The 144,179-nt window shown below is 32.9% G+C and overlaps 4 protein-coding genes across 8 annotated transcripts in view; all 4 read left to right on the top strand.

Moving 5' to 3' along the window:
- The window catches only part of LOC143254366 (UPAR/Ly6 domain-containing protein crok-like), a 9,669-nt gene extending 8,577 nt beyond the window's left edge, over positions 1-1,092 (top strand). The window contains exon 3 of the mRNA XM_076509435.1: positions 664-1,092. Within this exon, the coding sequence (XP_076365550.1) occupies positions 664-878 (215 nt within the window). The 3' untranslated portion in view covers positions 879-1,092. The remainder of the gene's footprint in view (positions 1-663) is intronic.
- Positions 1,093-4,083: 2,991 nt separating this feature from the next.
- Positions 4,084-53,489, top strand: LOC143254354 (clotting factor C-like). 2 transcript variants are annotated; one of them, XM_076509408.1, is made up of 18 exons: positions 4,084-4,795; positions 17,128-17,290; positions 19,623-19,792; positions 21,344-21,439; positions 26,804-26,968; positions 28,357-28,533; positions 29,023-29,229; positions 32,891-32,960; positions 35,257-35,454; positions 36,000-36,067; positions 36,431-36,598; positions 38,986-39,234; positions 41,481-41,669; positions 42,311-42,389; positions 47,086-47,324; positions 48,133-48,422; positions 50,403-50,570; positions 51,117-53,489. In XM_076509408.1, the coding sequence occupies exons 1-18, from the start codon at positions 4,771-4,773 to the stop codon at positions 51,465-51,467; spliced, it is 3,072 nt and encodes a 1,023-aa protein (XP_076365523.1). In that variant the 5' UTR covers positions 4,084-4,770; the 3' UTR covers positions 51,468-53,489. The 2 variants fall into 2 exon arrangements, with proteins under 2 accessions (XP_076365523.1, XP_076365522.1); XM_076509407.1 differs by lacking the exon at positions 4,084-4,795 and adding an exon at positions 7,080-7,235.
- Positions 53,490-58,417: 4,928 nt separating this feature from the next.
- Positions 58,418-76,087, top strand: LOC143254365 (TELO2-interacting protein 1 homolog). 3 transcript variants are annotated; one of them, XR_013030157.1, is made up of 6 exons: positions 58,418-58,754; positions 62,055-62,194; positions 71,193-71,314; positions 72,517-72,674; positions 72,975-73,072; positions 75,238-75,287. XR_013030157.1 is itself a non-coding variant. In XM_076509433.1 (6 exons), the coding sequence occupies exons 1-6, from the start codon at positions 58,570-58,572 to the stop codon at positions 75,268-75,270; spliced, it is 690 nt and encodes a 229-aa protein (XP_076365548.1). In that variant the 5' UTR covers positions 58,419-58,569; the 3' UTR covers positions 75,271-76,087. The 3 variants fall into 3 exon arrangements, 2 of the variants coding, with proteins under 2 accessions (XP_076365549.1, XP_076365548.1); XM_076509433.1 differs by having other exon boundaries at positions 58,419-58,754; positions 71,239-71,314; positions 75,238-76,087; XM_076509434.1 differs by lacking the exon at positions 75,238-75,287 and having other exon boundaries at positions 72,975-73,090.
- Positions 76,088-77,212: 1,125 nt separating this feature from the next.
- Positions 77,213-118,479, top strand: LOC143254355 (TELO2-interacting protein 1 homolog). 2 transcript variants are annotated; one of them, XM_076509409.1, is made up of 18 exons: positions 77,232-78,056; positions 78,468-78,639; positions 81,561-81,769; positions 85,737-85,793; positions 88,074-88,199; positions 93,953-94,069; positions 98,590-98,776; positions 98,975-99,158; positions 101,968-102,104; positions 102,820-102,985; positions 103,376-103,483; positions 104,466-104,681; positions 104,875-104,980; positions 105,100-105,179; positions 109,239-109,354; positions 112,613-112,703; positions 113,832-113,918; positions 118,088-118,479. In XM_076509409.1, exons 1-18 carry the CDS (start codon positions 78,002-78,004, stop codon positions 118,280-118,282), a joined length of 2,409 nt encoding a protein of 802 aa, XP_076365524.1. In that variant the 5' UTR covers positions 77,232-78,001; the 3' UTR covers positions 118,283-118,479. The 2 variants fall into 2 exon arrangements, 1 of the variants encoding a protein (XP_076365524.1); XR_013030155.1 differs by lacking the exon at positions 109,239-109,354 and having other exon boundaries at positions 77,213-78,056.
- The last annotated feature ends 25,700 nt before the right edge of the window (positions 118,480-144,179 follow it).

The following is a 144,179-nucleotide window of genomic DNA, read 5'->3' as shown; positions in this document are numbered from 1 at the left end:
AATTCAGTTGCCTCAACAATACTGACGTTCACTTGTACTTACATACACACGTAGTACATCGTTGATTCTTACACTCGAAAATATTTTACGACTTTAGTGAATAGCCGGGAATTTCGCAATATGAATTTTAACAATACAAGTAAGTACATTATAGTAAATCCATTACAGTCTTCAAGTTTTTATTAGTGCCTACTTTGTTGATGGGCTTTTAATATTTTGGATTTAAAAATTTCAAATACATAACCATTTCAAAAGACATAATATTAATAGACACATAGCCTGATAAATGCGTGATGGTAGACGCAACTTCAGGTCTTTGAAATTCGTAAATTTATATTAAAAAGCACAACACTGAAACAGCTTTGTTTCTATGTATTCATTATCCGAATATCGTACAGTACTTTTAGTGATTTAGTATTTATTTTTTAATAATCCATTATACAGTGTTTAGTTTTGATATTTAAAAATACGCAATTATACATACGGAAAATATATGTATAACAAAACGTGTACTGAATTCTGCCTACTTAAAACATGAAACTTAATTTATAGTAATTTAAAGTATTATAAAATAGTTTTAATAATACAAAAATATATCTTGTCACACACACACATACCAACTTATTTCTTTCTGGTGTTTTATTATTTACGTTTTTTTACTAGTGAACAATGAGTATCGATACATACGTAGTTGTGGATGGCTGACAGACGAAAAACGTGAATCAGAATGTATGAAACGAGCAGGAACGTACCACGTGCTCATCCAATACTGCAACTGTAAAGCAGATGGCTGCAATGATGCTCCTCCCATCCAGTTCAGCTTTCCTACACAGGGTGTCGTTGTCGTCGCTTCCATACTTTCTTATAGAATGTTTTAATTGTTTTTTCCAGTTTTCGAACAATAACCATGAGTTCTATCGCTTCAAGAAAAACATGAGAGATCAAAAGATCGGACGAAGCATGTTCGTAAACTGTGAACTGTTAATATATTATATGTTTTAATTATGTGTATTTTCTTGTGCGAATCATATTGTAATAAATTTTGAAAAGTTTACCTTACTCTAATAAAAAGGGCAGCTTGACTAAACATCATTCCATTTTGTCTTCCATACATTCTTATGACCTTGTTTAAATCTTTCTCACCAAATATCATTTTTTTTACATTGTAATTTTTATTATATATTAAACATAAAACATCTAGTTCTGTGGTTGATAATAAGATTAGTAAACTATTTACGACTGAAAGTATAGTTTCGTAAAAGATAGAAGTATCATTAGTAACTTCTGGTGAAGAGTAAGCTATCTGTACAGATAAAACCTTAAAAATAATTAAAAATTAATGAAGTAAATTCGACACAACAAATTAACGACAATCATGTGATGTTATCAATTAGTACGAAAAACAAATCATAGTAATTACAGTTCAATAACTAAACTCTACACACCAATCTAGCAACGACACTTTCAATCATTATAACATATTACAGCATTTCGATCAGCTTGTTAAATCTTGGTCAGTTTCCAAAGCTGTATACTAATCAAATCGCCCTCCGCTCATACAGCGGTATGTCTCCGGATTTACAACGCTAAAATCAGGGGTTTGATTCCCCTCGATGGGCTCAGCAGATAGCCTGCTTGGGTTTTTTCTCAGAAAACACACACTAATCAAATAATGTGAAATTGTTCACATAAATGTAAAAACAACACATTAGTAACTTTAAATAAATAATATTCAATTAATAAATAAACTGTTCTAAGTATTATAATAAATAACAGAAAGTGAAATCAACTTTAAACTTATTTTTTAGCCGTAACATGGCAGCTTGTAGAATGGCTCTGAGGTTTATGTTTGTTTATTTATTGTCGTGTTACAAGTACAAATAGTACTGTCAAATCTTTACCGATTTGAAATCTAATTGCAATTTTTGGACTTAGAAAGTCAAACCCTTTCGAATGATTTATTTAACCATGCCCAAAGTCTCACAGATGAATTCACTCTAATCTAAAAGAAGTTCAATTTGAGGGTAGGCTAGTAAAAATCATGATGAGTAATCAAAAGAAATCGTGTGTACGAGTGCCACCGTTTTAACTACTGGAGCGCAAAACATAGCCAATAAAAAGACAGAAAATATATCACAGGTTAACTAACTTTAATCCTGCCTAAATGGACTTCAGGTGTCGCGGTTATTAAGGATTCCCCCTTTTTGTTTTCTTTAATGGAGCAACAACGATTAAAATGTATTGGAGGTAATTAACTATGAATAGTATCACGTTTGTTTGTGAATTTCGCGCAAAGCTACACGAGGGCTATCTGCGCTAGCCGTCAATAATTTAGGAGTGTACGATTAGAGTGAGGACAGTTAGCCATCACCAAACACCACCGACTCATCGACTAAAAAAGAGTAGTGGGATTGACCGTAAATTTATAACGTCCACACAGCTGAAAAGCGAGCATGTTTGGTGTCACGGGAATTCGAAGCTGTGACTCTCAACCACCTGGCCATGCCGGGGAAACAAGTAATCTAAATATCCAAGGTGATCGAACCTCGTTAGATTAACCCGGGTTCAAATACCTGTCAAACCAAACATGCTTACTCTTTCAGTCTTGGTGGCGTTATAATGTGATGGTCAATCCCACTATTCGTTGGTAAAAGAGTAGCCCAAGAGTTGGCAGTGGGTGGTGATGACTAGCTGCCTTCCCTTTACTCTTAAACAGCTAAATTAGGGACGGTTAGTGCAGATAGCCCTTTTAATGAAATTAACATGAATGAATTTAAGCAACAGTTTTTCTGCTTTTACAGTTAAATGTTTTTCTCTCCACAGATACAGCGTTTCGATCGCCATTGCGATAATTCTCAAAAGCATAGGCTTTAAAGGGAAAAAAATATTTTTGAATTTTATTGTTAAAATCTTTATTCTATAAATTTATTGTACTAGTAATCAAAACGTCTAATTTCTAACTGCACATAACTAAGACATTTGTAATCGAGTTTTAGAACTTAACTTGATCTACAATATAATTTGTAAAGATTTCGTAACAAATATTTACTTGTATTACAGAGTCTAATACTATAATTTATATTACGTTATATTTCTGTTTCGGTTTTTCATTTTTGTAATTATTTTCTGTGAGAAGCGCTTCTTTATTAGTTCATTTGTTCATGTTCCAATGTCCCGACATTTGTCATTTTCCTTTTCCTCAAGGAATTAAATTGCACAGGAAGTTGCCTGTTAGTTTTTAGTTCTTTGTTCAGTGAAAAACAGGAAATGAAAAAAAAAATATCCGGAAGAATCTCCATTGTTGTTTTGTTTGCTTTTCACAAGGCCCGGCATGGCCTAGCGCGTAAGGCGTGCGACTCGTAATCCGAGGGGCGCGGGTTCGCGCCCACGTCGAGCTAAACATGCTCGCCCTCCCAGCCGTGGGGGTGTATAATGTGACGGTCAATCCCACCATTCGTTGGTAAAAGAGTAGCCCAAGAGTTGGCGGTGGGTGGTGATGACTAGCTGAGCTGCCTTCCTGTCTTACACTGCTAAATTAGGGACGGCTAGCACAGATAGCCCTCGAGTAGCTTTGTGCGAAATTTCCAAACAAACAAACAAAAGCTTTTCACAAAAATGATATTTTGATTTGGATTAAATCACTTTGTCTATGTATTTTTCGGATTCCAACTATAACCGTGGCCAAATTATCAATCTTGAAACCAGTTAATATTAATTAGCTTATTGTGTTTGTTTGACAATGTGTTTGTTTCGAATTAGTGTTTAAGCTGGAAACTAAATAAATAAATCACTAGAATCCAACGTTGGTTTTATTGAAACAAATTGTGGTAACTTTATTCACGAACAAACTGAAAAATGATTCTCATCTCGTTTATACGATATTTAAAATTTAGTTTTCGAAGCGCACATTATAATATTCATATTCAAAATCTATAGAAAGCCCAGCCTTATATTTCTCAACTAGTATGCCGCAGAGTTTCTTTAATGGTACCGCGAAATTTTAACTCAATATTGTTATCTCTCTTATCCCCCCCCTGTGTTTTCTATGGTACTGTTAACTAGGCTACAATTTATGAAATGTTAGGAGCGTCTAGGACTTTACAGGTTATTTTTTGAGTGCCATGTCATTATAACTTAGGTATATACATTTCCAACTGTTCGAATAATTCTTCTGGGCTGTCGAAACTTGACTAAAAGACAATTTAGAAATAAATCCCAATGACTGCAATGAACGTACCAAAAGTAACAAAAATATCTTAAAACCAAGATTCAAAAACTTAATGAGCAAAATTATTACAAAGCAGTCATTTATTAGTTGGATGTCTTGCAGTTGCACTCGAAAATGAAAGGACCAACATTATGGTTATCGCTTGACATCAAATGTCTCTCTTCGTTAACCTGAAGATGACCAAGGAAGGTCGAAACGTTGTTCTCTGCTTATCAGCAAAAGTGTTAATACCCATACTAGCCGTTCTAAGATACATTTCTATTACAAGCCGGTTTCTCTCATCAATAAATGTCTGTACAGTGACACTGGTCATTGTGCAATCTCTTGCAATATAGAAAGCAATGGTTATTACTAGGTCCTTGAAAGCACCTGTTTTTGCTTCTTGCCAATTCATTAGTTTTCTAAGTGAATGCCCGGATGTATGACATCACGGAACTTCTCATTTTCGTGATAACTATTAGGAGTGTGATGAGTATATTTTAAAGGATTTCGTCCTATTTAAACTGTTTACTGCTGTAGAAGAAACAACTATTCGAAAAATCATGTTGTCTTCACATTTCCTACACGGTGAGTTCGCCCATCGTTTTTATTTTATTCACACCTGCAAGAAAATGCGTAGGTTAAATAAATCAGCGATGTTAATATCAGACAGAAAATTATAAACTACACGTATAAGTTAATCTTAAAATAATTTGTACCATTAACTAATAAACAGAATTAAAGTCAAGATTTTAAAATATTAGGTTTTGTTGTTAGTATTGTTTTTAATATCGTTTCAGTGATACTTTCTGTATACTTGTTTCATAATAATTAAATAAATTTATAATTTTGTTTTATGTTTACCACAGTAACACATTAGCCTAATTTTTTTTCACTGTAAATAATGTTTTTTTGCCAGCATGATTGCCCCTTTATGTTACTTTCATTTTGAGTGTATTTTTGTGTTAATAAGTCACACGATACTGCACAATGACACACTGTTTATGTTTGATAATGAATACTTAGCAACATTTCATAATATTTTTGTTATGTAACAATGTACTTTGTTATCGTGTTCACGTTTAGTGTATCTTTTACGCGCATTCAAAACAACCTTTATTATATCACAAGTCTTACATTTTTATGTCTCATGATGTTGTAATACTCTCACTGCAAGTTAAACTTTGACGTGTATCTCGTAGTTTCAGTTTATTATAAGCCTTCGACAATTTTACTGGATACTTTTATTGGGACAATATGGTAACTGTGTTCCCCAACAAATTAATTCGGTTATTATCACAAATGAATTACGTGAGTATTTGGATCAGACTTCGAAAACAAAAAAGGAATACGTGTTCCTGTCTGGAAAAAAACGTCCAAAACCTGGAATATGAATAATAATTTCCCGAGGTTGCCGTGACATCAATGTAACGCGATTTTCTGCCTGGTAACGCGATCACTACTTTACCATATGGGTAAACAATATCAGAGTGAGTACAGTAGTAACCCTAGTGCTTCGAACAAAGCAAGAAATTTTCATGTGACAAATTGCATATCTAATATCACTTACGGGCCTGGCATGGCCTAGCGCGTAAGGCGTTCGACTCGTAATCCGAGGGTCGCGGGTTCGCGCCCGCGTCGCGCTAAACATGCTCGCCCTCCCAGCCGTGGGGGTGTATAATGTGACAGTCAATCCCACTATTCGTTGGTAAAAGAGTAGCCCAAGAGTTGGCGGTGGGTGGTGATGACTAGCTGCCTTCCCTTTAGTCTTACACTGCTAAATTAGGGACGGCTAGCACAGATAGCCCTCGAGTAGCTTTGTGCGAAATTTCCAAACAAACAAAAGCTTTTCACAAAAATGATATCTTGATTTGGATTAAATCACTTTGTCTATGTATTTTTCGGATTCCAACTATAACCGTGGCCAAATTATCAATCTTGAAACCAGTTAATATTAATTAGCTTATTGTGTTTGTTTGACAATGTATTTGTTTCGAATTAGTGTTTAAGCTGGAAACTAAATAAATAAATCACTAGAATCCAACGTTGGTTTTATTGAAACAAATTGTGGTAACTTTATTCACGAACAAACTGAAAAATGATTCTCATCTCGTTTATACGATATTTAAAATTTAGTTTTCGAAGCGCACATTATAATATTCATATTCAAAATCTATAGAAAGCCCAGCCTTATATTTCTCAACTAGTATGCCGCAGACTTTCTTTAATGGTACCGCGAAATTTTAACTCAATATTGTTATCTCTCTTATCCCCCCCCCCTGTGTTTTCTATGGTACTGTTAACTAGGCTACAATTTATGAAACGTTAGGAGCGTCTAGGACTTTACAGGTTATTTTTTGAGTGCCATGTCATTATAACTTAGGTATATACACTTCCAACTGTTCGAATAATTCTTCTGGGCTGTCGAAACTTGACTAAAAGACAATTTAGAAATAAATCCCAATGACTGCAATGAACGTACCAAAAGTAACAAAAATATCTTAAAACCAAGATTCAAAAACTTAATGAGCAAAATTATTACAAAGCAGTCATTTATTAGTTGGATGTCTTGAGTTGCACTCGAAAATAAAAGGACCAACATTATGGTTATCGCTTGACATCAAATGTCTCTCTTCGTTAACCTGAAGATGACCAAGGAAGGTCGAAACGTTGTTCTCTGCTTATCAGCAAAAGTGTTAATACCCATACTAGCCATTCTAAGATACATTTCTATTACAAGCCGGTTTCTCTCATCAATAAAAGTCTGTACAGTGACACTGGTCATTGCGCAATCTCTTGCAATATAGAAAGCAATGGTTATTACTAGGTCCTTGAAAGCACCTGTTTTTGCTTCTTGCCAATTCATTAGTTTTCTAAGTGAATGCCCGGATGTATGAGGAGTGTGATGAGTATATTTTAAAGGATTTCGTCCTATTTATTCTCCATTATTACTGGAGAAGTAAACTGTTCACTGCTGTAGAAGAAACAACTATTCGAAAAATCATGTTGTCTTCACATTTCCTACACGGTGAGTTCGTCCATCGTTTTTATTTTATTCACACCTGCAAGAAAATGCGTAGGTTAAATAAATCAGCGATATTAATATCAGACAGAAAATTATAAACTACACGTATAAGTTAATCTTAAAATAATTTGTACCATTAACTAATAAACAGAATTAAAGTCAAGATTTTAAAATATTAGGTTTTGTTGTTAGCATTGTTTTTAATATCGTTCCAGTGATACTTTCTGTATACTTGTTTCATAATAATTAAATACATTTATAATTTTGTTTTATGTTTACCACAGTAACACATTAGCCTATTTTTTTTCACTGTAAATAATGTTTTTTTGCCAGCATGATTGCCCCTTTATGTTACTTTCATTTTGAGTGTATTTTTATGTTAATAAGTCACACGATACTGCACAATGACACACTGTTTATGTTTAATAATAAATACTTAGCAATATTTCATACTATTTTTGTTATGTAACAATGTACTTTGTTATCGTGTTCACGTTTAGTGTATCTTTTACGTGCATTCAAAACAACCTTTATTATATCACAAGTCTTACATTTTTATGTCTCATGCTGTTGTAATACTCTCACTGAAAGTTAAACTTTGACGTGTATCTCGTAGTTTTAGTTTATTATAAGCCTTCGACAATTTTACTGGAGACTTTTATTGGGACAATATGGTAACTGTGTTCCCCAACAAATTAATTCGGTTATTATCACTAATGGATTACGTGAGTATTTGGATCAGACTTCGAAAACAAAAAAGGAATACGTGTTCCTGTCTGGAAACAAAACGTCCAAAACCTGGAATATGAATAATAATTTCCCGAGGTTGCCGTGACATCAATGTAACGCGATTTTCTGCCTGGTAACGCGATCACTACTTTACCATATGGGTAAACAATATCAGAGTGAGTACAGTAGTAACCCTAGTGCTTCGAACAAAGCAAGAAATTTTCATGTGACAAATTGCATATCTAATATCACTTATGGGCCTGGCATGGCCTAGCGCGTTAAGGCGTGCGCTTCGTAATCTGAGTGTCGTGGGTTCGCGCCCGAGTCGCGCCAAACATGCTCACCCTCCCAGCCGTGGGGGCGTTATAATGTGACGGTCATTCCCACTTTTCGTTGGTAAAAGAGTAGCCCAAGAGTTGGCGGTGGGTGGTGATGACTAGCTGCCTTCCCTCTAGTCTTACACTGCTAAATTAGGGACGGCTAGCACAGATAGCCCTCGAGTTGCTTTGTGCGAAATTCCAAATCAAACAAACAAACAAATATCACTTACATCCACGAAAACGGAGGATGCAGCCGCGACATTCCACTAACACATAATGGATACGTTTATAATATAAACTGTCAAACTTTCATTTTCCTAAAAGCAACATTTTCATGGTTTTAATATGATAACCCTCAATGGGAATAATACATTTATTTCTGTTTGAAATCTGGCACATAGCATCCGTGTGCTATTTCGCACATTATAAACTGGAGAAGTTCAAATATTCCGCGTTTTAATGAAAATTATTAATTGTCACGTAATTGTCAGTTACGTAGTTAGGCAAATGTGTCTTGAAATAAAACGGTTATAACCACATTGATTGTTTGTTTGTTTTTTCAATTTCGCGCAAAGCTACACGAGAGCCATCTGTGTTAGCCGTCCGTAATTTTGCAGTGTAAGACTAGAGGGGAGGCAACCAGTGATCACCACCTACCGCCAACTCTTGGGCTACTCTTTTACCAACGAATAGTGAGACTGACCGTCACATTATAACGCCCCCACGGCTGAAAGGGCGAACATGTTTGGTATGACGGGAAATCGAACCCGCGACTCTCGGATTACGAGTCGAGTGCCTTATCCACCTAGCCATGTCTGGCCTCATCATACTGATAGTTATAATTTAGAAGTCATCCATAAGCTATCCTACAAATTCGAACAATGGATTAAGAAGTTATAATGAGAGAATATTTATATAGATAACTATAAGGTCGTCAGTATAAGTTCCTTCAATTCGATTAACTTAAATCCAGACATGGAGCTAATATTCATACATATACATGTATATTGCCAGAATGATATGAACTTAATTTTTAAATAAGCTTGGTAAACTCTAAGTTTACTAATGTGAAAAGCTATATAAATATTCAAATTATGAAATTAATATCCTTCTCTGTTTCTGTTTCCACTTGATGATGTGTACAGTTTATGTTTTGTCCAAAAGATTGCATAAATGAATAGAAATACAGTAAAACCTGTCTATGGTGGAATCGCACAGGACAGGGTAAAATTTCTGGCTTAAACAGGTTTTCCGGCTTAGACATAGTGAATATGTATTTCCTTAATTATACATAATTTTTTAGCGGAACGTTATACTTGCTTGGCTGAAAGGAAGTAAGACGTTTGTGAATAAATATATACTGTTTGTGCTATATTTATTGGAATAATAACAATAATAGACATTCAAAATATTCATAAGTACACAAAATCTTAATTAAATGTATTTGAAGAAAGTGTCCAATTTCAACTGTTTCATTTTTTTAATGGGCTTTCTCGTGTGGTTAAAAGAGAACACCAAATCTATGGTCTTTTCATGAAGTTCATTTTTCCCCTTCATTTTTTGCAAACAGTTTGATAGCGTTAATATAACTTAACACTTGCGATGAAGTAGGAATTTCTGTTTCCTCACTATCTTTTCCATTTTGTTCATCTTCTGAATCTCTCACGCTGTTACCATCTTGTGATTTTATTACAGATTTTAAATCAATTTAATCAGTTTCTGTTAAAATATTCTTGTCAACGTTCACAAAACTTTCCATGTTCACAGAATCATCTGCATCAATCTTCTAAATCAGTTTGGTTTTCACTAGAATCGTCATAACAAAACTTCTCCGCAGTCTCTGCCATTATTAAGAATAAATCCACCTTTTCGAAAGCACTTTATTACGCATTTGGCTGAATGACTTAAAAATGCAGTTTTATCTAACGCGTCAGTTTTCATGGTCATTTCAGATGCTCTCTTACAGTCGTCCAATGTTTGCAACAATATGCTGAAGCATCAATTTTCTGTATTTCAATTGTATACACTGTATAATTCCATTATCTAGTGGCTGCAGAACTGATGTTGTACATGGAGGTAGAAAGACTAAACGAACTTTTGAAAGTTGAACTTTTGGGTGACAAGTTGTATTATGTAGGAAAAGTAGAATATTCCTGTTTTCTTGTTCCATTCTTTTGTTTAATTTAACTGCAAAAATAATGACGGCAAAAAAAAGAACAGAATAAATTTAACCAATACTTACTCTAACAAAATATCCGATAATTTATTAATATTTAAACAAATTATTAATTAAACAATAATTTATTAATTAAATAAATTAATATTTAATCAAATACATTTTTCCGCCTTACTCGAGTTCTAATCCTTCATACTTGTTGATAGATGAGGTAAGTGGCAAAGTTTTTCCGTCCGCGTTACACAGATTCTGCCGTATAAAAGGCCTTTCATGAGAAGTCTTAGATAATGCAACAAAATTTATATATTTCCGGCTTGGGTTTTACCGTATATATAAAAGCTATAGAACAAAGTTGAGCCAGAGAATAGATATGTATGAAGAGGAGTTTAGAGAAAGAATGAATCCGGATAACAAGACAAAATAAAATTATTTTCTTCTATTTATTGATAAAGCAGTGCTAAGACAAGTATGGAAAACGTTAAAAATGATAACATGTTCCAACTCCAGAAGTTCCAAATTATCATAGTGTAATCACTTGATTAAAGAGATTAGACTGATAACCGTGTACTAAACGCATGTCTACAGCAATAATAAACAAATCCACAGTGTCTTACTATGTAGCTTAGTAACTAAAAGGAAAAATGATTTTGAAAAAAACAAAAAAAAAACAGGAAAGATTTATTGGTATTGTTTTAACCGCAGTTGAAACATTAAGCCTATATCTGACTGAAGAATCGTACAAACAAGCACAGACATCACTCGTTATATACGATGCAAGGCTTAGTTAAGATTGCAGCACTGTCTGTAACACGATTATACAGGGTGGCCCGTTAGTCCGTACCCATCCATATATCTTATGTGTCTGTGTGCTGTCCCTCCTTCTCGCTGCATAATATTATGCACAATACGCTCTTCAAGTGCAAATGGGCTTACATCGGCCATATTTCTCTGAAGAAAAAGAAACAAATTTATAATACATGCGTAATTGAATATAACATAACATATGGATGGGTAGGGACTTACGGGTCATCCTGTATCTTTTTTCTCTCTCTCTGTTTTTCTCACCTTTGTTTCACGCTCTGAATGGATAGAGGACTTGTTAGGATTCACAACTCTTCATCATATTTGAAGGTTTGGATCAACAGAATGCCGTTACAAACTCAAATGGCTGTTATGAATACAAGCGTACGGTTTGTTTGTTTGGAAATTTCGCACAAAGCTACTCAAGCGTACGGAAGCGGTCCTGGATTACTCTTCCGTTGCGCTATTGCATTGCCCCTTTGCCTTGGTTGCCATGGATATTAAAAACGAAATCGTGAATTAAATATGTATCTATACACTAAATAACCAACAACAACAATCCTACTTATATTCTTCTGGATGGGCAGAAATCTTAGATAACCTAATTGATGCAAAAGTTTGTTTGGGAATTTCGCACAAAGCTACTCGAGGGCTATCTGTGCTAGCCGTCCCTAATTTAGCAGTGTAAGACTAGAGGGAAGGCAGCTAGTCATCACCACCCACCGCCAACTCTTGGGCTACTCTTTTACCAACGAATAGTGGGATTGACCGTAACATTATACACCCCCACGGCTGGGAGGGCGAGCATGTTTAGCGCGACGCGGGCGCGAACCCGCGACCCTCGGATTACGAGTCGCACGCCTTACGCGCTAGGCCATGCCGGGCCTTGATGCAAAAGCTAAATTCATTCTGTCACAGAATAGTCGTTATCCATATAAAAGAAAAACTTTGTTTTCTAACCTATAGGTTCATAGAACTACTGATATATATTAAATAAATTACTTGCACAAAACACATCTTTTACCTTGTATAGCAGTATGAAAAATGCTGTCATTAGTATATAAGACAGATCAAAAGGCCTGGCATGGCCAGGTAGTTAAGGCACTCACTTGTAATCCGAGGGTCGCGGGTTCGAAACCCCATCACACCAAACATGCTTGCCCTTTAAGTTGTGGGGGAATTATAATGTGACAGTGAATCCCACTATTCATTGGTAAAAGAGTAGCCCTAAAGTTGGCAGTGGATGGTGATGACAAGCTGCCTTCCCTCTAGTCTTTAACAGCTAAATTAGGAATGGCTAGCGCAGATAGCCTTAATGTAGCTTTGTGCAAAATTCACAACAAAACAAACAGATCAAAATGAAATGTGAAGAGTGTTTCGGTAACCATAAATATTCTACTTAGCACTAAAAAACTCTCCCTGTTGCCCAACCTTTCAACGAATCTGTGATGACAAGATCAGACTTGAGAGTGTTTTTTACCACGAAAGGTTGGATGCTGTGGTAAGAATCGAAGTTTTGAACATACAGGAAAAAAGGCAGCAAGTGGTGGAACTAAAAAGAAGGTTCATGAGGCAAAACTCTCGACTGAAGAAGTGCAGGAAACCCCCATGCAGAGCTGAAGCCCTAGATGATGAACAAGATCCAATATCTTCAAGGCCGAGGTCCTAACAGTACCTTTGACCAGAGACCCATAATCTAGTTTAGATCCAATGAGGACATTATAGATTTTTAGCATAGAACATTAATTCACTTTCCAAGAAGTGGAAGAGGGGACACATAGGATGTTCATTGCACTTGTACACTTGACACATAGCTGCTTCTTATGTGGAGTGAAGGTTAGGTCATGGTCAAAGATAAGCCCCAAGAATTTAGCCTTGGAGACCTTGGGAGGAATAATATCACATATCACCGAGATGGAGCTTGGGATCATGGTGAATACCCCGTTGGTGGCAATAGTGTATGGAACCAGTTTTAAAGAAAGAAAAGGTAAAACTATTTGTTGTGGCCCACTTTAACAAATGATTGAGGGCAGTCTGAAGCTACCACTCAGTAAACCTTGTGCTTGATGACTGACACAAGATGCAGAAGTCAAAGACATAGATCCAGTTTGCGACAGTTCTTCTGTCTACTGGGCAACCTTTTACTTACATTATGCAAAACAGTATATTTACATTTTGCTTCCATTTCAATGTCTGATACATTGTCGTGAATGATGAATGTATCATTGAAATTTGGCGTTCTAAGGATTGGTGAACTTTCTAACATTTTCTTCAACTGCTATAGTTTTCCCACTTGTTGAGTTGGCTTTTCTTGCTCAGGTCATTCAGTGGTGCAGTGACTTCAGCAAAATTTGGGATGAACTTCCTATAATATTCCATGAGCCATAGGAAGGATTTTATTTTCTGCTTGGTCATTAGAATTAGTGTATTTTGTATGCAGGTTAGTTTATATTCTTTCATGGCTATCTGTTTATCACCAACTCTGTATCCAACAAAGTCCATCATATAACAACCAATGCAACACTTGGGTCGTCTGATTGTCAGATCTGTTGCTCTCACTCACATGAACAGCTCTTTTAGTTTCTTCAGATGTTCTTCCAATCTGGCTATATTTTTCAGGATGTCATCCACATAATGTTGATGTTGATGGTTTTGTGCAACATATTCATCATTATGTGGTTGGATGATACTGCTGAGTTGAATAACCCAACTGATATCTTTTTGAACTGATATTATTTGTCAGTTGTCACAAAACCTGTCTTCTTTAATCAGTGATGTCGAGAAAACCCACTTGTAGAGAAAAATATATGTGTAAAAACGGCTCATTTGGGTTGAGAAAATAAGTTACGTAGAGGAGCGAACAATGTTTCAACCTTTGTGAACTTGATGATGACCGAAGAAGGTTGAAACATTGTTTGCTCCTCTACGTAAATTATTTTCTCAACCCAAACGAGCCATTTTTACATATATATTTTACCTGTCTTTTTTATAGATTCTGTCTCTATCTGGATCTGCCAGTAACCTTTACTGAGGTTGATCTTGGTAAAAGTTTGCTCCATTTAGTCTTGTCATGATGGCCTCTAGGTTGCCCATATGTTTGGAGTTGAACTTTGACACAAGAAACCTATACATAAGTGGTTTGGATCACTCCCTTTTCACAATTACCACAAGTTAACAGTGGGTTAAATTAGAAGGTTCTATTATTCCAGCTTCTAACCTTGCATTGATTTCTTTCTTCATAATGTTTTCCATTGCAAAGAGCATATGATAGGAATTTGCCTTGACTAAATCTTTTGGCGTTCTGACTTGCAAATGTTTTCTCCTCTCTTGTTTAGGCATTGGATTATATCACGTATCTTTGTTTCATAGACTATATGAAGGCATTTGACAAAGTGAGTCATGAAGTCAAAATGAGAATTCTTGAAAACATGAACTTAGATGGTAAAGATGTGAGAATCATCACATATTTGGAATAAACAGTGACTATCAGACTGAGAACAAATTTTATCAATTACAGAAGATAAGTTCATCAAGGATGTATGTTGTTTCCTATTCTCCTTGTATAGTGAAATGATTATGAGAAAGATAGAAGACCTGACATGCATAAGTATTGGAAACATCAATGCAAATAATATTGGATATGCTGATGATACAGTGTTAATAGCAGGAACTGAAGAAAAAGATCTTTAGTCCTTGACACTGTAGATAAAAAAGTGGAAATATGTGACTCAGCCTAAACATCAAGAAAACTGAAACCATGGTTATATCAAAGGAAAACAGTTCAAAATGCAGTTTATCATTAAATGGGACCCTTCTTAATCAAATCTGCAAGTTTAACTACTTCGAACCGTGAATTACTTTGGACAGAATTGGTCAAAATAAGGTCAAGAGCAAAATTGCACAGGCTAAGTCAACATTTATGAAAAAATGTAAAAATTTGACTAAAAAAAGTATATCAATGAAAGTGTACAAAAGAGTTCTTGGCTTCTTCATAAAATCAGTCTTGATGTATGATTGTAAGTCGTGGCCAATAAACGAACAAGTGGAAAATTCACTTAATGTAACCAAAGTATAGTTCCTGTGTATAAACTTCATTCAAAATTTAAAAACAAAGTGAAAGTAATCTGTGATTTGCAAAAGAAAAATCAGATGTGACATTTGCATAAACATGCAAGAGATAGAATAGAGCTCTACTCCAGTAACGTTCCTGAAAATCTGAATAAGATTTGGAAAGTCCTGTCACTGCATATTCAGAAAATAAACAGTGTTATCACTTCAAGAGGGCATGCTTTACTCACACCAGTAGTCCTTCTATGAGCAAAAATGTTGGTTACAAAATTGCTCATATGGTGGAAGAACAACTAAAACTGCATAATTTACTGACTTGTGTTGTTATACGATAACTCTTCCATTGGAAGGAGTTAAGTAACACTAAATCTCAATACCCTATAAAAAGATAAGTAACCAAGGCAACCCATAACTGATAACTGTTGTTAAATCCATAGTTAAGCATAATCATTGACAGTTTTGTTTTCAAGTTTTGTAGGGCAAATTAAAACATATGTATCAAACGAACAAACTAAAAATTATTAGAATTATAAATAAACATCCTAAGTTGCAGCAATTTAAAACTGCAGTGCAACTAGTTTTATTTCATTTCCCTGCACATTATACATCACTGTTGAAATTTGCATGCATTTCTCCTTGCAGACGAAACTTTATGTTTATTTTTCTTCTTCTAAAGTATAGATAATATTGTTTTATTGATATTTAATATCATTAAAGAAAAATATGCTACTTAAGGTTATGTTACTGTTTATATGTAGTCGGAGGTATGTTTTATTTTTGTGCTGGTTTTACACAGTATTGCAGTACATTTATACATGCTCATGTTTTATACAATTTAACTGAAAACTATTATATAACTTAATAATTGCAAATGGCCTTAAACTTAGTTAAAAGATAACTTAAACTTAGAAGTAAAATAAATGTCTTTGTCCAGTTTATGACATTTGCCATCAAGGTTAATATGCAGTTTTCTTTATTAATACAAATATATTTTAATATACAAATAACACAATTTATAATAACAGTTATTACAAATAATGATTTTTGAACAAATGTTTTACAAACGTACAAACAATATTGAGTCCTGTATCTGGTCTGGAACTTTCTTGATACTTTATCGAGGATTTAGGATGAGTGAATTAATTTTGGTTAATGGAGATACAATTCACTCAACTAATAATACACACACTGAAATAATATGGAAAAAAATGTTTGAAATAAGTGAAACACATTTAGAACACCTTGTAATCTGTTTTGAACACATTTTTTAATTATTTTGATACATATTACTAGTATTGTGATCTTTCCTTCTGTGTGTTTTTCAATAATATATACTGTTTCTTGGTGCATCACATTGGTTACATTTATAAACACAAGAATTTATAGAAATTTCAGTCTGCACAACAACATAGATGATACAACATGTTTGAATACACACGCACATTGTCGATTCTTACACTCTAGAATTCACAACAATTTTAGTAGATAGGCAGAAATTTTGCAGTGCATATTTAGCATTATAAGTTATGTACATTTCCAAATATAAATTTATCTTGAACATTGATATTAATGTAGTAAATCCATCACACAACACCCATTTATAAAACATACCTTATATTGTAACATGCTTTTTTCTTCTTATCTGATATTCTTTGTCCATCTTGTCATAACATTTCAACTAAATACATTTATTTGGAATGTTGCCAAAGTATAATCTTGAACACTTTAATTGGATGCTACATTCAATACTATTTATGTTATACCTTGATCTACCTTATAGTATGATATATTTAATTTTCAGGTTTAGTATTAGCATTGCTGGTTGATCAGGCATGCTCAAGAAGAAGTACAAGTGGCATTAGTAAACTTTTAACCAATATGGGAATAGATGAACTTTGTGATGATAAGATATTCATATGTACATGTGGAAAACCGGGATACACATTTCATATTCCTTTCAAACAGTAAGTATGATATTTCATCATTTGCTTTGTTTTGTCATTATACACTGGTAAGGCAATGTAATGACTAAATTGGCTAACCTAAAGAAAACTTCCAAGTGTGTAGGAGTTAATCTTTATTGTAAATTTAGATTGTGCTTTTGTAACAAAAGATGGTTGAGTATTCATCATCTCATGGAGAGACCACAATATCAGTAAGACTGGCACAGAACTCGGAAATCCCATAATCAGCACAAAGGTGGAGTTAGAAATCATAAAGTAAGTTTCCTCCTGGAGATTACTGAAAGCAACATAACTCAAATAGACAGTGCCACTATTATAATACCTTCAAGTAACTCTCCTGGGATAACGTAAGATCTTATTGTGATAAATTATGTTAGATGTGAATTTTTACACGTCCACTCATGACTGCCTCTTGAGTTGCTTTTTAGTCAGTTTCCCATTTTATTGGTACGTAAGGCTGTTGTGGAGTTATAATGTGCCAATTGGAAAGGACAGTGGCTCGATGGTGGAAAACATGATATCTGAATTATAATAATGATGGTACCCCAGTCCATATTTGTGAAGATAAAGACAAAGCATTCATGCTCATATACATTGACCAATGTGGCAATGGTAATGTCCTGGAGAGGCTCAAACTATAGCACCCCATAACTGAGCTACAACTATGTATTATTATGGAAACTATCATTTACTTTGAAATATATGGAGATATGTATACATCTAAATGTCATGTCTCAGCTCTAGATGTTGTAAGAACCTCCATTTTTAAGAATCTTGTAGAAACTGTTGAGTTGAAATATCAACAAAGCTGAGCACAAGTGATATTTCTGAAATATCTACTGATGCCTTTATCAAACCCTTACCAAAACCATTGTAGGATCATGTGCCATTATAACTCTCAAATCATTATCTTGCAAATCATTATTGACAAGATCTCTGAGAATAGTGAAGTTAGAACACGATCTCTGAGAATAGTGAAGTTAGAACACTTGCTTATTAGATTGACCCACTAGTGCCATAAAAATTTGGTGGACATTACAGTGGAAAAGAAACCAGAATTTATGGAATGACACTGTAGGTGATCAGAAGATAATAAAAGTAGCTTTTCGTTAAGCATAGTCCAGCTGCCCATTTTTGTTGACATAATGTTTTAGAATAGGCATCAGTGTAATTGCAAGATGGATTACAACTATACTATAACTGCCAAAATATACTTGCATTACACAGCATAGAGAATGACAATCAGTTTGGATTGCAATCAACATTGGTTTTCTTCAAGATCACCACTCTTTTCAATCCTCAATGTCCCGGCTTGGCCTAGTGTTTAAGACACTTAACTCGTAATCCGAAGGTTGTGGTTTCAAATTCCCGTCACATCAAGCATCCTCACCCTTTCAGCCATGGTTGAATTATAATGTGACGGTCAATCCCACTATCCGTTGGTAAAAGAGTCGAGTTGGCAGTGGGTGATGATGACTAGCTGCCTTCCCTGTAGTCTTACACTGCTAAATTATGGATGGCTAGTGTAGATAGCCCTCATGTAGCTTTGTGTAAAATTCAAAACAAACCAATATTATTCATATATTTTAATACAAGCCCAACTACTCAGAGTTAGTCTTTCTATCCCAGTTATAATGAATAAAATTACTTGAAAATATTGCTGTTAGCTACTTGTGAGATAAAGTAACTAATTACCTCTTTGTTTTATATATTTTTATCAGATATTTTCTTTAATCAATTGGGTGCTATTACCATAAATATTATGTTCATGAAAGTAAGTTGACAGTCTTGACTGATAATGGTAGTGCAATATATATAACACCCTTCTCATCTGGTTACTCCATTAAAAAAAAAATATTTTTTTATTTCATTGTGACATCAAAATTAAATATTAAAAGCTCACTGGATTTCTCCATCAATACTTAGCATAGGAATTAAATCGGAAATAATAGTGACCTGTGAGGATATGTGATTGGTTCAAGAAGAAGATCAGTACACTTAAGATGTGTGCATTATGGAAGTATAAAACAAGTTGTAAATAAATTAGCATTTTTCTTTGTTAACTTAAAAAGGGAAGAAAGTACATGTTTTGTCTAATTACCAAAAAGATGCTACTCAGTGCTTAGTGCAAGGGGTGGGTTACGTGTAATTTGTTTTTATTATTGAAAATTTTCTTGCAGTAGAAATTGGTTTCGACTTTCTGTAAGCCTAAAACAGATAAAATAACTACAGGTATTTGAACCAATGTTTTTTAAATTGATAAAATATTTAAATAATTAGCAAGAAATAAGGTAATTGTAAATTAACCATTATTTCACCATATCGTCAACAGGTGTGTCAGTATTGATAGTTTCAAAATTTGGGAAAGTTCTTGTGAACCATGTAAGGATATAACACCAGAAGATGTATGTCCCAAGTACAAGCAATGTTTAGAGTGTAAGCACGACCTTGAAAAATGTATCAGCTGTCCACCCAATAGATATGGAGACTGGTGTAATGGAGGTAAGACCAATATATAAAGTATGTATGTTTAAGTGAGTTTTAAATTTTGATATTTGTTTAAAATTTATTTAGTTTCTGTGAAATTATATTATGCATGATGTAATAACAAAGAGAAACGAAAAAAAATTAATTATAATTTAAACTTTAACCTTAAATATACAACAAATATATAAAATGAGATTCTTCAACACAGGAAGAAATATTTGATCAACTTTAGTTTATGATGATATAATTCCACATACTTAAAAACCTGACTGTAAACTCTGAAATATCATATATTTGTTTTAATTATGTGATGATAACTATGTTTAGATCATTCATTGCAAAGATTCTATGCCTAGTTGTATAGTTTGTCGTTTTTTTTTAACTTTGTCTGGGTAGTAAGATCAAAATATTTCAATAATAAATGTTTTCTGGTCTCTTAAAATGACTGCAGGCTCTTTAGTCCTAGAATCTGTTTCTAGTTAAATGTTTGATTGTTTAATGCAAATTTTTGAGAAGGAAAACGTTGCTGTTGAGCTATTTTGATTGAATAGTGAGAATTAATTTCCAGTATTTTACTACAAATATTCACATTTGGAATAGGTGTGAACATTTATCATAATAAATAAGCTAAAAGTTAACTTAACAATCCAAGAAAAAGGTTAGTTATCATTAAACTAATCTAACTAGCTAGTTTATTACAACAAAGTGTGTAAGAAATATAAATAAACCACAAAATAAAATAAAGGCACTGAAAGTTATCACCAAGCAACCCCATTGCTCACCAATATGTCTGTGGACTTATAATGCTCGAATTTGGGTTTCAATACTCTTGGTGGGCAGAACACAGGTAGCCCATTTTGGAGCCATCCATAATTTAGTAGTGTAAGACTAGAGGGAAGGCAGCTAGTCATCATCACCACCCACCGCTAACTCTTGGGCTACACTTTTACCAACGAATAGTGGGATTGACCGTCATATTATAATGCCCCCACTGTTGAAATGTCGAGCATGTTTGGTGGGATGAGGATTCGAACCTGCAACCCTCAGATTATGAGTCAAATGCCTTAACCACCTGGCCGTGCTGGGATAGCATATGTAAATGATTTTGTCAGTTTTTAGTGATGAAGATGCAAGTATTTCAAAATGTTATCTTTTACATCTATACTATACTATTTTTGTAGATTAATCTTCCAACACTTTCTCCTTAATTATAATGCTAAACTAGGCATTTACTGCTAATTTCACCTTTGCCTTTTACAAGTATAACTACTAGCTTGGATCAAAGGACTCACTTTGAGAAGTAACTTAGTATTTCAGTTACTTCTAACTTTCAGATAAAAAGTGAGTCTTATCTGAAAACCTTCAAGGTAGCAGTTGAAAACTTACTTTCAAAAATAAACCATTGTTAGTTGCAGTGATAGTATTTGCAAAATGTAAGCCTATTCATCAGATTGAATGGTACATTTTTGTATTTTTTATTTTACAAAATAAGTTTAAAAATAGTAAAACTTGTAACCAATAAAACAGGTACAATAGTTATATAGTCTACTTGTGTTATTGTTTCAGTTTGTGACTGTAAGAATGGTGGAACATGTAACCAGATGACAGGAGAATGTCTTTGTCGTGATAGGTTTGAAGGAAGTCACTGTGAAATAATTAAAGGTAAAAATGTGGAAACTGATTATGGCAATCTTGATGCATACATTAATGGAAGTAATTATTGAAACACATACAGTGAAATTGGAACAAAATGACAAATTTATTTAATGGTGCAAACTGTGATACAAAAGAAAAGCAAATGCCCCCAGTGGCTAAGCAGTAACTGTGAAGGTATACAGTGATTTAAAAACAAAACAGATTTAACTGTCTGCAATAGGTACAGCACATATAGCCCATTGTGTAGCTGTAAATTAATAACAAGTAAACAGAAAAAACTGTTTGTTTGTTTGTTTTTTTCTGCAGTGAACAATGTTGTTTGTTTTTGTGTTCCGCTGCACAGTTTGGCCATCTACAATTTGGAATATTGTTCCATATTTTCTGTATTAATCTCCATTACTCATCTGAGCTCTTTGGTCACTTTTTAGCCTTATAAATTTTTATAGAAATTTGTACAGCCTCAAGTGTATTGTTTTTGGAACTTCATAGTTGTGAGTTTTTTTATTTATCTTTTTTACTAAAAAGATATTATTTTACCACATCTGTCGTATATGCCTGCCTTATTTCTTTTGCTGAAAGAAAAATCTATGCTTGATGAAACATGTTCTTGAGCCAGTAGCATTTTGTCATCAGTTTTGTAAATATCACTGACACAGTTGGCTGAACTGCAGCCTCAAGCTGTAATGGATCTACTATGAATCACTCATGTAGAGGTTCATTAATTATAATATGAATCCTTTCCTGAAATAAAGCAAACTGTCTTTAACTGTTGCTGAACAGTTTGATTCATGTCTAAAGTGCATTCATAATTTTTGTTCATTCTACTGTCTATGTACAATATCCATTTCAAACTTTTAAATTGATCCATGTTAATATGAATGTTATTTTTTTTAGACAATAGTCTTGCCTCATAAAGAAAATACTCTCACATAATTAACATAATTTTTGGAGAGTTTCAATTTTCTACCTCAACTGCTTTCATAATTAACAATGCCAGATTCATTTACAATTCATACAGGAACATTAACTTTTCAAATATATTGCATGACCAGCAAATGAATTTGATTTACATACACAGACACACACCTTGTCATTTAGGATTTGAAACTTGGGAGCAATGAAAGAATTGACACTACAACTAATATGTGTCGTACGACCACTTATATTTTAACATATAGCACTAAAGGGCAGCAAGAAAACTTCTGGTCCACCTATGTTATTCTAGCTGATAAATTAAACTAATCACTAAGTACCATAAAGTTTTGTGAGTCCTTTAAGCATTTATCAACTTCTCTTTATCACTTTCCTTAAATTAACATTTGCATGTACCACAACTTAAGGTGGTCCATTTTAAGGACTAATCACTCTGAGAAATAAGTAGAGCTGTCTTAATTGAAGATGACTTTTATGCAGCCAAAATTTATACTTGTGTCTTCTAGTCTTATCATGTTAACATTATACTTGTGTCTTCTAGTCTTATGATGTTAGCATTAAATATTAACAAAATGATGTATCAACACTAAAGATCCCTTAATTAATAAAGTTACAAAGCTCAAAATAAAACTGTTTCAGAGATCTTAATTAACCTATCCTCATATGACAACCTTTACATCTTTGATATCATCCAAGAAACACTTCTCTGAATCCTTTTCAACAGTTTAACATTCCTTTTAAGGAAGAGAGCCTTAGACTGAATTCAGTACAAATGTGGTATGACCAATGGCCTGTGCAATGAAATTATAACGTCTTTGAAGTTTTATTTATTATTTCTATAGATACAACCTAAACTCCTATTTCTCCTGCCTCTAGCAATGGCACATTGCTTCGATGGCTTAAGAGACTGGTGAATAATGTTACGTATTACAGTTTATCTTGTACAAGTTTTCAATTTATTATGTTGCATAAATTGCATGTTACAATTTCAAATAACCAGAAATTTGAACCTGGAAGCTATGTGAATGCTGATATCAGATTTATAATATTTTCCAACAAGATTGATACACAAAAGTTTCGTTCTTAACACAAATATATTCTAATATACAAACAACATTACAATTTATAATAACTATTATTACAAATAGTTATTAACAATAATGATATATATACAACAGTTTTATAAATCTACAAACAATATTCAATCTTCTGTGTGGTCTGGAACTAAATATTGTATTGATGTTTCAGGACAAGTGAATTAATTTTGAGTTGGTATTGTTACACTTTGGTTAAGCTCACTAGTTGTCTTTTCTTGGGCTGCTTACAAGCTTTTTTTCATAGAAGATATTTAATGTTCTTGTAGAAATACTTACATCCAAAATTAATTCACTGAAGTTAAATGGTTCATAATGTTTGAATGTATAAACTTTCCTGGTCAAATATCAGTAGTTGACCGATTAAAAACATTAATCACAATTATAGCTTTCTAGGCTTATAGTATATTGGCTGTATCTACCAAACAATATTCTATGGTTTTCCTGCATCTTGTTATAGCTATCTTTTATATTCATTAGGTGAGATTCTTGAAACTTTACTTTGCAACAGTATTTGAAGATACATAGTGCCTTTGTAAAACATCTTGTTGATCCTTACGCTTGAGAATCTTCTACCAATTTAGAAAACAGGCGAGTCTTATGCAACACACATTTAACAATATAAGTTGCATGCATTTCTAAAGACATATTAAATTTTAACAAACATATATTAATACAAATGTATAACAGTAAATGGTTAACCTGAATATGACCTAAGAAGGTCAAATGTTGTTCTGTATTTTAATTTAATTAAAGTTTTAATATTCATACCAGCAGTGTTTAAAATACAATATCTGGCACTGTAATATCATCAGCAGATAATATGTTGACCATTACTTCTATGTCATTGATGTAAATAAAAAAGAGCAAAGATCTTAACATTGCGCCTTGAGTTTCCACACTTGTGACATTCATCCAGTTTGAATAAACTCCACTTTTTCTATCTTACCAATTTTCTATACAATGAGACAACTCATTCCCCACACCTATAGAGAGAACTATTTTAATAAGCCTTTTATGTGGCACCTTTTTGAGTGCTTTTTAAAAAAGTTAGATACATCAAATCTGCACTTGTACCCTCAATTACATAACCAGTAACTCCTTAGATAATGTCAAAAGATTAGTAAGGCAATATTCTTCTCTAAATGATAACGTGTTGAATATCCAACAAAAGTTTAGTTTCTTGATTTGGCAAAGCATACGTCATAAGACTTTAATTTTTTTTTTTCTCAGTACTAACTTTTAATCTTCTGGCTTTTACCCTCTATTCAAGGACTTGTGTCCAATCCACCAGAGCTCTATCATTCTTTAAACTTTCCAGTTGTTTAACTTAAGTTCAGAAAATCTTGCAACACATCAATTTTCAAGCTATCAACTGTTCATGATGAGAAATGTTGTTTAAATTTTCGTCATTAAAATCTGAAAAAAATTGTTTGCCAAGATTTCTTGATCTTGAGTCATCCTCCAAATATTTTATCATTATGGTCAGTTTGGCTGTTTATTATGCCTGTATTAAATGTTAATTTTTTCGTGAGCCAGGCTTTTTTCTTTTTTAACTTGTAAGAAAGGTGTATAGTGAATATTTAAGAATTTTTCCACATTTGATCGATATTTTCAACTAATTCATTTGCCCAATTTAGAGAAGATAATTCTTGTCTCATCTTTTCAATTTTTTTTAATGTGGAACTAAAAACTCATTCTTCTTTATGTTCTTATGGAGCAAAATTTCAAATTTGATGGAGCAATTATACTTGCATCCTGATGTTGCACAACCTTTACCTTATCAACTATATTTGTATGGAAGTTAACAGTAAATCCAAAATAACGTTGTTTCTTGTGGATTGTCCCTTCATTTTACACATGAAGCTACTCCTTCCTCTTATTGTTTAGTACTTCTATTTTAATTAAACAACCTATGGCTTTATATTTCTAAGAAATCCCTTTTATCAAAATTATCTACACTTAGCCAAGTTTCAATTACTCTTGCTGTATCATAATCTTCTGTTCCAATCACTCACTGATTTAAGGTCATCCATTTCATTTTATTATAGTATTACAACGATAGCAGTTTAGACTATTATCAAAACTGCCTTCATACCTTGTTTTCACACTATATCACTCTCTACATTTGTTTAATCATTATTATTCTGGTCTTCTACTGTACAATCCTAGTTTAAAGTTGACCTGACAGTTGAATTGCTAGCCCGTGCAAATAAGCCAGCCTCTACAATATTTAACTATAAACCATTAATTCCAAAAATCCCCTTTTTCCACTGAACTGATCCCATAAATCCAATCGTTCAACCTTCTTTTCCTTACACATAAATCTAAGCCTAACATTCAACCATAATGACTACTTAACTTCCACCGACCTACCAGTTATTTCTTGTTAGTATCTCTGACAGAATGTGTTTGAATTACTTTATCAGTGTTTTGTACTTGACAATAAGCTCCATTGACCTTTCCTTTTTCAGTTTATTGTTCCATATATATTCTACAAAAGCTGCATAACTGCTAGCACCCTTTATTGTATCATTTGTTTTATCAGTTTTATCCTCCACCCCTGCCCTATGTTCAACATAATCTAATTACTTTCTCCCTATTTTCTCCACAGACTATTTTACCACTGTGCAATTTTAAGGAATCTCTTATAATTATAACATTTTTTTTAATTCCCATCCATATCTGTCCTTTTTGTTGTCCATCCCTTTACAACCTCAATAACTGCACAATCTGAAGTCTAAAATCTGTTACTTAGTAAAACCTCCTTGTTATTACTAAATCCACTAGTGGCCTTATTAGTACTCTTTGTTTTTATAACTATGTGTTATTAACCACTGTGTCACTTGCATTCCAAAGCAACTTTATTTTCTATTTTAATAGTGTGCTGCTGTCATTTCTTGTAAATTATCCTTCTATTTATCTATGGCCTCTATCCTATTTGGAACAGCCTCCAATTTGTATTCCAACCTATAAACTATACATACAAGTAGTTCACAAACTTTATATTGGAATGGCTCGTTTTGATTATTTCACTCTTCAAATAGTGGATCAATCTGTTAGCTGAGTTGGTAAAACACTTGCTTGGAGAGTGAATTGTTCTGTGTTCAGTTCCTTTTCTGGGAGATGCAAAAAATGAATTGATACAAGGAAGATAATAATACTTGAAACCAGACAATATAGTTCATAAACTGTATACTGAATTAACTGCTCCATTTTTTAAATATTCGTGAATTTATTTCAAGTTTTGTAGATTAATAATAATTGAATTTAGACAAATATATTTAAATACTCAGTGAAATGTTATATTACTATATTTTTATCATTGTTTTTTATTTTGAAGGTTGTCTCTTACCCCAGTCAATACCTGGTGTTATTGAGAATCGGAAACCCACGGTTAATCCACAAACTATCAGTTACAGTTGTTTGCCAGGTTTCAAGCTTCAAGGTCCATCTCGTATTACCTGCCTTCCCAATGGCCAATGGACTAATTCACCACCACGTTGTAGTAAGTATTTTTTCATACACAGTATGTGAGTTAGGGAAAACTTGTTTAATAGATTTATTTGAAAAATTCCTGATACTCTCCCTTTTTTTAAAATCCTCAGAAGAGATTAGAATTACTTACGATATTTGAAATTTGAATTTTCCATTAATGTCTTCAAATTTGCACTGGCTTCTAGGTTATAAAGAGATGAATCCAATCCAAAATTGTACATAAAACATGGTAGCGAGTACACACATACAATAGAAGATCTTGTTCTTCAGCTCTGTAAAGTGATTTTTTTTTCTCTGAGTATCATGAGTTATGCTGATAGAGATAACCAGCAAAAACTTAACGAAGCTTACTTGCTATTGGAAAGTGGTTTAGTGTGATACTCACCTGAATGTGAACATTTCCACTGCTTTGTGTAAGAGGAACACAATCCAGCCAATTTCATGAATTCTACATCTTCATGGCTGAACACTAAGGAGAAGTGAGTTGTTTTGATAGTAAAATATAGTTGTTGATATTAACACCCAATCCTTTCATCAAAGTTTGGGGTTCTAAGTTGAATACTGAAAACTGTGAGATCTGTCTGTAGCCCACCCTGTCCTCCAAATTCAGTGTTATAGACTTGCAGACTGGGTGTTAAAACAAAACAGACGTCTATGAGTTTATAGCACAAGTTTTTAATTTTCTTCCATTTAAAAATTACTATATAGTCTTAGGATAAACAAAAATTATGGTTATTTCTGTGATGAATGCATATATTGAATAACAGTATGTTAGGAAAATAATACACTACATGATAACATGAAAGATGGCATTAGAACTGACAGGTATGGAATATGACTTAAAGAACATGTGATAGATGCTAGGCGTGGTATATGTGATAATACCCTCTTTGTGCAGTAGGCATGCAGTATATAAAATAACTGTATTATATGTGATAATGCCTCATGAAAGTAATGAACCTTGGAAAAGACAGGGGTTTACCTTATAGGTGTTTATTAAATTTTGTAAAATATCAGACACAATAGAAGAACATTGGTAGTAATGTGTAACACAGTAAATGAAATGTGTAATAACATACTGGGCATAATAATAGTTATGCAAACAATGACTTATAATGAAAGGATTTATTTATTGTGGAACATACTACATGTTTTAACAAAACATTGATCTGTCTTCTTCATATCTAAAGACAGATCAATGTTCTGTTAAAACATATAGTATGTTCCACAATAAATAAATCCTTTCATTACGCTTATAAATCACTGTTTGCTTGCTTATTATTATTTTAGCATAATGTACTTCCTTATTCAAGTACCTTATTCCAGGTACATCCATTAATTACACCTTGTATATTTGAAAGAAAAACATTAAATGTCATTATATTTTGTATTTTACAGTACAACAGTGTGCTAGACTTGCAGCCCCAGAACATGGAGAAGTAAATTTTAAAGGCCAAGATTTAATAGAGGGCGCTAGTGCTACATTTTCTTGTGACAGAACTTATTACCTGATTGGCAAAGAAACACTTTCATGCCATCCGGGTGGCCAATGGAATGGAGATGTACCATTATGTAGTAAGTATTGATAATGCTGTTAGTATTTGAACTTAATTTAGAACTTGTTTCTGGTTAAATAAGATAACTAAATTATATTTTTTCTTTCTTGGACCTGTATTTCTAAAAGAAAATTTTCTTTTACGTATTTCATATCATTTCATTGTCCTGTGGACTATTATTTTACAAGCACAATTTCCACAAATTAATTACTTTTTTAAACAGTCCTAATATTTTATATTTTTGAATGGAACTTTCATAATATTATCTATTATTTTCATAAAATAGTAAATATGTTTTTAAAAATATAGTTTTAGCATTTTGTGTTTGTAATTTTAACTAATGTACTCTTAAATGTAGCTTTAGCCCTTCTGTAAAACTTTTCTTTGTTTATAACATTAAGTCATTGTACTATTGGATAAGCAAACCATGATTAATTTGTTTCCATATGAAAAACAACTGATTATACAAATATTTGAGCTTCATAAAGTAATTTTTTTTTTTCAACAGAAAAGCTAATCTTTTGCCCTGACCTTAAAGGTATACTCCATGGTAGCATGAGGGTTGATATATCTTTTGAACAGCAGTATGGTCAGTATCCACAAGGCTCAAATGTGACCTTCAAATGTTCACTGAACCACTATTTGATTGGGGAAAATTCTATAACTTGTAAACGTGATGGATTTTGGTCAGATCATGAACCATCTTGTGTTAAAGGTAAAATATTGTAATTGTTTGTTTTGACATATGTTTTGCTAAAGGCAAAAAAATATAAAGTATATTATTATGTTTAAAAAAACGCAAAATTTCACTGGGATTATCTTGTGATAGAGAGAAATAATTATATTTATATGAAAAAATATTATTGTTTAACAAAACAAACAACATATTGTGTAAAAATTCAAGTCAAAATCTTCAGAGTTCAAATATAGCTGCTTCTATATTTGAACTATTATCTAAAAGGTCGGTATTGAGCTATCAGAACTCACTATTACATAGGCTTTGTCTGATATTTTGAACAAAGTTACAAATCTACTGTCACTTTTGTAACATTACCACTGCTGTTAATGTAGAATATGTTCTGCAGCAACACCGTGTCTAAAACCTTAGACCTCTCCATCTGAAGACCAATATGATACCAAATAGATTAAGTATATGTACATATAATATGTGTAGGTTCTTTTTGCTGAAAATATATCCATTAAAAGTGACTGTGAGCACTTTTTCAAAACTCCTCTCAGTGTTACTGCATTCAAACGTAGTTATGTTATTTTTATATCAGTCCACTTAATGCAATGAAATAAGTGTACTTCCTTCTTTTGAATGTATCAACAAGATTAAACCACTTTTAAGCTGTTATAAGCTGATTAGGCCTAGCGCAATAACTTTGATTTATCACAGCTAATTCATGTTTATCTTAATTAACTCTTTCTTTTTCAACTTACCATTTATAGCTTCATGCTTTATGGGCTAACAAGAACTTAAGGTAACATTAAGTTATAAAAAATACACAACTTTTTCTTTCCAACAATACATTAAAAATATAGCTTAAAACAATAATTAAGAAGTAGTAAAAGGTAAGAAGTAACACCTAGGAGCAAGGGAACAATATCATAGATTTGGAAATTTCCTAATACAGTTTCATTTGGGATGACATATATGGTGTTGAAAAAGATGTCCAGTTTTAATAAAGGTTTTAAAACTTGCTATACACAAACAGTGCCAGTTATAATTTGCTCTCTATCAGTGGTATGTCCAGGAAATTGAAAGAGGAGAAGAAAGTCTTAACATTCATATTCACATATAATTGCTGTTTATTTTTATAACATTTAAACTTTATTTCCTGGTGAAAACTAAAAAATGCAAGCCACCCCCTTCCCCAACTGTGCTAGTGCTCTCTATGTATGTGCATAAGCATGCATAACACCAGTCATAAAGTAAAGCCACAGGCTACAATAATGACAACAATAACTAAAAAAAAAGTATTTTTTTTTCTATATTATTAAAACTTGCAAGCCTGAAAACAACTACTTGGTATTTTATCAATGGCTCTGAAGGCTCTTAACATAAATCTCTAGGTTTCAGTACTCATAATATATGAGTGTATGCTCATGATATATTTCTGAAAAAAAATAGTTTTTCAAACATGCAGTTAAAAAAATAGGGAAGAATATTTACCTAATTATCTAAGGACACCAGAATGGTTCTAGTCCCACTTTTTATAAAAAAACAAAACTATTGATCTGGCCATAGTTACAAAAGATATTGACTTTGGGAAAAAGACTTGCTATCACTTTTACCCTACTCAAGTCTTCTCAAAATAGAATAACTGAAGAAAGGCTATCAGCTTTGACTCTTCAAAATCTGGTTTAGGGTTTTCCCACTGGTTATAATGTTTTTGTCAACTATTTTATTTTGCTGCAAAAGAGGCAAATGTTTGGGACCTATATTTAAAGACTGGCATTACTATGTGTGACTTTAAAAATAAATCACTATACTGGAACTGGTATACAGATCTGAGATGTAGAATTTTTACATTTATGATACATATACTCTTCAAGAAAAGAAACGCAAAAGGCAAAATATGAGACAAATTGTTAACAAGTTTATTCCGGGTAGTCCTGTATGACATGTGTGAAGCTTTGCACATTCACTGCTGAACATCCAAAGTCTGCAAAGGCAAAGTCCACGCTCACTAGTTGAAGTTTAACGTCACTCAACGTCAATTACGAGTATGCCCCCCGTGAGCATCAATAACTGCTTGGCATCTCCTGCCCATGGAAGCGATGAGATGACGAAACACATTTTGTGGAATGGCTGTCCACTCAGCTTGCAAAGCTGCTGCAAGCTGAGGTAGAATCTGCGGTTGAAGTTGTCGCCGTCGCAGACGTCAGTCCAACTCATCCCAAAGATGTTTGATGTCTCAAGAAGACAGTGGTGAGTCGGGCTGTGTGAGGACGGGCTTTGTCATGTTGAAAAACGTCGTTGGCGTTCACCATGATGGGTTGCACATGGGGCCTAAGAATCTCGTCGACGGTTGCGTACAGTCTGATCGGAAATCCTACGCAGCCCTGGTATGGTTGAGGCAGTAGACGTCACAGTGGTGGTCCTATCCCGAAGGTGACGTAACCGGATGTTGCGATCTTGTGTAGGTGTGGTCACACGAGGTCTGCCAGATCGTGGACGGTCACGAATTGATCCATGTTGTTGGTGACGATTCCATAGCCTTGTGATGGTGCTTGGGTGAACATTCACAACTCTGGCAACATCTGATCGAGATTCGCCTGCTTCCAATCGACCAATGGCGTTGTTGCGTTGTGCTTCAGTCAGTCTTGGCGTAACTGTATTGCGTGTCGGTGGCTTAACACTGAGCTATGGAAACCGAGAACCCGTCACTTTTATAGGGATTTTGCACATGTTGCACTTGCAGAACATGCAGATCTCTCAAACAAATTTATTGGACACAACTTTTATTGTCAGTTTGGTCTGACAATCAGTGCCTTAACACGTGTAACATCACATACTCTGAGCTTGTAACGTTATTACATATATTTCTTTTTAAAATAACAAAAATATCCCTTTTGCGTTTCTTGTTTTGAAGAGTATATATTATAATTCACCATTTGTTATTAATACTTGTATATTTTAATTACAAATCATCTATGTATTCTTTATTCATGCTTTAATTGCAAGATAGATCCAAAAAGATATACAACTTATCAACAATATCTTCTTATCCAAAATCCTGGATCTACTGCTTAAGACAAGTTAGCAGTATAAATGTTCTGGAATTGTCAGTCATAAGTTTAAATGTGTGCTTATCCTATCGAATATCTGTGAAATCAGTTTAGAAGCAATGTTACAATAGAAAACCAATCTACAGCATTTTTGAAAAGTTGAATAGGGAAAAAAAAAGTGTATGTATTTGAAGCTGGTTAAAAAAAATAAAATAAATGTTGGTTATTTGATGTATTAAGCTTCATAATATACTTTTTGTGTGAGTTACCCTAAAATTCAGTATAATATGCCAGAACAGCAGTTCTTGTTTTGAAACTTTTTTATGAAAACTTGAATGTTGGATTGAACTCAAATTTTGATTTTATATGCAAGTGAGTGTATACATGATTTAGAGATCTAATTTCATAAAATAGTTACTGACTCCATTTTCTATAAGTTGTACATGTTTTTCATGTAGTTTTTATATCATAATTCAGCCTACAGCCAAAATAAGAATTCTGGTTATTGAGATATTATTAAAGTTCTTCAGATTTACATAAAATTAATTACCATGCTTTATAAATTAAATTTTATCTGATAAATCATATCTTAACATAAGATATATTTAGCATAACCTTTATTTTCCCCTTGTTTATAACAGTGGCCGAAAAAGTTATTAATTGTGACACAAAAGCTATTGAGGTGCTGGGTGACATTGGTGAACCTATCAGGTAAAATTATGTAGATTAATAAGTGATAGAGTTTTAGAATTTATTATTATGTTTTAAAAGTTTATAAAGACATAAAAAAACTCAAAAACTAATTACATAATTATAAAAACAATGCTGATGTGATTTAGATTATAATAAGAGAATTCATGGTGCACACCTACATAAAACTTTTTTTGAAGTGTACTTCTCATTGCTGTATTTGATTTCAAATAAGTCAAAATAAGTCATAATTAACATGCTAAAGCTCAGTGGAGGACAAATTAAGCATTTGCTGCTATATATATGTATAACTTTAATCTTGAAATTTCATTATCAAGAGCTGTTTCACTGATGGTCAGTCCTCACCATACCAAATATTTGTCATGGGTTTGCAAGTAATGCATTATAATGCAGTCTTTTTGTTGTTTTTTCAATGCTACCCAATTTTGTAATAAATTTGTTATTGGTATCCAAAGCTTCTTACATCTTTAAGGACTATTACTTGCTATTACTCTTATTATTGTAATCACTGGTAGCCCTGAGTATAGTATTAAAATTTCCCATCGATTTAATGATCTTAAATGTGGTAAAACATTTATATATTTAATTTTTAGAATTCTGTATTATGTCTTTACTTGCTGTTGTGTAAAACACTCCTCATAATTATATGTAAATCTGGACATTTATTTCTGTGCTTCAACTGTTCAAATATATTTTTATTTATTTATATATAAAAATAAAATAGTCAAATGCCATACTCTGTATATTCTGAACAGTTAATTACAGAAACAAATTGTATATTATAGCAGAAAAATTATTAATTTTTTTTCCCAATTCCTAAAATTGCTAATAGACATTAACATCAATTAATATGTTTTTGTAAGTGCCAAGTGGTCAATCTGAGAAAAAAAATGTATTTGTGTGTATATATATTTGTTGCTATTTGCATTGTGTGTCTGTATATTTGTTTGTTTATTTATTTATTTAATGTTGGTATTAAGTACATGCATCATTTTATTGAACGTGAATATAATGCATTGTTGGCAAAAATCTTTGGTTATTGATGCAATGGGTGCATCCAGCATGTTAAACACTCAGCTTTTCTTAACACAAGAGTCAGCAACATGTAGATCCATAAAGAAAAAAGAGCATAAATTCTCATTTGTCAGAAATTAAAAAAAAAAAAAAATTTGAACATTTACACTTCACATCTGCTTCCATTTTACATTCAAATTTCAAAGCCTTTATTACCAATACAGTACTATTCAACCAAATAAAATATGAATGTGCAAATGTGTTGAGGTCTCATCAGGTGATTAGAAGTGCAACATTATGTTAAATTGGCAGTAGGTTTAGAAAGAAAAGTGTTATACGTTAATGTTTAGTTTATTCATGTTCATGCATGTATTGCAATTCTCAATATTTTCGTCTTGGACAAAAGAAAAATGCTTTTCCTTGTTGAAGGTTTGTTCATCTCTGCCTTAACCTGTTCAGTGCCGTAGACGAGATAACTCGTCCAAGCCGATCGGTAACACAGTGCCACGGACGGTTTAATTCGTTCTCAATAATACCTATGCTGCTAGATGTCAGCACCATACATGCATTTGACCTACTTACAAATTGTTTCACTTTCGATCCAAAATGGCGTCACAAAAAGTTACAAAATGAAGAAGCATTAGAGTTGTATTTTGAACTTGGTTCAGAGTTGCCGTACAAGCTGAAATACTTGGCAATCAATAGGTTAAACCATTCGCTGTGGCTGTTATCAGATACTGATTCCTGCATGAGATGTTGGATTGTACATTTTTGTGGTAATTTTGTCCGTCATACAAGTTTCTTTGACATCTTAAGGAAAATGATGCATAGAAAGCACAAATAATTGACTTGCTGCATTTTAACATATGATAGAATGTTGTTGCACAATGCTATCACCAAAACTTATGACTGAACAATATGCAGGAAATTTTAAAAGTGAGAATCAATATGTGTACCAGCCGTGGTAAACTTGTTAAGAAAAGAAATGCAATACTATTTTCATTGTTAAAATAACACATGAAATGACAAAGACAATCATATTTCACATATGTTCTCATTTAAGAGATTTGTTTGACTGCATATTTTCTATTTATTTATTACTATTTTTAGAAAAATTACTTTTAAATTATTTCATCTGATATCCTCTAGTTGAGCAATAATTTTGTGTAATATTTAATATTTTAATGCTCTTTTCTTTAGAATTTCATATCTATCTATACTTTGAGTCTTTGGCTGTTATCCATTTGATGTTAAAGGCTAATTATGAGTTTTGTTTCTTTAGAATACACTGCCCAGCTGGCTGTTCCTTGACACTTGGATCTGTGTGGGGAACTGTTATTTATCGTGAACTTTCTTCTGTATGTCATGCAGCCATTCACTCTGACATGATTTCAAATTTTGGAGGGTCTGTTCAAATCATAAATAATGGTCCATACTCGCATTTTGTGGCTACTAATGCATATGGTGTAAGTTCAAAAGAGTAAGTTAATACACATATAAAAGTGTAATTAATTTATCTTGTGAAATCTTAATAAAAAAATATTAAATATAAAGTCTGAGGAGTTATCAACATTTTATATGCCTTTGCCCATGTTTTTCTGTTTCTAACTCGTAGGTAATAACAAATACTTCTGTAATATTCATCTTTCGTTCTTCAGTGTGTATACATAAAAATTAATTTTATGACATCTTTCAAAATAATTACAATTTTCAACTTTTAAAAAATTATATCTGTATTTTGATCACAAACCTGATAAATTTTGTGAGATTAACAACAGTGTCCTCCTTAAAATAAAAAAAAACGTAATAGAAATTGTATGTGATCTGAGTATTGAATATGTTATAATGACAGGTATGAAAAAAATGTTATACAATACGATAATATGAATCTCGGTAGAATTATAAGAAGCGTATAAGTTGTATTTATGTATATCATCATACTTGTAAAAACAAAGAAGTATGTTTAGTTATTTTACACAGTCTGGTGAGTTATTTTAAGTAGTGTATAAATTCATTTGTTTTTAGGCTAAGGTCTCAAGCAGTTAGTTTCCGACTTGATTCTGTTGAAACTCAAAACTATGGAGACCAAAAAGGTATTTCAAAAAAAATTGTTATTGGTTTCACTGAAATTCATTACATATTTCATAATCTATTTGTGAAAGCTTCTTTAATTATTTTTGTGCAGTCATTAGTGAGTGTAGCATCTGTATTCATAAGACAGGTGGTATGGAGATTAAAACTTTAATTAAAATGAAGTAGAACAACATTTTTGACCTAAGAATGCCAAAACTTTGTTCTGTATTTTATTTTAAATGAAGTTTTAATATCCATATCGGCCATCTTATAAATACATTTTTACTTCAAGTTGGTTTCTCGTCATCATGAATGTGTTACAATTACTCTTAAGCTTAGCAACAAGACAAACAATTTTTTACTAATCTATAACTTTGTTTTAGAGTGTCCTCCAGGATGGTATCAGATTGAGAACAAGTGCTTTTACATTACTTCTAAGCATAGAAGTTGGAATAGAGCTCAAGGTGTTTGTAGCAACATGGCTTCTAACCTTGCTCTGCTGGACAGTGCTGTAGATCAACAATCATTATCTGATATTCTTAAGGAAAAAGGTATATAAGTATTAAAAACACATGTATTGATATTGTTTTTATGATAACAGGGAAACATTGAATAATTCATCTCTAAATAATTGTCTTTTTTTGTTGTTGAAGTCCACATGAGTGGGTTCAAGTAAATTAGATAAGACACCCTTTAACAAGACAGATTCGTCTTTTTTTTTTTCTGTTGTTACAATACTGCTGTAAAACTCACTTTAGGTATTGCTCATTACAACTAAACTAACAATCACACAGTCTAACTTCACATGGACTAACTTTAACTTCCTGCTCTGCACTTTATATCTGCATGTATTTGTAACATGTAATCTACAAATATCTAGCCCTTTAGTAACAACAATATTAAAAATAACTTGGAAGCTTTGAGTATGATGACATCAACAATATTAGAGTCACATAATGAAACTTGTCATAACTATTGCTTTCAATGTAATTAACATTTAACATTCTTGTTACAAAAAATAAATAATCATTAAATAATAACTCCCTAAGTAAAATAAAAGTCAAGTCTTAAACTGTATATCCACCAGTATTAATGTAAATGTTTTTGTTTAATTTTCATGCTTGTAATCTGCATTTAATTAGCTAATGCCTTCATAAACACGATGTAGAAAGTTTAAACTTTTATAATTCTACTTTTTAAAACTTATCAGTTGTAATTATTGTCCTGTGGTCCTACTTGATAACCATATCTCTCTATTTATGTTATGATTCCTCTGAAGTGTGAGACATTACAGACTTGTACAAGTTAGTATGAGATTGAAGTTTGTCTCAATCTAAAATGTATAGTTAGAAAACACTTATACATTAGTTGTATAGTTGAGTTATGATTGTTGTTTATGTTTTGCTTTAATTCCTGTTGTAATAACTAAGCAGAAATCCAACATTTCCAGTTGAAATTTGTTAATGTGAGTAGAGATTCTTTACTGCCTATGTTTGAAATTCTTATTCACCAAACATTTCTTCTAGAATGTGTTGTTGATATTTATCTAAGACATCGTTCATGATGTTAGAAAAATAATATAGGTTCAGAAAGTCAATTAAGGACAAAACTAGAAACTCTATATCCTCTTTGTGACAAGTAGACCTCTGTTCATCAGAAGTAATTCAGAAGTGGCTATATAAACGAAAAATGTCATATTTGTAGTATTTTCAAATGTAAGGTTTCACTGGGCTTAGATGTAAAAGCTGGCTCACAAGTAGTTTCTCACAGTCTTGATAATTATTGTCATTCATCTTAAAGTAGCGTTTATCATTGAATTTAAAGCTGTTTAGAGATAAGACTGGCAAGGATATTAGTTTTTCAGATTTTGTTAAATTGGAAAGGTTGAGGACAGTTCTCACAGTTTCAACTCCATTGTGTGTAATTTAGTTTTAAGGAGGGGGGGGGGAACATCCATTAAATATGTAAGCCTGTTGTCACTGATTTCCTAGTTATTCTTATAAAGTGGGTCGTTTCTTTTGTGTGTAAAGGTAGAATATGGGGAAGTATCTTACATGATGACCAACAAAAACAGAAAACATTTTAGAGGCTACATTTGTTTTAGTGATAACTGGATAGCCAGAGTTATGTTTATATGTTTTGGGAAAGAGGTAAAATTCATCCACCTGGATGAATCTGCTTTAGTATCACATATTGAATGATTCCTGTCAATTTTCTTGTTTTGGAGAAGGTATTTAAGTTTATCACAGATTTTCCTGCATACGTTTCTTGTTTAAGTTTGTCTTCAATTTGGAAATTAACTTCAGTGACATAATCTTCTTTGTTGGAGCATCATGATGACAAACTATTTTGCATCATATGTCCATAATGTCATTTGACCATTTCTGGAATTCTATTTAAACTAGTCATTCCCAGTCTGCCCTTTAAGGTAGACTTAACTTTTGATATGTTCATATTATCCCTCACTGTTTAGGAACACGTATTAAACATAAAATCTACTTGTAGAAACGTATAAAAATTATTACAAAGCCTTTTCTAGTGTTAGTAGTATAAAGAAAAAAAATATCCTACCTGAGTATATTTAATTATAAGGTAATTTGTTGTTACAGTTCATAATAAAATAATACCTATGGAAAGACGTGGTTATATTTTGAAAAATAACAGTTTAAAATTAAGTATTTGATATGTTAAATGTCAGGGCTCATAATTTACAATTGCTATATTATAGTGAAATATTAGCTGACTATTTTTTACCATGAAGGTTTTTGATGAATTAATTTATTTACAAATTTTGAAATGATATAAACACAGTAAAGTATCATTATTAACTTTCAAACTTGTTTTCAAAAAATTAAAAAAGAAATCAGCATTATATAATTATGGCATGTACTTTTAATCACACCATCAAAGTTTTAATATTAGAATATTTCTTCACTAGGCTTAGTAAAAACTTGGATAGGACTTCAAAGAGAAAAGGAAAATAAATCCTTTGTATGGATGCAGAATGATGGAAATAACATTCCTTTGAACAATAACCTAACATTTTGGGCTACTGAAGAGCCTAATGCAGAGAATGTCTGTGTTTATCTGGATGCGAAAAATCAATTTGAGCCAGTATGGAGGACTTCGACTTGTTCTCAACCAGCTGCTTTCGTTTGTATGATTGACATTTCCAACAGAAATAAAGGTATTACTTTATAATTTTCATTAGAACCTTCTGCATCAATAACAGAAATGAAGTAGAAGAAATATTTAATGTTTGGCAGGTTTTAAGTGGGCAGCTCGGTACTGACCAAATGTTCACATTCTAGGTATAAATTTAATTTGCTTTTAAAAGCAGATTAGTTGTTGAACAAATGATTTTATACACTTATTTAGAAAGATTCTGTAAAAGGACAGCATAGTGAGACATAAAATGTAAACTATACTTTCTCATGCTTAGTAGTCTCATGTATTGCCTTGTGTATATCTAAAAATTAAATATTTTTATAGTGAAATCATGGTGATGAAACAACTTAAAGTGTATATATTGAGTGTAAAAGACTATTTTCATTATTACTAAACATGACGACTACATATATTCTGTTCTAAAAGAAAACTGGTTTCGGTACAAGAAAAACCTACGTAAAAGATGTTTCTCACATTGCACGGATTTGATATGATTTATTTGTTTGATTGTCATATATCCAGTGACCAGAATTTTACAAATAATACAATTGGTTGAACTTCGATTTTATCAGTTACATCATAGTCAATTGTTTTGAAAATAATTTTCAATCTAATTATCTCCATTTTTCCCACCTCTTATGTATCTTTGTACTTTTTTATCCAAAAATATTTGTAAATCTTCTAGGCCTTGTTGAATATCACAACCTTTAGGAACATCTAAATCTTCAGAGTTGTGGAATTTGTATGCTTGAAAATATCTATTAATGTCTGCTTTTAAAAAAATTTATAAGAGCTTTATTGTTAAGAATCTACACATAATAAATGTGTGTTTTACAATTTCGCTGACAGTTAATCAAGTAATTAAGAAATGGGTTTGGTAAAATGATTGCTAGTGGTATAAAATGAAGTGTTTGTGTCTATCCTGTGACAGTTATGATTATTAAGGAACATCTTCAAGTATACGACCTTTGGAAATGTTATTAGTATGTAGCATGTGCCCAAAATGAAAAAGTATAAACAATAACAAATATAATATATTGAACCAAAAATGACCACAGTTGGTTCTCATGAACAACAGTTATAGACATAACTTCACTCTTTCTATACATTGTGAGTTTTGTGATATAAGGTTGAAATCATGTCAAAGGTTATAAAACCTATGTTTGAGATGCAAGGCCAAAATTGTGCTTCAGTAGGGTTGTTGCACTTTTAAAGGGTCCAAAGGGTTAAAACGTATTTAAAACATGTTATTTAAATTATGTTACAGCTGCTACTAAATTATCTAAATAATGGCCCATTCTTCAGTGTTTAAGAACAGCTCAACACTGTTCTGTTCCATGAACAGTGCCACCATAATGCTCAGAAGATAAGAAATGTATGTCAGTGGTGTGTACTTAAAGCATTTCTCAAAACTGAGCAGTACTTTTTATACAGCTGTTGATAGTTTCCATTAGTTATTAAAATGTTTATCTCATCAGCATTTATGTCCATAACTATTGTTGTGGAATAATTTTATTAATTTATAGTTTAAAATATTTCGTTTGTTATTGTCCACACCAATACTGCCAAGATTTTGAATGTACGATGCATATTAATAAAAGGTGACTCAAAATCACGTTGATGATATTATTGGAGGATTGACCCATAATTTATCATTTCATCACTATTAGCAAGTATTTTCATGTACCTATCCATATAAAAAATATTTGCTAGAAATATTTATGAATTACCATGTGTATGGTTGAATATTATCCCAAAATATATAGTACATGCTTGTCTGAAATATTTCTGTGGTCGACTTTATATGTAGTTATACTTAAGCCATGATATCACTCTGTAAGACCTCATAATATTTAAAATGTTTAATTTATAGCTCATACAAATTATTCTTCTGAGTGTTATTAATGAATAGAATCTTCTGGTAACTTGATGTTACCATGTTTTGGTTCTCATATTCCAAAATTTTATTTGTTTGTTTTTATTTGCTATTTCTATTTTATGTGGAATATATTACATATAACACAAAAAAATTTGATCAGTAAAATAAGTTGTTTTCTGTATGATATCCATAAATATAGTTTTATTCTTAATAGTTTTATAAATCAAACATAAAATATGGCAAAAGGCATTTTTTTTTCAAGGTAACTGATTATAAGCTAACAGTCCAGACTGATACAGTATAATTGTTTTTGCTGTGTATGGTTATATAACCATCATATTAGTTGTTATATTTTTATCTTTAGAATAATAACTTAATCTTTCCAGCAAGTTGTGAAGATCCTGGATCTTTAGAAAATGGATATGCTAAGCTTCACAGGCAAAGATCATTTGGATTTCATGCAGGGTCAATACTCAGTTACAGCTGCAAGGAACTACACTATCTTAGTGGATCTTCGGTTCAAACATGCACTGCAAATGGCACATGGAGTACCATAAAACCTCGCTGCATCAAAAGTATGACATCATGTTGAGAGAAAATCCATTATTCACTCATTTACTAATAAAAAAATTCATGGACACTAAAGTTATTAAATGAAATAAATCAAAGTATTTTCTGCAAACAGGTTTACAGTTTGAGAAGTAATAATATTACTTCTTGTGATATTGCAGTTACTAAAATGAAAATGAAGATCAGTTTGGATGAAAGAAAAGGATGTTTTCTCTAATTTCATCCATAAAAATACAGTAACCCATCAGCAGTCATATTCAGTGTATTTGTTATTCAAATTATAAGTTCATTTATATAAATATTAAATAACTAGTCACTTATAACCGAATACCTTATTGTAATACACAATACATAGTGTACTTTTGAAAGGCGTGCAAGTAAAACATTAACTTATTTTTTATAACTGATGTTTAATTATCACTTTTTAATTTTCATATGTATAAGTTTGTATTTGGCATATGTGAAGACTCACCATACAATATCACAATACATTTATTTAAAGGTATTGTATAATAAGCTGCATTCTCTGTACATAGTTAAAACATAAAGGTTCTGTATGTATCTTTACTTCTTATGATATTAATAATTACTGTCAATTGTTAATGTCAAAGTAATTAAAAGATACTTTTTTTTCTTATTTCCTCAGTAACTACCTGCCAAAATCCTCCTGTTCCAGCCTATGGATTAGTGGAAATAAAAGCACCAGAACAAATTAGATCAGACAGGCAAGTTTCTATTTTCTGCAAATTTGTGTAAAATATTGAATCTTGGGAGTTCAAAATAGTAACAATGTTGTATTAAGCACCTTTTACATGTAAAATGTTAGCAGCTTTCATGACTGTCTTCTCTCTATATTGACCATAATTAATTACAAACCCTTGTTGTTTATTTTATGGTATTAATCTATGAGTTGATTCCCTTGTTATCAAGTATGATAAAACCCCATACACACATGCACAATAAAAATAGCCATTGAAACCCTCCAATCACGAAATGCTCATTTTGCCAATATATTTATAAGAAAAACGAATGTCTTTGATGAAACAAAACAAAATTAACAAAAATTTGTGTTTTAACAGAAATAGATATGATCATCTTAGTATAATTAATAATCAATTAGTTGTTTTTTTCACAACTAACCATTTATCACTGGCTTTTTACTTTATTTTACGCTTTTGTTGTTTATCTGCTACTATATTCAGTAAAGTCCTGAGAAAAATTATTTCTGTGTTGGTCATTACCAGGATTCAGTCCTTGTTGTTCTTTAAGGAATTCATAAGACTAGGGTTTCTTTTCTTATTAGTTGATTCAGTTAACTATTTAATTCGTTCAGAGGGGGTATCCTAGATTTTACAGAGTTCTATGAAGAAGACCTAAGATCGAATTAAGGCAATTGCAAACACAGAAATAGTGTGTGTGTATTTCTTATAGCAAAGCCACATCAGGCTATTTGCTGTGTCCACCAAGGGGAATTGAACCCCTGAATTTAACAATGTGAATCTGTAGACTTACTGCTGTCCTAGGAGGGAACACATAGTAACAGTCCTTCTCAGAATTTCCCAAAAGACATTAATAGATAACAGCTGAAATATAGGATGAGTACTAGTCTAATTATTGACATGGATGACATTATAGGCTACTAACCATAACAATCACTGATATCTGATTGCCACAACTGTACAGTTATTACTAAGTAAAATTATTGCTCAGTTTATTTTAACTAAGGTACAGCTGGAGATATCAAATTATAAATAAAAGATGACAATAATATCAAGTACTGCAAAAAAACTTATTGCTTAGTTTATTATAACATTCATTGCACAAACATCAATACCATGTTCTAATCATAACTACTACAAACGTTGCATTGTTAAGCATAAGGTTTTTAACATTATAACAATAAGTAATGCACAGACAAAAATGTGGGATTAGGAATGAAATGGTTGAACTTATAACTGCACTTGAAATATCCAAATCAACAGGAAATACCCAGGCCTCCATCCTCCTGTTTTTGACAATGGTATTTTAAAACTTTTTCTGTTGGAGGAAAAGCTCAACTTTACTTTTTTTAGTACTTTGTGGGGAGGTTACCTCCTCAATTCCTGTCTCTGGAGGGACTGCTGCTAACAACATAGGTGTTGACACTTAAGTGCACATTGTAAGGGTTTCTGTTGCACCTTATGATGCCATACTGATGGTTGCCACTTTGGTGTTTCTCCTGAAGTCATGGAGAAATGAGCTGGATCCATAGACAGATATTTGTGTTTATGGATTGCTCGTGAAATCAAAGTTACAAAATATGTGATGTATGTGTCTTGCCAGAGATGGTATCAGTTCCAAGTCTATTGTTTTTCTCTTCAAAATATCCTTTGGCATGGTAGTTTAACTTTTTTGTTTAGAACTTTATCATTTCAACCTTGGACCTGGATTTATTCTTTGACTTATTTAACTCCTTTATATTGCCTGGCATGGCCAGGTGGTTAAGGCACTCAACTCATAACCTGAGAGTCGTGGGTTCAAATCCTCATTATGCCAAACATGCTCGCCCTTTCAACTGCAGGGACATTATAATACCCAGGTCAATCCCACTATTCATTGGTAAAAGAGTAACCTAGGAGTTGGCAGTAAGTGGTGATGACTAGCTGTCTCCCTGTAGTCTTACACTGCTAAATTAGGAATGGCTAGCACAGATAGCCTTTGAGTAGCTTTGTGCAAAATTGAAGACAAACCAAACAAATCACTCCTTTACTCTCAGGAAGACTAATTCTAGGATGGGCTGAATGTCTGACCCCCTGGACTTGTAGATTCATTTAAACCCATCATCCATGGTTTCTTGGGCTTAACTGTCAGGATTACTAATGGCGAGGTAATGAATGGTGTATTGTTATACTCCAGAGTTTAAAGAGAGAACTTCACTGTTACAACTTCTACAGCCCACATGTCAAGAGCATTATCTAGCAGAGTGTCCTTATCCATAGGTTCTGACATGGAAGTATGGCCAGCTCCAGATGTGGTGGGTACTACCAGAAATGACCCCAGTGGCACAGTGGTGTGTCAGTGCACTCGCACTGCTAGAAACTGGGTTTTAAGACCTGTGGTGCAAAGTGGATGGATAGCCCATTGTGAAGCTTTGTGCTTAATTCCAAACAAACAAAAAAACTACCAGAAACTGTGAAACCTTTGAAAAATCAAATAGAAATAACTCACAATTAACCCCTTTAATTGTATAGCAATGATTTGGAATAGTATTTTGTAACATTGAGAACACTAGTAACTCCAACTGGTGAGTTAAAAAAAAAAGTTAACTAGAAGGGTTGAGACTTTATTTTAAAAAGAAAAATTAGGGTTGAAGTATAATGTGAAAACCTCAAAACTGATCAGAAAAAGATGTAGACTAAAATTGTAACTTTGTAAAATTAAAATTAATTCTTTGTACTGCCATCTGTGAGCAGTGACACTCAATAGAGTGTGAATAGATTTGTTTGTTTGTTTGTTTTGAATTTCAGGCAAAGCTATACGAAGACTATCTGCACTAGTCTTCCCTAATTTAGCAGTGTAAGACTAGAGGGAAGGAAGCTAGTCATCACCACCCCCCTCCAGCTCTTGGGCTACCCTTTTATCAAGGAATAGTAGAATTGTATGTCACATTATAATGCCCCCATGGCTGAAAGGGAGAGCATATTTGATGTGACGGGGATTCAAACCCGTAACACTCATATTACAAGTCGAGTGCCTTAACCACCTGGCCAAGCTGGGTTTATTGAACAGCTTTTAAATTTAATTATTCAAGGGGAATTTAATTGAACTAGAATATTTAACCAAACTTTCTTATGCCAAAATTAACAGTAATTCTATAACTTTCTTATATATGAACATACATTGAAGTCAGCTGTGATAAAATGTAATACTCAACAGTAAATTATGTGTATTCACTGTTCATAACCACCACCAGCTGTACACTTTGTCACCACACACAAGCCAATACATATATTAGTTGGTTTCACAGCAAAGCAAATCTAGACTATTTCAGTGTAACAAGTCCTATCCCACTGAATGTCATCCAACAACTTTCTATGCCTTTGAAGAACACAACTCTTTTGGCATTGCTTGTTCAGGAGACCTGCCACTATTCTTATAACGGAAACCAAAGTTTATTCAAAAAATCACTTTGGTGCTCAGTAGGTAAGTGTCACAACACCCTTTCATTTATACTTTGATCAGCCAAATAACTGCTTTAACTGCTATCTGAGTGGTGATTTTATCATTCTGTTCATACATGGTATCTCACACTGCACGGATGTACTCAAAATAGAAAGATTACTAAACCCTTTCAGTTGTTGGTAGAATGACCATGTGATTGCCCTAGCAAAACGTTTAAGCCATAACAATCAAGAAGTTATTTGAAGCAATACATTTGACTGCTTAATATTTTTCTGCACCTCTTTTGGTATTTCTTCATCTGGAACTGTGAAAAGAACTATACATATATTTTCAGTCATTGAATTCTTACCAGCTGAGCTCAGATTCTCCATACCAATCTTGTCTTCCTTGGACTCATTAGCCTCAAGCTCTGATTCCTGGGTAAGGCAATGTAAAAGAAATTCACCTGTAATGTGTGGTCACAACTTATCTTCATGCTGAACATTATTAAGCCTCCAATAAATTTTGAATATTTTTCTTCACATGTAAAAAGACCAGCTTTTCTAAACACTATGCGTGAATAAGCTCAACTGGAGCTGAGCAGCTTCCACAACCAAAACTCCATGCTGAAAAATTCTTTCATGGACTTTCTTTTTGTACTCCCTCGTTTGTTGTAAGTGGCTGCTTTTCATAATTCAAGATAAGTAAACATGTATGCTTTTAAGACTGCTTTTTCTTAACTAGTCCACTTTGTCTTTGATGTTTTGGTATTATGTAAGTAGAAAGTGGATTACATACATCTGATCTTCAGAGACCATTGTTTATAAACCAAACATGAACATATTAAACAAATAATCAGATGACATCTGTTCTGTTGCACATATGCCATCATGTTGTACAGCAAGTGCTCTCTTCTATAACTGAGGAATAACTGGTTGTTGAAAAACAATGAACTAATAAGAAAATATTTTAAATGAAAACTGAAAAAAACATATCTCTTGTAATGTATTCCCATGATGACAAAAGGATTACTTGAACAGCCATGAGGTATATAAAGAATCTTACTATTTTAAGAAAGAAGCCTAAATTACCATTCTAATTAATAATGTGGTATATTGCACAACTTTCTTCACTACCTTGCTATTAAACAATATTCTCAACATAATTGTTACTTCCTTAATTAGTATTATTATATATATTATTAAATGTAAAAATATTTTGTATAGGAAGAATGCACACTGTATTGAAAGTGTCTAATTTTCATTTTTTGCCATAATTCAGGATATCACGTATTCGAGTTTCATTGGCAGGATTTCTTCGCTCGCCTATTTTAAAACCCAAGTCTTCTTCATTGAACGTGAATCCTGTTGGTAAAATTGTTCTACCCAAAGGTCACTACCATGTAGGAACACAAGCATCTTATACTTGTGAGACACATTACTACAAGTTGCTTGGATCAAAAGGACGAAGGTGCGAGTCAAGCGGAACATGGAGTGGTAGACCAGCAAGCTGTATCCCAGGTAATGGCATTCTATGTTTCTTATCTGTCATTTTGTGACAATAACTTATTTTGGATAAAATTTCTCAATGAAAAATAGTTCATAAGTTAAAATTTTATATCTAACAGACATGACAAAAAAAAAAAAAAAAGCATTGTCATAATCTGTGCTTTGGAAGAAAAGCTGTAGGAAAATTTCTCTTAAAATAATGATCTATTTGAATGTTACCTTCATTTACCATCCACAAGTTTCAATGAAACCTCTAATGGCTTATTTGATACCAAATTATAAATACATAAACTATGTGAATTTTTAAATGATTTTTTAATTAAATAAAACTTGTACTCTTGTATTTTTCCACATTGGACCTTGTGAATTACTTAAATACATCTTAACTGAATCTACTTTAGAGCGTAATAAAATTCAGTTTACAGCTGTAAACATCCATATTGTCTAACTTGTAAATTGTTTTATATGAACTCTTGTAAATTCCATTCCAGAGGTACAAATGTAAATTTGTAACAACAGTCAGTAGTTATTGAGTCCATATAAAATATCTAGTCAATATCCCAAGAAATTGGTTAATTAAAAACAATTATTTTTTCTGAACATATGCTGACATTTCACGTAAATTTCCTTAATTGTATATATGTGATATATATTTTATTTATTCATTTGTTAACATTGTAAAGCTATCCTTCTAGTAAAATGCCTCTATCTTCGTGTTTCCTTCTGTATATTTAACAGTGCATTATTCTGAAAGATCAATTGACTAACCAGTTTATTGTTTTACAACAATACATCTCATTTTATTTTATTGTTTCTGCAGTTTGTGGACGATCAGACTCCCCTCGCTCCCCATTCATTGTAAATGGGGTTGTGACCGACATTGGTCAGTGGCCTTGGCAAGCAGGAATTTCCAGGTGGAATCCAGATGAAGAACGTTGGTTTATCTTATGTGGAGGAAGTTTACTAAATGAAAAGTGGGTCATCACTGCTGCACACTGTGTCACCTATTCATCTTCTGCTTTTTTAATTGAACCAAGCCAGTTTAAAATATACCTTGGCAAACACTATCGAAACGATGATATGGACGATGAATATGTCCAAGTGAAAGAGGTAGAGGAATCTTCAATTGGGCCTAAATTCATTATTTTTAAGTATTTAGTTCTTCATTATTAATCCTTTTAGTATCTTGCATTTATATGTTTGTAATCACCTTGTAAAATATGAAAATGTTAACATGTTTCATGATAAATCATTACAAGAATCAAGATTAAGTGTTGGGTAACACTTGATAGCATATATACAAGAAGATCTTTTACCTTACTAGCTTAAGTACAGTTTACATGACTAATAAAATGTTACCTATGGGATATTAAGAGATGGCATCTGTAACAGAAAAAGAGATGTAATTAAACTGTAATCCTGTACATTTTGTTAAAATATAATAATTTTATTTAAAAATCGAAAATTACTTAGCATGAGTGAGGAAAAGCAATAATTGATCACTTGAATGGTAAGGTAAAAATTAAATCATATTTTGTGAAAGTTCATGTACAATAAAACTATTTTCAAAGTTAATAAATATATCATTGTATTCAAGGATTTTAATATTTACTTAAAACAAGTTTATCAGTTCTAAAAAAATCTATTACTGAAAAGTAAAATACTTTACTTGACAAATTAGTATTATAAAGAAACAATAATAAGGCTAATATACATCCAGTTCGTGGTATAGTGCTTTTAGTGAACATTTGTAGTTTGTCTTTTACAGCAGTATCATTCATAATAGTTAATAGTTGTGATAAGAAGTTGGAAATATTATCCTATACAAATTATTATCAAGTAATTTTGATTAGGAAGGAGATGGTGAGAGGAAGTAGATTGTAGAAACTAGCCACGTGGTTTGATTGATGTATCTGTTTTAAGGCTGATAGATAGTAATAATTTTCCTGCAAAAATATTACAAGAATTATTCTGTGTATCTAGAGACGACTTATTGACAAAGAGAAACCACCTAATGGTGATCAAGAAATGCAATGTTACTTCAAAAACATTAACAGTTGCATGCCTTTAAGTACTGAAAGACAAAATTTTAGTCTTTAGTAATATCGTGTACATCACAACCATAACCTTAACACTTTTGTATATAGAAGTAAAAAATGGATTTGTGGTGATAGCAAAACAGTTGTATGTGCTATCCAAACAAAATGTTTTAATATTTACAGTTTTACACACATAGTGTTTAAAAATGGGTGTATCTATAAACCTTTGTTTGTATTAAACCAGTTTGTGTCAGGGATGGATACAGAGGTGGGATGCATCCCCCCACTGGCTGTACCAAATTTGTGTAGGTTAATGGAAAATCAGAAATATAAAGTACTGATCATCTCAATTAGAGTATTTTTGAAATTTACGTTGCAGTATAAAGGAAAAGTTTACTTGGGGTCGAGTATAAGTCACTGTTACTTAGTCGATCATACCCCCACACCAAACATCCTGTATCCACCCCTGGTTTGTGTGTGATTATTGAAGTTCATTTTCTTACCAAATAAGTTTTACCAAAACTTGTAGATAACGTGTTGCCCATTTATTTCTCAATTTGTTGATCATACTAAAGAATTTAGACATTTTAATTAAGTTAGAAAAATTAACTTTAATCTCCAGAGATACTAATGAAAGAAAGACGTTTATTTCTGTCAACATCATAGCTTTATTAGGGCGAGTTGTAATAGTTTCTGTACTACTAATCCTGCCCTGATGAAGTTATAATAGCAAAATGTTTATTATTATTATTATTATCTGGAGAGTAAAAGCCTCAACGTTTTTAACAAAAGATCTCCCAGTTTGTTAGAGGTAAGTTTACAGAGTCAATACACTGGAATCTAGGGTTTAATTTCCCATAGTAGACAAAGTGCAAGTAGTTGGTTTGTAGTTTTTCACTGGAAACAAACATACGTACATTTTGTTTTAATAACAAAAAGATTACAAAAGCACAAGTTAAATCAAATATTCATAAACATATGCAAATATAATGTGTTTAAGAGAGTGTAAGAATAATTGTGTAACTATCTAAAAGTACTCTTCACTTTCTAGCCAAGAGAAATACACGTGTATCCATTCTACGATCCTGCAAATTTCAACAATGATATTGCATTGATTCAGCTCAAAGATCCTGTCATTCTGACCACCAGAGTGAAACCAGTCTGTCTCCCAACTGACCTCACAACAAGAGAGAACCTGAAGGAAGACACAAAGGCAGTGGTAAGTACAAAGTGGATATATTAAACATATAGAGAGAAAGGAGTGCCTGCAAGGAAAAAACCAGTGTTTACAAAAATTCAGTTACACTGAAAGCTTGATTTGTATGACTGGAAAATGGTTTTCAAAATCCAGTTACCAAGAGATGAAATGTTAAGAGAAACTGTTACATAATGAACTTGTTACAATGGTCATAAGTGTTTCTAGTTTAGAAAAAAAGTAAAGCAAACTAGGTTAGTGTTTAGAAGGTAAAAAGCTTTTATTTGTCGTAAATAATCGAAAACTAATCATGTAATTAGCACACTAGAATTGAATTGATGCTCTGTATATGTAGGAAGTAATTTATGTAGTAATGTTTATCTACTGAAGTGTAAATCTGAGGACTTGATTCTCTGCACAATCCAGTTTAATGGACAATCTTCTCTTAGGCAACAGTCTATACTGTTCAGTAAAGTTTAGGTTTATGTATGATCAGGATAATTAGTCATAAAATCATCAAATTTATTTTATTGTTTTTACACTGTAATGCAAATGAAACCAATTTTTCAGGTTACTGGCTGGGGTATGAATGAAAATGAAACATATTCAGAAGCACTCCAACAAGTTGTTCTCCCTGTTGTATCAGCTAGCACCTGTCAACAAGGTTACAAAGACTCTGGTGTACCACTAACAATCACCGAAAATATGTTCTGCACAGGATACAGTGAAGGAAAAAAAGATGCCTGCATTGGTGACAGTGGAGGGCCATTGGTTTTTGCTGATGATTCTCAGCATGAAAGGAGTTGGGTTTTAGAAGGCATTGTTAGCTGGGGTAGTCCTTCTGGATGTGGCCACTCAAACCAGTATGGAGGTTTCACCAGAGTTCACAGTTTTCTTTCATGGATTAATCAATTTATTTGAAAGAGTATCTTAAGGTCACATTTTATCCCTTTTCAGAAAACTGTAGAGGTTTTCAAATTATATTCATGCATGATTGTACAATGCTTTGACTTTAAAGAATTCACATTTTGAATACACTGCTGGCCAAAATCTTAACACCAATGAATATAAAGAAAAAATATGCATTTTGCGTTGTTAGACTCAACCACTTATTCGAGTAGAGCTTCAAAAGATGAAAATAAAAAATAAAAACCTTTTTTTCGCATTTAATAGGGAAAATGTGAACACTATGAAATTAGCCTAAATACTAGCTGATCAAAAGTTTAAGGCCATACCAAAAAGAAGTCTTAAACAGGGTAGGAAATGCCCAACAAGAGGTCTCAGTAGTGAGTTGCACAGCTGTCGTTGCGAATAACTTCAAACATTTGCACTTTGGCATGGTTGATATAAGCATTTGCAGAAGGCTGGCTGGAATGTTATTCCAAGTGGTGAAGATGATGGCTTCACAAAGATCATGCACTGTTTGGAATTGATATCTGTTTCTATAGACTCTCCTTGCCATCCACCCCAAACATTTTCAATGGGGTTCAGTGCGGGCGAAAACGCTGGATAGTCGAAAAGGATCACGTTATTTGCCATGAAAAAGTCCCTTGTCCAGCAGGTATTGTGGATTGCAGCATTGTCCTGCTGAAAGATCCAGTCATTTCCACACAAGCATGGCTTTCGGTCAATAAGGATGCTCTCTCCAACATGCCAATGTAGCCAGCTGCTGTTTGACACCCCTGTATAACTTGAAGCTCCATTGGTCCATGGAAGGAGAAAGCACCCTAGATCATGATGGAATCTCCTCCACTGTGTCATGTAGAAAATGTCTCTGGTGGGGTATACTTATCATGCCAGTAACGTTGGAAGCCATCTGGACCATCCAGGTTAACTTTTTCTCATCAGAGAATAAAACCTTCTTCCACTTTTCTACATCCCATGTTTGGTGCTTCTAAGCAAAGTTTAACCGAGCTCTTTCGTGGTGTGGAAGGAGGCGTAGCCTATGAAGACGGTTATGATTTTTAAAACCTTTCTCTCGTAGATACCGTCTTATTGTTCTTGAGCTGCATTCTGCGTCCGTAAGGGCCTTAAACTGGTTTGACGATCGGCTGGTGTCTTGCCAGACAACCTGTTGAATCCTCCTGCTCAACTCCGGCGAAATTTTCTTGGGCCGACCACTTGAAATTCTCGTTCCGTATCCCTCAAGGTCTTTTAAGACATTTGCAATAGCAGTTTCACTACGCACAATCTCACCAACGATGGCACGTTGAGAGAGACCTTGCTTTTGCAGCTCGACAATTCTTCGACATTCAAACTGTCAACTTTTTAGCCTTTGCCACTTTTACCCAATGTAACACAGGAGATGTCAGTGGGAGATGTTGACAAAGCTAATGCTTGAACACAAATAACTAAATTTCGGTACGTGTTTACCGATTAATGCTTCGTTTCAGTATGGTCTTAAACTTTTAACCAGCTACAATTTAGGCTAATTTCATAGTGTTCACATTTTCGCTGTTAAGTGCTAAATTTTTTTTTTACTTTTATATTCATCTTTCGAAGCTCTACTCAAATAAGTGGTTAAATCTAACAACACGAAATACATATTTATTCTTTATGTTCATTGGCCTTAAGATTTTGGCCAACAGTGTATCTTTTCAGAAAGACATCACATTTTTAACATAAGATCATGTTTGGCCACCTAGAAAATTGTTTTAAAATTCTATTTTATTAATTCGTATAAAGTTCAAAGTATTACTTATTTCTTGTTATAACAGTTCAAGATAACAATTTTTTTGTTGTTTTAATTTCCTCATGTGGAATGTAACCAAGGATTTTACTTTTTTTTATATAAAAGTCAAACTGAATTTTGGGAATAAAGATATGTAAACGTTTTCTGAATCAGCATGGTTAGGAGATTATAATATGTTAAAGATTTGCTGATTTTTCTGCAATGTTAAGAAGTGGCAAGACCACCAATAAAATGATGGATGTAATAGAAAATCCTGATTTTCATAAACATTGTTTTTACTTTATTAAGGGTTAAGAATACGTCAGAAATAACCAACAAAACTAAAATAGTGCTTAGCATACCGGATATTGTGTAAGTGGAAAAAAATTATTTAAAGAAACCTAACTCAAAATAAATATACTAACAAATGGTACACTTAGAAAAAAAAAACTAGACTGAGTTATTAGAATCACAGTTTCAGAGGTCTAGTTATATAATTATTGCCTCCAAAGTGTGCACACTTTTACAAATTACAATTTCTTATTATTGTTCTTATATTCTAGAACACGATAAAAAATTATTTTATAAACTCAAAGAATGAAATTGTGAATAATACATTTAACGAAGTAAGAAATTTTTAACCTTAAACAAAATTGTATGATTATGTTTTTAAAATAATTATTATATGCAAGTATGCGGTTTTTGTTACTAAAGCATTTTCTTAAAAGAATGCTTGAGAAAATTGTTACAATACAAATCTAATATTGTTAATTCTGCAATTTCTGTTTTGGTTTTTATTAATATCAACATAAACATTACTACAAATGTTTGAAATTAAACATATCAGTTTTTGTACTTTAGAGAGCAGACGGTAAGGTTGAAAATATGTTTATTAAGTCGAAACAAAAGCTATCGCACTCTATATATAAAAAAGAAGAACAAAATTATTCAAACCCGGCATTAGAAGAGGGAATCAAAGCATTTCTGAATCTTCTGATATTAAATTTTTTTTTCAGGTCAGTATGACCAGAACAAATACATACTTTGACACTCTTTCTAAGGAGTTAGCATCTGGAATCTGTGATTGCTGTGGCAAAAGAGCATGTGTTATAAAACAAAAAATATTTCACAGTTTCAGTACAGAACAACTATACTGCATGTGTTCAAAAGATAAGATTTTTAAATGGCTTATTATTTGCATAATGTACAATGACAGTCTTTTTTTAAATATTCGTTTTGGTTTGTTTGGAATTTCGTGCAAAGATACACGAGGGCTAGCTGCCCATAATTTAGCAGTGTAAGACCAGAGGGAAGGCAATTAGTCATCACCACCCACCGCCAATTGTTGGGCAACTCTTTTACCAATGAATAGTGGGAACGACCGTCACATTATAATGCCCCCACAGCTGAAAGGGCGAGCATGTTTGGTGTGACAGGAATTCGAACCCGCAACTCTCGGATTACGAGTCGAATGACTTAACAACCTGGCCATGCTGGGCCTTAATAAATTATTTTGTGGTTTACCTTATTATGCCATATGTAGCGATTCGTTTTGGCAGGACATGAACATTCAATGTTGTATACCAAACTAAGTAATCTCAAATAATTAGTGTTGCATATATTTTTACTTGAAATGAACTCACAAAATTGGAAATTACATTTTGTTTGTTTGTTTTTTGAGTTTCGCACAAAGCTACTCGATGGCTATCTGTGCTAATAGTCCCTAATTTAGCAGTGTAAGACTAGAGGGAAGGCAGCTAGTCATCACCACCCACCGCCAACTCTTGGGCTACTCTTTTACCAACGAATAGTGGGATTGACCGTCACATTATGCGCCCCCACGGCTGTGAGGGCGAGCATGTTAAGCGCAACGCGGGCGCGAACCCGCGACTCTCGAATTACGAGTCGCACGTCTTACGCGCTTGGCCATGCCAGGCCCATTACATTTTGTATATAAGGTTTTTACTCTGATAGTAATGTAACAGGCCCTACAAAGTTCGGCATGGTTACCACACTATAACATTTAGCACCACACCATTGTGGTCAGATATGGCCCAAGGGAGTACTTCTTTTAGACCAGTAACATTCTTAAATCATGATCTCCTTTCAATGTCAAACACTTTTTATTTGCAATTCCTTTATAAGTAAAATACCATTTTCAGTTTCAAAGAATTTCAAAATAATAAACAAGGGGAATTAATGAAAACAAAGAAAACTGCACAAAAATAAATACCAAACATTCAATCTTACTAACTGTTATATCCTGAGCTGAACCGATTTTGTACAGGTAAATATGGTACCCTTTCAAACTAAACGTTTTGTCGAAAATGAATTGGAGAATTATACTGAATCCATACCTATCTGAATTGAGGAAAGACACTGTAGGCAAAGTTTTATGGTTTAAAAAAACCGTTTGTCAGAAGACAAACAAATACAACTCAAACAATAGACAAAGAGTATGTATTGGAAAGACTTCTATATCCATCAAGAAAAAATCTTAATAACATAATCTATATCATACTTATCTGAATGAGGCCTGAGAATGGATTTGTCAATCATGTCATCTGGTTCTCTCGTTAATAAAAATAGTAAAGACAGATCCTTCACATATTTCGGTGAAATCTTCCACGGAAGACTCAGAAATATCAAAATCAGCTTTCATAGTGTTCTCCTAGTACAAAAATAATGTGACTGTATTCTAAGACTAGTTATCTCATTCTACTTGTGTCTCGTCAGTTTGCAAAATTCTGGTAGACAAATGAATTTTTCCATTTGCTTAACTGGGAAGTCAGTACCCTGACTCCTCCGAAAAAGTAGCATCATATCTTTGTTATTAAGAATCAAAAAACGCAAATGTAAATTTTTTAGTACCATGATTGCTCCGAAAATGTAACAACATATATTTGGCTTTCAGAATCAAAAACCGTAAACATAAATTTTTCATTGTAGCTGGTGTTTTTACTTTTCTAGCTTTCTCTATTCCTTCCATTTTTCTTCAATCTCCCTCCGAGAGCGTATGGCTTTCTCTGACGTGGGGGGTCAAATGACCATCATGCCTTGTGGGCATGACATAATTATATATTAGTTTGTTTTTGTGTCCTTTTGACGTGATACATTTCACTTTCGTGATTTGTGTAAATTCGTCCTAAATCTGTTATTTTTGTGTGTTATAATGTATTCCTTTCATGATGACAAGAAAACCACTTGAAGTAAAGATGTATTCTAAAGACGGATGCTATGAGTATTAAAATAAAAGTACAAAATAACGTTCAGGGACGCACTTTACAGTTCAGTCAAACTGGATTAATGTCATCAGTGATATACCTCAGGGTCCAATCTCAGGATCTTTGCTCTTTTTTTGATTTATATCAATGACATAGATGAGAGAATGGTGGATGAACTATTCAAATTTACTGATGATGTTAAGGTTTGGAGTGTTTGTTTTGTTTTGTTTTTGCTATGTCGGAAAATTTGCTACTTTAAAAAGGGCTTGAATTATTTGATACGTAGAGGGAATAAATGTCAATATTGAATATAGGTCAAAAACAGTTATAATACCATTTATAAGTCATTGTTTATGCCAAATTTAGAGCACTTTATTTATTCTTGGCTCCATTATGTAAAAAATAACTTTGATTTGTTACAAATGGTTAAAAAAAGAGCTACAAGAATGATACCTGGAATGGAAGGGTTGTCATACGAGGAAATATTAAAATCTCCGAGATCAATTATGGTAAGGTAGGAGTCATCTTTCAGACAGTTTCGTTTTTCTAACAGGGTAGCTGGTCTTTGGAATGAGTTACCTTTTGGTGCTGGAGAGGCAGTAAATATAAACGAGTTTATGAGAAAGCTTGATGAGTATATGTATAAGAAATCTGATTTTAAGTACTTTTTTAAATAGGTTTAGTTTAGTGAATGGGACAGCCTAGATGGATCAATAGGTCCCTTATTGTCCCGAAATATTACGTTATATTAAGATTACTCATCGAATCGATATGATAAAGGCATCTCATTTCTCTGTGCTCTATATTCTGAAGATAACAGCAGGAGTGAATGTCGTCCAATAATAGTAAAGGCTGGTACTTTAGAAGTATTTGAGAGAAGGATAGAATAGTTCGTGGAAAATAAAGGTTGAATCTTTTTTTTTCTGAGTGGTGAATGTGCACAAACAGTTTGGAAGGATTAAATTGTTCCTTGTCTAAATGTTGTTACGAAACTTCGGATTCTCATTCAATGCGAATCAACCATTAGGCTACAACCGGCCCACTTCTTTGGATATTATTAATATACTTGTTATTGTCTTTTTGAAATCTAAGTTTTTTTGTGATACATGCCAAGTATATATTATAAAACGATGGCTGTATCGCAGATAAAGAAATCTTTATTTGTTTACTTGTGTTTATGCACAAACCTGCGAAATGCACTATTTTCATGGTGTCCATCATATGGATCCAACCAGAAATTTCATCAAAGTTTTCGTGATTAAGCTTAGTCCTTCAGTGGCTCTTCGATAAAGCTGAAAACTTATAACGCTAAAACCAGGTTTCGATACCTGTGGTGGGCACAACATAGATAACCCATTGTATAACTTTACTGTTAGGAATAAACAAATAAAGCTTAAGGCGATTAAAATAAACTTGTTAATAACCATTTTTAGTTTGAAATAAAATGTTAGGGAGGAATGTCTTTTTCAGATTTACACCTTTAATTATACTGCAAAAAGAAAATATCAGATTATATCAGTGACATCTCTCTGGTAATAAAAAAATTTAAAAAATAAAGCGATTTTAAATGAGGGCGAAAAAGTTTTGATGAAGTACCAGCACCTTTTAATTTACGTTACTCTTTATTATTGGGAAAGAGTGACTTGTGTTCCTTTAAATGCTGTTTCATTTGAATATTTTTATCCTTAAGTTGAATCAAGTAACTTTTAATTTTCTAGAAGTAACTTTTTACCTTATTATTTTCTTAACTCTAGAAAAAGCCCCACAGTGGCACAGTGGAATGTCTGCGAGCTTACAATCCTAGAAATCAGGTTTCGATACCCGTAATAGATAAAACACATAAAACACACTGTGTAGTTTTGTGCTCAATTTCGAACAAACACTGTAAAATCGAGTTGAGGTTAAATTTTTAACAGCTATTTCTAAAAAATGAAATGAACTACTTTGTTTGTTTGTTTTTAATAAATTTTAACAACACTACAGAGCGCTGCAGACGCGGGTGATACAAGGAACTGGACTGGAGTGAGTGCAGTCTTGTATTTTGTTACAAATCAGACGATTTTGTTATTTTTCTAGCTATAAGTGTGTTTGTAAGATTCATTGTAGTTAGTTTCAATAAAGTTTTAATATGCTTGATGTGCAAGATGCATTTAATTTAATGCGACCGTTGTGTGTGCGGTTAACGAAAGAGTTTACAAAAGATAATATGATGGAGGTTACGAAAGCCTTTGAATCTCTTCCTGAGATGTGCTGCAGGGAGCTAACTGAATACGTTGTTTTCCCATTTCGTTTTCATTTACGTCGTTTGGAGAGGTGAGACAAAAAAAGCTTTTCATTCTGGTTCTTTGTATATTAAAACCTTTGGAAACCAATGATTTTAATTATGCACACAACCAGTCATAAATTTGAGCCATGGCGCAGGCTTGCGATGGTTTTGTTGTCTTGAAATTTGTACGTTGTATATTCATGACAATAGAAAAACATGAAAGTTCAAAAAGTTTGTAATTTATTTCTACATGTTGTAAAGTAATTTTTGTACGTTGAATTCGTAAATTATATCAATTTTTCTCTTCATGTACAGATTTTCACAAAATGTGTGCTTTTATATAATTGAATCATTTTCATTGAAAGCAGGTCACATTTTGTTATGCTTAAAATTTTAGCAACCACTGGTTGCACATTTTTTCCTAGGCTAATCGCGATGCTGGAGTCTTATCAATTATTCTAGAACTTATGAGAAACATAATGCTACATGATGTTATTTTTTAATAGTACTTTTACACACACACATTATTTTTTCTTTTCAGTATTTTTTATTTGTTGCTATGGCAATTAGAGGTCGTGTAAATGACCCAAACATATTTTGTTATATTTGCACTAAAGAAATAAGGGCAAAACACTACAGGATTAATTTAAAAAAAGTATTTTGCATATTTTGGAATAAAACTTGGAGACTAATAAAAAATCTTGGGCTCCCCACAAAGTTTGCAACATTTAGTTGAAGAGTTGAGACAATGGACTAAACATAAGAATAAGTCTTTACCTTATGGAATTCCAGTGGTCTGGCTTGAACCAAGAAACCCTGGAGATGACTGCTATTTTTGCTCATGTGACATACAAAGCTACAAGACTTGAAATAAAAAGGAAATTCCTTATTCTGCCTTTATTCTTTATAATAGCTATTGCTCATGAACCTGATGTAGCTGTATCTACTCTGCCATTGACTCTTGATACAGTATTATATAATTCTGAAGCTGATGTCAATAGATGTGATAATAGGGAGTGTTTTCAATCTGAAACATCTGGTGAACCACAGTTTTTCACAGAAGATGTACTTATTGATTTGGTGATAGATTTGAGTCTCTTAAAAGATTCTCCAGGGAATTTGGGTTTAAGACTTTAGACTAAGAGCTTTTCTCTAGGGACATCAATTTATTGGTTGAGAAAGAGTTTATACCATATTTTTGCAAGAAGATTCACTAGTTTATTGCACCAACATTGCTGGATTAATAACAATGCTAGGAGCTGCAGTCTATGAACAAAGTTTGGTTTCTTCAAAAGAAGCCTAAAAGGTGTTTTCCTTCACAGTGGTAAAATATGTACTTCTGTTTACTTGAAGGAAACATACGAAAATCTTACTTCATAGTAAGGTCAACTGCAAAACAACATGGTTAGCTACGTTGTGGAGTCTTGAAAGTCATTTGTATGTTTTTGAGTCAACAGTCCATTTGTACAAAGTTCTCATGTTTTTTATGTATATATGTGAATGGGACAGCAAAGAATGAAATCAGCAGTGCATAGAGAAGCAAAGGACACACACAGTCAGCCTGATTCCAGGTTGATACATAAATGGCCACAACATGTAGTGGTTTGGTAGATGGCCTGACATTGGGTGTTAACCCTCATACACACGGTAGGGGTCAAACATGGGCCCACTGGTGTTTAAGTTGTTATAGAAATATCAAAGGTGTGACTTTCGGGCCTAAAAATGTACCTAATTTAATCTATATTAATAACATACTATACTAATACGTTTAACATGTATTTTATGCAAATGGGGTATTGCACCTCTTGTCTAATGTCGAAATTCACATTTTCCACATTGGGGGTCATTTTTGACCCCCGTTTAAAAAACTCAATTACATTTCTGGTAAACAATCAAATAATATATTGATATGAAATTTTATGTTCTAGAACATTGTAGAACACTCTATAAATGTTCTCGAGCATTCTAGAATATTCTTATCTACGTTGCATAGAGAGCCCTCAATCGATGATGAATCAGGAAAACATGAAATAATATCATACTATAACGTCACCAAAGGAGGAGTCAATACACTAGACCAAATAGTTAGATTCTTTTCCACAAAAAGAAAGACCAGAAGGTGGCCAATGGCACTATTTTATAATATTCTTGATGCTGCCGCATACAATGCTTACCTTCTCTATCGCCAGCGCCATCCAGAATTCGCATCAAAGTACCAAAAAAGAGCAAGACATGAATTTCTGAAGTTGCTTACTGATGAATTACTGCCTGAAGAAGATACAAATGAAGTGATCCCTCCAAAAAGACAAAAAGTTGCTGAAGAGAACGTTAGGAAATGGTGTCAAATATGCGCACGTGATTCAAGGAACAAAACTTCTTCAAAGTGTATCAAATGTAGTAAAATGGCTTGCAATGACCATAAAGTTACCCAGAGTGTATGCATAAATTGTATAGAATAAATATTTTGTCCAAATTTATACTTTGCTTATATGAAAATAAATTTTTTTTAAATATTTTTTTCGGGGGTCAAAAATGACCCCCAGTGTGGGCAACGTAATGTTTTTGAGTGTGTTTACTAGGGTTAAAGCAGATATTCATAATTGACATTTTCTTCTTGAGTGTTAATTGTCTAGGCTTAAGCAAAAAATTGTTAATTGTATTGCACATTTTCAAGTTTATTCTAATACTCCTGTTGTGTTTCTAATTGAGTTCAGTGAACCCATATCAACATATGTGGTTTAATGCATTATTAAATGAGTAGTTGAAACTTTTAACCTACTGTAAATGATCATAATAAAATAACCACTTAAAAATATGTATAGTAGTCTCTTAAATAAGACTGAATAGACTTTTTGAGTTAACAGCAACTAACTTGGAGTTTCGTTCTTGAAAATGTGTTGTGTGAAAACTTAAATGTATGTTTAGTATTACACTGGAAATCAAATGATTTATATTTTTTCACTGTAAATTAGATGACACTGATAGCACACATTCATAGTTAAAAAATCAAAACTGGTATGTTTTCAGAGAGTTATGCATGAAACTGATAGGTGTTGGAGAGTAAATTAATAGTTTAATTCTAGTAATTGTCATGATTATTAATATCTTTGTGTAAAAGCAGTGTTAAAGCAATATTGTGTTTGAACAAATCTTTAGCATTTAAAGAATTGGAATGTTTTAGCTTCTTGTAAATTTTGACACTTTGTATTTTTTTAAATCAGGATAAAGAGTTGCATTACTAGAGTTCTTTGGAACACCAATAATATCAGAAAGTGTTTAAGTTAATATAGCAGTTTTAGGAAGTAGATGTTTAAGTTTCTACAAAAGATGTTTTTTTGTATCATCAGAACCGATGGCCTGGTTGCACAACTGTTCGAATGTTTGTCATCAATTTTGAAGAAAGCTGCAGTTGACTCGTACAGCTTGTTCAGTGATATCTTTATGCAAGTTTTTGTAAAAATTAGCTCTCCAAAAGAGGATAATAAAAGTAAGTTTTAACTTAAGTTACTATTTGATCTGTCTTTTAACTTTTATGCATATATTAAATCACCTACCAAACAGCATTCTATTACATCTGTTTTATTTTATACTCTGTAAATAAGGTTGTTTCTGACAAAGTACAGTAATGGAAATTTTAGTAAAAAAACAGCTTTTGAATAAAATGTTGATTAAAAGCTGTGTACTAAGCATCGTTGAGCTTTATTCCTCATTGTTCAGCTAGGCTGAAAAGTGTATCTTAAGACAGCTGGTATGGGTATTAAAACTTTTATTAAAGTAGAGAACAACGTTTTGACTTTCTTAGGTTAAAAGAAGGTTGAAACGTTATTCTATACTTTAGTAACAGTTTTAATACCCATACCAGCTGTCTTGAGACAAATTTTTACTTCAAGTGGGTTTCTCGTCATCAGAGGCTCAAAAGTTTTAGTTCTTTTTTGGGGAATACCAAAAGTATTCCTTTGGGAAACAGACAAGCAGTGCTATCCTTTTTAAAAAGATTTTACTTTTGAGATAAACTTTAAAAAATAAAATATCAAATTAGCATAAAAAGCTAATTGTTTGTGTAGTATATTTAAACAAATTGTTTTTCCAAAAAAGTGTTGGAGAACTAAACCCATAAATAACATCAAATTTGGTTAGGAAAGTATGTGAATAATTTAAATCTGATAAGTGAGTCTTCAAAATCTTCCTAGTGTGTATGCTTTATGTATGAAATAACAAGACTGGATAAATTTAACAAGAATGAAGATGGCACATACAATTTAAGAGATAGAATCACAGTTGAACCTTTATTAGGTTGTACTTAGTTCCATAGCTTTCTGTTTCTTGGGATGGATCTCTGTAGAACTAATACACAGTTTTCTAGTGTCATCTTCATTCCACAATCTCCTTCTAGAATTGAACCAAGAAAGCATTCTTGAATTCAACAGGTAAGCTTGATTTCTTTGTCTAATCAACAACATCACTCAGTGAATTTTATTCTTTCATAGGAGGGGGTTGTTGTCACATTCAGATCACACTATCATTGCCACCAAAGAATAGTACATGGTACTCTCAGTCATGAGTAATACACCATTTAACAAATTAATATCAGAAACCCTTGAATGCCATCTTTTAATTTAACATCAAATCCTCTTATGGTGTAAACAGAATATTTACTTTCAAATAATTACATACCTATGCCAACTATTATTCTAAATTCATTCCTTTAAACCTGTCCTGTGGGTGCATTTATCTTACTTAATACTCCTGGTTAAATCTCCTACTTCAACCTTACCTATAGGAAAGTCTTTTTCCTTCCGATAATTATTTACCTCAATTATTAATTTTTGAATATGCAGTTTTATTATTGTACGAACATGTACTTAATACTCCTGGTTAAATCTCCTACTTCAACCTTACCTAATCCGAAAGTCTTTTTCCTTCCGATAATTATTTACCTCAATTATTAATTTTTTGAATAGTCTTTTTAATACTCCTTCTTACGATAATTATTTACCTTAATTATTAATTTTTTGAATAGGCTGTTTTATTATTGTGTGAACATGTTTATTATTTTTCTGCGTATATATTTCTAAATTTAATTTTAGTTCTTCCAACTACTACATTTTTTATATTATGGCCAGTTTTAATATTTACATGACACGTTCAGCAATGTTTTGATCAGTATTTTTATCACTGTACTCCATTTTGAATCTTTGTACTATTTCACCTTTCAACAACCATGTTCGAGCCTGATTCAGTTGTAACGCCATCTTCACTAGTTGACAGAGTGCTTTTGCTCAAAATGTCAAACTAAATCAAGTAGAAGAATTTTCATTTTGTGTGTCATTTTATTTCTTATTATCTTTTGTCAAAGTTTTTCTCAGATCGTACACAGCGATACTCGTTGAAGATAATATAGTCGCTAACCCTTTCAATCTGGATGTTGTATCTTTATGAATACTCTTTATTATGGAGAACGAAGTAATTTCAGTGACTTTGTACACTACATATTTATGCTAATGTTGAATACTAACTAAATAAACATAAATTAAAAAAAACAGTTTGTATAACTAAAGCAGATACAAAGCATATACTATGCCTGCATGTAACACCTTTCTACCCATACCTGTTTTAGGTTTGTTTTCAAGCAGACAATTAAATTCAACTTTACAACAAATAATCATAATGTTTGCAACATTAATGTTATTTCTAAAAGCACGTACACAGCACATTAATTCCACAAACCCATTAACAATGATTTACAGTTGAACTCTTATCTAAAAATAAAAACATTTGATATTCATTTAGGATCTGTTAGAGGTTACACAAAGAAAATCTGAAAGTTTGCAGATGAAGGAAAGTGTTTTGAATCATAACATGAAAAATTACTTTATACTTGGAGCAATCAATACTCTTACTCCATACCTTCATAGACAAATCTTTAGAAAAAATACTTAATTTCAAAATCTAACTTTTTTATTTACTATTGCCTTGTAATGCTTTCTTAACACTCCTCTGTGTGGATTCCTGTACATGGTGAGGGGACCTCCCAGGGAAGGCTCTGTTCTTTCAGTTTACTTCTTCTGGGATTTAAACATCCACCCACGTTTGCCATGTGTGGCAACCCGTGAAGGGGAGGAGAGGATTCTGGTGGTTGGGGATCCAACCCTAACACACCACTTTGGCCTTGAATTCCTGTAGACGGGTGGCTTTGGGGTGGCCTTCCTTGGGTCTGTAGGCTGGTCCACTTAGGCTATAGTCAATTAAGTACCAGTGTTGGATGTTCTGAATAGTTGTTGCACACATTGTATCTGATGCTGGTGTTTGGGAATAGTGCTCACAAAACCCTGGCATTGCTGCAGTGTCCTTGTTTGGCATTGTAGTGTGTCCCCTTGTAGGGGTCCATGGTGGGTAGGGTCAGTGGGCACCAAAATTTCCCTTTCTTTATTATGGATACTCCAATTAAAAACTTAAAATAGTGAAAAATAGTCCATAGGTAAATGACCACGTCTTGAAGATTCTGAGCAGCAATCCTCACCATCTGTACCACCTGTTGTACCTCATTTTCTTCTATTGCATTTACTTTCAGACAAACCTTTTGGGCAAATGTCTCCATTTTTTATTCAGAAGGGACTAGAGGGACCTGCTAGCAGCTCCAAGTCAGTAAAGAAGCTTTGATCTGGTGACATATTGGTGGAAACATCCACATCTCAACACAGTGAACTCCTCTTGCATTCAAAGGCAATTGGGGATATACCTATTGAGGTTACATCTCATGCTACTTTGAATTCATCATGAGGAGTTATTGTTGAGAGGGATTTGAAGAATATCTTAGAGTCAGAGACTTTCCCTGGTTTCTCCACATAAGGAATTTCTGCAGTGAGGCGTATCTCTACTCCCAAAGATGGAATTATGGTGCTGACCAATATCCTCATTCTGACATTTACATTACCACGTCCACCTGCCACCATCAAGGCAGGTTATCTTAATTGTAGACTACAGCTGCATGTTCCAAATCCTCTCTGTTGTTTCTAGTGTCAGAGGTTTAGTCATTTAAAGACATTATGTTGTTGTTCCCTGATGTGTGTTCATTGTGGTGGCAAGGACCATGATGCCAATGAGTGTGAAATGGACCCTCATTAAATCAATTGCAATGGCTATCACCTGTTCTACTTTCGTTCTTGCCCTAAATGGTTCGAAGAAAAAGAGGTGCAGTGTTTGAAAATGATTCATAACATTACTTATCGTGAGGCTCAAAAGTTGCTGTCCACTGCACTGCTTCATCTCGTACATATGCTGCTGCACTTCATTCCACAACTACAGTGGGAGTGCAGACAGATCACTCTGTGCCTCCAAAAGAATCGTTCTCAAAACAAATGAAAAACCTTTTGACCTCCATGGTTAAAAAGGTTAATGAATCAACTTCAACACCCATCTCTGTCCCTTACATACATTCCAACAATCCCCAAGATCCACGACCTTTGGTTCCGGGTATAGGCATTTTCTCGGATACATCTTTTTCTCCCCCCCCCCAAGATGCAAAATAATCATTTGTTTGCGTCCTCAGTCACTAGAATCCCCTTCCAACAGCAAAGACCTGCCCAATCGACCTAGGGCAGGATCCATGGAGGTTGATAGACTTCCCCCGAATAAGGACATTAAGGAAAAAAGACATGGCCGTAAACATAAGGGTTCTCCACCCAATTTGCCTACACATAAATAAACATGGCCACCTTGGTACAATAGAACTGTCGAGGTTTACATTCTAATCTAGATGACATCAAAACACCGATTGCTTCCAACCATCCTGTATGTCTTTCCTTATAGGAAACATTGCTGAAACCTGCCGATGCAGTCACCTTTCTGCAGTTTTCTTTGTACAGAAATGACAGGCTGTGTGAGGGACAAGTGCATGGAGGGGCAGCACTGTTGTTTGATCAGCATGTGCCCACCCTGTCTTTGCCATTAGACACAGCCTTGGAGGCGGTAACCATCCGTGTTTCCTTGAGTCATACCCTCACTGTTTGTTCTTTCTACCTGTTGCCTGATCAATCAGACCTTGACGCTTTCAGGTGACTGATGGTGGTCTTTGTACTTACCTGTTAGTCTTCCTGGTGAGTTATAATAATTACAGTTATGCTGCAGAAAGTTCTTTACAAGTTGAATTACTGTAGTTTTCTCTCAATATTGTAGACTTAATGTAAACATTGATTTTATGCTACTTATGTGTTGTTTTTTTAAACTTTGTTTTGTTTTACCTTAATTTCCTTTTATGAATTTTACTAAATTGACTTTTAACTTTTTACTGGATATTTGGTACAAATAGTTGCTTTGTGCCATAAAACACTGAATCAACCAACCAACCTTTCTTAGCTTGACAAATTTCATGAAATTACGCAAAACATATTAAATGTTATAGTGCGGACTCTGGTGGTTACTTTGTGGTTACAAGGTCAGTAACAGTGACTGACTCCATGTGGAAAGAGTTAATATCATTCTTTAAGTTCTTCCTGCATATTTTCATGAGATAAAAAACTACTGAGTTTTTGGTGATGAAAATTGATGTTGATTATAAATCAGAAGGCTACTAAATACAGTAAAACCTGTCTAAGGCAGAATCGCACAGGCCCGAGTAAAATTTCCAGCTTAAGCAGGTTTACTGTCGTAGACAATGAATGTGCATTTCTTTAATTACATATGTATATATATATTTTTGAGTAGAACATCATACTTGTATGACTTAAGGGAAGTAAGATGTTTGCAAATAAAGTTATTATATTGTTTATGCTATACTTATCAGAATAAGAACAAAAAATAGACACTCAAAATATGTATGAGTACACAAAATATTAATCAAATTTATTTGAAGAAAGTGTCCAGTTCTAACTGTTTCGGTTTTTTAATAGGTTTTCTCATGTGGTTAAAAGAGAATGCCAATTCTATGGCCTTTTCATGAAGTTCATTTTCCCCCCATCATTTTTGCATACAATTTGATAGTGTTAATATAACTTAACACTTGTGATGAAGTAGGAATTTCTCTTTCCTCACTATCGTTTAAAGTTAGGGAAGATAGGAATTTATTTTTTTTGTGAGAATTATTTAAAGAGTAGAATTTTACACTTAACAGATAAATTTATTTCTGCAAATCACAAATCTAAATTAACTGCAAAAATAATTATGGTGGAAAAAAGAACAGAATATATTTAACCAATAGTTACTGTAACAAAATATCGGAAAATTTAATAATGTTTAAAGAAATTATTAATTAAATGAGAAATCAATATTTAATCAAAAACATTTTTTCTGTCTTTCTCAGGTTCTAATCCTACTTGTTGATAGATGAGGGTGGTGAAAGATAGTTTTGCATCCATGTTACGCAGGTTCCACCATATAGAGGGCCTTTTATAAGAGAAATGTTAAGATAATGCTGCAAAACTTTGATATTTCCACCTTGTACATGTTTCTGCCCAATGCATTTTCTGGCTTAGACAGGTTTTACTGTATAAGAATAAAATTTTTGAAAGAATCGTGAAGGGGCCCCTGAAAATAGGGTCAAGGGGTTATGGTCTGGCATGACCAGGTGGTTAAGGCACTAGACTCATAATCGAGGGTAATGGATTCGAATCCCCATCATTTGAAATATGCTCACCCTTTCAGCTGTGGGTGCATTATAATGTGATGGTCAATCCCACTATTCATGGTAAAAGAGTATCCCAAGGGTTGGAGGTGGGTGATGATGACTAGCTGCCTTCCCTCTTGTCTTATACTGCTAAATTAGGGATGGCTAATACAGATAGCTCTCAAGTAGCTTTGTGCAAAATTAAAAAACAAACAAACCAAAAAGAAACTAAACAGTAATAGAATCATTTTAAAAATAATCTTGAATCTGATTATATAAATGTTTATTTTGGACCTTCAATGCTAAAATCAGGCGTTCGATTCCCCTTGATGGACATAGCAGATACCCGATGTGGCTTTGTTATATGAAAACATGCACGTTTATTTTGTATCTCATCAATAAATAATGTACACATAACAGCTTAAGCCTGATTTGTCACAGATGCTGTTGAACATTATCTCGAGGTTTAAATTACTTTAACAATGAACAAAAAACACAAAATAGAACATAAGAACAAATGATTGTTTATATCTTTTGTAATTAATGATACACTCCACTGTATTTTTGTTGTAAAACAACAGTATGTGAAATGCTGTATTGTTAAAAACTACATAGTTTATTCAGTTCCATGGGGTTGTTTTGAGAAAAATGAATGTATAATGGTATTTCAACCACAGTATGTCCACCATAACCACTCTCGGCTCAGCATGGCCAGGTGGTTAAGGCACTCAACATTTAATCTGAGGGTCATGAGTTTGAATCCTCATTACACCAAACATGTTCACCCTTTCAGCCATGGGGGCTTATAATGTGACGGTCAATCCTACTATTCATTGGTAAAAGAGTAGCCCAAGAGTTGGTAGTGGGTGGTGATGACTAGCTGCCTTCCATCTAGTCTTACACTGCTAAATTATGGATGGCTATCACAGGTAGTCCTTGTGTAGCTTTGCATGAAATTCAAAAACAAATAAACATATATATATATATATACCTTCCAGATATTTTTAATCTGCAACATGGCAGCTCATAGAATGACTTTGAAGATTTGTTTTTTTATCAAGTACAAACTTTTAGCTCGTACCTCCATTATCTGTTGACTGATTTGAGATCTAATTACAGTTTTAAACTCAAGAGGTTAGCCCCTATCAATTGATGAATTTGATATGCCAAAGGTGTCATAGATTAATTTAATATTGCCTAAAAGAATTTCAGTTTGAGGATAGGCTCATAGAGATCTTAATGGGTAATAAAATGAAATTGAGTATATATGTGCCCCACGTTAATGAAAAGGAATTAATAGATTAATTTACTGCTGAAAGAATTTCAAGTGCCATAGCTATTGAGGATTCCCTTTTGTTTCAAGGAGAAGTAATTTCAGATATCCCAATTCATCCTTGTATTGCAACTTTTCCATCTTAACACTCCTACGAAAAGTGGGGCCTAATAGGCCCCAGAGCAACTTGAAAGGTTATTAATATTAGGCTAATAATTTTGTATTTAAATGAAATTGCCATTTAAATCCATTAATGAATGGATTAACGAGATTCCCACTGTCTCTATCTATTAGGTTGAGGAATAATTCATGAGCGTTTTTAAATAATTTCATTCAAGCATTACATGCAAGACTATACAATACTTCAATGCATGAACACATTACACCCAAAACATTTATTATGATACTTTATTTCATGTAATACCTAGGTATATAGTATGCATTGTTTTAAACGAAATTGCAAGAAATTAACTGCGAAAAGCAGATGGTGTCGAAAATCTCGATTTTGTCCACTTGACATTCCATTTAATGAGCTGAAAATAAAAGCAAAAATTAAAGACATATGAAAATCAAACACACCATCTATTAGAGCAAAAAATTATCTACCAAATGACATGAAATATTTTGCGAAAGCGTTTCATTTATGAATATATTTTTTTAACTTGAAAAAACGCTCACGAATTATTCCTCAACCCAATACTATCTAGCGAAACCACAGCCATGGGAACGGGCTTGGAGAAATCAGGACTAGAAATGTCTTTTCGTAGGAGTGTTAAATATGATCCTAGTAGCCTTCTTCTGAACCCTTTCCGACAATTCAATGTTTTTCCTGAGGTAAGGACCCCAAAACTTAACACAATGGTCCAAATTTGGCCTAATCGGTGACATACATAATGAAATTGAACCCTCTTCAGCTCTGTATTTAATATTTCTGTAGATACAGCCTAAAAATTGTATTTAAACTGCCACTAGCAACAGCAAATTGTTTGGCTGGCTTAAAAATTGATAAACTAGAATAAAAAGATCCTTTTCTTGTTTTCTTTTGAGATAAAAAGGTAAGAGGTGATTGAACTTTATAAGAATATGAGGGTATTTATAGTGTAAAGACCTCTGGTTTTTTTGTGCTATATATATGGCAACAATAGAACAAGAAGAAATGTGTTTAATTCTTGATGACAAGAAGCCCACTTGAAATAAAAATGTATCTCAGAATGGCTGGTGTGGGTAACATTTTTATTGATAAGTGAAGAACAATGTTTCAACCTTCCTAGGCCATCTTTTGTTAACCTGAAGGAACTACCGATGAACTTCTATCGGTAGTAGTGAAGGTCAGTGCTTGTAAGAAGTTTAAAAGAGGATTAATGATTACTGAGAAATAAGATTTTTAGGTTTGATTTCCTATCAGAGGTGGGTTCAAGTACCCCTTGTTATTCATACATTATATTAAATAGATACCAGAGTTTATGTTCTCATACAGAGTGGTCACTGTACAACACAATCAAGACTGTTAGTCAAATGGTCATTGTGCTATATTTCATTTAAAGCAACTAATTTTATGAAAAGTACAATGGCTTTGAGATATTTAACATTTGCTGGTTGTTTTCTTTTAAGGTATTTTTTCTGAATTAATTAAACTGAAGATATCAATATACTCCAGTTTTAGGAGTCAGCGAAGAAGTGAAGGTTTCTGCTGTAAAATGTGTACATTCCTTGGTGTCAAGCTGCTCTACAAGGTACGTTCTTAGGCACGGGTCTTGTAATAAAACTTATAATAGTTATGTTGACTGTGGTGTTTTACATTGAAGCTGAAGAGTGATAGAATTGTTCAGTTTCAAGTGTAAGTACTAGTGTTAGTATTTATTACTGTAATGAGAGACAAGTTTTTTATTCAATGTTTCTTTGAGGTATGGTTACATTTTGTCAGTGCTAGCATACCACAGCAGTCTGAAGGATTATGTTGGAGATTGTGTGCATATAAGCTTCACAAATAAATAGCCTAAAGTATTACTTGCATTTGGCAAAAATAAAACTTTATGGTATTCAATATTGTATGTTGATACCGCACTGTTATCTTCACTGAGTAGATAGTATTCTGAGTACAATTAATGAAGATTGACTGGTAAGAAATTCAAGTATTTATTATTTTAAAAAGTACTTTTAGAAACTTATGTGAAAAAATAATGTCCATCACTTTGTTTATTATTGAAATGAAACTCCTGTTATATTTTTGTTTTGTAATTGATTGATAATGCATTTTAGAGCAAAATGCAAGACATTTTTAGCCATTGATAAACTGATATTATGCTGAATTTATAAACAAAAAATGATAAATTGTGTCAGTGACTTAGAAAGTAGGTACAGATATCTGTACTGAGTGCGAATTTTTTGGCATGTGTTAAAGAAATGGGAACTAAAGCTATTATGATTGCATTAAGATTTACATGTGGTGGAGGTTTGAATTACACAAAAACATGTTCAGTGCAACATCTGAAAATAAAAAAGTTATATTTTTATGTGTTCATTCAAAAAACATATTTAAACATATAAAACTGAAACATAAGTTAAGGTGAAGATAAATCAAACATGTATTAGACAAAGAAACTAATTTCTTAAATAGCTGAATGACTCTCTTGTGGTTCTGCTAAAGTATAGTTTTATTATGGCATATTGATAGATTTTTCTATCAGTACTACATGCTTGTATTTAAATATTCCTTGTTTTAGCACTAATAATAATAACCTGAAGACATTTAATTTTCAAATTATCAGAGTACTAACATTAAGTTCACTTGTATTAGAAATTAATTAAAGTTATGATGTTCATTAAATTTATGACATTGGTTTCACAATTGAGATGAAATATAGTTTTCACAAGTTATATAAGGTATGGAAAAGGTAAAAAATACTTCAACAATTTACCTTTCCTTTCTCTCCAGTGTACTACAGCAGATGTATGGTCACTCTTTCCGAGTGTTTTTAGGTCATGCTATCTATGTCTTACTACGACTAGCCGAGCAGGAGAAATTCCGTCATCTTCAGGTCATTGCTATAGAAACAATAAGTGTCTTGGCCTCCTGTCATGTTAGCAAAAAAAGTGAGGTTTATGTGTGGGATATTTCTTAAACTTCTATATCAATAAGTTGTAATGTTTCCATTGTTCAGCTGTTAATTGGGAAAATGTATATTGTTGGAGTATAGTCAACAAAAGTATTCGAAATATTGATTGGATGTTTCATACATTAACATCTTTCATTGAGAATTATTGGAATGCTACCGTTAAAGTAATTTAATAATATAAGACGTTTGATTAAATTTGTTGTTTTTAATGCCAACAAGTTTTTAACTAAAGTAAAAGTTGAACAAAACAATTAATATATGCTATTTATTATTCTAGAAGTGACAGGGAAAGCAGGAGCCACATTTGCTGCCTTCTTACCTGGAATTTGTTTGTCTCTGAGTCGTGTCCTCGCTGGTGACCAGAAACAAGGCCACGTAAGTTCCCTGAGAGGCGTAAACACTGTTTCAAATAAATAAATAATGTTTACTTATTTACACCTTGTTGTTCATAAACATGGTTTGTACGGGCCATGAAATGTTATAGAATTATATGAATGGAATTTTCCAGCACTAGAAATCCTGGAAAACTCATTATTTTTTATGAGGAGATTGGGACAATTGTTGATAAAGTTACCTCATTGATCCCACTCACTACTCCTGTTTTCATTGATGGCAAGATCTACTTATATTTATCTGTTTTGTTAAAATAATGTGGAAAATAGGAGATAAGTAGACTTGGGAACATGAACAGTAATAATAGGCTTTGAAATATGTGTCTCCATCTGCAAGTGAACAAGTGACTGTTGTTTGTGATATTATTAGTATAAGAGAAGTTCAAGGATCATTTGGAGAAATGTAAAATAGAAAATTGAATGTAGGATAAAAAAAATGGACATTTCAGGATTTTCCTAATTCTATCTACGTCTTAAGTACTTCAAAAATAATTCACAGTATTTTCATCCAACTTTCATTATCAGTTTATTATGCCTAACATTCATTAATAAAAATAAAGAGAAAAATGCAAGTTCAATTGGCAACAATATAACAAGTGTCATAAACTTAATTATTAAATAGTCAGATATTTGCTATTAACCTGTTCAGTGCCATAGACAAGATAATTCGTGCAAGCCTATCGGTAACACAGTGCCACGGACGAGTTGTTGTTTCATATTTTGTACATATTTCTTCATTTTGTGTACTACTATAAGTTTGGCTTAGAGAAAAAATAGTATTTGTTGCTTATTTCCTTTGTTTTAAAATTACTCAATTTTGCTGAAAAAAAAACAGCATAGGAGCTGCCGTAGCAGCTGAAATACTTGGCAGTCAACAGGTTAGAGGCAGCCCAACAGTTTATACATTATTGAGTTACTCGTTACTTGTTGTCATAGATACTGTGAATAGCATTTTGGACCTCTTTACTAAATAGAATATTATGCTTTTAAGAGATGGTCAGGACCATAAGTACAGTGTTGTGTTGTTATTAATATTACAATACTGTACTTACAGTGCTGACCATCTTCAAAAAACAATAGATTGTTAGAGGTCAGGATTGTAAGTACAGTGTTGTGTTGTTATTAATATTACAATACTGTGCTTACAGTGCTGACCCATCTTCAAAAAGCAATAGATTGTTAGAGGTCAGGATTGTAAGTACAGTGTTGTGTTGTTATTAATATTACAATACTGTGCTTACAGTGCTGACCCATATTCAAAAAGCAATAGATTGTTAGAGGTCAGGATTGTAAGTACAGTGTTGTGATGTTATTAATATTACAATACTGTACTTACAGTGCTGACCCATCTTCAAAAAGCAAAGGATTGTTAGAGGTCAGGACTGAAAGTACAGTATCACATGTTAGTGATATTGCTTTACCTCTGTGTGTTCTTATTCATTTCCTTCCACATATAAAATGAATACAATTCTGAACAAAACTGGTTCATGATTTGACTTGTAATTACCATAGCTTTTGATGACTGATAGATGTAACACAATCTTGACAATGAACAAGGTTATTCAGAAATTTAAATGTTGTTTTAAGTTTTGGTAGGTGTTTCTTTTGCAAGAGAACTTCCAAACTGACACCATGTTCCAATATAAAAGTTTTTATTGATATACAGGATTTCCAGTTCTTTGTTAGGTGGAACTGTAGAGGGAAATTAGAAAATGTTTAAAAGTAATAGATTGTAATTGTTGAGAAAACTATGGCATATTCAAACTTTTTTATTTTGTGCAGCTATGTGTGAGTGATAAAGGTAACAGTATGAGTGTGAATCCTTGCTTTGTTGGTGTGGTGACATGGGATCAACAGTCAGGCAGGCAAATATAACAAAACCTTAGTTATTTAAATTTGACAGAATTCACATTTTATTAAAATCAATAAATTAGGTCCTTGAAAAATGACGGACTTATTGTAAAAAGTCATGAAATTGTTTTTTCAATAATCCACATTAATCACGTGTAAAACTTTAAAAAAAAAGTACAAGTAAATATTATTTGTAAAATTCGTGTTATGATTATTTTTAAAAAAGACAAAATGAATTTTTAATTTAAAACATTAACTCAATTATTGTGCATTAAATTGTAATTTTTTGTTTTTCAGGCCATGTTTGTGGTAAGTCTGTATTTCATCTAAAGACTTTTTCAGTGGACTCAAGGTAGGACTGTAAATATGGGGTATTTTATGTAGCTAAGCTACAGTTTGATTATAAAAGTTTGTACTTGTATGTTAGGTCAGTTTTTGTTTCAGCCTGTCAGGACCAGGTGGTTAGGGCACATGGGTTGAATCACTGGGCTAAACATGCTCATCTCTTTAGCCATGGGGGCTTTATAATGTTACAGTTGATCCCACTATTAATTTGTAAAAGAGTATTGCAAAAGTTAGCAGTGGGTGGTGATGACTTGCTGTCTTCCCTCTAGTTTTTCACTGCTAAATTAGGGATGGCTAATAGATTTGCTGAACAGTTCTTGGAATTGAACAGCCTAAACCTTAAAAGCAGAATGTGCCAGTGGTGTGCAACTTGTGTAACTGAAAGGAGAAAATTTCTTGACGTTCTTTTATCATGGGTATTATGGGAAAAACCATTATAAGAGAATTACTTGTCAAATAGACCGGTGCTGGCCACTACTCTTGTCAATACCATTATGCTACATAATAATATCAAACATTTCACAATTTAACATTAATGAATATGGTTTATGAATTAATGAATATGCATCATTATTGCAGTAGTAAACTTGATAAACAATGGTTCCTGTGCATAATGGACTAAATGGTATTAGCATCAGAAACTACTGTATATTTTAAGCTTTAAGTAATTACTGTGGTATTTCAAAAAGCTCATTGCATATTTCATGTTAAGAACCAACTTTTACAAAGAGGACTATCTCATGTGTAATGAATACAGTGTATATTTTATTTTTTCACTTTCTGTTGTATATCGAATGTAGTTCAGTACTGTAGGTTTAAATAAGCCTGTAATTACATGTCATCATTTTTATCACTGACATATTGTAGATTCAGAGGCAGCAGATTCATTTATATTGAAGCAAAATTGGTGTAGTTTACATCTATGGTTTATTTCCCCCTTATTGTATTCTGCTTGTTCTGCTTGTCGTTTCTGTTGCTGACCATTCCTCTCATAGTACAGTTTACATCTGTGGTTTATCTTCCCCTTATTGTGTTCTGCCTGTTGTTTCTGTTGTTTACCATTCCTGCCATGGTATAGTTTACATCTCTGGTTTATACCTTTCCCTTACTCATATATTTTAAATATATTTGCTGTGTCTTATAATTTTGTATTTTGTCTGAGAGTTTATCTGTGCCCGGTTTAAAAAGCTGTGCACACAGATAAAGCTCAACATCTACTTTGAAATGACATGACAAGTATGAGTAACGTTTATGCCAAATGCTATTTAGCAGACAGGATATTCAACACTAAGTTGTTAGGAGTTGATCATGCTATCATTCAGATTTCAAAATGTGACTTAAATAATAAAAATGTATATTTACCATGTTATTATTAAGTGCTTCTTAGTATGACTGAAAACTTTAACCATTACTTTTGTTGATGGGCAGAAAAAGTCTCTGAGTTTGGGCTCTGATTGAAATTATGAGTGGAACACAATTAAAAAATGTATCTTAGAATGGCAGGTATTGTGTTTCTCTTGATGACGAGAAACCTACTTGAAATAAAAATGTATTTCGGAATGGCTGGTATGGGTATTAACACTTTTACTGACAAGCTGAGAAGAATGTTTTGACCTGAAGATGACCTAGGAAGGTCAAAACATTGTTCTCTGCGTATCAATAAAAGTGTTAATACCCATACCAGCCATTCCGAAATACATTTTTATTTCAAGTGGATTTCTTGTCATGAAGAAGAACACAATTTCATTTTTTTAATATCTAAAAGGAATTTAAATTGGTAGATCAACTTATCTTCTCACTGGAAATGGATACTTTGCTTGTGATTTATAATTCTACCTTGGTGTAATACTGGTATCTTTAATAACATTGGTTTTTCTTAATAACTCAGTTGTTTTAAAAGAAGTAAAGCTGTTGTATCTTGAATTAGTTGCTATGACTTATTTTAGTTCAACTTACATCATTGGTTTAACTCTTTCTCACTGATGTATCTTGAATTAGATGCTCTTCTGTTGTATGTGCAAATGTTGTAAGTACATATGGTACACTGCCTTTTAAACATGCAGTAACTGAAAGTGTAGCCTGAAGTACTAGTTTGTGTATCAAGTGCTCATGTTACTTGAAGTATTAACTTGCAATTCTTGGTTCATTTGTTTAAGGATAATGTTAATACAGTTATCTACTAGGGACTTAAGCTTGTTCTGCTTTCCTTCATCATTATAGTGGCTAAACTGACTCATTACTATTGTGTACATTAGATTTGCATTTTACCTGTTGTGATTATGAAAAGTGTTATTATTTGGTTTATCTTAAACTATTCATCACTAATTATTTATTTCAGGTTATGTTGAAAATATAGAACAAAAAACTGACATATCTATTTCTCATGCAAGTGGGGAAGGTATACTGCAGGAAGACTAAAGATGTGTGAAAATAAAGAAAAAACATAAAAAATATTTGTAAATTTAAAAGAAAAAAAATTCTTTTTCTTTTTGTCATTGTATTTTGTATGCAGTAATAATGTTCTTGAATATCCTGTCTTGTTCCAAACTTTGTGGTTAGAATTTTGTATTTAATAACAATAACCATTTTAGAATACTTAATTTTGATAGTTTTAAGTATGTCAAAATAAAAATATTTATAGCAGTAGAGTGATTAAACCTGTTTTTTAAACTTGTAGGCTGCACTTCAGACGTGGGCTGATATTGTAGTGCTGGTCATGGGAGATAATAACCAAACAACAGATGTTGAAGATCCATCTGTTGAGCAGATAGGTAACAAAAAATGAATCGTGCTTAGACACTTACTGTAAAGCTCCTTTTTTATTGTCTATATTTAAAATATTTTTCATTAGCTTTATAAAATTAAACAATATATTTCAACTGTGTAATTTTACTGCCCGTCATTTTAAGAAATATTTAAGGTTATTAACTCATTGACTCCTGATTTTCCTTATACAGTGAAGCCTGCTTCCAGCAGTTGGATGTGAGTGTGCTGTATATTGTGTACAGTTGGTATTCTTAATATTTATAGCAGTTGCAGTTGATGGGTTAAGTCTGTGGTCATGGTAATTGACACAATTGATGGCTACTTAGTACCTAATAATTCATTTTTTGAGTCAAAATAAGTGTTGTTGTGGTCAAGCTAGGGAAATTAATTTTTTTACTACTGATCTTTCACTTCAGATAAAAGCTACAACGTACCTGTTGTTTGTCGAACACAAGAATGGTTTAAAGATACAAGTCAAAAGCTGGTAATTCTGGTTAGAAAGGTCACTCAACTTGTGTCTCATGAACACTGGAAAGTTCGATCTGCTGTGGTGAATTGGTCAACCAAATTGTTAATGGAGTGTAAGGAGTAAGTTAAATAGATCTGTTACCTTTTTATCTGAGTGACTGAACATTGATGTTTCTCAGATTACTCAGAGTAAGTTGAATGTTTTGTTAACTCACTCTCCACATGATCTGTTTTTGCACATGTCATAAGGATTTTAATGAGTCACATTCAAAAGTTAATTAAACTGTTTTCCTTTCATAGTATACCAATAAATTTATCGTAAAAATGTAACTAATAATATGTATTTTAATTGTATATACATTTGAAATTCTTAATGTTAGAAAAACCTGGGATTTCCCTTGTGTAAAAGTTATCCATTTTCCTGGTTCTCAAGGTATCCATTCTTCTCTAATTTATTTATCTCCCATCCAAGAAGTACACAATTTAACATACATTACTTAATATCATCTCTGCTCAGGCATAATTTTCATGTCAGTTAATCTTATTTGGTTGCAGAGTCATGAAATAGACAACCAGACCCACTTGCCACACCCACCTGCCCCATTTTTTCTTCCAGAAATAGCCAGTAGTTCTGTCTGACTTTTAATACTATGCTATTTGTAACCAAAAGAAAGCCATGGTTTACATGCATAAAATGACATATCACATTTTGTTGTTTTCTGTACAGAGAGTTTTCAGTTCAAGCTTCATTCCCATGACAAACACATTGATTATCTTACATGGAGTTTTAATGATGCTTGTTGCATCGTTAGAAAGCTAGAAAAATTATGATAGTTATAAGACATTCTGCTCTTGTTTTTTATTCAGTATGAAACTAAGGTAAAGAAAATAAAATAAAAAGTTTTACTGAAAAGAAACATTTGAAATTTTATTCATCAGGTTTATAAGATTACACAAATAAAACTTGAGATGAAAAGTATTTCTAATCTTAACAAGGGAATCAGCTATCAAACTAGTACACATAAATACTATATATATTCACAGACAAATATCTTGTAAATATTTTCATTAAAAATATGACTTTTTTTTGTACAAAAGACTTGTAATGTTACTAAAAGTCTGCCAAGGTTTGTGAAGGTACACAAAATGTTTTAAAAATTATACTATGGAAACTATAACATGTACAAAATAGTTGTGAGGTCACTCAACTCAACCGACTACATAGCAAGAGTTAATTTACAGTCTAGTGGCTAACAGTTGTATATATATATACATCTTGTGGGAATAAAGTTGACCAAATGCTCTTAATATTGTAATTTGTTTAGTCAGAATTATTTTGTTGCTTGTGAAATATCAGAGCAATTGTAATCTTGCTTATGTATTTTTAATTTCACTTAATATAGCTGTTAACCTTTGAATCTAAAAAAATGTGGTTACTATCATTCTGATATTTCAAAAGAGTGTTTGTATTTTTCAGAAAATTGCTAAACTGTTAATGTATTATGATTAAAAGGACAGCTTAATTATTCATGGAGTAATATTTATCTTTCTTGATGACGAGAAACCCACTTGAAATAAAAATGTATCTCAGAACAGCTGTTATGGGTATTAACACTTTTATTGACAAGCAGAGAACAATGTTTTGACCTAATCAATAAAATAATACCCATACCAGCTGTTATGAGATACATTTTAGCATCTGCTTTTGTTTAATTGTATTGTTTATTGCTTGCCAATTATGTTTCTTGTTGAGCTAATTTTAACAGCACATGATAGTAAGATGTCATGTTGTCCTTGTACATAGCCCGTGAAATTTGACATTTTGATTGTTTTACTTTACTTTGATTGTTTTATTTTACTTTTCATAGATTCAGCTGTAATTTTTACAATTTTACATTTACATTTGTTAAAAAGATACAATAATAAATAAATATTACATTAAAAAAAAAAGAGACTTTTTATATGCTCAAGTTCTCTTATACAAGATGTCCTGTCTTAAGTCTCTTTAAGCCTGAGACATTTCAGTGTTCATAAAAAAATTCATGTCATCTTCCAAATATGTTTTTTTAGAAAAAAATATATTGGGTGGTATAACAGAATGTTCCAAAAGTACTATAATTTTTCCAGTTGATTTATATATAGAATTAAAAAACATCCTTCAGTATTGAAAGCTGCATTATTTAATTAACACAAGCCAAACTGTTCTACTGACTAATGGTATATGGAGATAAAACTAGACCAACTTGCAGAATGTTTATAGAGTAGAACTTACCATTTCTATTGATTAGAAAAATGTCTGTGAGCTATGTAACGTTGATAAGCAAACAATCTCTAAATTTGGAGAGAGAGTAGGAAGGGCTTTGTCTCATGGGTGTGGTGAGTTTATTAATCACAATAAACAAAAAAGGCAAGAAGTTCAAGTTTTAGATTATTCCTTGTAATTATGTATATTTGTGCTTCTAATTAGTTGGAAACTAGAGTAGCATTTTTTTAATTTTAAGCAAATTCTTACAGGAAGAAATCAGTGATCATACACAGAAAAATGTTGGATAATTTTTAAATATTTCTTCTTGAGATTAAAAATTTAAAAATTAGATAACATACAAATTTGAATTTTAAACTACATTTTGTAGTCAACTTCATAATGTTACTTAAACTGAAACTTGTATGTTAATACAGTAAGAGACAGGTTCAGATGTGAAGGGTTAAACCAGGTTAATTCATGCGATGGTGTTAACTTCTTGGATTAATTGATAAATTCAATGTTTGTTACATTATGGGGAAAGGCATTATTTGTTAAGTTAGTATATTATTTGTTGTAATTCTTGTATGAAAATTACTGAATTGGAACTTTTGTTGTAGATATTATAAATAATACTGTATCCAAAATTCTCTCTTTCTTGGTCTTTATTTGATAATATTTCTTTTACATAATGAAAATGAAACCTAAATTGCCTCTGACAGTTTTATATGCACAATGTAAATCAAAGGTTCTCAAAATGAGTGTACATTGGAATTTTCTGAACTTTTTGTCTCAAAAGATCTTTGAAGGAATGTCTGTCTCCTCTTCTGGAAGTGTTGCTTATGGTTGCCAATGATGATTTTAAGGAAGTTTCCTCCAGGAGTATTGAAGTATTGAAGAACTTTCAGGCTTGTTACCTAACAACAGGAGATCAATCTGTGTTGGATGTTTTAGAGGAAAATTTTCACCTCTTAACCACAAAACTGCCTCGAGTACTTCGAACTTCTGGTAAGTTTTGCTGGTTTTCTTTATCATTCATTGTTGCTTTTCTGGAATGTACGTTGGTTAACATTCATATATTTATTTTCCTAATTCTATGGACCAAAGTTGTATCACTGATAATTTTGTTGTTTTGTTTTCTTCTTGCAGTGGAAATACTTAAATGTTTTTTAAATTTACTGTTGTACCTATTGGCTTTAAAAAGTTCATATAATTTTGTTTTAGTGTTTCTATTTTTGTTATTTCCAAAATTTTGTTTTGAAACACTTGATTAGAAAACAATATTAAAAATATTTCCTTTCACCACAAAATGTAAGTTTTTGTATTAGTTCTAACTCTGCACTTGGACTACTATGTAATCACATTGTCCTGAAGAAATGTATCTCTGTTAAAACCAATACTCATTCAAAAAGATTCCAATCTGATAACTTCATAGTATGACACATTTTGAATGTAACTTCATCTCATAAAGACACCTAATAACAAGGCATCCCACCTACTTTCCCAACCATTTTAGACATTTTTTTTAGAATTACAAAGTTTCTCCAGAAAATTAATTTCCAGTTAATTAACATTTATGAACCAAAAATAACCTAATTATTTTCTTCAGATGGATTGTGTTTGCTTAAAATTTATTTTTACAAAATTATTGATCTAAATTTGTAGTTAGGGTGCTTGATTCACAATCTTGTGTCCCCCAGTAGTCCAATAGTAAGTCTACGGATTTACAACACTAAAATCAGGGGTTCGATTCATGTCAGTGGGCTCAGCAGATAGCCCAATGTGGCTTTGTTATAAAAAAATAACACAGTCTTGATCGGAAAACCTTATTCTGTTTATTGCACCATTTTCTTTTTAATTTATTTTGTTTAACATGTGTATTTTGATACTTTACTTTACCAGTTACAGTAGTGAAACTTCTGACTACATGCGTGCCATTTTTCCGCTGAAACGCGGACTTCCGCAGTTTTCAAACGGCCAACGATCACCCACAAGATTCGTGTAAATTCGAGGAGAAAATATGAGCGATTTGGGGGCTGGGTAGGTGGTTTTTGAGGAGAAATCGTATTTTTTTCAATGTTTATTGCAGAAAAAAAAATCTGACCGCCATCTTGGAGGCAGTCTCGTTTCGTCTCGTGGTCTGGTATCGTGTGCATACCAGACGATAAAATATTCTCTAAGCTCCAAAGAGACAACAGCGATTGAAATGTTTAAAAGGAAAGATGTTCATTTTGATCCTGTAAACAAGAGAATGTGTAAGGACATTAGATCAGCAGCTTCAAAGTATACCTCAAAGCTGAGGGAGAATCAGAAGAAAAGGGCAGAAAGGTTTGAGGCCTATGGTTCTGTGAAATCTGGCCCAGCCACCTTGCCTAAAGAAAAAGTCCAGAAAGCTGCAGAGGCACAGAGAGCTACCCATTCAGAGAATGAGAGAAAAAAAGCTCGGAAGAGAGCACTGGAAACCCTTGTCTCAAAAAAGAGGAAAGTAGTCAAGATTGATTAAAGGAAATTAAGTGATTTGAAATTTGACTGTAATTTATGCAGCAGAGCAGAAGTTGATATCAGTGATTGAAAAACATTTTATTATTATCTGCAGCATACAGTGCCAGTGGTTTATTTTAAAGCATATCATTAATTTTATTTTGAAGCAATGTCAAAGCTTTCCTTCATTTGCTGTTTCAATTTGTATTGTGAAAGAATGAAAAATATACTGATATTGAGGTACCAGTAATTTACTGACAAGATTGTATAGATGAACAAGTTTTACTGTAGGTAGTCATGTAGAGTAATTTTAAGTAATTTGAAATTTTAATGGAATACATGCAGCAGAGCAGTAGTTGTTGATGTCAGTGACTGTACAAAATTTAATTTCTGAGGCATATCACTGATATCAGTAGTTTAATATTGAACCATATCAGTAGTTGAATTTTTAAGCAATGTCATAGCTTTCCTTCATATGCTGTTTTAGTTTGTATTGTCAATTTGTGAAAGAATGGAAAATTCACTGACATTAAGGTACCAGTAGTATAATGACAAGATTGCATAGATGAACAATTTGAACTGTAGGTAGTCATGATTAGTCAAAAGAGTAATTTTATGTGATTTGAAAATTGTATGGAATATATGCAGCAGAGAAGTAGTTATTGGCAATGACTGTAAAACATTTAATTGGCAGCATACCAGTAGTTGATGATGATGATGTTATTGATGACAAAAAGGATAATAATGAAATGATTTGTATTTGAAATATTTACTGAGTTATTTTGGCTTTATTAACTCATATTACTAATATATTTTGATTTAGAAAAAATTAAACTGAATAAATAGCAAATAAACAATCTTAAATTTCATTTATTTACTTTTTATTTTATTTGTTAATTTTAGATATTTTGATATATCTTCTAAAAAATGAATGCAAATTAAAAGAATAAATCAATCTGCTAAAAACTGTAAATGAAAGTTATAGTATATAACAAATATGTATATTTGTGTGTGTTTGTTTGGAAAACTAGTTGTCCACAGGCTAGTTTTATATAGCCTCTGGCACCAGGCTATATACCTTTTCCTCTTTTTTTCATAAATGTCATTGGCATGCCTGTGACTATAACTCATAAAAAATCTGTGGCAAAAACTGACAGACCTAATGTTGGTCTGGGATTTCACCTAAGTAGTTTTATTGTTACCTCTTTCAGACTAGATATTGTGATTTATTTTCTAATAACTTTCTTGTGCAGGATCAATTTATATCTATTTCAGTAAGTAACATTTTCATTTGTATGTCTTGTTTGAGTGTGATAGAATTAGTAATATTCAATGTATAAGGATTTAAATGATTTGAAAATTTTATCACTGCATATTGTAGTCACTTAACCTGCCTAATTTTACATGATGCTTTATCACAGAAAAAAAATTCTGTAACTGTCACATAGATATAATTTGACCAAAAAACATTTTCATGCACAAGGTGAACATCTCAATAAACCTTAAAGAAAATCTCAGTTCTGTGCTTTGTTCCTAAGATTTTTAAATTCCAGTTAGGTTATTTTGTTCATCCATCAGGAATTCCATGTAACCGGTGTTTTTAGATGTCAACCATTACTGTTGAAACTACTGTTCTTGCTGTGCATTGTCAATAACAGTTTATAATCAGCTCTATTCTGTTGCATTAAACTGATTTAAGCCATTTGCAAAGCTGAGCTCCATTAGTAATTATCTGGATGACATATTGTGACTTCTTAAAGAGGTGCCATCAAAGAGCTTTAGTAATAAAACCACTAACAGAGAAGGAAAATCTCTTGTAAAGCAAAACGTTCATCATTATATTCTTGAGGGATGACACCTTTACAACAGATATAAACCTACACTTTGAGGTAGGAAGAAAAATTGTAAACCAATCAATAAATATATTTCTTAGAGGCTCCATGGAATTTCTCTGAAAGAAATTTGAAACAGTTTTTGTCATTTTTTTGCAAATTACACTTAATTAAGGTTACAAAGTATAACAGTATAAATTCAAAAATAATTTTGATTAAAAATTGTTGAAATAAGATTAAATTGTTATCTTTAATTAAATTTTGAAATTTGATGTGTAGACATGCATTCGATGAGAATGGTTCTCTCTTCTGAAAAATATTATTTTGTGATATACATTTTATTTCAAAATATTTACATCTGTATAACCTACTCAAAATAATGCTAAGAGCAAACTATGGAAAGATATTTTGGTAATCTCTGGCAGTTAATCCTGTTTGATTTTTTGAGTAGATCACCTTCATTGAATACTTGCTTTATATGTATATTTGTGTGTGTTTGTTTGTACTTTGTTAGTTTCAACTTGTTAGAATATTGTGTAAGTAACTAAGATTTTAGCAGTTATTACAATAGAGATAAATTTAGTTTTTCTTGTTGTTTCAACATATATAGAATTTTTACACATAGTACATAATAATTAAATACCTTTAATTTATTTTTTTAGATGATGTAGGAAAACTTCAAACACTGAAACTGCTTTGTGGATATCTGTTATTGTTTGGTTGGTAAACTTTTTGCATTTACTGTTTTAATTTTAGACTATATTATCTATACAAACTGAGCTTCTAAAGTTGACTCTTTTGTGATTAAGACAGTTTTTAGGCTTGTAGAAAAGAAAAGCTTTGAAATATTTTTACACAGGTAAATGAAATTGTAACACTTTACTTGTACATCAGTAACTTCCACAGTAAAAAAAAATAACAAAAACCAAGTTGTCTAAGTTGTAACTTTTTTTTTATTTTAGAATAATTACAATTTCAACTAAAATTACTGTCTGTGTCCACAGGTAATTTAGTGGTAAGCTTGAGGGCTTATAACACTAAGATTTGATGTTTGATTCTCTGCAGTAGACACAGTTTAGGAAGTTTTGGACTTAAAAGAAATAGTACTTGCTGTCTTACATCCTGTATGTAAGGCACACACTTTGATTGAACACTAAGCGTAAACAACATTTTTTATTAAGTACTTTAAATTTAAACTAACACTATTTGGTTTCACTAAATATATTCATTAGTTGAATATTTTATCATATAAATTGTTTTAAAAAAATTTTTCTGTTGAATCCTAACTAAACATTGTTGTAGGTATAATTTTAAATATACATTTCATGTTTGCGTGTCTATATATTAGTCTTACACCACCACCAATGTGTGATGTTAATAGAATTAATTTTCAGATATTGAATCTCACACATTGCTATAGAGTCTATCATATATTCTGAAGCTGGTTGATCACGACTCCCAATGGTTATGTTTTATTAGTCTGTTCCTAAGATGTTTTCCTCTTGTAAATCTGTAAGCCATATATTACGATTCACAGAATGATCATCATTTTCAATGCTGAGCTTGAATTTCTTCTTGGCTTGAGCTTTAATGGGTTTTGAAACTTTTGAGTCACTAGAAAACTGTTTTGAGTTTTCCATTTTTTTGTACAGTTTCACAATTTTGTTGCTTTTATAAGATATTTAAATTTTTTTATCACATTCATTCATTGTAGTTTCCAGTCTCTTGTTTTCCAATAATTTTTCTTAATTTTTGGTTGTAGTTTTCTTTGTCGCACGTCTTTAAAATTTTTTTATTCTTCTCCTTTATTGTAATCATCACAGCATTTTTATAGTATATGCTGCTTACATTGCTGGTTTTGACTGTTAGTCACATTTTGTACAGTGAAGTTGTTTCCAGATATATTAGTTTGGGGTTAACAGATGGTTTGTTTGAGAATTAAAATTTTGTATACAAATAGTATAATCATAACTAATATTTAGTGTAGTGAGTTCTACAATCCAAGACAAGTTTCAAAATCAAAGCTAGTTTAAAGTTTGTTTGCTTTTTATTTGCTGTATAATAAACTAACTCTTGTTACTAAGGATATAAATATATGCTTACTCTACAATGCTACTATGAGAAGTTGGAAATTGTAGCATTTTCCAAAGTTTAGTAGTTTCAGGTTTCAGAAATTTAAAACAAATGTCTCTTTTGCTTTTATCTAAACAATAGGCTTAACCACTATGAAACTTGTTTATTCACAAGTTTGACAGTGAAAGAGTTGTGTGTGCCCCAAATATGTTAAAGTAGGATCCTATGAAGATATTCAGTAAAATATGCTCATGTCAGTTTCTTGTTACAAAGGAGATGAGTTTATTAAATTTCTGTCTTGAGTTCTGTGAATTTTTTTTTAAAGTAGTGTTCGAAGAGGGGGGGATATTGAAGATGGCTTACTGTTTTAGTATGCTTGGATTGTAAATTTGAGAATTCGTGGTTTGTAACATGTTGCTTCATAAACAACATATGCCCTTATGACCTGTAAATGCTGTATACGAGTGATACTAAAATGTAACTATTCACTCAGGCGAGAGTTGGCCAAGAGTAATATTGACCTGCTTTTCTTTTAGTCTTTTGGTCAAATATTTAGAGCTTTGTACAGGTAGTTCTTGTGTAGCCTAGTGAGAACTTCTGAAACTAACAAGTGGTTGGTTATAGTATATGTATATATATTTTTATGAAACAATTTTTGACACATTTGATCTATCAACAATAGGAATTTTAAACGGTTTGAAATCTGATAACAAAACATGTATGTTGTAAGTATGATATTGCTTGATACAGTTTTTGTATGTTGTAAGTATGTTATTGCTTGATACAGTTTTTGTATGTTGTAAGTATGATATTGCTTGATACAGTTTTTGTATGTTGTAAGTATGTTATTGCTTTATACAGTTTTTGAACTGATATTTTCCACACATACTTACCACATAATTTTGTTATTCTGCTTCATGTTAAAGGTCCTTCTGTGTGCCACCTACTGCAGTCCTTACCCCACTTGGAAAGGCTAATGATTTCATTGCTTCAGTTGGCTGAGCTAGATTGTTCTGATGTGAGAATGCTTGAAGAAACAGCACTTCCAGTTGGTAAGTTATTTTTAATTTGTGTATATGTTTTCAAGAGTTTGTCATTCTGTAATTTGACCAGAGTAAAATCCTCTGACAGGATGTCTGACTTGTCACTGATCTGTTAGTTGTTTTTTTCTCTTGTAAACTTGCATGCCTTTTCTTGTTTGTTCCTTTGGATGATAGTTTCAATGTTAGGGATACTGTTACTGATTAGTTATTATATGTGTGTGTGTGTATATTTACAGTTCATTATTCTTATATTTGAAGTGCTTATTGAACTTTGGTATTTTAATATTTGAGTTTTCCATTGATAGTGGAATGGTGCATGAAATGAGGTGACACTTAAAAATACTTTTGTTTCTTAATTTACCCCTTTCACAGTGGGCTTTGTATAATATACATGAGTTCATCTACACCTATTTGCACACATTAACTATTTGGACTTAACTTTTGATACAGCACATGTATCTTCACAAAATTTGGTGCATGTTTGCTAAAGATTACAAGTATTTTGTACATAAAAACATCAGACATATTAATGAAACTTTTTTACTAAAAGCCTGTGAAAATAGAGTCTGTTTCATTACTAGTCTGAGTGCAAAGTGATTTTATGTTATCATTAAAAAACCTTTTGTCCCCAGAGTCTCAGATATTATTTCTGTAATCTCTAAAACCTCCTAAATACATTTCAAATGCTTGTTTTCAGTAAAATTATTTATTTTATTTTATTTTATTTTCAATACTCTAACTGTGTGGGGTCTGTCATTTGACCAACCTTGTAACCACCATAACAAAATAAGTTGTTGATTGGTCATTCATATATTGTAGTAAGAGTACATAAGGGACCATTTCAAAAAATGGAAAGAGTTGAATGGGGCCACAGTATTTGATTTAGTTCATAAGCCAGCAAAATAAAAAGATACAAAATTATAATTTTATATTTCAGGTTATCAGTATTAGTAATTTGAGTTTCTAATTTGTATGAAATTATAGACTTTGTATTTTGACATTACGAACATTTAAATTTAAACAGCACTGCATTCAACATACCATGTGACTCACTAAAATCTATATTTAAATGTGTTCTTTTAATAATTATTTTTAAATCAAGAAATTAACTTATATAGAATATTAAAGTTTGAATTATAATCTACAACTTGAATCCAAATTTATTAACATAAATTCATAAAATAGTAGTTCAATAAAATTTTGAATGTAATTCAACAAACGTGATGATGTGGCCTTTGCACTCTGACCCGTTGCGAAATGGTTAATGCAGTGTTTATGGAAATGGCACTGGTTAGTTATGTTTCTTTAAGTATTGTTTTCAGTTCATCATAAAACTCAACTTGTTAATTTTAAAGCTATAGTGTTAAGAAATTATTACTGGTAAGTTTATCAATCTGACATTTTTAGTTCTCTTATCTAATTGAGCTAGTTTGTGTGGTTACTAGAATACTAAAATATTTAGTATTGTTCAATATGTTTTTATGTATTTTTCATTAGTGAAAGATTTCAGTTCTAAGCCAGCTTGTTTTAAAGCTAAATATGTGGAGAAGGAAACAGATCAGTTAAACCTCCACCCCCCCCCAGAAGCACACTGATCAGTTAAACCTCCACCCCTTCCCCTAGAAGCACACTGATCAGTTGAACCTCCACCCCTCCCCCAGAAGCACACTGATCAGTTAAACCTCCACCCCTTCCCCCAGAAACACACTGATCAGTTAAACCTCCATCTCCCTTCCCCAGAAGCACACTGATCAGTTAAACCTCTACCCCTTCCCCCAGAAGCACACTGATCAGTTAAACCTCCACCCCTCCCCCAGAAGCACACTGATCAGTTAAACCTCCACCCCTCCCCCAGAAGCACACTGATCAGTTAAACCTCCATCTCCCTTCCCCAGAAGCACACTGATCAGTTAAACCTCTACCCCCTCCCGCAGAAGCACACTGATCAGTTAAACCTCCACCTCCCTCCCCCAGAAGCACACTGGAAAAGTAAGTATTCAGGATTCCCACGGTCCTGGCAATCCTTTGAAAATATTTTAAACTTCTGAATATCATTTCCAAGCTTGGAAATATTATGAATAATTTTAAAAGGTTTTGGAAAAGGTAAATGAAGTTTAAAAATAAATAAATAGTGTGCACACTACTGTCTGACATAATGTTTGGATTCTATAAAATAATCCCCCTATTTTAACCAATTTGTTAATACTATAACATAAGTGGGGGAGATGTTTTTTTAATACTTCGTTAAATATCACAAATTTAACTATAAGATAGTAAAAATACTAATGTTTTATAAAGACATTACAATTTTGCATAATATATAGTACTCTACAGGCTTTTAAGTACATATGCATAGACTTGACCTGAAATTGTTCCTGCAAATCAGATGGTAACATGACTAATGTTAAAATCTGACATGTGACATTCATATGCACTTTTTGGATGACAATCGAGGTAAATCAAATTGGGGCATTTTGGACATGCCACTTCCACTGATCTATTTGACAAGCTGTTCCCAGTCATTGCAGACAAACTTCAGTTCTAAGAACTTATTGCAGATATCTCTGGTCGGCCTCAATGGTAATTAGACATTACATGATAATTTTATAAAATGAAAATGATAAATTTAGTCCAAAAAAACATGTGTACACAACTTACAGAACTTTAAAAGATTAGTTTAGGGCAGCTGATTGGAAATCTCAAGCAATTCTGACAAATGTCTACTATTATTTCAAAAATTTTTCAACGAGACCTGATGACTTTAAAAATAAAACTTGATGCTTGTATCTTCTTCCAATTTTTCATAAGCACCAGTGGTTGGAGAACATCAGTGTGGTGAAAATGTGCTTAACCCTGATACCTCATCCTAAAACATGTGGATGTGCAAAAGGTCCCACTAAAGTTGAAGTAATGTGACATTGTTCATGCAGCTATTATTTCTCATTTTCTGATTCCCAAAGAACTTTTTTTTCTCTCAGTTTTTAGGAAAATTGGATAATGTTTTCCAGGATGATGAATCAGTGTTGTCTTTTACAGCTGTAGGTCTTTTTTTGTGGTCTTATCAGGGGGCGTCTTGGAAAGATTTGTGACTTTAGAATGAGACTAAGACACGAATGGACCTCAAAATGTCGCAAGCTTGGATTTTAGAGACGAAAAAAGATTTTAAATGAATTTTTTTCAAAATTGTTGCTGGTTTTATTACAAAACAATGAATTTAATGATTTAAAAATAGCTTTTAAAAATCAGTGATAAAGATTTACTGGGCTTTAGACTTGAATGCAGGTAATTCCTTAAGGCTATTGTTGTAAGCATTTTCACAAGTCCCCCCTTAGATTATAACTTGTAAGAAAGTTGTAATTGACTACATCAGATATGCTGGCAGTGATCTGAATGTAAGCATAGCTGTGGAAATGCTTATGTTCATTGGAACTGCAAGGCAAAGATATAGGATATACTTAGATGTGTGCATTGTGTTCATTGCATATTTGTGCTTAAAAATATACTTCAGTCCTTTATCAAATACAGTTTGGTTATCTTTAGACTTTTCTCAAGCCTAGAGCAAATTTAAAACACTGATTAATTTCACATATAGTTTATTAATCCACATATGGTGATATTAAGTATTAAACCAGCTGCACAGTATGAATTTACATCCCAGTTGTACCTACTTATTTAGTCTGCATCCAGACATGAGTTAAATAAAAAAAATTATGTTTTTATTCTACACATTATTTTGAGGGTTTATATGGTGTAAGCTTTTAACTCCAGCCCCTTTTCCACTGATGGCTAAGCAATAATCTTGTATGTTTATAATGTAAAAAATTGGCATTTGATACCTGCAATGGGCACAGTGCATATTCAAACTTAAATTTCAACCCTTTATCAGTTACAGTTTAGTTATCTTAGGCCTAACTAAAACTTGTAAATCTTAGAGCAAGTTTACAAGGAGAAAAAATACATTATAATCATTAAAGGTTACTATTGTATAAGTTATAACAGAAATGCTATGAGAAAGGTTTGAGTTAAAATATTATTTTTTTATGATTCACTTTATTAAATATAACAGAATTGTGTGTTCAGTGCATTATCTGCTCACTCTATTTAACTCATGAGATATAGCAAAGCCTGCCAAGTTAATGCCTCAGCCACACCAAAGAATTTTTTTATTCGATCGCTTGTGGGTTTTTTTTTCCATTGCTGTCACTCTTTTAAGTTATTCTTTGGATAATTTATTTCTGCAAGACACCAATTTACCTCTAATACTACTGTTACACAGTTTTGTTTTAATATACGGGTATATTAAAGCCATATTTAATATAAAAAAATAACCACTACTTTTCCATGCTGTAAGGTAGAATATTTTGGTTTAAATATCTGTTTTATTGGTATGAAATATAAAAAATAACCTAGATCAATTTTAAAAAGTAGGTAATATAAATATATATTTTTAACCAGTCAGTTTATTGGTATTGTAAGGAAAATTTGTCCTGCAGATATTTGTTTTGTTGTTGTACATTTTCTAACAAAAGTAGGTAAAGTGTATAAAGTTTTCTGCTTAACCTAACAAAACTTCAGCTATATAAAAAGTCTAAAATTTTGCTTAGTTTGAGTGCAGTGTGACACAAAGCTCTTGGTTCTTGTGCTGTTTACGTTAGCTCTACTGGAAACAGCTAATGGATTAATTCTCTGGCTTATTGCTTTTCATGCAGGGATTACTGTTCCAATTGGTTTACAAAATATGGCAATAAAAGAAAACATATATGAAAAGATTAGCAGTTGAAACTTTTAAAATAAATAATTTGGAACTGTCAATACTGTAGTTAGTGCAGTGGAAAAATGGTATTATTAGTTTTCTTTCTCATTCAGATTTCCATTTCACTGCTCTTTTATGACGTATTTACATTTAGTGTTATCGTAGAGAAAATAAGAGGTAAAGTATAGAATTTTACCCTCAAAATTTGATAATTATATAGGAGGTTCTAGAGGTTATACAAATGAAATGTGAAATAGAAACAAGTATTTCTTTTCATTAGCATCAAATTTATCTTTTACTCATACTGAATTAGTGAAGGTTTTAAAAATTTACAGACAATAATTTACTAGAAATATTTTATTAAAAACATTTGTGTGTGTGTGTGTACTAATAGACTTAACATATTGAAAAAGCCTGCCAAATTTTCACACTAATAGTGAATTCAGTGATATATAGTTTCACATTTCTTAGGCTGGTCATATCAACCATCTTTTGTTCTGATAGAAGTAACAGCAACTTTTTTACTTTTCATATTCTTTAACCTTACTGTCCAATTAACTAGTCTTTCTACAATCCCATAATGATGTGATAGTTTTCTTTTTTTTCATATTATAATTTTTTTTATTATTTATAAAATTTAAGTTCATTGAGTCTACACTTTTCCCATTGTAATATGCTCAATTTTTTTTTTTTATGCTGTCATATTTCATTATATGATTTTCTAATGGTTCTATTATCAGATTAGAATTTTTCTCCTACAATGTTAAAATGTGTAACTAGAATTAGATGGGTGTGTGTTGTCTCAGTTTTGCCTTTAGAATTTTCAGGCGTTTGGTTCACAAACTTCTATTTGTTTGGTTATCCATTTTGTGTTCATATAACATATGATATTACAATAAAAACAAATGTGTTTGGTTCAACACCTTGTGATTAGTTTGAAGTGTATAATTTTTTTATTTGTGGTTAGGAAAGTGCTTTAAAACACAAGTACAAATATTTTATTATCTAGAATCATGTGGAACAGAAACAGCTTTACCAAGGTGGCCTAAAAAGAGTTTCAAATATTTCTTTGACACGCAGATAGAAGAATGTTTAGTGCAAATTTGCCGTTTGTTAGGCTATTATGGTAAGTTCTATTTTTTATAATTTCTTGAAATTTTTAAAAAATAAAAATGCATTACCAGGAGGCTTCTGTCATTTAAACTTAAACTGTATGGTGTTCATATAGCTTTTTGTTTAAAAGTGCACTGTATGTTTGTATTACTTGTTATTTGAAAGTAAACTGCACATGTTGCTCGTAATAACCTTTACTTGAATGTATAAAGCATTTGTTCATATTTATTTTTTTCTTAAAGTGTTCTGTATATTATTCATGTTTCTCTTCATGAAGAAAATTTATCATATAACTCAAAACAAAATGTAAGAAATTACTTTTTTGGAAAACACAACAGATATTTTAAGCAGAATAGACTGATATGCCTCATAGGTTAGCTGATGCTTAATGCATTTAATCCATCCAGACTAAGTCTTAGTTTCAATTACATATCTTATAGGATTATAAATTTAAGGTTTACCTACTTAAGAACTTGGTGAGCATGTTTGTGGTTCTCCTCAGAATACTCTGTACTGTTTTCAAACAGAATTCTGTATATATTTCTGATTTTGTAAATTTTTTTTTTATAAAGAAGTTAATATTCTTGACTCATTCTGTTTTGGTTTGGGGTGACTTTTCTTCTACTGTATTGTTGATTTTAGACGTAAGTTGCTAAGAACTGATACCTGAATAATCTCATCCTTTGTTTTTTGGCAGAAGAGAAGTGAAATGTTATCATTGTATCTTTATAAGGTACATATCTGTATTATTCAGAAAACTGGTAACTATGTATTCCAGAGCTGTAGGTATAATATATAAAAACAATGATAATTTGTTATTTCATAATTTATGATAGTTTAATTGTCTATGAACAAGTTGTGAAATTGGAATTTAGTCAAAGATCTATTTTTCTTCTTTCCAAAGTAATCATGCTTCTCATACTGATGTTGTAACATATTCTGTTGTCAGCTGGATTCTTTTGAGTTATTTGTTAAAAGTAAGGCCATGTCCAGTGCTTATAACAGATTAGGTTATTTTTCATCATTTTCTCAATGCTACTTAACTTGTACACAGTTGTAGACCTGAGTTTGTAAATTATGTTTCCACTTAATCTGCTATACTAGTAACACTATACTTGTAAAATCTCCTTGTAGAGCTAGATATTAGCCCTTTTACAATGGGTGGGTCTAACTGTGCATATTAGTCTTTTAGGAATTCATTGTTACTATATTTTAGTAAAATTGGCATCAAAATGTAGTTTATATTTCACATTTAAATATAATGCATGTTTTAATTTCGTAATACAAAAGGAAATATAAAGCTAAACATTGATTTACGAGTATCACGTCTTGTTGATCTATATATTTTTTATTTTTTTACACCTATTGCATACATCTGTAGATGATTAACAAATTAGAAACGTGAATTTTAGATACTGGCAAGCTAGAATATCATCTCACTATTCTAATTTAATGAAACAATCAATGTATATAGCAAATCAACTGTAGTGGCACCTCCTCCTCTTTGTTCTTTCCAAACCTCTTCTTTAGTACCACCTACTTTTCTTAAGGATGTTTTTATAACCAATAGAATGGACAAGTTATACTTCATATGATTGTGACAGTTGTTTGTAAAGAGCTTGGAAGATTAAATAATAATTTTGTCGAGACTGTTGAATGGTGATGACCGTGACCAAGTAGTTACTTTGAATGGATATCAACATTTTTTAAACATATAAAAAAATTTATTTATGAACCCAAGCAAGTTTTTGGGTGTACTAATGAAGTAATTTAATATATATATTATTGTTATTTTGTTTTAAATCTATGTTTGAAGCTTACAAAAATTATAATCCTTTACCCTCCAGTCAAAAACCTAATGAGGCTTAGTAATAAAGGCACATGAGGGTAAAATATATTTCTATCATGTAACTTTGTGTAAGTACTAGAAGTCGTTGTTTTCTATGTAATTTTCATTTCTTGTTCTATGTTTTAAGATAACTAACTACAGTATAGGCATTTATAAGTAAATATATATTTTTTTTCTAGAGAAAATAATGATAGAGTTAAATAAACAAAATCAAAAGGAAGGACTGTATTAAAAACAGCAGATCCACACACCTGACTAATTAGTTTGTTATAACCAAAAACAAGCCAAAAAAATTAATTTAAAAAAATGCAGTAATTGAAATTATCCCAGGGTACAAGCTACAATGTAGGATTTAACATATATCCTAGGATTTGGAGGTGACTGAAAAAGTAGGACCCACTTTGTGGTAGAGATACACCATCTATCTCGTACCTTTTTATTGGTGCAGCATTTTTTGTTTATATATATATATATATATATATATATATGTGTGTGTGTGTGTGTGTGTGTGTGTGTGTGTGATGTATGGTAGCCGAAATATCAGTGTAGTTTGTAAAATATTGGTATCACAGTTAGATTTGTACTTTGTAAGGCTATGTATTAGTTATTCATAACATTTAGAAATGTATATAAAAGAGAGTAATGAAAAAAGCTGTACAACCACATCAATATAAACCTATGCAAATATTTAGTCACAATGTACATTTATTCAAAGTTGTTCACATTCAATAAAAACTATAAATGAATACCAATCTAAGGAATGTTCTCCTTAATACTTATGAAACCAAACAATTGTAAGAGATAATGCTAAAACTTGCATTTTAATTGGTTGATGAATAAGTGTTGAGAAGGGAAATGTGATTTTATAAGCTTGTGTTCAGATAACATCTTTGTACACCTATGCAGCTAAATTTTAAACACCCCAATATAATTACCAATATTGAAAAAAATTGTGGTGTTTATTGTAGTGGTACTGAATCATATAATAAAAGTTTTGATAAGTTCAAAGTGCAGTGTTGCTACTTTGGAAAAGATTTTAATGCAAACATTTGGGATACATACATAAACCAATAAATTACACATCCTGTTGTTGTCATAAACAACATAAATTCTCACTGATTCTAAGTGTGATGTGATTGCTTCGAATTTTCCACGAAAACATTTTAGCATCTATAATCCAATACCTCTGACATCCTGTCCTTGAAATAGGAGTTGAGCTGACTTTCTTTTTGCATGTGCTTTGTTGCTTTCAGGGGAATCGTATTATGGTTGTATTACAAAAACAGTCTACTTAAACAAGCAGTGATTTATTGGTTTATTTTCAGCAGGGTCTGTTTTAGTCATTGACAGTAAAATAAACACAGAAAATAAATGTGAAACTCCATGACAAATAATAATGAGAAAAGGGCACAGCTATCCCTTTTATATCTAATTTTAAAACTTGTCTTTTCATTTTACTTTTGGGATTTGCCTACAAGCTGAAGACTCAAACATATCATTAAATAACTGATAAGATGTAGTCGTACTGAAAACAAATCTTTGAAATGTATTTAAGAGGTTTTAAAAATCACAAAAAAGAAATTTGAGATATTTGGAATGAATATGAGATAAGTTTAATCACAGTGTAAAATCACTTCCACTTGAACTACCAATGGAACAGATTCAATACATTCATGAACAAACCTCTAATAAAAATGTTTCATTAAGTAGTTTGAGTTTTTTTTGTGCACAAAGACTTGTGTTTATCAAAAGTACATCAAATGTTGTCAAGATGGGCACTCTCTGATTTAAAAGGTATAGTATAAACACTAAACATTTATATTATACCGAGCCTGTACCTTCTCGGTTATTACATCATCATGGTTAACAGCTTCACCTCCCAAACAACTATATTAAAACATATAAGATGTAGCTTATAAACAAAGAATAATTGTTTTCACGTCTAGATGAAATTTCAAGTATTGTTTTGTTTGTTTTTGAAATTTGCGCAAAGCTACACAAGGGCTATCTGCACTAACCGTCCCTAATTTAGTAGAGTAAGACTAGAGGGAAGGCAGCTAGCCATCACCATCCACTGCCAAATTTTGGGCTACTCTTTTACCAACGAATAATGGGATTGACCATTACATTATAATGCCCCCACAGCTGAAAGGGTGAGCATGTTTGGTGCAATGGGGATTCAAACCCACAACCCTCAGATTACGAGTTCAACACCTTAACACACCTGGCTATGCCAGGCCAAATTTCAAGTAAGATGTACTGTCCATCTGGATTCAGCAAGACAGAATGTGTCTGTAGTGATCTCGTATTATCTGTGTTGCACAAGAGGAAAAGGGTGTTGTACACATGTAGCATCAGAAATATGACTTGTTGGGTTTAAATGGTAGAAGAACCACACAGTATCAGATACTGTAACAGTTACTTATTGCACTTCCAAACAATGACTGGAGATGGAATGTGTATTTTACATGGTTTGTGAAAATTTAAATTTCTATAGGTAGGTTTATGGAAAACATTAAAAGTAATTTTTATGGTCATTTGTGTGATTTCCAGCATTTGTGGCATTATATTAATGTAGTATATGAAGATAAGGAAACGTAAATAATTGGCAAAATGTTCATCTCATACTTCATAGTTTTATCTTCTCATCCATAAAATAATTGTTTTTATAATTATTTGGACAGGAGATCCGTCATTACTGATAGACTACCTCCTGGACAAACTACACGAGTCTTCTGTGTATTGTAAACAAGCTATATTGATAATAAATCAAATCCTTCTTGGTTGGAAAGGCATTGAAGTTTCAAAAAAGGATATCTTCTGTGAAAGAAGTGCAGACCAAAAAGAAGCAGAGATAGAAGATTTGGTTAAGTAAGTTTAAAGTAGTTTTTTAGTGTTATATAAATTTTATAGTCTCTTATTTTGAAAGTGAAAATATTTTCAAGAAAAATAACATGTTACGATGTTCTAAGATGGTTTGCTGTTTCTAAATCATGTCACACTTTGTGCACAAAGTTAGTAAAGTTTCAAATGAATGATTTTGTTTCATAAAAATCTGTTTTCACATAGGTGTATCATAGAAGAGTATACCTGTGAGACACTTTGGGAGGTTCCCTTGTCTAATTCACAAGAAACGACCGTGTCTCTGATGCTACATCATTCACCTGAACGTGCATCTCTAACTGTAGAAAGGTTAAACAGTAACATCTTACAATGCTGTCTGTTGCTGGAAGGTGTGACTGCTTGTTCTGAGGTATTGTGAGTTAATTTTATAGTAAACACCTGCTGTTTGGCGTATATAATATGCTTCACAATAGCTGTTTTTGTGTTTGCAAAAACGTTGGTTTGTAAAACTAAATATGACTGGAAATACTAACATGTCATGCACAATTTTATAATTGAAAAAGTTTTCCCTCTTCCTCATGGTAATTGTTAACTTTAGTTTACTGTAAGACTTATTCCTAACTAGAAGTTATTCCCCTTTCTCAAGGTGCATGTAGTGGTGTTCCAGCTAAAAGGAGTGCCAGTTTGATAAACAGAAAGAATATATTGTTATTCAGGTACATTATGGTAACAATTCCTGAGTTTTCATGCAAGTATCAAGGAATATGTTGGCATTTTTGTGAACAGCATGTAGAAATGCCAGAAACTTGTGCTAATTCTCTAGGTTACATGAAACAAGGCTTGTTTACTAATTGTTTGGCCACATTTCTGTGCAGTATCTTCCTGGAATGAAGACCTGCTCATTTAGATGGTAGGTACAGACACTTATGCAATTTAGTGTTCAGTAATATATGTTCTAATCTTTGTCTCATGTAGACCTGTTCTTCAGTCCCAGCAGCCAGAAAAATTCTAAACAACAAATATAAAAATGTATTAGTACAAGATAAAACTCCAACAATACTTTGTGTATCTGTGAAATAATTTGTTTTTATTCTTTCACTTGTGTTGCTTGAAAATGTTCTCTTTTTAACCTTTCCTGGATCTACGGAACATTGCAGTTACTTATAAACACAATTTTCTGCTGGTTACCAGTTAACCATCAGTATTATGGCACCACTTTTTTTTCATATAAAAAATAACTGACACTATAAGTTTGAATATTATGGTTGAAAAGCCTGTTTTAGTGATATAAAATATCCAGAAATAACCTAGATCAATTAAAAATGGAAGGACTTGCATTCTTACAAAGATGTAAATGTTGAACCAGCGAGGTAGTTATGGTAACATACAAGTTACAGTTCATTATAACATATTTTATGTTTGTCTATAGCTGTTTTATGAAAATACTGTAATATTATCTTATAGTCCAATTTCAGTGTATTAGTTCTAACTCTGCACTTGGACTACTGTGTAATCACATTGTCCTGAAGCAATGTATCTCTGTTAAAACCAACACTCATTCAAAAAGATTCCAATCTAATAACTTCATAGTATGACACATTTCTAATGTAACTTCATCTCATAAAGACACCTAATAACAAGGTATCCCACCTACTTTCCCAACCATTTTAGACATTTTTTTAGAATTACAAAGTTTCTCCAGAAAATTAATTTCCAGTTAATTAACATTTATGAACCAAAAATAACCTAATTATTTTCTTTAGATGGATTGTTTTTGATCTAAATTTGTAGTTAGGATGCTTGATTCACAATCTTGTGTCCCCCAGTAGTCCAGCAGTAAGTCTACAGATTTACAACGCTAAAATCAGGGGTTCGATTCACCTCAGTGGGCTAATAACAAGGCATCCCACCTACTTTCCCAACCATTTTAGACATTTTTTTAGAATTACAAAGTTTCTCCAGAAAATTAATTTCCAGTTAATTAACATTTATGAACCAAAAATAACCTAATTATTTTCTTTAGATGGATTGTTTTTGATCTAAATTTGTAGTTAGGATGCTTGATTCACAATCTTGTGTCCCCCAGTAGTCCAGCAGTAAGTCTACAGATTTACAATGCTAAAATCAGGGGTTTGATTCACCTCAGTGGGCTCAGCAGATAGTCCAATGTGGCTTTGCTTCAAGGAAACACACAATTGTGTAAGCTCTTGGTCAGTTATATGGACAAACCGTGTCACCAGACACTTGTTCTTATAGCTATAGGGCTGTTAATAATGTGGCAGTCAGTCTATTTGTTATTAAAAGAGAAGCCTAAGAGTTGGCAGTGGATGGTGTTTAGTAGCTGATTTCCATGTAGTTTATCACTTAAATAATTGGTAACTAGTGCTGGTAGTCCTGATGTAACTTTATGGAAAATCCAAAACAAAACTACTAAATCAGTTTCACTTCAAGATACCATTTTTTTGTGTGCATATTTTTGCATGAACTGTAATATGATCACTACACTGAAATATTAACATTATTTTGTTGTTCACATCTGATTGGCTGCCTTATCAAAAATTATATAATTATTATCATTTGTTCTCATGTTTCATAAAACTGATTGGACCAGATTTTTCATTCATAGTGTGTTAATTTTGTATCTACTAAATTATATAAAAAATAAACAGTACTCCAAAAATTTCTAATTTCGAAGTCTATAAGTTCAAAAGAGATCCAGTTTAATCTACGCAATTTGATCAACATCGGTTAATGGGTTATACGAGTTTTAGACAATTTCACTCAGTAGTCCTGAACACAAGTTAACCAAAGAAAGTGTGTTCAAGTTTTCAGGTTTTTCTCATAGTTGACTACAAATCACATTCACACAAACAGTAACTTTGATACAAAATAATAAAAACAAAGATGTTACCATGTGATATTTATTTGAATGAATAAACTAAAAAAATGGAACAGTGCAAGTCTTAATTTTGGTTATTTTATGAAGGATAAAAATTATTAAACAAGGAATTGTTGAATTTGAACATTTTATTCTTAAACCTTGTATGATTTATAAATGTTGATGATATCCATATTAATCATATAAAACTATAATACATAGAACTTCTTAAGATTTCTTTTAGAGGGAATAACTGTACAGAGATTTAAAAAGTGCTATATCTGTTTGTTTAGAGTATTTTTTCACTTGTTTGGTAAAATTATTTTTCTACATATTGCAGGTATTAGGACAGAATTTTCGACCATTTCTCATAACTGTCTTGTGTCCTGTCATGGAAAAAGCAGGCAGTAATTGTGGACTGGTGTCACACACTGCTCATGTGGCATTACATTTCATGTCTTTCCACTGTCATTACAGGCAAGTATTTTTTTGTTTTAGTAAGTTTAGTTACATTTCATGACATTACAGAGTTCCTGAAAGGCTTATTCTTCCTCCTTGTTAAGTAACTTTCAGATTATATTTCAATATTGAATATTTAAAAAAAAAAAAATTGACAGCATTAGTTGTATGGACATTTGAATTGTTAAAAGTACCAGAACTTTTTTGAACCTTAATTTATTGTCCAGATATTTGCATCTTCTAGTTGTTCTTTCAGTTGTTGTTTTTTATAGTGGACAATATAAGACTATAAAAGTCACCCCACACACATTTATTTTTCTTTTCACTCAGGAAATTAAGGTCCCTACCAACTTTTGAAGTCTTGCTCTGGCCCGGCATGGCAAGGTGGTTAAGGCACTCGACTCGTAATCCGAGGGTTGCGGGTTCGAATCCCTTCCAGCTGTAGGGGCATTATAATGTCACAGTCAATTCCACTATTCATTGATAAAAGAGTTGCCGGTGGGTGGTGATAACTAGCTGCCTTCCCTCTAGTCTTACACTGCTAAATTAGAGACAGCTAGTGCAGATAGCCTTCGTATAGTTTTATGCGAAATTCAAAAACAAACAAGTCTTGCTCCACACGATCTCTTATCCTAATTTTAATAAATGTGTTTCTTCACCTAAACAAAACTAGCAGCAAACTCGTTAGTTACAAGTGGTAGGAATCTAAAATTTTTATTAAATTTTTCACTAGTTCTGTTGCTGATATCATTGAACAAAATGCAGACTACTTGGTCAATATATTATCCTTGAAACTGCGACACTTCACAGAGAATCCTGGGATACCTGTAGTGCTTAAGGTCGTTCTGCAGAAATGTGACTGTAGCATCTTGCTTCTGGTCCAGGACATGGTGTCAGAGGTGAGTTACTACTACACTATAAAAATAATGAAACAAAACATGGTATGAATTTTAGCAGAATTTTCTTGTTAGATTAGGAGACACTGTTGCGTTGATGTGAATTTTTAAAATTTAAAGAATCACAAAATTATTGTAGTTTGTGCAGCATGTTCGCATCTTTATTTTTTTATGTTTTGCAATTAGATTTTTTTTTTAACACAGTGAGCTCCCACCTTTATCATAACTTGCTGTAATGTTTGTTATTATGAATGTTTTTTTTTGTTAGCTTCTATCTTGATTGTTGTTTGCTGTAATCTTTGTTAATAAGAATGGTTTATTTCACGTTGTTATCTTCTATCTTGATTGTCATTTGTTGTAATGTTTCTAAATAAGAATGATTTACACTGACAGGTGCTCTGTGCTTTAGACTATTTCCATAATGTGCAATCACTTCCTCTAGTTCGAGTTATGCTTGAAGTTATGAATGCTATACAGAGGTGGTTTCCAGCTCAACCTGAGGTGAGTTTTTTATGACTTAGAAATCAGTTCAATAGCTTTTATTCAGCTAACGTTTTGTTATTAAAATCTACACTACTTGTGCAGTGGTGAGTTTTGAACTGTCAGCATGCCTGATTGTTTTATCATAAATGGAAGTGCTTACATGTAAACAAAAAGATATCTTTTACCAAATACAAACTATTTTCAAATTTTCAGGCCTTTTTAATTGGAAAATTTAGCTTTGAATTATTATTATTATATATATTTCCTTATTAATAACATGGTAATAAATTATTATGATAGTTCTTTAGGAATGTGTTATTGTATGTTATAAAAATTTATTTCTTAACCAGTATAACAGTTCAGTAATAACAAGAAACTGTCTGAGGAAAAAAGAAAATTTTCTGTCATTTTTTTCTTCACCAGAGGAAGTTTAGAGAGGTTTAATATTGTACTATCATTCTGTTGTCATGATATATTGCAAATAAAGGTTACTAGTGATATGTTTGTTTTGTTCATTATTCTTCTTCATGAGAATAGAGTCTTATTCTTATGAAGAAAAATAGTGAAAGCTGTTCGAAAGCACTGAAGTTTTGGGTCTTCTTTGAAAAACCATTACCTCTTTTGTATGTAATTCTGTATGTTGACTTCTAATTAGAATTTAACTGTTTGATATTTGCTAGCTTGATCTTTGTTTAAAATAAATTGAGTATTGCATTTCAAAAAAGTGTATGAAAGTCTGTGAATAAATGTTGGTGAAGGGCTATGGTCGTTGTTGGGTTTTTGTATTTATGTACAAGACATTCTTTGTTTTCTCTATAATTTCCTTTTTTGTGATGTCTCACAAACTTGTGCAACTATTGGTCATTGCCCAATTTGTAGTGAATGTGTATGTGAAATTAAGATTGTGTAAATTACTTAATCTTCTTAATATTAAATAATGTTTCTTTTAATTTTCTGTTATCTAAGTTTTTCAATCAGATTTATATCGTACTTAACCCAGGACATTTCTAGTCGAAGCCCAGTACTGCCACCTTCCCAGAGGGTAAAGAAGTTTCTACTTGATTACCTTCATAACAAGCAGCTTGCAGAAACATTCAGTGATGAAGATGATGAAAGTATTGAAAATCCGGATGGTAGAAGTACCGAGATAAATGGATATTTCAATGATGATGAAAAGAAACCAGAAAAGCCTCTTCATGTTAGGATGGTTTTAGATGTAAGCATTAGAGATTTTTATGTACCATTGAGACATTCCAAACTAGAGTGAAAGATACAAGCATTATTTAGATAGAAACTTAAAATGTAAACTAAATATTTTCTTTAAACTATAGGAAAAATACAGTTTTTGTGAAAGATATGGTTTACAACTAAGCATAATGTTTCTGTTTATTTGCAAACTTATGTGTTAGATCTTACAACGGTGTGTTCATCTCCAAGCATCAAACAATATTTGGGTTCATCTCCTTGTGTTGGACATGATTTCTGTTGGGGTCGTTGTCTTGAAGCAACATCAAGGTGAGTATTAAACACTGGTTTGAAATGCTTTTTACAGTATGATATTTAAATTAAATGTTGTCTAACAGAAAGTGATGTTATTGGGATTTAACTACTTGCTCTTACCTTCATTGATTTAGATGATTTGTTACCGATGGTTCATCAGTTGTGGAAACCTTTTGTTCAGCAGTTTTCTAATGATGTAACTGTTATGATAAAAGTAAGTGTTTACATCTCTTACAAGATCTTGTTTTTACTGTTATTTTATTTAGTTATTAAAAGTTGTATCATACACAAAGGAAAAATAACACGTTTAACTTCCTGGATAAATATGTTTTAAATAGCACTAGGATTGAAAATTAAACTCTTGTGGTAACAGTTACCATGCATTCTTTATTTTAAAATCTTAAGAACTATATATAATACATGCAGAGTAACATTTTGAACTATGACTTACTTTCCTTGTGCATTTGCATATCGGATAAATTAGCAATCAGTTGTTTAGTTCTTTCTTGAAATACCCACACTTAATAAAGCATGAAAATGTTCATCTCACCCTGCTTCATAATTCCTTTTGTTAATACTTGTTTGCTTCATTTTTAAGCATTATGTGCTGATGTTTTGTTTAAGCTTCGTACGTTGAATAGTAAGTGATTTCTGATATGGTACTTACCTGGTCTCCAAAGATTAGCTATTCTCATTCAGTGCTGCCCTCTATGTGCAGACTTTTCCTTCACGCACGCCACAAGCCTTGTGTTCCCTCTTTGTTGGAATTAGTATATCCCAACATGTCGTTCATGCAAATTGTTATGCATCACCCATCAACCAAGAATAGCATAGCATGCTCACACAATACAGGTTTCTCCCTCTACACTCCTTTACCGAATCTTCGCTTATTATTTTGCAGCATTTGAGTTCTGACGTGCTTTTTAATTTATATATTTATTTATTGCTGCATGTTTTTCTTTTCCTCACAAAGTGGTTCTTTTTAAACTTCATTTGATTTGTTCAACCATGTTTGTTTGTTGTTTTTCTTCTTATTTATCGGTTGATTCATGTCACTTTATTTCTGCGCTTGACTTTTGTGAAACTTTTCTGTACAGTGCATTCTAAAGTTCATCTCACCACTTTGAGGGTTAGAACAGCAACCAGCATTTTTTATGGGCCTCAAGGTGTGAGCAATCTGCTGATTTACTTATCTGCCATTGTATTTTGGGAGGTGGCATGTTACAGGGTTCAACCTTTCTCCTCAGACTTTACTATGCCTCCTGCTGAAATGGCTGAATCTTTACTGGCTGATGAGGACTTTGTTCACTTTTTCTACCTCTAGAGTGTGTTGATCATTGTGTTCCTAACCTGGGGACTCTCCTAGGCATAATTCAGTCTTCTTGGAATTTCTATCTCTGGTTTCTGTTGTTTTATTACTTTCACTTATTTCTTTTTTCACCTTATCCTTCATTTTACAAGTACTATTTTCCTGCCTTTGGTTTCATGTTTCCTGATAGTCAGGTTATTGCTAATCTGTTTACTCTCATTTCTGTGGGGTGACCAGCTTTCCCTCCCCAAGTACTTCTGATCAGTTCACGCTTTCTTACCATTGAGTAAACTATACGTTTTTTGATCAATGGTTGTTTTTGTTTATGTTTTAGAGTTTTTTACTTCGACCCACCCAAGCTCTGTGCATTTATGAGTCCTCTTTGACACCAACATCAGTCACATTCTACCTTCTTTATGGGATGATCAAGCACCTTTTAGTTCATTGTGCCCTTTCAGCTCAACCGCTTACTAGTTGTGATAGAATCTTGGACAGGATCTTTTTTTGCCACCATTTCCCTTCCTCCTTCCCTGAGGGATTGACATTTCACTTCAGGGTTGGAGGGCTTGGATCAATCACCACAAATCTTCAGGCTTTTGGTCTGCAGATTAGATTGTCTTGCTTACTGATTTTCTCAACCTTTTTGAGGTTTGTTGAGCATTGCATTACTTTTTTCTCTTACTCATTGCCATCTGGTGGTGGTTCTCTCAGACAGCTCTACAGTGGTGGATCTTATCAACCACAAAAGGGGCATTCAGCCCAGAAAGCTCATACCACCTGTCCCTCTGTATCTGTTTTCCCTGTCCTGCATCTTCATGCCTGTGTCTTTTTGTCCAGTCCTTAACAAGAAGATCTGGCTTCACACATAGAGTGAATTCCCTGTTAGCTCTTTCTGTTCACCCATCTTTCATGTAAGTGTACCACCCTGGGTGAAAAGTCTTCCACTCTTGGTCAGCTGACAGGATATTTCCTACTAACTTGTCTTCTGTGGCTAAGGTGGCAAATTTGTTCTTCCTTTTATCTCCCACCTGTACCCTGAGAGAGACTGTAACCTCAGATGTGATATTGTACAAACAATTATTCTTAAGTATGCATAACCAGTTTTTTATTCCCCAGCACTCCTCTTTCCTTACAAACTAGATCCATTTGGCTTACTTCTCTCTGCCTTTGTCATCCAGTACATTATTGCCTGTTTCCTCCCATCAAATTCTTTTTCTCGCATTTTCTCTCGCTTCTCATCTTCAGCATCCATTGGAAGAGATTTTGCACACTGGCACGTGGACCATGCCCAGTAAATTTGTCTTCCACTCTCTCCTTCACATTGTAGTTTCATCTGCATCAGGATTTCATCTTCCACTTTTGTACATGCTTCAGACTTCAATGCACCTTTAACTAGTAAGTTTTGTTCATTTTTCTCTTTTTCAGGGGCCATTCTTTCTTCCCTTTTACCATATGGATCCTGCTCTGTGGCAAATGATGCCTGACAAGGTTTTCTTTAACTTTTAATCTGAACTGTAAGGCTATTATCCATAGTTCCATATGCTTACCAAGGAGTTAAGAGAGAGGGTGTTCCACAAAATTACTGGAAGGTTATCTTCCTCACAGTAATATCTGTATCTTCATAAACATGTCCATTTCAGACAACTGTCACTTTGGACAGCTGCCTATCCCTGCCATGCCTTGAGTGAATAACTCAGTATGCTTTTCTTTTCAAAATAGGGTTCTGAAGTCTCCAGTGATGATGTTCCTCCAGACTCTCGATTACATTCTGATCCTCATTCTTTGAGTGGAGTATGCGAGTCCTCACCACATTCCTTTTCCAAGTTGCTGGGGTGGTTGACCATGAAGCACCCTTCTGAATTTGTTCTACAACAAAGTTGGCTATAATCATTAAGTTGAGAGTAGGGTAGTGGTGTTCTGTTGGTATAGATGCTGATAGACATGGCCTCTGTATACTATTTAACAATATCCACAACCACTGGTGTTGACCAACCACAAGTTACAGTTCACTTCTTTTTATTGGGAACCCTCATCCTACTTTCACATGAATGTAGTTCCCAGGGTTAAGGTGTTTGATTTGAGTGAACCAATCAGCAAAAGTCCTTTCACAAGTTGTATCCATTCTCTCTGTGCCAGATGGCCAATCCTGGATTGCTGTAGGGTGTTGATCCTTATGCATTACCTAGTAATCAGAGCAGTTTTTAATCCCCAGTTACTGGATTGGAGTTGAAGATGCTATAATTCTCATCCTGCCCTCATATAAATGATGGTAGGTACCTAAGGCATAGGTTTTGAATGTAGTTGACTTGCCAAATGTGGTCTAACATACACTAGCCACTTTATATCTTGCAGTTTCTGCCCTTGTGTTTAACACATTATACATACATTTTAATGTATACCTGGCTTAGAAATGGTGTGGTTCCTTTTCTCTAATCACTGGATCTCTTTCTCTTATGATTAAGGGTATCCTTTAGACACTTTTGGAGGTACTTCTGTTATTCCATCTTTCTCTTCAGTGTGGGATTCCAGCTAGTCTTGTAAGAGGGGGTAAGTATTGTATCAGAAGTTATGATTTTCATATGCTGAAAACGTATATCTAATAAGTACATACTTCCATTTACACTTTCCACTCTTCCCCTCTACTTCTGCCAAACTTTTAAGTGAAGGTTTGGTAGAGGAGTGTAGAGGGAACTAACATGAGCATGCTATGCTACTATTGGTTAATGAATGACACAAGAAGATTTTCATGAGACACACCTTGTGGTATACTAATTCCATCAAGAAGGGGAGTGCAAAGCTTGTGGCATCTGTGAAGAAAAAGCTTGAATATAGAAGGCAGCACTGAATGAGAATAGTTAATCCTGTAAGAGAAGGTAAGTATGCAAGTGCCTATCCGACATACATTTTCAGTATCAGAAAATTATAACATTGGTATAATTATACAACTGATTTAATGCATACCAGGCTTTCGAAACTCTATCGGCCATGGTTAGCACGTGTGGGGACTTCATTCGTCAACGAACCCTACAGGATGTGTGGCCAAAGCTTATGAGGTTTCTTGAAAACCAAGCCAAAACCAGGTTAGTTGCACCATAGAATTTTTCAAGGTGATTGGTAAATTATGTGTCTGATAACAAATTTGTGTCCTACATGGTCTGTTTTCAATTTTCATTAAAAAACAACAAAGCGTCCACAGTAATTCTTGTTCGCTGGTTCCCTGATAATTCTTGTTTCACCATCTGTGGGCTCTATGATATAGAAGAATGCAACCTATATATTATTCACCTTTTTTGTTGTAATAAATTGATAAAATAAGTAAATAAAGGAGAAAGTATTTGTAAATAATCAAGGTGACATTGACTGGCATGGATAAGTATACTATGTAGTTATAGTATTCACAAAGAAATTGATTCCAACGGACAGCGACTGTCTGTTGTAGAAACCCAAGTACAGAAGTTGACATTTTGAAAGTATTCTATTTCTGGTCAGTGTGTATGGTGTTGTTGACCTTTAGAGTATTTTGGTGAATTGTGGAGCTCAGGACACATCATGTCAGCTGAACACATACAAAATAAACTGTAAAATAACCAGAATCATTGTTACAGACAAATCAAAGAATCTTTTTATGTTAACCCTGTCACTATGGGCTGTCCTTGTAACTGTTTTGTGTTTTGTTTGTAGTTTTCGAACAATAACTTAATACAGTATGTATATCTTCACAAAATTTTGCATTAGTAAACATTACATGGATTTAGTACACACAATGTCAGATTTTTTTAAGTTATTGATTTTCTCACTCATTTCTTTCTTTTTATATGTTGACAATCCAACACGCAAAATAATTTTGATTTTAAGGTTAAAAATACTTTCATGCATCAGAAATTTTCAAATTTCACATGCAATATTTTTGTTTTAGAAGAAACTTTTTATTTTTATTATTGTATGGGTTTATTTGACCAGCTTTGTAACCAACACGAAAAAATAATTAGAAAAATGATATAAATTACATATTTTTCATTTTGTAATGACTACAGATTATAAGAAGAAACCATAAATGTTTAATATAAACCATAGATCTCATAACGTTATAAATCCATGTATATTTATTATTTTTATTTCATTGATCTTTCAACCATTTTTAACCATCATCACAGAAGCTCCAATGACACAGTGCTCATGCACTCGTGTTACCATATCCAATAGTATAAAACTGGCCTTTACAAAGTGACGTGTCTTGGATGTTTTGTAAAATTGCTTGTAAATAATAGTGATATATATATATATATATATATATCATTACTATTTACAATCTTAAATTTCAGTTATTTTTCATAATTCATGGAACAGTAAATAATGAAATATAGAAAATAATGATTTTTTATTATTACCAACTTCATTTGTTTGCTTTTTTGCCATGATTTGCTAAGCCTTGTAAAATTTTGCTAATACAAAATGTAAAACAAAATAATTTTTTTCAGTCTTGTATATACTTTCTGAAATTACCAAATATTATAACTCTATCAGCATCACAGAGTTCTACTGTATTTGGATCTAAAAAATATTTTCCAGACAACATTTTTACTTATCCCTTCCTTCTGAGATTCAAGACAAAGAAAAATCTTGATAGCTTCTCACCTTCTAGAGGGACGTTCTGAGCTTTTGACTTGTCATAAACAGAAGTAGGTGTACACAAGAAAAAGATGGGTGGGGCACATTGCATTTGATTTGCTAAATGTAGTAATATCTTGGTAAATATAAAATACAGAAGGTTCTAATTTTATATTCTAGCTTCTCAATATTGGTAATTTGAGTTCCTGATTTGTAAGAAACTATAGACTTTGTGTTTGAACATCATAAACACCTAACTTGAACCAAGGCTGCATTCAACATACTACTCAATACACAAAAACAAAATATTTAAGAATTTTGTTTTAATAAATTAACTAATGTATAATGCTAAAATTTTAATTATAATCTGCATTGTGGTACCAAACTTATTAGTATACATTCATAAAATTGTGAGTGTAGGTCTACAAACAGGATGGCATGCCCTTTGACCTCTGACCATAGTAAAAGCTATAGCAAGAGGGTTAACACAATAAAACTTTCATTAAACAGAGTTTTCAGATTAGAGATGGGTACCCTGCAGCTACCCTTGATTGAATCTTCAGAAGTTTCTACACCAATCAGAAACAGGGATAAACAAACCAATCATTACACACAATCCACCAGCACACTAGAAACACAAACAATGCCATAGACACACTGATCAAAAGGAAAAATACTTTCAAAATATTGTCCCATACACTTGTGTTTCTACAACTGGCAGATGCTGTCTATTCAACAAAATGTCATTATTTTTGGTTTCAATTTGAATTGATATAATTCATGTCGGTAATGAAACCAAAAAAACTTAAATTTTTCAAATTGAAACAATAAATATTAAATGTTCTAACCTTTATAAATGTAGCTAACATAGTTGTTGGTGTCATTCTATCAATCTGCCATTATTTTTATGTTTGTTACGAGATCAGGCAGACAGTAAATAGGGTGTTACTAATATGTACGTGCTAATTATACACTAATTAGATGTGCAGCTTCCATGTCAGTTACATTCAAAGTAAGATAACTAATTTACTTTAGGCTACCCTCTGGTCGGTACTGGTATAAGAAATGTAGTATTTTATCCACTTTAGTTTATAAGTACAACACAGCAATTTATTCTACTTTAACATGTACCTGTGTGTAATCTTGTGCATTTAAAACCTTCTGTTTTAATTGTATAATGGTGATTACATTTATATATCCATTATCACTCCAAAGAGTGTTTATTTTTAAGTTTCACTGCTCAGAGATTCTTAAAGAAGACTGAGTACTGATTATTATTTTTAATACGCATCTTAAGATAACTAGAACTTGTTTTTGCAGTTATGGATAGTAATTATTGAGCATATTCAGTATGCTTGTGCTTCAGGATTAGATGGTAAGCTCAACTTTGCATCCTGTAATGTCCTTGAGAAGTCTTGGGATTCTGTTCATTAGTCAAACCGTTTATAGTTAATGTTGGTAAGGTAAGAAAGCACAGGTGACAAACGTTGTATAATTCATGTTGATAGAAAAGAGCTCCATGTATGTAACAAATCATGTATAATTCAAGTTTTAAACAGAAGGCTCCATGTGAGTGTAAGTATTCACTAGAATTCATGTTGGCAGAAAAAGGATTCCACGTAAATGGTAAACCTTGTATAATTTGTGTTGTCCGCTACATTTTAACTTTAACTACAACAATCTAGAATTTCAAAAAAGTTAATTTAATTTATTCAAATTTTATCTTGCAGCTACGGCAAAAACAGTGGTTCCTATCAGTTCACAGGAAACTATAAATTTCAGCTGAAAATTCTTAGTGGAGTAGGACTGCTAGCTCAGAAGGTAAGAACTTAGAAACATACTAAAAAACAGTTGGCATCTTCATAAAATTGTGCAGTTGGATGGAGCTGGACAGTTACAAGAATTTCTGGTCAACTAATTATCAGGCTACATTAATCCATATAATGGACTATTTTTCACAAACATTTGATAGCTGCAATAATTGGCAACATTAACTCTAACTGATTCTGTAATCACTGCTCAAGGATAATTGGGTGACATCAGTTTAAAATATAATTAAGATATACTTTCTAGCCACTTGGTAGAATATTTCACAAAATTTAAACCTCATTATATGAAATTGTGTTAGGTCATTTTTAAATAAACATGTACCTGTATAAATTTATTTTTTCAGTTGATGCACAAATATTTAAATCTGAATGAGCTGACTGAATGAGTTTAAAATTGTCATGCTAAACAAAGTCATTAATTTTTGTGTTTAAGTGTTTTATCACAAAAAAATGAACTGGCTGTAGGGTTCTACATTAAAATGTAATAATTATTTATAGCCTTTGTTTTGCTATCCTTTATATATTTCAAATCACATCATAATTAAGACTAGTTACCATTGATTGTTATTGTAAGTTGTTTTTTTTAACTCTTCTGATAGAAGTTAATTCTACATTTTTTAAAAATAAGTAGCAGGTAACACTGAATAATGCCTAGTCAGACTGTTTAGAAGTCAAACCAACAACTAATGAAACAGATAACATTAAATAACATCTAGCAGCACTACTTAGATGTGGAAACAGTTGCCGATAAATCAGATAACATTAATTGGATGTCAAACCAGAGTTGATGAAAAATATAACATTAAATAATGTTGATCAGTTTAAGGAATTTTTAGATTGCAGAAATTGTCAAATATTCAGTTAGTCATAAGATATTTTAATTAATGCCTGAGATGCATTTTAAGCTTTTTTAATTAATTAATAATGAATACATTATATCAAAGTTGGTTTATGTCAGCTGAAGAAACTGGTCAAATAAGATAATGTAACGTTTTTAAATTACATCTGAGATAATTTCAATAAGGTTCTTTAAGATTTCAATGTATCTTGCTCGTAGCGAGTTTGAAAGATTCTTTGTTGGATAAGAAAAATGTTTTGAATAAGGAAAAAAATATTTTAGCTTGGCTTTCAAGAAAACGAAGTTGGACTGTTGGCAAGCACACTTCATCCCTACCTAAGTTGTTCACAACCTGTCACCCTACAGCAGGTAAGTAACCATACAAATAAAATCAACTAAGTAAAGTATTGGTTCTGTATTTTGTAACGTTGTTTTGCACATGTAAATCAACCTTACGCTTCTAGCCAGGACGTCCACTACAATGTGGTAACCACAGTTTGGACAATGGAGGCAGTAAAAGTCTCAAAAAGTGGTATGAAAGAATATTAATACTGCTTTAAAAATTGTCTATGACATTTCAGGCAGAATACTCTTCCTTAGTGTTTGTTCTGTTTCAGAACATTTATTCTGCTAATTTTATACAACGTGACAGTTCTTATCACAAAGTTTTGAAAAGGTCAAATCAGTAGAAACCTTTTTTCATGTCATATCCACTGTGTTTTAGTTGCACTCAAAAATTGTTTGCATGACATTTTTTTGATTCACTGATCCAAGTTGTGAATAATCAAAACTTATTTGGTATAACATTTACGGTTTCTCCAAAGTTCACTGATTTAACCACAGAATTCACAGGTAACACAACAAACTTGACTTTCATAAATGGGTGAACAGATATCTAATATAATGTGTGGTGTTTTGATTGTACATTCCAAAAGGCACATAATATTATCACCATTGCTACAATACCTTCTAATATAGAGAATGTAGAACTTGTGTTGTCAGAACCAAGTGCATATACCATATCAGAGGTTCATTTAACTGCTATTATAATTGTCTAGTTTATAAATTCTTTGGTCATCTTTGTGTAGGCAAAATTGTCCATGTGCTGAAGAGGTAGAGCCCAGGGGCATTAGAAACATATTATAAGTACTGTAAATAATGATTCTGGCAACCATTTAAATTAACGTGACTATTACTTATAATTATCAGCATTGTGTTATGCTTCAGAGATTTAAATCTGTATGATAAATGTGTGAACGAAACTTTTATTCACAAAACTATTATAATTGAAGTGTTTTCTTCTCATCTTTTCTTTAACCCTTTTGCTACAGGTCATGGGTCAAAGGCCATACATCACATTTGTTGACTTGCATGCAAAGTGTTATTGAACTACTATTTTATGAATTTATGTCAGTAAGTTTGAAATCAAATTGTAGATTACGATTCAAATGTTAATGTGTGTGTGTGTATGTATGAATTTTCTCAATATTTACTCTTAAATTAAGAAACTAACACATTTAAATGCAGATATTAGGGGTATGTTGAAGGCAGCACAATTTGAAATTAAATGTTTGTGGTGTCAAAATACTCAATCTATAAATTTGTACAAATGAGGAACTCAAATTACTCAAGCTAGAATATAAAATAGGAACCTCATCTTTTTATTTTGCTGAAATATGGCTAATGTATTGAATAAAACACTGTAGCCCCATTCAACTCTTTCTATTTTTTGAAATGGTCCCTTATGTATTCTTACTATAGTGTGTGACATGTGAATAACCAATCAGCAGCTTAGAATGTCCCCAGAGTAGTTTTTTTTAGCCATTTTAATATTTGAAAATGCTACCATATTCTGTCGATCCAAGAATTCAACGAGGTAGATCAAGTCTTTAGTCTGCTCAGAGTTTCATATTTTTTTTAAATCGAATAAATTATAGTGGAATTCTGCAGTATCATTGTAGTTATTTGCAATTTTTCTGGTTATTCAATTGTATATAAAAAACCTAAAAAATATTTGTTTGATATCCACCATGTGCGAAATTAAAAAAAAATGCAGCACCCGAGTACAAAGGTCATATGAGAAGGTTTCATTTACTTCTTGATTTACCATTCTATACTTTAAGAAAAATAAGTTTGATAATATATAATGTATAATAATTGAAATGTGACTTTATATTACAAAATACTGGTCCACTAAAATACAGCCAAGACAGAGAAGACTAAAGGTCATTTTTATATTTACTGGATATGTAGCCTGACTGCACAAGCACGGCCTCAGTGCAAGTTATGTAATGTTAGCTAGTTATGACTGAAGGTCAGTATAATAAAAATATACGTAGCATTATGAGACTTAGTTACTTAGACTGAACATTTTATATTTTCCTATTATAATATGTAGTCATTCTAGAATGAAAAAAGCATAATTTATATTTATTTCCTAATTTTGTTAAGGTGGTTACGAGGTTGGTCAAATGACAGATCCTATGCAGTTGGAGTGTAGAAAATAACAAAATATAGTATTACTGAAAACAACTGTTTGAAATGTATTTAGGAGGTTACAGAGGTTACACAAATAATATTTGAGATGAAGAATAGTTTTGTAATCATAATATGAAATCACTTTGCACTAAGACTAGTAATAAAACAAACTATTTTCACAAACAAATCTTTGGTAAAAATATTTCATTAAAAAACTTGACTTTTTATATGCCAAATACTTGTCTTCCAAACTTTGTAAAGACACACATGCTGTATCAAAAGTTATGGTCCTATTGCTGAACATCCACAAATATTTAGATGAACTTGTTTTATATTATACGGAGTCTGTCATAAAAGGGTTAATCAACTTTTTTCTTTCATTTTTTACAAGTTTCTGCATTAAAATACAGATTAACTAAAAAAATCTATTGCTTTTTAACCTACTTATCACTTTTTTAACATTACTATGATATTTTAAATTGGGTTCAAAGCCAGTTATATATTGTTTATATTGTAGGATTGTGGCCATTCAAGTGTAACTTAAACAGCTAATTGTAACTGTAACATAATTTAGTTTTCAAAAATTTGATAAAATCTAATACGTCAAAGCTTGTTTCTCCATCATTTCTCTGAAGGTTCTCTGATCTTGTTGTGTTATATACAGAAACTAAAACTTCAGTTATTTCTCATTTTTGAGGGTTTATTGAATCTGAGGAAGGGTATTTGGTGTGAAATGTCATAAAAATAAATGCATGTTTCCGAGTGGTTTTAATGTTATGCTGGGCCCGGCCCGGTAGTTGAGGCACTCGACTTGTAACCTGAGGATCGTGGGTTCGAATTCCCATCATACCAAACATGCTCACCCTTTTCAGCCATTGGGGCATTATAATGTTATGGTCACTCCCACTATTCATTGGTAAAAGAGTACCCCAAGAGCTGGTGGTGGGTGGTGATGACTAGCTGCCTTCCTCTAGTCTCACATTGCTAAATTAGGGATGGCTAGCGCAGATAGCCTTCATCTAGCTTTACGTGAAATTTAAACAAACAAACAAAATATTATGCTGTGTCATGTACACAGTTCACATATTGAACAATGGAAGCATTATCTACATTTAAGTTGATTGGATAATTTCTGATAACATAAGAAATATGTATTAAACTGATTATGTTAATCACTGTATAGCTATCACCCAGATAGAACTCACCATGAGATTTCAAAAACAATGTTAAGTTAGATTCATAGGTATGTGTCTAACATATGGTACATATACAGGTTCATCAATTATTATATGATTTAATAAGTTATAACCTAAAACTATAACAATAAAGTATTACGTTGGCTCTAATCACAATGAACATCATGTTATTTCTTATTGTGCTCAGTTGGGGTCACACAATAAGGCACTGGGAAAGAATACATTCTTTTTAGACGATTCATTTAGAGTAGTTGGCTTTAATCACAATGAACATCATGTTATTTCTTATTGTGCTCAGTTGGGGTCACACAATAAGGCACTGGGAAAGAATACATTCTTTTTAGACGATTCATTTAGAGTAACACAACTCGGTGCCATCACAAAATGTAACAACTGGATATTTTTTCATAGTGATGAGACAGTGTTTGTAAAAAGAATTTGCAGGTAAACGGTACTTCTTTAAGCTGTCATAAAATGTGAAAAATGAATAATTTTTTCATGATGTTCAGACATCAGTGATGAAAGATGTTTATAGAATATGTTATGATGGTTGATCATAAAATTACATATCAGAATAAGTTTAAATTTTGGTTAAACAAAGAACTGTTTGAAAATTAACAAATTTTGATACAAGTATTCCTTAAAATCTGGTTTAATATATTAGTTTAACCTAGTCTGACGGAAAGGTTGTAATTTAAAGTTGCTTCAAACAGAAAGCGAAAAATAGTTCATTGGAATGTAATCATCTCAGAGAAATGTGTACTAATTAGCTAGTTTGACCTAATCTTACTTAATTTGTTTTATTTACATTAATAGTGTTTTTGTTGAAGTGTCTCAGTTTTAATTTGATTTGTTTAACTGCAGGCTGCTTTGGGTGCCTTTGACACTTTAATTGAATTAGACCCAGATGTTGTATGGTTGTACCTCATCAGCCTATCCAGTTCTGTGAACTTGCAACCACCTCATCCTTCTCTTTGCCCAGTAGAACTTAGGTGTACAAATGACGAACCTGAATGCACCAGTAACGTACAGTACCTGTTGCAAAAATTAGGTGGTTGATTTCTCAGAATAACAAGTGTAAGTAACAAAAAAGATCATGGAAGAACTTGTGAATAAATTTGTACAGTTTAAGATATAATTGTGTGTGTGTATTTTGACTTGTGTGCCAACTTACATGTAATCCATTTGGTGTGTTTTGTTGATGTATCGTTAGCTTCACAACAGAAAAAAATATTTAAAAATTCAACCATAAGAAACAGCTGTACAGCAAAATGCTGAATATTTGTGTGAAATAGGTGTGTTTTTTTGTGAATATAATTTAATTTATTTTCTGCCCATATATATAAAGAATATGGATTTGGAATGAATACATCCTCAAACCACTTAAAAAATAAGCTATTAAGATACCATTTCTAGATTGTTTCCAGAAGATAAAAGTACGTGTGCATAATAATGCAGTTGAAGGAATTTTGTGACATCAATTTAGTTTAAAAACTCCATTTACGAGTTTACAATTCAAAATAGTTGAAAATGTTTCAATTTTACGTATATTATACCCTCACTTATTTGACAAAATATAGAACTTGTAATGAAGGAGTGTTATGATGTTTATCTGTTTGAAATTCACATATAATTGGATGTGCTTGCACTTTTTCTGAAAGTCTCCATCAGAGATGACCAAGTACTCTGAAGTTTGTGTAATTCCATGCTTAACACAAATCTCAGACTTTAGATCCTCTGAATGTTGAATGTTCCTTCTCTGGCACAGTGTAGTGGCTGTGACAACTGATACTCAACTTGTTAGTATAACTTCTTTGTCTATACAAGGATCAGAGACAACTACCATCACTCAACACAACACTGCTGTGACAGAGTCATAGAAATGGCTATCCATTCACATGTAGCTTAAAGTGACAGTTTTCCTTGAAACACCCAGTATACAGTTAGGAAGAGTAAGGTTCTGTCAGCTCCAGCTATCAGAATTTATCAAATAATGTCTTGTCCATGCCACAGTGATGTTTGGTGTGAACTTACTGTAACACTCAGTTGAGCTGGCAGAGAGATCGAACTTGGACTTCAATGAGGAAATGGTCCAGATCTGTTTACCTCTTTCACACACAAATAAACAGTGATGGAGATACCAACTGTTATCTTCCAAACCACCACTCTGCAGCTGGGAACTTACTTTCATCAATAAATGTTGTATTAATATTAATCATACTGTCAGGGGTAGGACAGTAAGTAATTAATCTCCATGTATGTTTTACATGAGATCAAATTTAAGTATATTTCACGACAGCATAGAACATAAACAGTGCAGAGAAAAAGAATAGATTATATATGTGATATGTTTAAAGTACCAATATTTGTATTGTATTTCTAATGACTTGATTCTGAAAATTATTTGTTTTAACTACTAGGGAAAATATACTTATTTCAGAGAAAGCATAATGGAGTACAATTAAAAAAACTAATTCTTGTGTTTATATAGTCATGATACATGCTGCTTAACTATATTCTAATGTTGCCATTAAGCTGTTCGTTACCATGTCCTACTTGAGGATAGGAGTTGATTCTTGGTAATATTTATGTTTACCATTGAAGAGGAGGGTATTGTTGCTGGTAATATACATACACACACACACACACCTCATTTTAATTCTGTTCCCAGGTAACTGTGTCACTACCTACCATGGACACTGTTCTTTCCAGTAAATGACAGATTTAAAATGTATTTAAATTACCCATATTTTTATTGCGTTTCTAATAACTAAATTTTAAGAAATTATTTCCTACTGAAAATTGTTATTTTGTGTAGTAACTTCAGTACTGGGTCCAAGACTGTTTCTAGATGCTCATAGTATCAGGCGTTAAAAGAAGTGGCTGTTATTGTTTGTGAATAACAAATAACCCTGTTAGCTATTATTGCCAGTGGCACAATACTATGTTTTGGCTTTCCTTTATAAATGTAGAAGCACTTGTTGCTAGTAAGAAAATGGAAGATAGTTATTAAAGGAGAAACTAAGAGATTTAATTTTGTACTTATTGAACATTTATTTATTAGATTATTTGTTCTTGTGTTCCTTCCTTTAAATTTAAAAATCTACTGGCAGCATGCTCATCTTGTAGTTAAACTCTTTTTGGGAACTGGAGAATGTCATTTCTTTGTAAGATTGTCATGTCCAAAGCCTACTACTTCTCCAAATAACTCTCCATAATCCATTTAGGATATGTGCTCTGAAACTCGTTTCAACAGTTTATCATATAGAAATCTATAGGCACTGCATCTAGTGGGTCTTCACGTGGAACAATCTGTACTTTAAATATCTCCAACTTTAAAGAGAAACAATATCACAAGTTATAAATATGACTTATGTAACTGAGAATTTATTGATTCAACCACTAGAGGGCCCTACAGTCAATTAACAGAACACTAAAGCGAGTATTACCAATGTCTAAATAAATCTAATGTGTGTGTATCTTGTATTTTGCCATACTATTCTCTATTTCCAGGAAGAACGTTTAGAATTTCTTGCCGTTAACCGAATAAGCCCCACTTCAATTAAGAAGACGAGTGTGATAACAATACATCTTTAGTTACTGAGATGTAAACAAAAGAACATGAATATTAAATGGACTGAGGAACTTTGTTTGCTCATTGGTTAAGATTTGATAATGGTGATGGTGCTGTACAACTGTTTGTAACAATGCAGAACTGGAATGTTTCATTGGAATTGTACTGAAATATCCTGTGTTCTGACTGTCCCAGAAGTTGATCTTACAATATAATAGAAATGGAAGTTGAAAAACTATGGCATCTTCACACTAAATAAACTTAGAAATAAAAGTGTTTAACTTCAGTAACGTGAAAAAATATAATGGAGCTAAAGTATTTAAACCTGATTGAGCCCAGCAAGTTTTATGAATTGCTCCAACAAATTTTGTATGAATGTGTGGGCGTGGTAGGTAGTTAGAGCATTTGACTTTTAATCTGAGGATCGTCGGTTCTAATTCCAATCCCACTGAATATGTTCTCCTTTTCATCCATGGGGACGTTATAAAATAACGATCAATCCTACTATTCGTTGGTGAAAAAACAAAGAAGCACAGGAGTTGGCAGCGCTAAATTAGGGATGGCTAAACAGATAGCCTTCATAGCTTTGCGCGGAATTATAAACAAACCAAATATTTTGTACAATACAGGATGCATGTAACAGTATTTCAGTCATACTCTCATAAACACATGCTAGCCCTAAAACAAAATGTGCTGCTCTGTTTAAAACAATTGCACATTACTATTACATTCCATAACGTATTTGTTCTTGCTGTGCAATCTCTGTAATAATGAATCTTGCTTATAATAAATTGACTGTTTCGTTTGTAACTCCTGTTTTACCTGACCATTTCTGTCATTATTTCCTACACTGGGTAAGTACAAGATCTGAAGACCCAAGCTGGCTTTGGATTGTTTCAAAATTTTGCACAAAGTTACTCATGGATTAATACACATATATTAGTAAAAAGGTAGCTAGTCAACAGCACAGATAGTCTAAGTCTTTGGTTAACTTTGTCCAATCGAACCACAGGACTTAACGTTGCTCTTATGCTCATGGTTCCAAATTACGCAGCAATTTTTTTTCAGCAAAGAGTCGCGAGGAATGAATTCTCAGATTCACAGTCTGTGTTGCTCTCCAGTGGCACAGCGGTACGTCTGCAAGCTTAACAATGCTAGAAACTGGTAGCCTATTGTGTAGCTTTCTGCTTAACTTCAAACAGATAAACACAGCCTGCGGACACTAACCACGTGACCAGTAATCATGTTGTATTGTATTAGCAATAAATAATGTTATTTTTGGTAGCAGGAAAGTTTCGAAACATCAAAATGGATGAAAGAATTACTGCAAACTTTAATTCACTCTTTCCATAGTGGCCTAAAATCAGGGGTTCGATTCCCCTCGGTGAGCTCAGCAGATAGCCCAATGTGACTTTGCTATAAGAAAACACAAACACACTCCATAGTGGCAAGCTTGAAGGCGTATAACGCTAAAACTAGAAGGTAGATTTCTGTAATGGGATAACACGTTTATTGTTTGTTTGTTTTTTAAGTAAAGACACATTGGGCTATGTGCTGTGTCTAAATGAGGGAATCGAACCCTGACATTTAGGGTTAAAAGTCCATAGATATACTGCTGTTCCACCGGCTTACGGCAGAATAAAAATAACCCATTGCACATATTTGCTTAAACATAACGTAAGAAACAAAAATCTAAAGAAACGCAAACACGCACTGCAATGAAGATTAATTTAACCGATAGACGAAGAAATGTCGTCGTTGAAGTGAAGATATGTTCAGCTTCTTTTAGACTTATGTTCTCTGTGTTAAACCGTATTGAAGTACATTAACGGTTTGTTTTGTTTCGAATTTCGCGCAAACCTACACGAGGGCTATCTGCGCAAACCATCCCTATTTTAGCAGTGAAAGACTAAAGGGAAGGCAGCCAGTCATCACCACCAACGAATAGTGGGATTGACCCAACATTATAACGGATGAAAGTGCGAACATGTTTGGTGGGACGAAGATTCGAATCCGCAGATTGCGAGTAGCCAGGCCAGGCTTGTATTAATATAATAATAAAAATACTTTACGGCCGTACAAAAATTAATCACGTCATTCTACCTTACTTGGAGCTTGGCATGGAACAACTAAGAAATAGCTAGCATCCCAGTGACATCTACCCAATCCAAAGAGAGAATCTTTGATTTTGAAGGATCTCAGAGATCTACAACGGGTTTCCGTTTAGTTGTTTTTCTTGCATAAAAAAGGAAAATATTTTCCAAGTGAATGGAATGCCAATCCAATGTAAATTAATCCCCCAGAGGTTATGAGAAATCGAGTAATTTTGTAATTGTAGTAGAACCTAAAAGGGCCCGGCCTGGCCAAGTATGTTAAGGCGTTCGACTCGTAATCCGAGGGGCGCGGGTTCGAATTCCCGTCACACCAAACATGCTCGCCTTTTCAGCCGTGGGGACATTATAATGTGACTGTCAATCCCACTATTCGTTGGTAAAAGAGTAGCCCAATAGTTGGCGGTGGGTGATGAAGAGTAGCTGCTTTCCCTCTAGTCTTACACTACTAAATTAGGGACGGCTAGCGCAGATAGCCCTCGAGTAGCTTTGCTCGAAATTCCAAAAAAACAAAGAACCTAAAAAAACACGTACACTTTGATGGTTCAAAAGTTTAAAAGTACATTTAAATTTAATTTACATCTGAAATTCACCATCTGCGAAAGTGGGTTGTCTCTGAAACGTTTAATAAATTTCATATAAAATGAAACGTGGCATGCGAATGGACAAGCCTATTTACTCAGTTTTTGTCAGAATTTTCTTCTGTCTTTAATATAGGATATAAAAGACAATATATTATCTGTCTCTCTCTTTCATGCACGGAATTTACATCTAAAGCCGAGTTCAAAAATTTATAATTATTATGGTTTTACAGGAATTAAAACAAGTTATGCGAAAAACATCAAACTTGAAAATTGTTGTCTATGTAAATACTGAAATGTCCCCCGATGGAACAACGTAAAGGATACGGACTTGGAACCCTAAAATCCTGGGTTCGCTTTTCCGCGATGTACATGACAAAAGTTTCGTGCGACTTTGCTCTAAAACAGACAGATAATATTGAAAGCGACATCTAGCGTTTACAATGAATACAGTATTAATACTTGGTGTGCACGTTTCAAATTGAGATATTTACACAATATATGAAATATTATAATCATACGTACACATTGATATGTACATGCATACACTATGTAAGGCTGTTGGTACCCTCTTTAAAGTTGGCAGGGCATTGTGAAACAATAGGTTGCAATACTTTGTGATAAAAATGCAGTCGTCACCAATGAAAAAATTAAAAAGAATATGAAAAAAACATCCATGGTCTGTAGTTTTAAAACCCTCATTAGGAATTTCAAAAATGCCTGATAAAAGAAATGTAGAATAAACTTTAATCACCCTTGTTCAGGATTAAACTTCTCTTCCACCAAACTTTTTAAAGATTCCATTTCAACCCCCCATAAAACAAGGTATATTGCATATCCAAAACAACCATTCGTATTTAAAGGAGCTAAGAATTGACATGGTTAATTTGAAGAGATGTGGCTCGAAGATATTAAAAGCTGGTGGAAGCGATGGTGACTTCTAATCTTTAATATAGGTGATTAAAAGTCATTCCAGACGAATATTTTAAAACAAGGGGCAAATGATGTAGATGGAATCTATCATGGAAGTTCAAAAGGAGTATTAGCGTGGATGGTATAAAGAGGTATAATTTTAAAAACACGTGACTCAAAGCAAAAAAGAATACGTTATAATATGTCATCCACATTCCATCTGTTATATCTAGACCAACGAAGTCTCTTGCCCAATACCAAGGTTCTTCAAACTGGTTATAATACAAAGATATCGTAGTATTCTTGGCTTAGTTGCATGAACAGTGAATATTATAGTGAAAATCAGATTAAACAAGTGAATTATAATTACTACGAATCATTATACGAATCATTTTTCTCATGAGATCGTTAATTACTATAAATTATTATCTAACCTATTTGCTAATCAGATTTTCCAGTGAAGATGAATAATTCTATCTTCTTTATAAATAATCCTCGTTAAAATTAAATAACTATTCTACCTTGCAACTTGTTTTACTATCATTCACAAAAATTATCGAAACTACAAACGCGGTTTCTTGTTTCTGGAGAGGGTTAAGAAACCACATCGTCAAAGGGAGAAACCTAGATTCGTAATTCTTATAGCCCATAAGTGAAAACAAAGTTCAGTCTTTGATACGAATGATCTGCAGGAGCTACGCTGTATCAACCAAAAGACTACAAACGAATTATCGTCGTTTTCTCTGTGTTTTGTCAAATAGCCCTAGAAAACATTTTACAAACTACAGTACGAATATTGAATCACTGAAACTCTCTAAAAGAAAGTCGCGGATGACTCGTTGCTCTACCTACATTAATTCAGTTGTTCATATTGGCTTGATCAGATAATGTTTTGGTATAATGAAGTTCTGCCATCAAACAGTAGATGTCGCGGCCACCTCCACTCTGAACAATGGTAGCAAAGCACATTTCTGCCAGTTTCGTCTTTACAGAGTTGTAAATATTTACGTGTGTGTGTGCAATAGCTGGACAGAACAACTTATGTGAATGAATTGGATTTTTTTTTTTGAGACTTTAGAAAGTTTTCTACACAAGATAAAATGTTGAGTTGATAAATACAAAACATTCACAAAATATTTTAATTCTTTATTTACTATCGATTATTTGAAAAGTACTCTTTGAGCCTATGGCTTTGACTATAGTCTATATGGTTATATTTAAATTGCATTTTCTGTATAGAAAACCAACTGTAGGGCTAATTCAAGTACATCGAAATGATTTGCAAGAATTCAATCATATAACTAAACCGAAGTAAATGAATAGAAAAATAAAATCATGTGAGAAAGTCGTGGTAACTCTCTGTCTGATACTTATGTTGCTACATATTTTAGTGTAACCTCGATCGATACCTTAGTTGCTATTCGTAAAGAAACGAGTAACCAAACCAGGTTGAGTGTCATAGAAATTTTTCTGACAGCTAATTATTGAGACTGATGTATCGCACCTAACGTACCAGACTCTAATAATACGTTAATCTGATGAATGAAATTAAAATGTATTAATATTACAGCGTAAGCAAACTGATTTATCGACTAACGTGATGTAGTCTTATTGTTCTGTTTGTTTCTTTTGAATTTCTAGCAAAACTACTCGAAGATTATCTGCATTGACTGTGTCTAATTTTGAAGTGACAGATTAGAGAGAAGGCAGCTAGTTAACATTAACCACTGCTAACTCTTGTGTTACTCTTTACCAACAAATAGTGGGATTGACCGTCGCTTTATAACGCTTCTCAAGGCTGATAGAACGACCATATTCTGGTACGAGTTTAAAACCAGCTAAGTTCAAAGTGAAAGTCTAGTTTACTGACCACTAGATTTGTTTGTAGTTAAACAAAGTTGCACAAAGGGCTATCTGTACTCTGTCCACCATAAGTATCGAAACCCAGTTTCTAGAGGTGTAAGTCCGCAGACATTCAGCTGTGTCACTGAGAAGGGGGAACCTAACCAGTAATGCACTAAATCTACTAGTTTTATAAAGAATGAATTGAATCAAAATATTCTATTGTAAATTAGTTAACATACGAAGCCTAACTTTTATAAAAAGATTCTCCGCTTTATAGATCACGGATATTATACCGAATTAGATGCGACACTGTGGAGCTATTATGTTATTACAAGTATCGTAAAATGTTATATTTTGTCCCAAAAGCAATTTAAAAAATACTTCCTTTAAAGGAAATGCATAATGAAAAAATAATTTCAGTGTAACATCACCGTTTTGTTTTTTACTAATAGAATAAAATAGTGAAGACAACTTACCATTACCTGAATGGCTGGTTAGACTGTAGTATATTCAATTTTGCGATCTGATTGCGAACCACGATAATTCAGAAAAGGAATGGAAAGTCTCAAAGATGGAGATTATATAAAGTACGTTACAATGGGCATCTTGAGAATAGAAAATGCTCTTCTGCGAATTTCATCATGATTATGTTATGGATTCTACTTTACGAGCTGCGATACGTTCTAATAAGAAAAACGTCCACTGAGACATCACCAATTTCTGATAGTATCTTAACCTGGCGTGATCGTAACGAAATATTTTTGTGCGTGGGCTTTAAACCCGACAGCAACTATCGTAGTCGACCAGGGAATAATTTTGTTCCACATTTTATGATCGACCTAATCTGGCTTTTCGTGGCGACCTCATTTTTTTACTCAGAGCCTGCGGGATTTTCAGCCCAATCGTGAACCTTTTATGACAAATATTGCCACCAGGCTGATCTTCAAAATCGAATCCCCAATCGGCCTTTCCCAAAATTTAGTATTTTCTTCTAAAACGGCAAAATCTATTATACGTAACTTTTCTATTTGACATCTATTTCTATTTCAGCGACGTTTCCAGTTTCTTAAAAAATTGTTATTCCACAAGGGCACAGGTTATGGGTTAGGGTTCAAAGTGAGAAAGAGAAACTTCTGTGTTGATGGTATCGATACGTTTACAGCAGCGCTATTCACACCACGGATTTAAATTTTGAATCGTTAAGCGCAATAACCATCGTGAACTAAAATTCGAATGAAACTTTCAATTTATGGTTGAAAAACAACGATATATAACATTAGAAACAATAAAGGTTATTTTGAATCCGCATATAAAAGAATAAAAAAAACAGAATTATTAAAACCAGAGGTTTCTTTGTTTTTGAATTTCGCGCTAGCCGTCCCTAAGTTAGCAGTGTAAGACTAGATAGAGGGAAGGCATCTAGTCATTACCACCCACCGCCAACTCTTGGGCTACTCTTTTACCAACGAATAGTTGGATTAACCGTCACATTTTAACGCCCCCACGGCTGAAAGGGCGAGCATGTTGGGTGCCATGGGGATTCGAACCCGCGACCCTCAGATTACGAGTCGAACGCCTTAACACACCTGGGCATACCGGGCAAAGACATGTGGTACATGAAATAAACAAATACACAGTATGTGATAAGCAAGTAAATGAATTGAATAACACAACACGTGTTTTACGAAAGATAACCAAGAAATTTGTTTGAGAAGTTGTTTGATTTGGAGGTGGCTATAGAATTTTTATCCTTTGTTCTTCTGTTTGTTTGTTGGTTAGCACAAAACAACACAATGAGGATTGAATATTACGTATTTTGTTTACAACTTCAAAGGGGGAGAAAAACAATTAATATTTCTTAATTTGCAATATGATTTCTATCCCGCCAGTGATAAGGTCCTTAAAAACGGCCTCAGGCACTCTTTTATCTTGTACAGTGCTTGAGGCTGGCACTACATAAACTATGTTGAATATAAAGCCAGTCCACAAAACGTACCTTCTGGCATCCGAGCGATTCGTGATGAGTATTGATTTGAGCAATCTTGTAGCAAACTTTTCCGGAGTTTTTGAAGCTGTTTTATTCTTTCTTCGTTTGCGTGGTAAGAAGTGAACAAACTGAAAGTCGTTAGAAAAGTTAAACCAAACACCAGCTCGCGGCGCTCCTAGCAACCGACTAGGCCTAATATAATAGATACAACAGACAAATGTTTACCTCTCGCTCAGGGAACTTTCATGGCTGGTTTGTTCTCGATGATTGGGCAAGAAGTTACCCACGTAGAGAACTCTATTTACCCTTAACTTTTAGAAGCTTATATAGTTGTATAGATACCCAAATTGTACATAGTTTGGGCTTAGGTGAGTGCAAATAGCCATATTAAAGCTGTTCTAATTTCTAATAAACCTTATCCTGTTATTTTCTCAAACCTAGTAGTAGATAATGTCACAGTGAATTGGTACACTTGAATTGAATCTTTCAGTGCATAATAATTGAATATTAGACAATATAACGTCACTGAGATTTTTGTAATGTCTTTTTTTTTTTCTCATGGTGTTTCATAAACTCGAAACACAAAATAAAAACAAAACTGGTGAAGTCAGCTCTGTATGTGTTGTATGTGTGTACTTTAATTTACGAAGTTATCATGGTCATCGTGCTACGGGTCCCAACGCGTTTATATTCATTCTGTTATTCCACAAAAGTTTACCAAAGTTCATTTAAACTTCGCGTGTTTCAAGCTAGTTAGATTGTTTGTTTGTTGTTTTCTATTTCGCGCAAAGCTACACGAGGGCTATCTACCCTAGCCGTCCCTAACTTAGCAGTGTAAGACTAGAGAAAAGGCAGCTAGTCATCACCACCCACCACCAACTCTTGGGCTACTCTTTTACCAACGAATAGTGGGATTTACCATCACATTATAACGCCCAGACGGCTGAAAGGGCATGTTTGGTGTGTGTGTTTGTTTTTGAATTTCGCGCAAATCTACAAGAGAGCCATCTGCGCTAGCAGTCCATAGTTTAGCAGTGTAAGACTAGAGGAAAGGCAGCTTGTCATCACCACCCACCGCCAACTCTTGGGCTACTCTTTTACCAACGAATAGTGGGATTCACCGTCACATTATAACGGCTGAAAGGGCGAGCATGTTTGTCCCGACGGGGATGTTTGGTGTGAAGGGGATTCGAATCCACGACCCTCAGATTACGAGTCGAGCGCCTTAACCACCCGAGCTTCTTAGAGGTACAGTTTAGAAGCACATGCTTTAAGACATGGGAGGACTGCTTGCTAGAGTAACGGTGGAAGTGACTTACTCGTACATTCACCTACTGGATAAAGTCCAACTGTTGCTCTACCCCGGATTTAGTTACGTACATAGAGAGATGTTTATAATTATTTTAAAAAGAGAACTCAGTAGTCAAATACTTATTTGCCTTCGTAATTTCAACTTACGATGAATAATTTCCGTACCTACTTACAGAAGCAAAACTCACAATATTTTTTTTATTGCTGTATTCTAGTACTATCGATATCTCCTAAGCATATAAATGAGCATATCTATTAAAACCTTTTGGAACATGCTTTTCATATTTTTGTTCTAAAATTGTTGGTTTGAACGAGTTTTCACTTAAAAAGAAAGGGCAAAACAAAAATCTAATACATTTGAAATACTGTAAAGTTCCCTCCCGTCTCAGAGCAATAAACCTTGCTTCCTGGCTTTACCTATTAAACGCACTGTGGTCCTCGCATGTTAACGTATTCTTGTCACGTATTCTGGGCACAGACGGTTTGGAATGATTTCATTTAGCGTGTTTTTTTTAGCCATCTACTATATACCGACGGCTGGAAAAAGTAATTGTCTTTGAGACACACTCGTTGAATTCTGACAAGGCCTAGAAACACAGAGTTCTTACTCCAAGACATGCAACGTTATAAACTAAGTGGAAGTTGGTGCTTAGAGACGCTGATTTGACGCATTTTATTAACAATATTGTTTTGATAACTTCTTCTCGAGTTCTGTAAAAAAAAAAAAAAACTAACAATGTGCGAACAATTTAATTACGTTGATATGGAAAACGAAAGCTTGAACTCTTCGTAACAAAAGAGTACTTACGTACTTAAGTGACTCGTATGTATATTTAACTCTGTAAGGGTACTATATTACCTGGTTGCCCTTTGTAAAGTTTTATTAAGAAAAAAAATGACTTAGTGAATTATTTTAATGTTACTTCTCGATAGAGGGAGCACTGCTTGTTATACCGGAGAATAATTCAATTATCGGTCTTAGTGAAGGCGAGGCAATCTCCAACACGCATCATAGGTTTTTGTCACATTGCGTACTTTTGTTGTAATGACGACTGAAGCAGTTTCACTGTATAAATCGGCAAGATAAGCGCCAATGGAGTAACAATGGATACAATTTTGTTTCTCCACTAAAACCCTTAGACCAGTCTTATTTACCAACCAATTTCAGTTTTCGTTCGTTGTTACTGGTCGAAATTCTACGATTTTTTTTTCTACCTTTGTATCGAGAGTAAGGGAAATCATAAGCCACAGTCGTCAGATTTACTACTGGTAATAGGCGATTTTTGTCTGTTTCACACATTCAGTTGGAATATCACGTAAATTAAACTATTCGTAGCAAGTTTGTTTTTTTTGTATTAGTGTTTGTGAAGTAGCTTTTACAATGTAGCATCAGCAAAGAGGAGTTTCGATTTTAAACTGAAGTTCAAAACAGACAAAACATGTTTTGAAAAGTTTATATTGAGCAAATAAATTAGCTTACTCCATAAAATACTTAGGAAAAAATATTTAACGAAACTTCGATAGACATATTCACTACAAGTTAAACTTACATAGAATTTTACACGCTCACTACAGGTTAAACTTACATGGAATTTTACACGCTCACTACAGGTTAAACTTACATGGAATTTTACACGCTCACTACAGGTTAAACTTACATGGAATTTTACACGCTCACTACAGGTTAAACTTACATGGAATTTTACACGCTCACTACAAGTTAAACTTACATGGAATTTTACACGCTCACTACAAGTTAAACTTACATGGAATTTTACACGCTCATTACAAGTTAAACTTACATGGAATTTTACACGCTCATTACAAGTTAAACTTACATGGAATTTTACACGCTCACTACAAGTTAAACCTACATGGAATTGTACACGCTCACTACAAGTTAAACTTACATGGAATTGTACACACTCACTACAAGTTAAACTTACATAGAATTGTATATACAAGTTAAACTTACATATAATTGTATATACAAGTTAAACTTACATAGAATTGTATATACAAGTTAAACTTACATAGAATTGTATATACAAGTTAAACTTACATAGAATTGTATATACAAGTTAAACTTACATAGAATTGTATATACAAGTTAAACTTACATAGAATTATATATACAAGTTAAACTTACATAGAATTATATATACAAGTTAAACTTACATAGAATTGTATATACAAGTTAAACTTACATAGAATTGTATATACAAGTTAAACTTACATAGAATTGTATATACAAGTTAAACTTACATGGAATTTTACACGCTCATTACAAGTTAAACTTACATGGAATTTTACACGCTCACTACAAGTTAAACTTACATGGAATTGTACACGCTCACTACAAGTTAAACTTACATGGAATTGTACACACTCACTACAAGTTAAACTTACATGGAATTGTACACACTCACTACAAGTTAAACTTACATAGAATTGTATATACAAGTTAAACTTGCATAGAATTGTATATACAAGTTAAACTTACATAGAATTGTATATACAAGTTAAACTTACATATAATTGTATATACAAGTTAAACTTACATAGAATTGTATATACAAGTTAAACTTACATATAATTGTATATACAAGTTAAACTTGCATATAATTGTATATACAAGTTAAACTTACATAGAATTGTATATACAAGTTAAACTTACATAGAATTGTATATACAAGTTAAACTTGCATAGAATTGTATATACAAGTTAAACTTACATAGAATTGTATATACAAGTTAAACTTACATAGAATTGTATATACAAGTTAAACTTACATAGAATTGTATATACAAGTTAAACTTACATGGAATTTTACACGCTCACTACAAGTTAAACTTACATGGAATTGTACACGCTCACTACAAGTTAAACTTACATGGAATTGTACACGCTCACTACAAGTTAAACTTACATGGAATTGTACACGCTCATTACAAGTTAAACTTACATGGAATTGTACACGCTCACTACAAGTTAAACTTACATGGAATTGTACACGCTCACTACAAGTTAAACTTACATGGAATTGTACACACTCACTACAAGTTAAACTTACATAGAATTGTATATACAAGTTAAACTTACATAGAATTGTATATACAAGTTAAACTTACATAGAATTGTATATACAAGTTAAACTTACATAGAATTGTATATACAAGTTAAACTTACATAGAATTGTATATACAAGTTAAACTTACATATAATTGTATATACAAGTTAAACTTACATATAATTGTATATACAAGTTAAACTTACATATAATTGTATATACAAGTTAAACTTACATAGAATTGTATATACAAGTTAAACTTACATAGTATTGTATATACAAGTTAAACTTACATAGAATTATATATACAAGTTAAACTTACATAGAATTGTATATACTCAATACTCAAGTTAAAAAGTAAACTCACTTTCTCCGTTTACTATTGCAATATAACAGTGCTTAAGTGTTCAATGTGATATTAACATTTATATCAAAATCCACCACATTCTAACGTGACATTAACATAACCTTCATTCATGTAATTTGTAGGTCTGTGATAAACAGGAGTTGCATCCACATAACCTAGTTTTCGAGTTTGTAAGTTTGTGATAAACCAATGCTCTATTCATAATATTGTATCTTACTGAAGACATAATAAACCAACATGATGCCAGCTTGACTCTTATATATCTGTTTAAATATTCATGGTAAAAGAATCGGAAATCTATAGTTAAACGTTGCTAAGAGCCAGTCCATAGTGCTCCGAATCTTTTTTTGAGATCTACATAAATTATAATACACAAAATGTGTTTTAATAATTTTTAGTAGTTAGTAGCTTCGTTTTGGTGACCAAGTCCTTAATCAGTTTGGTAACTAGAGACGACCTAGATTTGACATCCAGTCTACGAATCTATAAGACCGATTTCGAGGGATTGGCAGGGCTATAGAGAATGTCGCAGCTTCTAGTTTTATATTACAGCACTTCAATAAAAGGATCAATCTGTTAATCACACACACACACACACCCAAAAAAAAAGAAACAACAACAATACCAAAATATAAGTTAGAGTGTTAATAGTGCTCGTCCAAAAAGATAGAGTTTAAGGTATTGACCTGTGTTTCTCTAACACATCAGAGTTATGTTCGTGCTCAGTCAGGTACCACACTTAGCCATCTTACAGTGGCAAATTTGCTTCACTATCTCTCCTCTGACTTTTTGATTGAAAGAATACAAGAAAATCCGCAGAAAACGACTTTCTGGAGCTTAGGAACCAGATCTTGTATTGCGCAATATGCTCGGACTCTGCTATTTGTATGGAAATTTAGATAAAGTGCGAGTTTCACTCCCTCGTGACCTTGAAATTAGTGCAAATTCGGTCCCGCTGGTAGACAATTAAGATTACGGACATCCGATGGAGCTTAAACGTCTGTTGAGACTCGTGAGCTGGACTTTTAAACGATTATGAATATGCAAATCAACAAGTCATGAGACAACCAAAGCTGATATTAAGTTGTGGTGGGATGACCTGTATCAGAACTATATTTTAACATTGTTTGGTATTACGAAAATTGATCGCCTTTAGTATCAGTGCACATCAGTCTGTTCCAAAGCAAAATAATCATACACTCAGACCAAAACAATGTGTTGAGATCGAGAAATTAGAATTTCAAGGTCAATGACACTCCTTGTACTTAAAGACATTGGAAAACGAAGTACGAATTCACTTGTAGTGCCAATACCATCCAGAGAGAAAACTGCATGAAATCTAACTCCAGTCGTGGTAAGTAAAAAGAGACGTTTTGTAACCTAACCAGGGACAAGTCATGTATGAATCAGGAGAGTGGACACAGAGGTCAGGTGAATTGCCCTCTTAGCTCCACTGAGGTACTGTCATTACAATGAGGTTTATGACGATAAAAAAGCTATCATGTACAACATACTGAGACACTTGTCATCTAAAAATATTTTATCTCCTTTGGTTTATTTTTTGTGGCTACATAATGACAATCCATCAAAGCTGAAATAAAATCAGTGTTTAGGGTGCATCATTCTTTCGTTTCATAATTAATTTTCAGTTTTCGTTCGGGAACAGCAGTATGGATAAAAGTAGGCCTAATCAATTTAATAATTTATTAAAATACTTTCTGTAGTAAAGTTTACCTTGTGGACTAAAATAATAATAAAATTATGAAAATTAATTTTTTTATCTCGCATAGGCATTAAGAAATAAATGTTAAACACATTATCTGAAAACTTATTTTAAATATTGTCGTTCCTATGTGTATAAACTATTTTAAATCGGTTAATGTTAATAGATTATTTTGAGACGTAGTTTTCAAGCTAGAATTATCTGAAAGCAATCTCAATAAGATGCAAGAATTATTTTAAAAGGTATTTTAATCGGAGTAAGTGTCAGGAGATTATTATATTAAGACAGTTTTTTTAAGCTAAAATACCTAAATGTATATGGAGCAGCAAAAATATTATTAAAGATAAAACAAGTACTTTAAAAATATTTTTTACAAAAACCATCTGCTAAGCTTCTTACTTTATGTCAATAAAATATTTAAACGTCACCAATGACAAACAAAACTTTTAAAATAAATTATACGATTCCTAAATGTTACGTACTAACTGGTACGTATAATCGCGTTTATACTGGTGCGTGTTTCTCTTATTGCAAAGCCACAGCGGGCTATCTGCTGAGTGTACCGAGGGGAATCGAACCCTTGATTTTAGCATTATAAATCCGTAAACTTACCGCTGTACTAACGGGGGACGTTTGTAGCGGAAGAGGCGCACTCCCCGTAAGTTTACGTTGAGCACATTCGCATGCAACACTCGAAGCTTCTTCATGTCTCTTTTTTAACTTCTAGACTCACCTCTAAGAGCTAAAATCTCCTACAGCCGGGCTTTCAGGTAAGCATCCCCTTTAGGAAATGCTAGAGAAAAGCATTACTTGGATTTCGTACATCAGTTTATTTATTTAACGTAAAAATGAAATATTTATGTTATTTAGCATTTCTGTTATGCGAGATAATTCTCTAACAAAACATTAACGTTATGAAGACCAAAATTCATCAGATTTACTATAGAATTATCAGTCTAATAAACGTCTAGTGCTCCGAGTCTGGGTAGGGTCAATCCATTTGGTTTAGATAAAGATGGAACGTTCCAAGTCTCGGTAGTGTTAGAGTCTACGATTTTTTTTTCTAGATGAGTCTCGTAAACTTAGAGAGTTTTGAAACTATGTTAGTGTTTTGAGAAGGAGAGTGTTTTAAGAATTATATAACAGCTCATTGCCAGCCCCATTTCACAATATGTAGTTTGGTTTGTTTTGAATTTCACGCAAAGCAACACGAGGGCTATCTGCGCTATCTGTCCGTAATTTAGCAGCGTAAGACTAGATTGAAGGCAACTAGTCATCACCAACCACCGCCAACTCTTGGGGTACTCTTTTACCAACAATTATTGGGATTAACCGTACATTATAACGCCCCCACGGCTGAAAAGGCGAGCATTTTTGGTATGACGGGGATTCGAACCCGCGACCCTCGGATTACGAGTTGAATGCTGGGCCCACAATATATGACTGAACACATTTTAAAGATAAGTTGTAGCCAAATGACAGTTTTACACTCGTCTGGAGAGAATGTGGATCCAGATGTGTCCATTTCCAAATAAAAACAAAATGTGGATGAATACATTTTAAAGATGTGTTGTAGCCAGATGACAGATTTACACTCGTTTAAAGAGAATGTGGATCCAGGTGATCCCATTTCCAACCAGAAATGCGGAGGGATATACTGGGAATGGGAGTAATCAGGCATTTGTAAACGTACCGATCTCTGAAACTAAATGGTGCCGGTTGACATCACATATTAAAAGAAATACAACTCACGACCTTTTATACTACAAGATTCTTATGCAACTGACCCTGGCTTCAATCTAATGGTCTATAACGCCTGTCCTCTTCGGTACTAAATTGTTTGACACAGTCATTGAAGAAGCGGTTGACCAAATGGAGTGGTTTGTATGGAGTCGCTCTGTGGAATGTGGCACATATTCCAAAGTTCTGAAAAAAATTTCAAGGGACTGGTCTCGAATAACCGTGGAAGACTGCAACATCAATATTAGACTGGCCTTGCTCCTCATGAAGATGGCAACATTCCATATTAGAGTAAAACTTCATAGACTATAAATATGTAAAAACCACAACTGTCAAATGCTTATTGGCCAACAGATGCTTGACCCTTTAACAACAAACTTAGAGTAGACTTGTATCACTTTATAACAGGTTTTTGTCTTGCCATAAGCTGTAATAATGTACATTCTGATTAAACATTTAATTATTATAAGCAATGAATTAAATGAGAAGTTATTTCACATCTACTTATGGTAAAGAACACCAGAGTGCTTAAAAAAGATTATTTTAAATTGAAACATACTGTTATAGTGCTGGAAAGAATTATTATAAACTAAATAAAGATTACAATAATTTAGAGGTTGCTACGAGAGTATTGAAATAAAATTATTGTAAACAAAACAGTATCAATAAAGTTGTGAAACAATGTTATTGTGAACAAAAGATGCTACTAGGGTATTGAAATAATGTTATTAGAAACTAAACAATACTATTAAAAGTTGTGAAGCATGTTTACTGTAAACTAAATGATATCGTTATAGTATTGAAACAATAGTATTAGGGAAAAAAGATGCCACTAGGGTGTTTAACTAAGATTATTATAGACTAAAGAATACTGTTAAAGTTGTGAAACAAGGCTATTATTAACTAAATAATGCCAATAGATTCCTAAACAAGATCAGGTTATAGCTAGAATTAAGTAAATATTGAGTCGTTTTTCCTTCAGGGAGAACTGCAGTATGGTTAGCGTGTGATTTGTCTTATTCGTCATAAGCTCTGCTTTGTCCAATCAGATGACAGTCTGATCACTGAAAAGTTTCGAAGGAAAACAACACTTTTCAGGTTACTTCACTTCCTTCCAGCGGTTCATTAGCCAAGAAAATAGCAGAAGGTAAGGAAAGCGAACACCGGCTCAGATGTCTGGCGTCACGAACCCTGGAGGAACAGACAGCCTTATCTCTCGCTGGCATATTTGCATAATCACCTGAACTCAGTGTACTTTTTAGTAGGCGATAAGTCAAAGTCGGTAACTAATGGTAGCAACCGTGAAGCTGTATCTCACCGTGTAAAGACCGCGAGCGCCAACTTGTAATCGTGATAACCGACCGAACGAACGGCAAAATTAGTAATAAATCACCGCGACCATTCGTGTCATACGGCGAGGTTGAGGACTCTAGTACAAAAATTTATTTCAATTTGCGCTCAGATGAGCGTTCACGCTACATATGAGAATCAGAAAAAGTAATTATTTCACGCCCAGAATCTGGGTGAATATGAATAACTAAAGCAACATAAATTCCACGTGACAGGTAAATCATAAAGGAGTAAGTTGACATTCGTCTGTTTAAGTATGTTTTGCACTCTCTTCATTAAGGTATTCCAACAAATTAATAAAAAGTGAAGTACACAAGTTAGCCGTTCTGAGCTGTCTCTGTAATTCGCAGTATTTATTGTACCTTGTCAGATTCACAATAAATCATATTGAACAGAATTTTTTTTCATTATATTTATTAACAAAGGAATCTCAATGAATTTACAATGATTAGTATTGAACAGACACGTTTTGATTATAGTGGGAAATACGCACAGTTCAACAAATACGCAACTATCTTTAAATGCTTGGATAAAGCTACACAGTCTGTGTTGTGTCCACTACGGGTATCGAAACTCGGTTTTTAGCGATGTTAGACCTCGGTTTTATCATTGAGCCACTAGAGGGCCCATCATTGATGTTTAACATATCCTATTTACAAAGCACTTACCGCATTTTGTGTGAAGTGAATTCAATTTCACTATATTTCGTGTTAATGAGAGACGTAAATAACTAATGCGTAATTGTCATTAACACGTCATATTGTGATAGCTTAAAAACTTATTCAAAAATAATTAAGAATAGATGAAAGGAGTTGAAAACAAAATATTAGAACATTTCACTGAGATAACCCAGCATCAAACAATATAACTTAGTAAAATCAGGAAAAAATAGTTCGGCATCATCTGGCAAGATAAGCCAGCATCATCAAACAATATAACTTAGTAAAATCAGGAAAAAATAGTTCGGCATCATCTGGCAAGATAAGCCGGCATCATCTGGCAAGATAAGCCAGCATCATCAAACAATATAACTTAGCAAAATCAGGAAAAAATAGTTCGGCATCATCTGGCAAGATAAGCCAGCATCATCAAACAATATAACTTAGCAAAATCAGGAAAAAATAGTTCGGCATCATCTGGCAAGATAAGCCAGCATCATCAAACAATATAACTTAGTAAAATCAGGAAAAAATAGTTCGGCGTCATCTGGCAATATAACCCAGCATCAAACAATATAACTTAGTAAAATCAGGAAAAAATAGTTCGGCATCATCTGGCAATATAACCCAGCATCAAACAATATAACTTAGTAAAATCAGGAAAAAATAGTTCGGCATCATCAAACAATATAATTTAATCTAATCAGAAAAAATATAGCTGAGCATCATCTGGCAAGTTAACTCAGTGTCAACCGGCAAAACATAAAAAAAGAGAGAGAATCATAAGCCAAAACCAATGAAACGTTGCACCGTTTCACATCATTCAAGTATATACTATTGTTGTCCAAACCACGACGCCCCCCAGTTGGTCAGTGATATGTCTACGGACTTACAACGCTAAAATTCGGGTTTCGATACCCGTGGTGGCCAGATCACAGATAGCCTTTTGTGTAACTTTGTGCTTAACTCGAAACAACAGGAAAGCAAAATCTATTAGAGACTTATAGAATATTTTTTATACATTTTATTTTTATTGCGGACTTAAAACACTGGAAGTCAGGTTTCGGTACATGTGAGCGGGCGGAACACAGATAGCCCCATTATGTACTTTGTGCTTAGTTACAAATAAACAAACATATTTCGATTAGTTCACGGTAACCAATTTTTCAAAAAGAACGTTACGTATAAATCCATTTTACGTCTAATGAAAAACTGTATTTATCTTCATTTACGCGCGTGGCCTCACATGACTGGCCACTACCGTCTTCCTGTTGTAGTTTTGACTGGAAATGGTCGGCGATGAATTCTAGAATGTTTGCCTGCCTTAGTTTTTTTTTTTTTTTTTGTTCATCTCGAGCGTTCGTAACAGAAAAGGAACCCTTATCAACACTTCGTTGTGAAAGATGCGTTAATAGCCTTCAGGCTACACTTACATTAATATGCGTGTTTTGATAGTTCCTAGTTATGGGCACGCTTTCGTGTTCTTTTTCTAATAGAGCAACTCAATTTTCAGCTTTATGCTTCGGGCTACGAATTCGTATCTACGATGATGTGCGCATGGGTAGGCTGCAAGGCGGGAAAAATGCATAACGGTTATTTGCTCTCTTTGGGAAGCCTGATAGGAAATGGGTTGGAAGAACCCCCCCGTTCACGCGTCAGGCCTCAGGTTAATCGTATTGATGCAGGAATTTGTGGTATTTTATGAAAATAAAGGTTCTTGGTATTACGTAGCAGTCATTCTATGACATTAGCCATAAGATGTTTTGTATCAACAGGGTGAAAGATGCCTATACTCAAGGAAGGATAAAGTAAATGCCAATTTTATGGTCCGTATCAAGCTATCTCCGGAATTTTCTATAATTCTTCAGATGCTATCAGCTGTGTAGTATGTGAATCGAAAGAATGTGACTTACCTTTTATCTTGAGATGTAGTGTACTGAATTTTTGCAAAAAAAAAAAAAAAGTAAAAAATGATCGACTATGTTGAGCTTAGGTGGTTTAATGAGATTTTTCGCTATCAAATTTCAAACTTCGATGTAATCAGGTAGAAAGTCAAAGCAGTTTTGATAAAGAAGTGACCGTTAATTCGCAGTAGGCCTAGTGATGTTAACAGCGATTAAACGTCAGGTCCACTACAGCATCCAAAACACGCTCGATTTTTATTTTATTTTTTACTGTTCACAAATTCCATCAAGTTTTGTTATTTTCGTAAAGATAAACACTTTAAGCTGTAAAAAGAAATAAGCTATAATGGTCCTGTTCAACCACGAAAACCGTATACAAGAATTTATAAACACACACACACAGCGTCGGGTTAACGTTCTCCAAAGCAGATATCAATTTGTACTCGTGTGAACTGAAAATATTAATAATTATTGTATCATACGCTTCAGACAGAAATTTGTATATTCAAGTAAAACCTTTATATAAATGTCCATTTCAGATATCATTCTGTATATTCAGGAGAATTACATTCATTAACTTGTATTCTGTTGTTGGACAAGTCCAATAAAAACTTGTATGTAACAAAAGATAGCAAATTGTGCTGCTGTTGTTTTCCTTAACATAATAAACATTCAAAATGCAATAAAAATACATAAAGGCACCAATTCTGAAAAGGGAGACATACTGTTTTCAAGAATTCTATCAATATTAAATTAGATGGGGAAGCCAAGCCTTGAAGGCAACCTACTCATGACTCAGGAATAGATACACACCCACACTAAGGTTTATTTATACAAACTGCTCATGTAAATTCGTAACGTATCAACAAGCAGAATTAACCCTATCAACACGAGTCAAAGGTCGTATCATCGCGTTCTTTGTTTCCTAAATTGCTTGTTTGTTTGTTTGTTTTTGAATTTCGCACAAAGCTAATCGAGGGCTATCTGTGCCAGCCGTCCCCAATTTAGCAGTGTAAGACTAGAGGGAAGGCAGCTAGTCATCACCACCCACCGCCAACTCTTGGGCTACTCTTTTACCAACGAATAGTGGGATTGACCGTCACATTATAACGCCCCCACGGCTGGGAGGGCGAGCACGTTTGACGCGACGGAGATGCGAACCCGCGACCCTCAGATTACGAATCACACGCCTTAACACGCTTGGCCATGCCAGGTCCTTCTTAAATTGCATAAACAAAATGGTAAAAACGAAACATATGGGATTTAAAAACAGTTTTTTAAGTATTTCTGTAGGTAGAAAAATTATCACACAAAAATATGTTCAGTAAGCTAGTACAATTATAGTGGACTTATTCTGTTTGTTTTACGTTAATCACACAGAGAAAAGTATCAACTTGGGGACCCATGACCATCCCAAAAAAGACCATCAAGTTTTACCCAAGCTGTGGTACCGAATATGCGACGCCTTGTACCAGGTAAGAATCCACCAACAAAAAAGTAAGTGGGAGAATCCATTCACAAACTCCAAAGGAATTTCTTCTGGAAAATCACCACAAGTCACACACACACAAACTGCTTCCACGACATATCTGTTCAGTCACGGCATACCTCAAACAGCTAGATGATACAACATATGTCCTCGCTACACCATATAATGTTATACTCGTCAAGTTTGGGGAAGCGAACTCAGCTTCTATGGATTTCTGTACGGTCTGACTGTTTAAATAAACACTAGGAAACTGTTGTCCTCGTACACTAAATGGCACATGGAAAGCATACAGAAAAGAGGGAGTAGGATTTAAACATGACAGTTTTACAACAGAACCCTTTGCAATGTAAACTACTATACAAGGTTATTCTCTAGACCAGACGTGACGACAAGGATTGCAGCGATCTGATGAGCCTCCAAAATAGTTTAAATATAAAGTACTTAACTTCTACGTATTTATACATTAAAATAAAATAGTTTCAACGAGAGCTCTTGCTCTTATTAAATAACTTTACAACACATGAATACTGACTCATCTTCCAAGATACATCAGTGAATAGTTAGTGTGATTCTGTTAAGTTCAAACATTGATGCAATATACTGATTTAGAAATATATATGTTTGAATTTGGTAACCCTAATAAACCGTGTAAAATGTATCTGTTAATATATTAATACGTCTGTCTGATGCTGTCCTCCTACTGGCGGTTAGTTAACAACATGTATAGTTTTATACCTCACAAAAATTTAAACGTGTTTTGTCTACAAAGAATAAAACAAGGACAGGTTCACTTCAAGCAAAGGCTATTCCTCACACGTGAAATTTTCAATAGCAAAAACAAGATGCTGGCGCTGAACAGTTTGTAAAACTTGGAGGAAGTGTGCTGCTAACATGCCGATGGTATCACGTCAGTGCACACGACAGCAAATTTTGATAAATATCTATCTCTGCAACATAGACAAACAGCTTTCTATACAGTCTAGCAAACACGTGACATTATATCGCAGAACGGTGCTGACACTGAGCGAAAAATCGGTTTTAATCACAGTTACTCGCCGGAACCGACGATAAATGGACTCAAGCAGAAAATTTAAAGTCCAGAGAAATATGATAAAAAAAAAGTTTATATTACTTTAACCTATAGCGCCACCTTCATCCTACCTATAGCGTGAGTCAGGTACCCAAAATACCGAGTTGAGCTACGCTGTTAATCAAGTCTTTTTAGCCGGATTAACTTTAACAGAAAATTAAACAAAAAACAAAATATAAATATTTTGGCATTCTTTGAAAAAAGTTTATTGTTTATGTAGATGAAGTAAGGATGTAAATCTGATGTATCTAGATTTTTAGGAAGCATTTGACAATTTGACACGTGAAAAGATTGCAAAATATTATCTTCATAGGTGTAGGGGATAAGTCAGCAAATTGAATAGAATTAAACAAAAAGTCGAGAAGCTTCTGAGTAAAAATAATAATTATTTAACATAACCGATATGGAATAATTATTATTTTTATTTATCTACGAATTCGCTGGAGTTATTTTATTTACAGCGAATAAAAATGAAGATAAAAAAAAACAACTCGGGTATGAGAATAATCCTAGTGAACAATTTATTAAATTACAAAAGATTAGAAGAGGTTGTTGACAGTCGGCCCCCGACCTGGCCAGGTGGGTTAAGGCACTCGACTCGTAATTCAAAGGTCAAAGAGGTTAAATATTCCGTATGTGAACAATTTACTAAAGTTCTTTTGCTTTTTTTTTTTTTTTTTAAATCAGCTCTTGAATAGTGGGCAGATACCTGAAGATTGGAAGTGGGCAGATACCTGAAGATTGGAAGTGGGCAGATACCTGAAGATTGGAAGTTAACTATTGTAACTCCTCTTTCCCGGGAAGGCCATAAAGATTGTCCCAGTTATTTTGGGCCCATTAGTTGTGGAAAAAGTTCTGGAAAGCCTGATAAAAGTTGCTCTGCAAACACATTTAACAAAGTTTAGAAATTTATTGGATAGTCAACTTGGGTTTCGATAAGGAAAAATCTTGTCATATAAATATTTTGGCATTCTTTGAAAAAAGTTTATTGTTTATGTAGATGAAGTAAGGATGTAAATTTGATGTATCTGGGTTTTTAGGAAGCATTTGACGAGTTGACACGTGAAAATATTGCAAAATATTATCTTTATAGGTGTAGGGGATAAGTCAGCAAATTGAATAGAATAGTGGAAAAAAGCAGAGTTGTTACAAATGGAGTTTATTTAAACTGGATTAACTCACAAGTGAGATACCTCAGAGTTCAGTCTTAGGACCTCTTTTTCTTTTTGATTTACATCAGTG

This window comes from Tachypleus tridentatus, chromosome 6, assembly GCF_004210375.1.
Source record: "Tachypleus tridentatus isolate NWPU-2018 chromosome 6, ASM421037v1, whole genome shotgun sequence".
NCBI classification, from domain to species: Eukaryota; Metazoa; Arthropoda; class Merostomata; order Xiphosura; family Limulidae; genus Tachypleus; species Tachypleus tridentatus.
Note: the sequence above shows the minus strand (reverse complement) of the source record. Positions and strands in the feature narration are given on the sequence as shown.

Excerpts from the sequence above, each read along its gene's own strand:
- LOC143254354 (XM_076509407.1), top strand. The coding sequence starts at position 7,097 with ATGTATGAGGAGTGTGATGAGTATATTTTAAAGGATTTCGTCCTATTT. Across the intron at positions 21,440-26,803 it reads TCACTGTGAAATAATTAAAG|GTTGTCTCTTACCCCAGTCA; the intron begins GTAAAAATGTGG and ends TTTATTTTGAAG. Across the intron at positions 48,423-50,402 it reads AATATGTCCAAGTGAAAGAG|CCAAGAGAAATACACGTGTA; the intron begins GTAGAGGAATCT and ends TTCACTTTCTAG.
- LOC143254365 (XM_076509433.1), top strand. The coding sequence starts at position 58,570 with ATGCTTGATGTGCAAGATGCATTTAATTTAATGCGACCGTTGTGTGTG. Across the intron at positions 58,755-62,054 it reads CATTTACGTCGTTTGGAGAG|AACCGATGGCCTGGTTGCAC; the intron begins GTGAGACAAAAA and ends TTGTATCATCAG. Across the intron at positions 71,315-72,516 it reads GTGTCAAGCTGCTCTACAAG|TGTACTACAGCAGATGTATG; the intron begins GTACGTTCTTAG and ends CTTTCTCTCCAG.
- LOC143254355 (XM_076509409.1), top strand. The coding sequence starts at position 78,002 with ATGGGAGATAATAACCAAACAACAGATGTTGAAGATCCATCTGTTGAG. Across the intron at positions 85,794-88,073 it reads TGGATATCTGTTATTGTTTG|GTCCTTCTGTGTGCCACCTA; the intron begins GTTGGTAAACTT and ends TTCATGTTAAAG. Across the intron at positions 94,070-98,589 it reads CCGTTTGTTAGGCTATTATG|GAGATCCGTCATTACTGATA; the intron begins GTAAGTTCTATT and ends TTATTTGGACAG.